Raw genomic sequence first — 102,881 nt, 5'->3', positions numbered from 1 at the left:
CAGAGGGACTCTGGCGCCATCTTCCTTTACACTTGCATTGAAACAGTGTCGAGTTTCACTGTAACTCCCTCCAAGCACGGCAAACACAAGTGGTTTCTTGACTGATTTAATGAAGGCAATCTTCATTACTCCTCCATTACACCGTGAAACTAAAAACAAACATATAGCAAATATACATGAAGTTAACAATACAATTACAGAAAAAATAAAGACATGTACAAATACCTCGTTGGCTGCATGCACAAGAGGGAATTAAGAGTCCTTTGCACGTGGTGAGGTTGTGGACCTTATCCTTGCAACTTGGGTGATCAGCTGCCTTTGTTATCAGCATTAAACTATCATGACCGCAAGGTACCATGAAGTCCATCCATGCTCCCATTTGTTTGGAGCCGAAACCGGAAGTTAACAGCCGGAAGAGGTCCCAAACAACGCGAGGCTTGAAAACCCGCGAGACTTGAAAACCCGCGAGACTTGGAAACCCGCGAGACTTGGAAACCCGCGAGACTTGAAAACACATCACAGAAAATAGTCCCAAATAAACTAATCACGTTTTCTTCAAATTACAAATAAATACAGAAAACAATGAAAAAAAAAAATAATAATAATAATGTTAATAAATTATATGCACCGTTACATACATTTCATGAATGCATTTACAACCATTGTGCTTTGCAACAAAACTGTTACAAATTTAGTTATTATTTCCATTATTTAGGTTAACATTCGGCCCGGTAATTAGCCAAGGGAACGTCCACATTTTCAAAGACAAACATTTTCCATTTGACAAAGCATTATTTAATGGGCGATAACCAAGGAATTAATTGTTCCTCCCTGAAAGACAGATTAATATAGTGTCCAATGACAGGCATTCAGCATATAAGGACATGTTTATTTAAATTAGCTATTTGTGGATGTTTTGTATCTAGTTATTTTACAGTCTTTTCAGGTTAATTGCAATTTCATGGTCACTTCTATAATATTTTGGAGCATCCTCCACTGGTCAGGGTGAGCAAACCATCTCCCGCACTAGACAGGACTCGGCTGGGATAGTCTCAGTGCTTGTGATGCTCTTCCACGGAGCTCTCTGTGAGCTACAAATGCTACATGCTCGTCTACACGGAGACGAGGATAGCAGGGATAAGAGCCGCTCTTCCCCAGGACTCCCGTCCAGCTGTTCTGTTCCTGCTGAATTTGGATCAATTGCAATTGCAGCCTTTCTCCACCAGATGGAGCCAGAGGGCGGTATACCTCCTTTCCACCGGGGGGAGTTCGTTACTCCTGATGTAATCTGTTCTTTGTCCACCAGGTGGTGTTCTAAAAATAAAAGGGACGTTCTGCACGCACACATTCAGACATTTAAGGGGCGTCCCAATACTCCCCCTCGCCCTCCTTTTCTTCCCTAACCCTAACTTTTGCGCGTTCCCGTGAAGGTAGTGGTGTCCCAATTCCTCTTTTCACCAAGGGGGAGGGGGCATAACGAGGGCTAGGGGCTGAGAATAGCCCCTTCAAATCGAGGGATTTCAGATGCTGACTTGGCGAGCGAGGGGGTATGAAGATTTCCCAGAATGCTTTTCGTCGTCATTTGCGGACTGAATCAAAAAAAAAAACATGGAGGGCATTTCTGGTTTTTTTGGGAGTAAAATCAATATTTTGAGTTAGTTTCTGCCTAAAAATGCATTTTGATTACATTTCTCGGCGCAAACCGATATTTTACTTTCATAATATTCACTCAGTGAATGTACATCATCCCTTTTTTGTCCGTTGTTCGCTAAGATCGCGCCGGAATATGGTTACGTAAGCTACGTAAGCTACGCCGTAGGTTCCGTAAGCTACGCTGTAGGCTGCGTCTATTTAAAGCTTGCCGACCGAGGAAAACATGCTTTACAGACTCATCTCGATTTTTAGCAAGCAAGCATTTTTTTCAGTTTTTTTGAGTCAAATGGCGAACCGCAAAGAGCAGGAGGATATTGAACCCACAAATGTAAGTATAATGTCCCATGGAATTAAAAAAATCACAGTGCTTTTGTATGTTTTAACAGTTTGAACAGTACATAGAAATACCACATTGTTTATTGTTTATTTTTAATACCAAAGAGTGAAATTACCGGAGTCAAATTACTTGTTGGACAATGTTCGAACCTGGCCAATAAAGCTGATTCTGATTCTGAGTTAATGTAAGATAATATGTGGCTGTTGATGACGAGTCGGGTAGATAACATTGCCGTGTCCTGTTAACTACTCGTTAACTCTCATATTTTCTACAAATTTGTTGTATATTTCACATTACTATAAGGCAGCAACGTTATTTGGGGGGGGGGGTTACGAAGTAATAACGTCGCTTGCTGCCTTGTTATCATAGTTCAAACGTTTTTTTTTTGTTGTTTGTTTTTTTTACGAGGACGTTTGTGCATTGCAGTAATCACATTTCATTCCAGGGACTCCGGATCAGGTCCGACACCTAATAAGCTTTAGGGCTACCAACGAGGAGAATTTTACAAAGAAGAAATATGCTGCTAAACCGCTGTGGGAGTGAGTGATCTAGCTATCTGCTTGCAGAATATCTGTGATGTGGTCCTTAACCATGGTATAACTACTATTCATCACTGTTTTCTGTTACAGGAAACTCATCAAAGAGCTGGAACTGGAGGGGAAGGTGACCACAGCACAAATTGGCAAAAAATGGAAAAATCTTAAAAAAAATATAAGGTAAGCAATGGTTATGGTAAGTAATATTATCTGCTGAAGAGATGATGCTTAACAAAAAAAAATCCATGTAAAGTATTTATTAATAATCTTCTGTAAATTGTGTGTGTGTGTGTGTGTGTGTGTGTGTGTGTGTGTGTGTGTGTGTGTGTGTGTGTGTGTGTGTGTGTGTGTGTGTGTGTGTGTGTGTGTGTGTGTGTGTGTGTGTGTGTGTGTGTGTGTGTGGGCTCCGGGACAGACAGTGGGGAGGCCACAGCAGCCTCATGGCCTTTCTACGAAGATATGCATGAGGTTTTGGGGTCCAGACCTTCAATCCAGCCTCCATGTTTGTTGGCGTCTTATGAAGATCCCACGCAAATACTCATGGTAAGTTTAGCAGTAAAAAAGCACAATCTTATTCCCCAGTCCTTCTTCCTATAGCTAGCTTGTGCTACGACCGGTGGTTCTCCTGATTGTGAGTGATACGACACTACAGTACCTGAAGATCTAACTGTTATTTTCTTTTCAGAACATAATCGACCCTCCATCCTCACCGGTGTCCTCTCTGACAAATTCAGAGGAAAGCACAGAGGTAATTTTTATTTATACAGTGATAATGAACCTGGTATGGTGTTGTGGGTGTGTATGATAGTCCAGTCATGTGTGTAATCAACATGTGTATCCATCTTTTTTTTTTATCTCAGAACACTTTGGAAGACACCAGCACATCGGCCTCAAGCTCTGCCTCACCAGCTGGAAGAGGAAGCTGGAAGCTTCAGGCATCAGGTCCACTTTCCCCCCGATCCCCCCAAAAAAAGAAACTCTCTATGCAGGACTTCCTTCAAGCTGAGGCCGCCAAAGAAGACAGAAGATGTCAAAAGAATGAAGAACACATGGACAGGTTTCTGAACCTTTTAGAGAAAATGGTGGACCAGACACCTCATCAGCAGTAGCAGCACATACACTGCAATTTTTTTTTTGTACATATTTCTGTGCAAATTTTTTTATATGGAACAGCACCTTTCTTTGTTCTGCGTGCAATGTTTACTTTTTTTCTTTTTAAAAATGTTATTTGAATATAGCAAATAAAGCCTTTTTTACTGCGGATTCTCTCACTATCCTTATTTTACTATTGATCTCGTTGTACAGTTTATAATTTGAGACATTACCTTACTTTGAGAAACCCCAGAAGAGAAAACTGTTGTGAAACAAGTTTTATTAGACAATTTAAAAGTATTTCCAAGTGAGTAAAACCACACAAGTACAAAACTATATGAAGAACACATGGACAGGTTCCTAAACCTTTTAGAGAAAATGGTGGACAGGACACCTCATCAGCAGTAGCAGCACATACACGGCAAACTTTTTTTTTTGTAAATATTTCTGTGCACATTTTTTTATATGGAATATAAGTGCCATATTAACAGCGCTACAGCTGAAATTAAAACAGCTTTTGGCTCTCAGCTTCCTGATCAGGGTAGGGATGGAAACGAGGGGTAGGGGGAGAATTGGGACAGGCACCTGGGCCAAGTGCCCTAGATCTCAAGTGCCCTAAAATCTCCCCCTTCTTTTTTAGGGCTAAGGGAAGAAAAGAAGTGCGAGTGGAGAAAAGAAGGGCGAGTGAAGGAGAATTGGGATTGGCCCTTAGGCCCTGTCCCATAGGTGTGCAGGAGTTTTCTTGTTAAGTTTGGCTGCTGCTTTCCTCCTCCGACAAACCTTTCTGAAAATCTGGTGTGCAAAATGTTTTCCACTTCGGATGTACAGAGACTTGAAAAAGAAAAACGAGGCATGGAAAAAATTGTCAGAGACAATTGGCATATCTGGTAAGTGACACGTGACGTAAAAAAAAAAAAGAAATAAGTATAGATTAATGTAGCTAGTTAAACAATGTAGGCCTACAAATCAAATACATATCATTGTAATTATGCTTGACACAGAATCTTATATATATGCAGATGGACAGGTATTGATTTTTCTGTGTGTTGTGTATAGTTGATGACCGTAGGAAGAGATGGAAAAGCTTGATGGACACATATAGAAGGGAGAGGAAGTAAGACAAGGAGAGGTGTAGGAGCAGATCTGAGACAGCAGTCCATCGGCCATGGCAATACAGCCAAATAATGAGCTTCCTCAACCCCTTCCTGAAGGAGAAACCTACCAGCGGCAACATGAGTGCCAGCCAGATTCAGGGAGAGCATGATGCTGCCACCACCAGCCAGGGGACAGAGCCGGAGCCGGAGCCACAGCATCTGCCTCCAGGGGCAGGTCTAGGGCCCAGAAAAGGCCACATGACGGCCTTTCTGCTTTTGAGAGCCAGCTATGGTGCTGTGGAGAAGGTGGTGAGCCAGGCAGAACCCCCCGACCACGATAAGCTCTTTTTTGATGCCATTCTGCATGACTTCAAGACCTTATCAGCTGAGAGGAAAAACAAAATCAAATTCGAACTGCACCGCATGATATATAGAATAGAATAGACTTTATTAATCCCACAGAGGAGAAATTTACTTGTGCAGGAGCAAACAAACACACTCTCAACAATTTTACAAAATACACACGAAGTATGAAAAAGGTATAAAAAAAAAAGTATATCCTAAAAAGAAAAATAACCAATAAATAGCTAAATATTAAAAAAAAAAATAGCAATATAAAAAATGAGGCAACCTGCAAACAGGCAGATCAGCAGGGCAAATTTTTTGGTGTGTAAAAAAATTGTTCTCCCATGTTTTTAAAAAAAAACAAATTCATACATTTTATAAAATGTTTAAATAAATAGTTCCTTGTTCAACAATGAATGCTTCCTTTTTTCATGGATGTGGTAACAGCAAATATAACTTAGTTTAGTCAATACAGCACCTGAGTAATGGAAGAGTGAGCAAATAAATTAATGACACAATATAAGCAGGTAGAAGACAAAATGTTCCCTACATAGCTGTGGTAATAATCTTGTATTCATGTTAAACACTATATTAATTAGTTCAGCAGAGAGCATCGAAAATGTGACTGCACTGCATATAAAAACTTTAGTTACTAGAAGGCCAAAATTTGGGATTATAAATTTTGACACTTGTAATTAGATTCTGTCTTTGGTAATAACAACAACGCTAAACTATATATGGTGTGAACAATATTTCTGAACTAGACAATGAGGAACAAAAAAAATTGCCAACACAAAAAGGAAAATGTGCTGCTTAGTTTAATGTGGTTGGTTCTTAAAAGAACCTTTGGTGGATGGTTCTTAAAAGAACCTTTGGTGGAAGATCATTCCGTGGGCTGCCACGCTACTGCACCCTCAGCTGAAAGGTATGAAGCGTAGACCTCCCTCACACGGATGGCCTCCCGCGGGGCATTGTGGCTCGCTGATCTTCTCAAGCCCTGCATCACTGAGCCTTCCCCCTCTGACGCTGGCACTGGTTCCCTCCTGGTCCTGCTGTTTCTCCTGATGAAATTATGAAGGATACAGGTAGCCTTCACACATGCCTCCACATTTTCTGGGCTCATACCAATGACCCGCCGGTACATGCCCCACTGAGAGGACAGAATACCAAAGGTATTCTCCACAATCCTCCTTGCTCGTGACAGCCTGAAGTTGAAAACCCTTTTCCTGGGACAGAGGTTGGCTGCTGGAAAAGGCCTCATCAGGTCCCTGCGGAGGGGAAAAGCTTCGTCTGCCACAAACACATGGGGTTGTGGTCCCAAGTGTTCAGCTCCTGGAAGCAGGGCGTCTTCAGGGATTTGAAGAGTACCATTGATCAGTGCCTGACCAAAGGTGGAGTTTGCCAGGGTCCCTCCCTCGCTGGTCCTCCCATAACCACCGACATCGATAATACGGAAGCAGTATTTAGCATCCACAACTGCCAAGAGGACAATAGAGAATGTCCCCTGGTCGTTGTGGTAGAGGGATCCAGAGTTCTTTGGAGACTGGATCACTACATGCTTTCCGTCTACCGACCCCAGACAGTTTGGAAAGTTCCAGCGGTGGGAGAAGTCAGCTGAAATGGCCCTCCAATCTTCAGTAGATGGAACAGGCATGTAGTCTTCCACCAGGCAATCCCATATTGCCCTGGATACTTCTGCCACAATACTGCACACTGTGGAATGCCCCACACGGTAGCTGCGTGCTATGGTGCGAAACGAATCCCCAGTTGCAAGGTATCTGTTGAATGAGAATATATTGATTATGTAACATTTCACACTCAGGCAGTCTGTAATGATCCAGACTGGGGACACATGTAGCTCTGTGCTTACTTTTATTTTCAAAATATATGTGTAAATAGATATATACATAGATATAGAGCAGATGCAGTTAATAGAGACAGTATAGTGTAAATAAGTATATTTATATGGGCATGTGTGTACAAATATATGGAAATATTCAACTATGTGTATGTATGTACAAAATAAATCAAATTAAATCAACAATCCCATACATACTTCTGGTCCGTTTCCGTATATGTTCCCCCTCTAACCCGGTACGCACATACGTTCCTACCACACAATCTGTTCCCGCTACAGATTACATTCATCATCAATGCATTTATTTTACCAATGTGAACAAACTTACACTCATTCACATGCATACACGAGCATAGCTGTGCACACACAAACCTATTTGATTAGGAATTAATATATTTTCTCTAGTAAACTGACATTTTTGCTGATTTGACTGCCGTTTTTAGCCGGAACTCTGCTCATGTGAAAAACGTAACTGATCATTAAAAACCGTGCTTATTAATCACAAAATACAGTTTAAATAATAGGATTATTTATGTATTATTTTGTATTTATTATTTAAACTGTATTTAAACAATAGTAGTACCGGTGTGTGTGTCTTACCGCAGGCAGACTGCCAGCCTCTCAGCGGGACCGATGGCTCGTCGGTAGGTGGTGTCCATGCGGCTGATCCGCGGACCGACCCTGTTAACCAGAGCAGCAAACTCAGTCTTGTCTACTCGGAAATAACGCTGAAACCGAGCATCGCCGAAACGTAGCTCGGATATCAGACGATGAAATTCCCCCTCGACTTGACGGGTTTGCAGCCCTTTCTGGACCCAGAAGGACCGACGGCGCCGAGCCCTGCGTTTATTCAGAGAATGCACCGCTGCAATATAAAGAAGGCTTCCCAAAGTGTGATCCATAGTGGAAGAGGAAACCGAAGAAGTGCACGCTGTATATATAAAGATATACACTATGCACTTGTTTCCCTCCAGTTTGCATCTTGAAAGCCCCGCCCACTGCAGGCGCTTTCAGGATTCATGCCGCGTTCCATTTGTCCTCGGAAGTGGGGATTTCCCAGTTCCCAGTTGAATTTTTCAACTGGAACTACCCTCGAAGTGGGATTTCCCACTGGGAAAGTGGGAGAGTCTTCACCACCCCCGAGTTCACATTCCAAGATGGCTGCCCCGGTTGTAAACAGTAGAAGAGAGCTCTGTAAAATTTCGTAGCACTTCATTCTAGTTTTGGTCACACTAAATCAGTCGTATACAAGTATTGTTCGGCATATATATGCTGCTATAGTGTAATTTACATTTTTCATGCGAACTACAAACTTGTTTACCTACTTTGTAACTGGAACGCTGATAACTCGGCTGTGACGTCATTCCCAGTTCCGACTTCCGAGGTAAATGGAACGCAGCATACACACAAACTTTTTGGCGTGAAATTAGAAATTGGCTATCTTTAAAAATGAATGACATTCCAAAATTAAAAATCGCTAATATTATTTTTTACATAGATACAGTTGACAAATCAGTGTCCCTCTTGGTTAATGTCATTCTCTTACTGGCTAAATATTATATACACTGTTGTAAGTGGAGAAAAAAATGAAGCCCTCTTTCCAATGTTTTTTAAATGATTTCAAAAGTTTTTTGTCTCTATAAAAAATATTAAGTCAAATAACTAAAAAAATATTAACCGATATATCAAAGTATCTTTTTTGTTTTGATATAGATGTCAATTGTTATTTTTGCCAAAGGCATCCTGAAACATATTCTCACATATTCTGGTCATGTGAATTATTCACTTATAAATTCTGGAGGGACTTCCACATGTATATTGCTGATTCGGTCTTTTCTGATTTTCATCTTTATTTTAAGAATGTTATTTTTGGTTTTCATAATTTTAATCACAAAGATAGGGACGCTTTCTTTTTTATAAATCTGTCTCTATTTTTAGCAAAGTTGCACATACATAAGTGTAAATTCATCCACAGAAAGCCTGAACTCCTTGTACTTAAAAAAAGAACTTGAACAATATATGAGGACGATCTACTTATCAAAAAACACAAAGGCACAAAAGACCATCGGCATCTGTAAATCGCTGAATTTGTTAATATAAAACTTACTCTCGCACATTATGCTGTTTTTATTTTTATTAATTGATCTTTTTAATTTACTTTCAACTGTCTTGTCCTTTATTGATATTATTTTGTTTATTTCTTTTCAATTTGGTGCTGGAATCTCTGTATTTGTATGTTGCCTTTGATCTATATTAATTTTTCATTGTATTTCAAGATTTAAATAAAAAAAAAAGAACCGTGTTACTGTGATACACCTAAAACGGTTCAAAACAAGCCGCTAATAATATCCATGAAGGATGTCAGAGACGTTCAATAAACTGTAGAGAGTATCTTTGAGGATGTAACTGGTTGCTATGCAGTCAGCGCCCTTGGTTACCACTATCTCCCATAATGCACCGTGGTAAAAAAAAACATTTTTGAGGTAAGTGCTGGAAATGTGTCAACATTAAACTGAAAGTTAACGTGACTTTGTGAGTGAGATCTATCATCGACAAGTTATGAAAACGATTCAGATGTAAGCGGAGAGAAAAAGCCTTAAAGTCAAGCAGCGAAGCGTCAACGTACATGAAGACACCGTTGTAGCTTCAGGGCTAACGCTAGCTCATGATCAGAACCAGAGGTTTTGCTGCGGACGGATCTGGATTACTCATCTTTATTTGGACACCAACACCTATAACCTGTACACAATAATATCGTCTACGTACTCAAACATAAGTTTATAGTGGCAGATGAATGTGTTAATGTAAACCCTTGGTACTAACGGAGACACATCATGGAAACGGAGTCTTAACTTGGAGTTTTATTTAAAGGTGTATGGATGCCCATCAAGCCATCTTTGAGGTGTGTACCTTGTAAATAATGGAGAAGGACCAACACAATACTGTCGTCTTCAGTGCTTCCAAAAGAGAGCTGTTTACCGCGAACAATGGATATAAATCCCTGCAGAAGAGGCTCCGAGCTCAGTGGAGAATCCAGAGGTAACAAGTACACCAGGATAAAACACACTATGATTGCTGGTCAAAGATGCATTAAGATTTATTTCTGTCTTTAAGTAGGTTATAACAGTTTGGATGAATTTGAATGAATGAATGAATTTATTTCGAACATGTATATAAAAAATAAAAACAAACAGTAAAATCTTCATATGCACATAGGTTCGAAAAAGGAGTAGGAAGAAGTGTACACTTTTTCCTAGTTCCTACCCCTTTATAACTCTATGAATTTACATTATTGCTATTATTATATCTACACAATATCCATATAAATATAGTCTATATAAATACTACGTAAACATGCCTATTACCACATAATTATCCATATACGTATAGAGAAAATATAAATATTACATAAATATTATATCAATATATACAAAATACAAATATTATATAAATCTATATAAATATACACTATATAAACTACATAAATATCCCTATAAATATATATATGCTACATACATAAAAAATATATAACATATATTACATAATTATAACTATCCCTCTCAACATATAATATATACTACATAAATATCCACATAAATATCTAAACATATCTTAAGCAAGTATAATATACAATTTTTCCCTATTTTATTTGTTTATCACACTCCTCGTTTGTGCCAAGCTATTTACAATAACAAGGTGCAGGAGTCAGTAATGTTATAAATCTGCTCTACGCATGTAATATTGTGCAGTTAAAAGTAGGGAACGGTAGGTCATCGGTTATTCATTTGGAGGGGATGTTTTTGACAGTTATCCATAATAATCACATTACTCGATAATAAACACTTTTTCTGCGTAAATATTAATCATTTTGTACTGTAGTAAATGGCAAGTAAATCCCTCTGAGAAGTATGAGTGCTGTTCAAGTAGTTCTAGTTCTTCAAGATGGAGCCAAACTGCATTCTGTGAGTACATGTATCTGGTTACTTTATACTATTGTATATGGCAATTTGATTTATAGATCAATATTAGCAAAACATGTCTTCTCACCCCCAGTTTTAAGGAAGAACTCTCTGTGGAGAAGTTGAAAGGTGTCAAGTTGTGGATCACTGCTGGCCCGAGGGAGAAGTTCACAGCATTAGAGGTAAATTAATGAGAAAACAAAACTTGTGGGTAGTCATATTTTTAGCAACGTAAAGTTACACAAGACTTTGGTGGTAGGAATTGGAAAGTTACAACCAACCTGAAATTACTTTGTGCTGCTTTTAAATTTCTGCGGATGAACTTTGTGTCAATAGACAACTTTACATCTTAGCAGACAAGAATGACATGTCTGCTCAGGTTCCATCATGGGACTGCTCCTGTTTGACATCTACATGCTCCGACTTACACAGATTATAAACAACAACAAAATAAGTCACCATAGCTACACAGATGACAGGCACATATATATTACAATGTAACCAGGAGACTGAGGCCCTGCAAAGGCGCTTGGTAAATGAATTAAAGAAATTAATCAGAATCCAAAATACTTTATTGATCCCCGAAGGGAAATTGCGTTTAGTTACAGATGCTCCCATTCAAAAGTCTTAAAGAAGTAGAAAATTATACAATATATTAATACATTTAAACATAAGCACTAATATGAAATAAAATATGTCTAAACACTAAAATATACATTTACATTTAGCTTATTTATCTACAGTGTGATAACACAACAGTTTACAACAGTTGAATATAGAATATTGCACATCAAAGAAGTTATTGCACACTATTAAGAGTCCACGGTAAACCCATTGACTCGTAGTGCCTGGCACTTAGAGTGGAGTTGCACAGTTTGATGGCCACGGGAAGGAATGATTTCCTGTGATGCTCTCTGGTGCATTTAGGTGTGATCAGCCTCATAGGCAAGGCAAGTTTATTTATATAGCACAATTCAACACATGGTAATTCAAAGTGCTTTACATCAACATTAAAAGCGGCAAGACACAATTAGACAGTAAATAACAAATAAGATTGAATAAAATTATGAATAACATGATAAGAAAGGAAGTAAAATAACAAAAAGCACAAGCTGTTAAAAATAAAGGCAGTAGAGTCCAGCAGGTAAGTATTTAATTTAGGAGTATGCTTGAATAAACAGTAATGTTTTTAGGCCTGATTTAAAGGATCTACAGTTGGAGCAGACCTCAGGTCTACAGGAAGTTTGTTCCACCGGTGAGGAGCAGAATAACTGAACGCTGCCTCACCTCGCTTGGTTCTGGTTCTTGGAAACCACAACAAACCAGATCCAGATGAAGCTCAGGGGTCTGGGAGCTTCATAGGAACTAACAGATCAACCATGGATTTTGGTCCAAGACCATTCAGGTCTTTGTAGACCAGCAGTAAGATTTTAAACTCTATCCTTTGACTCACTGGAAGCCAGTGTAGTGATTTCATGACCGGTGTAATGTGGTCCAGTTTCCTGGTGTTTGTAAGGACTCTGGCGGCAGCGTTCTGGATCAGCTGCAGCTGCCTGATAGATTTCTTGTTAAGGCCTGTAGAGATACCATTGCAAAATCCAACCTACTGAAAATAAATGCATTAATACATTTTTCCATGTCTTGTTTAGACAGAATCCCTTTAATTCTAGCAATGTTTTTTAGGTGGTAATAGGGCAGATTTTGTGATAAACTTTAGATACTTTCATACTCATGTGCTCCTGTAGCTGTCCAGCATGTCGTGGAGTGGGCGGGACACTTTGTCCAAGATCACATGCAGCTTGGACAGTATTGTCCTCTTAGACACCTGTCAGAGGGTCCAACTTCACTCCCACAACATCACTGGCTTTACTGTTCAGTCTCTTGGTGTCATTGATTTATTTATTTTGTGTACCGGTACGTTAATTGAAAACAGATTCATTTATTTATGTAGATTTATTTACAAGGGGCTCTATATGTTCAAATGTGTGTTTGCACATTTGTATATGTATGCCTATATATAGATGCATACATTCATAGTAGTTTTAACGTTGTTAGAGTCTATACAATGACCCTCAGGTCATCTGGATCCGTTTTTTTTATCAGTTCCCAGAGTCGGAACCAGACAGAGAAACTGCGTTCAGCTTCTATGCTCCACATGTCTGGAACAAACTCCAAGAAAGCCTCAGATCAGCTGAAACACTCAATTTATTAAAGTTGAGGTCAAAGACTCACCTATTCTCAGCTGCATTTGAATAAAGCTTCAAATCAGAACTCATACTTTTAAGCTTGACTTTCAAAACTTGATCATATTTTAACTACAGATTGTATCTATTGTTCTTTCTTTTTGCTTGAATTTGAAATCATGCTTTTTATTTTTTAGTATTTGATGTTTTAATGTCTCTGTAAGGCACATTGAATCACATTGTTGAACTGTGCTATACAAACATACTTGCCTTGCCTTTGACATTGCTGTGTTTGTGCTGCAGCTGGAGGCTCTGAAGCTCTACCTGGATGGAGGGGGAAATGTGCTGGTCATGCTCGGCGAAGGAGGGGAAATGAAATATGACACGAATATCAACTTTCTTCTGGAGGAGTTTGGAATTATCGTCAACAATGGTGTATATTAAAGTTTTCTTTAAAAAGAACATTCTTTTTCATTAGAATTACTATTACAAACGCTCTATTTTGTCACGTGTTGTGTATTTTATGCCTCTTTGTTGCTATTACAGATGCTGTTGTGAGGAATGCATACTACAAATACTTCCATCCTAAGGAGGCGCTGGTGTCTGATGGTGTACTAAACAGGTCTGATGTTCTCCAGGAAAGATGCATTTTATACACAGTTTTCACTCAATTGACCGGTGTTCTCACATATAGGCAATAAAGTAACTAAATCTGACCTAATTTGAATATCCTGATTCTCATTGAAGTGATAATTATCTCCCCTGTTGTTCAGAGCGATCAGTCGGGCCGCTGGGAAAGTGGTCACTGGAATCTCTGAAGATGAAAATATTGGAAACAATACACAGTAAATGATTTGCTTTTACAGAACTGTTTTCTACCCCAAGTATATACTTACCACAAGGAAATAATTAAGCTTTCATGTCCTTCATTTATTCAGGCCTCTAACATTTGTGTACCCATATGGTGCCACGCTGAGTGTGATAAAGCCTGCCGTGGCTGTTCTTTCCACTGGTTCTGTCTGCTTCCCGCTCAACAGGCCCATCCTGGCCTTCTACCAAGGAAAGGTCTGTAGATTTTTCATTCTGATTTTTCTGACCATACTATTTGTTAATCTACATCTATAAGACACTGATGATTTTGCTTTTCTTATATAGCAGTCTGGCAGACTGGTTGTTTTGGGTTCCTGCCACATGTTCAGTGATCAGTACATAGACAAAGATGAGAACAATAAAATCGTGGTGAGTTAAATTGACATTTAAAAATCTTAACTACATCAGAAGGGTGAAACTCTGTCCTGGACAGTTTGCTGAGTGTCTGGTTGATTTCATCCCAGGATGTTGTACTTCAGTGGCTCATGACTGATAATGTTCAGCTGAACCAGATTGATGCAGAAAATCCAGAGGTTGGTATATTATGTAAATTACTTTTATAAGACGGTCTCCCCCAAAAAAGATTAAATGAGCTCATCTACGTTTTGATCTTTTTTGTGCCATAGATCGCAGATTACTCCATGTTGCCAGACACAGGATGTTTGTCAGAACAGCTCAGAGGGTGTTTGCAAGAGGGAGATGAAAACCCCAGAGACTTCACCTCCCTCTTTGACATGTCTTTGTTCAATCAATCAGTCGACACTTTACCTCAAGTCATAAGGTAGCGAGGCTAAATACACTTATATTTACATTCATGACGTTTATTTCATTGTAATTGTATGGAATTTATTTCTGCAGTACCTATAAGCAACTTGATGTAAAAAATGAGACACTTACGCTGATCACACCCCAGTTCGAGACCCCTCTGCCTGCACTTCAGCCTGCTGTAAGTGTCAATGTTTAACATCTACATTTCTAGAATTGTGCAACCAAAACAAACCAGAGTTTGTCTCAAATTAAAATCTATAAAAAGGGGTGTTTTTTCCTTTTAGGTCTTTCCACCTGCCATAGATGATTTTCCTCCTCTTATGCTGGATCTGTTCAATCTAGATGAAACGTTCTCGTCAGAGAAGGTGCGCCTGGCACAGCTTACCAATAAATGTAAGACCAGCACATTTTTCTGGTAGAAGGCTAGTAATAGTTGAGCACGAGTGCTCAGTAACCATTTCATTCCCAGGCACTGATGAAGATCTGGAGTTCTATGTCCGCAAATGTGGGGAAATTCTTGATGTGACGCCCAACTTGGATAAAGAGCAGAGGGATGCCAAGCACATCTTGGAACGCATCTTTTTCCAGGTTGTAGAATTCAAGAAACTAAACCAAGTGAGTGCTGTTTATTAAAAAAAAAAAAAAAACCCACACATGACATCAAGTTTATCGTTTTAAATTTACTTTTCTCCTTGCAGGAGCACGATATTGATGTCGAGCCCCAATTCACACCATCGTGATCCACATACACCACAAGCTGACCAAGAAGGCTTTGGATTCATGTATGACAACCAGAAAGTGCATTGAGTTTATATAATTTATTTAAAAAAAAAAAAAAAAAAAAAAAAAAACACTGAAAAGAAACCACAAAATTCACTCGTTTATTAGGCAGTCATTTAAAAATTGATAGTCCACCCCGATGATTGTAGCCACAGGGAACTGCAAACAGAACTTCAAGGATGTTGATGTTAGGGTTCTTGTCATCACCCCTCAGGTAAAAATCACAGCGGAACTTCAGCTTTTGCACATTGGAGCAGATTTGGACTCAACGCCTGCTCCTGCGTGCTTGATTCCATCCAGATCCTGGGACTGCTACTCTCCACGTTAATCAGAGAAACATCCCATGAAACTTGTGAGGCAGTGAGATCACTATATGACCGATCAAAACTAGTTGCGTTTTCTGGCTTTTTAATGAGTATCTGGGGATACTGAGGAGTGGAGGCTTTCTCCTGTGATGGCGGGGCCATGGTACAGTTACCAGTCGGAGTGTTGATCCTATGCAACGAAAACCTCTGACAAGGAGAAATGGTGTCCGTTGATAGGCAAAGAGAAGCCACTACAGAAATCTTGCAGTCAGAGCCATCAGCTGCTGCATCATTTGATGTCTTTGATGTAGACATGGGGTCGAAAGACAATGTCGACGTCAAACTCTGTTCGCCAAAAAACTTCTTGTCAAACTCTGATGGAGATGAGCAGTCAAAGCTTTCCATATCTAGATGGAAAGATTTTAATCACCATTAGGAATTAAGTCCCAGCTATAAATTAAGACATTTTCAGAAAACTAAAAACAAATACCTTTAGTGAAAGAAGTTTTCTCCATTGTGTCCATGGCTTTCAAACACCACGTTACTTTCAGGTGGGTTTTAAACCTTCTGAAGCTGATTGTTAATTGGACCAGCTGGAGACTGAGTGGCTCATCAGTCTGGATAGGAAAATGTTTTTTTTTTTAAAGTGTCGTAAGGGTTATTTTAACTCTTTATATTCAAGTTTAAACTAAAGTATACATATTTAAGATTTGGTACTCTTAAATTGTTTTAATCTGTTTTTTCTTTGATTCAAAGCCATTTGTTTTGTAAGTTTATAGTTTCCTATACATCATCTAAACATGAAGACGTTTGCATTACTGTTATACTTTGCAATAAAATAAAGTCATGTTTTGCATTCCTTGTCCCTTTTTTTATTTAATTACTTAAACTTTTTGTATTTATTAAAAGGCCGGGTGTTTTCAAGGTGTGGGAAAAGCAGATTTCATTTAATAACAACGGTGACAAATGCCTTGACTGAGGTCAAACCTCATGACCAAAATACTGAAGAAATTTTACACTCAAATCAATAATAAAAAATTGCAGATTGATGGAAATACCTATATGAAATTTAAAAATGACAAAACACATACAGAATATAGCTATAGGAAACTTAGTGTATGTACTTTATTTGTGCGTACAACAAAAATAAGTTTTTGTGTATCAGTTTGTGGAATTAAACTGTGGAATGGTTTGAATTTGGAGTTAAAAGAATATACAAACATAAAACAATTTAAGAAAACATATAAAGAAATAGTTTATTTGAGTCTATTTATTTGTGTTTAAAGATCACCAACTGTGTGTGTTCTGCTATTTTGTCATGTTGTCTTTGTATGCTTATATACTTAGATATACGTATTATATTTATATCATAGTTATATTATATTTATGATAGAGCTTACATCTTGTATTAAACAGGTTATTTTTGTAAAAATTATATATATTTATACAAATTAGTGTATAGTATAAAAAATAAAGGCGGTGGGATTAAATACGTTTATACTTTCCCCCCACTCCTTTTCGAACATGTAACTGAACTATGTGTTTTGATGTTGGTTTTTTTCTGTATTTGTTTTCTTATCTTTTTTCTTGTTTTTTATACATGTTCGAAATAAACAAAAAAAAACCCCAAAAAAAACACTTTTATAAATCAATAAATTAGGAGATAAGTTTATTTTTTAAAGTTTAAAATGTTCGATATTTATTAATTTATTTCTGAGTATTTATTTTATTTACTCTGGCATTAGCTGTGGTTAACCCTTGTACTGTCTTTGGGTCAAAATGACCCAATTCTTCTGTCCTTCTTTCCTCCTGCCATGCTCTCTCATTCCTTCTTCCCTTCCTCTTTTCCTCCTTTTTTACCCTCCTCTACTCTTTTTTCTTCCTACCTCCCTTCCGTCATTCTTTCCTTTATTACCTTCTTTGCTTTTCCTTCCTTCTTTCCTTATTTTATCCAGTCCTTCCTTCTTCCCTCCCTTCTTTGCCTTTCTCCATTCTTTCCTTTCTTTCTCCCTTCTTTCCTCTCTTCCATCTTTTCTCCCTTCCTTACTCCCTTTCCTACTTCCTTCCTTCTTTTCTCCTTTCTTCCTTACTTCCTTCTTTCCTTCCTTCCTCCCTTCCATCTTTTCTCCCTTCCTTACTCCCTTTCCTACTTCCTTCCTTCTTTTCTCCTTTCTTCCTTACTTCCTTCTTTCCTTCCTTCCATCTTTTCTCCCTTCCTCCGTTCCATCTTTTCTCCCTTCCTTACTCCCTTTCCTACTTCCTTCCTTCTTTTCTCCTTTCTTCCTTACTTCCTTCTTTTCTTCTTTCCATCTTTTCTCCCTTCCTTACTCCCTTTCATACTTCCTTCCTTCTTTCCTCATTTCTTCCTTCTTTCCTTCATTCCTTCTTTTCTCCCTTCACCCTCCCTTGATCCAAAGACAGTCCTGTAAGCACCTGACATAAAACGTCTTATTTTGAAGGTCCCACCGGAAGACAGTTTCGTATCCGGCTCTGCGCACGCATCCCCTGCGCCTCACGTCATCGCTGCGGCGGCTGGAGACGGATGAGCGCGAGATATAAATCGAGGAGCGCGACCAGCCCGGGTCGCGGTTCTGCTCAGACGTGGCGCTCATTTGTTTACCACCTCCAACATCTCCGTTCCAGCTCACAGCCCGCCCCAGCAGCACCGACCCGGCCGGGATATTGTTATTGTACCAGTGTGTGTGGTTGTTGGAGTAGTTTCATGAGGCGGAGCGGCGGGACAGCTGTGGTCTAACAGGAAGAGAGGGAAATGTCTTGGTGGCAGCGCGGGTAAGACCCATCTGTCTGCTTCAAACAGCCGGACAGCCTCTCTGCTTTGTTTGCTTAACGAAACACTTTTTTGAAGTTATTCACTCAGTTGTAACTAAAATGTTTCATGATAAGTCTCGCATTGATTCTTTTAATACTGACTCGCGGCTGCCGCCCTTTTTCCCGAATCAATAACCAGACTCTAGGATTTCATTTAAACGCGAATGTGCTTTCTGTTCATCCACAATACGGAGATAATTGATACGCTAAGGTTTGCTGTGATGCCACACTGTGTGTCCCCTGCGGTGAAGTTGTTATTTGCCCCATAAACCTCAGTGGACCGGTGTTCTGATCCTCGCTCCCCGTACACAACTGATACTTTGTGGTTCTGCGCATGCGCAGTCTATTTTCAAAGTTTGTTTTTCATGTCTATCATTTCTTGCACGATGTAAAATTGATAATATGGGATGTTGAGTATTTGATCCTTTAAAATACACTACCCATGACATGAATTGCATTACACTCTGTGAACATTATATGACAAAGAGAAAAAAACAACAACAATTCTGTTGCTTTATTTGATATTCATTCAGTTATTGGCCTTTATTTAACCAGGCAGGTCATTAAGAACATTCTTATTTACAATGACGGCCTGGCAAGAGACAAGGACCACTTGGGGGGAAAGGAAGTGGGTTAGGGAGTAAAACACAGTAAAATTGTAGCTCTACAAAGGTAGAAAACCATTAGGTAGCATTTTTTGGCAAAGCAGCAGAAATTGGCAGAACACCGGCCGCTCGGACCGCTGTGAGGTCAGCAGTCATGGATGCTCTGTGACGTCAGTCGTCATGGATGTTCTGTGACGTCAGCAGTCATGGATGCTCTGCTCTGTGTTTCCAGAGAGGATGGAGAAGAGGTCGTGCTGCAAGACATGGATAGTGATGTGGCTGACCCCAGGGAGGGTGGGAAAGTCAAGGTGAAATGGACGCAAGAGGAGGTGATTGTTGTGACCTGTCTCAGTATGGCAAGCCATTTTAATGTTTAACAGCTAGACTAGATATGCATTGCAGATATCTGCAATTCAATTCTTCCTAGTCAAAAAGAGTATTTCAGATATCTACAATTACATGCTTCCTATCCACAATTGTTATTTCAGATATCCACAACGTCATTCTGCCCAGGACAAATACGTCACTTTTGCCAGTCATGTTTGTGGCGTTTATAATTACAGATATCTACAATTCAGTTGCAGATATCTGCAATGTGAATTACGGATATCTGCAACTGAATTACGACTAGCTGTAATTCCAGTTTCAGATATCTACAATTTAATTCTGACTAGTCATAATTCCAGTTCAAGATATCTTTACTTCCCCTCAGTTCAAGATATTCTACACCGTCCTTTTTAGATATGTTAAATTAAGTTTTGACTAGTCAGAATGAAGTTGTAGATTTCTTGAACTGGAATTATGGATAGTCATAATTTAATTGTAGATATCTGTAATCAAGTTAATGATATCTGTAATGAATTAGAAATATCTCAAACTGGAGATATCTTTAACTTCCATTGTGCCTAGTCAAAATTACGTTATAGATATCTTGAATGACAATTCTGACTAGTCACAATGTAATTACGACTAGTCAAAATGCAGTTGTAGATATTTGCAGTGTTAATTCCGGGTAGTCAAACTTAGCCATTAAATGTTAAAACGGCTTGCCATAGTCTCAGTACAATAAGCCCCGGCTTTGTGGGACAGCAAGCATAACATGATTTATGTTTACAGGACGACAAGCTGAAAACACTGGTTCAGAAACTCGGACCAAATGACTGGAAACATATTGCGAGTTACTTACCGGTCAGTCTGATTGTTTCAAATCTAAGGCATCCTTGGTTACTTTGCGAAAAAGACACCTTTTTTTGAAAACTCTGTAATCTTATTTTGTATAGGATCACACTGAACACCAGTGTCAGCACCGCTGGTTTAAGGTCTTGGATCCAGAGCTGGTTAAAGGGCCTTGGACCAAAGAAGAGGATGAGAAAGTAGGTGGTGTCTCAGCTAGGACCTCGAAGCACACAATATTTAGTGGGATTAGTGAACATAATGTTGAATTAAACTAAATTCTCTCCAGGTTATAGAGCTCGTGAGTCTCTATGGTAACAGACAGTGGGCACTGGTCGCCAAGCATCTCAAGGGACGACTGGGTAAGCAGTGCAGAGAGCGCTGGCACAACCACCTCAATCCCAGCGTGAAGAAGTCGTCCTGGACAGCTGAAGAGGACCTCATCATCTACAAAGCTCACAGCTTGCTTGGAAATCGCTGGGCTGAAATTGCCAAGCTGCTCCCTGGAAGGTGAACAGATACCCGCTAGTTACTAGGGGTGTAACGATACACTAATCTCACGATACGGTACAATACACTATATTGAGGTCACGATAACGATACGATACGATATTATAGCAGTATTTATTTTTTTTTTAACAACCTTGAATGAGGAACATATGACTGGAAAAAAATTGGCTTTTATTTGAAAGACACAAAATACAAAACAATGCTGTGTGTTTGCCCTATTGTTACAGTTTGTAATGCTTTATAACTGTTTAAGTTTAAAAGAGAAAGCCAGGCCAACCATTTTCTACAAACTGAACTAAAAGTAAATGTCAGTTTTGCATTATGCATCTTCAGTTTCATACAAATACAAATATTTTGCCACAAACTGAATAGTTTCTCTCATGTATGATTTGACTTTTTTCTTTCTAATGTAACAACTAAAATTAAATAAATAAATAAAAGTAAATAAATACATACAATTTTACATCATAAAACAGATTGATTCATGTTCACCTTATAAGTGTAAGAGGAGATTTATTTTTGTTAAGAAGTTTATTTTGGTAATTCAGGGTTCATTATTTTATAAATATATTCTTTATATTCTGATGTAAATCAGGGACTATAGTCAGTTTATCTGTAGTTCTTAGTATGTTTTAGATTGTGCGGAGCGATACAGCACTAGGTGCTGTGTTGATGCTCTAAAATCCTACGCTGTTGAGCGGAAATTAAAGTACACTGGAACTCAGCAGAAGTTGCCCGCGTGTTTATCCTACTCACGACCCGAAAAAGGTTTAATGTAATAAGGTAAGGCTTAACTCTACACCAGACTTACATCAGTAAAAGTTCAGAGTTCAAAACGGGACCACAAAACGGGACTAGTTTCTTCTGAGCGGAGGAAGATTTTGGTCCCCGGGTCGAGGTGCAGTCGCGGTCGGATGCAAGTTTCTAGTCAACACAATAGATTAATATTAATAACCCAATATCGCGATACACGTTGTCACCTCCACAACATGAGCTTGAAAGCACTAGAGTTGTTTTGGAATCTGTTTAATTTTCTTTCTTGATATCAGAGCTTTGAGTATTGGCCAATACTGAGTACTGATTTGATACCATTGTTTATTTTTTTTATTTCATTAACAAATTAAACATTAACGTTTTAAATTAACATCAAATACAGAATATATGTTAGATACATGTTAAATGCAGAACTCCAGTATTTCTGATACTTTCATTGGTATTGAAACAGCTCTTGATAGCACGGCTGGTTTTGTGAATGAAGTGTTACCTGTTTTTAAAGAAAGAATGTCATTTAACAGGACGGACAATGCTGTGAAGAATCACTGGAATTCGACTATCAAACGCAAGTTAGAGATGGGATTCTATGCCGGGGAAGTTTTGAGGCCAAATGAACTCGAAGAGATTTTGGCTCGCGTTAATAAAGATGTGCTGGCGGCTAGTTGCTCCCAGGACAAGGAGCAGAAAACTCACCTCTCAGAGCTTTCCGTAAGTAGCCAATTGCATCTATTTTTGAAAAAAATACACCAGTCCCAGTTTAAACCATTGATGTTATCTGTGTTGCAAAAACAGTAATCATCCATGAATATTATCCAACTTGATGCAGGAAGCATCAGATTCAGCTGAACACTGCGTGAGTGAAGCGGCGCCATCAAACGTCCCTTCACCAAAGGACAGTTTAAGCCCCAATACTGAAGTGGACAACACGGGAGAGATGAGCAGCACCAACTGGGTGGTGGATGAATCTGGATTTCTCTCCCCTACGGGCCCAGCACTGAAGGAAGTGTTGGACATGGTGGATGGGGTATGTGAATCAGCACAGACTGAAACGATGCCACACATAAGAACTCTAATTACGTAATGATTCATGCTTTCCATTTTTGTTAATTTACCTAATTTTTATGTCACAAATGTATGCATCAGTGCAGCATTCTATTTAATTTAAAGATGTAAACATTTACTTTTAGTTCAGTTTGTGGAAAATGGTTGGCCTGGCTTTCTCTTTAAAACTTAAACAGTTATAAAGCCTTACAAACTGTAACAATAGGGCTAATACACAGCATTGTTTTGTATTTTGTGTCTTTCAAATAAAAGACCATTTCTTTCCAGTCATATGTTCCTCATTCAAGGTTGTTAAAAAAAAAAATACTGCTATAATATCGTATCGTTATCGTGACCTCAATATCGTGTATCGTACCGTATCGTGAGATTAGTGTATCGTTACACCCCTAACATAAAGTGTCTCCTTTTGCATGAAGGACCTTGACGGCTGGTGCAACCTTGCAGCGTTTGACCTGCCCGAGGACAGTCCCAGCCCGGAGCGCCACCAGTTCCGTCTGGAGGGCAGCGCCTTGCAGGAGCTGAGCAAAGGCAACAAGGGAGAGCTCATCCCCATCTCTCCCGGAGGGATCACGCCGCCCTCCATCCTGACCCGCCGCAGCCGCAGGCGCGTCAACCTGTCCCCAGACGCCAGTCTCCTCAAGACTCCCAAGAGCACTCCTGTCAAAATCCTGCCCTTCTCGCCATCACAAGTGAGCACTAACTCAATGCTCCTGATGTCTTATGAAGTGGTTACTGATTAGGTGACAAGTTTGTGTCTTAAAAAAAGTTAATAATGGGAACAGAACAAGCTGCTTGGCTACAGATGCTTGTCTGCTTGACCTGAGTGAAGGTGACATGTGAGCCAAGTTGGATGAGATATTAACTAACAGAGGTTTGGTAAATATAGTCATATTACATCGTAGCGACCTAGAAAAAAATGCTGTGTCCCAGAAGTAAAGTAATGATTGAGTCTGCAGTTATAATATACAAATCTCCTGCTTTGTTTTGTTCTTTTCCTTCTTGTTTTTGTCAGTAAGGATATTCAAATGTCTCTTCAAATTTGACTTTTGTTTTTTGGTCAGTTCCTCAATATGTGGACTAAGCTGGACAGTCACGACCTGGAGAACCCTTCACTCACCTCCACGCCGGTCTGCAGCCAGAAAGCCACCGTTACCACGCCGCTACAGCGAGACAAGACCCCCCACACAATGAGAGAAACCTCTGCGTAAGTCGTCCTCGGCTCGTGATGTGTCGTGAGAGATCCCCTTTTCAGTTTGTCAAATATACAATTGTGTTAAAGTATCTCATTCAACAACGTTGTTATGGTTCTCTGACTCATAACTGTTGAGCCTTTAATGAGTTGCACACACTTAAATTTAAATGTACTATTAAAAACTAATTATACGAAGTTCTAGAAAATGTCTTTTGTATGTTTTCCCCCGCCACATTCGTCCTGTACATTTGGGTCTTAGTTAGACCTTTAACGCAATAACACATGCACTGTTAGTTCTGAGTTGGTGCCAAACTTGGAACTAGAAATAAATTAAAAGATCAAATAATGGACTCCAAAATCCTCCATCATTGGTGTTTGGAGGAAGAAACCGCCTCTCTGTACTGTGTAATGGGAACATCAGAATACCAACTTTTAATCTTTATAAAATCAGCAGTTGATGTTTGTGAACACTGCAGAAAAGGAGACTCACAACTGTTTTCAACTCCACTTGCGTGTTTCAGCTTCACATTTGTGTTTCTAGATTTCACTCAAACATCAAGGATGAATTGTGTTTGTGCCAGCATTCATAAATATCAGCCAATGTTTGTGAAACCTCACCAAAGCCCTGCAGGAAACATCTCTCACAGTGGGAATTTTAAGCTGAATTAAATTAAAAACAGTTTGCATCCTCATTATTAAACAGGTTTGTTAGAATTGATAGTTGAGTTTCCCTTCAAACAGCAGCTATAGATCTTGTTTTTATTAGCGTTGGTAAATAACAGTTGACATTTGGAAGTGCTATTGAGCACAGGAGCGAGCGTTCACAAACAAAAACAACCCTCTGTTAAGGCAAACTAAAGTTGTTTGTTCTTTTGTTCGGACATGTCTGAACAAACGACTCAGAATCGGCTCTAAACTGACTCCAGCAAAAGTGGCTGTTTGACGTTGCTTCCAAAAGGGGCAATTTTACTTTTTTTTAAATGTATTTATTTTTCTGTTTCCAAATTAGATTTGTGACACCGAACCACAAGTCTGAGCTCTGCACGACCCCGCGGACTCCAACGCCCTTCAAAAATGCCATGGAGAAGTACGGTGCTCTTCAGCCTCTGGTGAGCTTCGTCGGCGGTTACGCTGAAGCTTTTATTTAATTGGTGTTCGTTAACCTTTTTTCCCACTTCGATATACCTTTTTAAATTCTTCAAAACGTTTTCTTTCTTTTTTTCTCAGCCCCAGACACCAAACCTTGAAGATGATATAAATGAGGTCATTCTGAGAGATGCAGGAATCAACTTGGTTGTGTGTTCAACGCCACCAGAGCAGAGGCGTAAAACCATGGTGAGTGGGGGAGGGGGGCATTTTTGTACTTCACATTATTTTGGTGTCTTTTTATAAGAGCTGGTAGATGTTTCTTATAGTGGTAGACATAACGAACCAGTCAGAAGCGCAGAGAGTGAAACTAGCAGGAAGAGAACTCCCTCGGTCACATCTTTCTAGGACGGCACTCATGTCGATACATCTGGGCCGTGTAATCCATGTGGGTATTTAACTCTATGTCCACCTGCTTCAAAAAGGATTATAAAAAAAAATTTAAATACAAGTGTTGTAAAAAAGGCCAGAACCTTTTTTTATGGGGATAAAATAGTTCCTTCCTCCGCAGAAATAGAACTCAAACAATCTGGGACTGAAACATGTTGGTGTAAGTAAATTTGATGGAGATTACAGGACAACAAACGATAGACGGATGAAGAGGTTCAGGTTCATGTTGTGAAGATATGGTTCTTGTGGGCGCTACAGTGTAAATGAGGAGGCGTCGGCCCGGTTAGTGGTTCCTGTCTGGTGGGTTTACCCTGAACCTCGGCTAGTGCAAACACACTTATAGACTCCATTTGTGTTTCTGCCTCCTTTTTTTTGTTATTGAGTCCTTTACTCGTGTAATATTAAGGTCATGCTAGTGTTTTTAGCTAAATTGTTGATGTGGAACATGCTTAAAATGGTCGGTGCACTTTCACTTCAAGACTAAATTACAAAACAAGTTAAAAAAAATAAGCAATTAAGGAGTTTAGGTCTGTGATTACAAAATTCTTTGCAGAAGACGTATTTACAGGGACTTTTAAGAAGTTGGTGCAAAATGTTTTCTCAATTTTTATTTTTTTTCTGTCTTTTTTCCTTGGTTGTGATGAGCTCAGTCGTAGCCCTTCATTTAATTACAGTAATCCCTCGCTGCTTCACGGATTTGCATTGTTGATTGTGTTCTGCATTCTGATTGGCTAAACAGTCTCCCCGCTTCTTCACTTCCTGTGTGTCAATAACGTTACAGTTTAATATGTACTGTACATGTACGTAAAACAGCTTGCCAAATTTAAGTTTGCAAATTTTCTCCAAAACCCATAATGTCGACAAAAACGTTCTGCAATGACAAAGGTGCTTGGGGTCGGGCCCAAAACGCAGAGGAAGGTGAAGTCAAGAGAAGTGAAATACGCGCCATTTTTGTCCTACTGGACTTATTGTATAATAATTGTAAAAAAAATAACGGTTGCTACTTTGCAGATTTCACTTATCACGGGTTCTTTTTGGAATGTAACCCCGCGAAAAACGAGGGATTACTGTACATTTAGTAGTTTTACTTTAGCCGTTGACGTCAACATAAAATGCACCGTTGGTATTCCTGTTCATTGTATTTATTTATAAAACTCCAGAATCGCCCTCCGATGAAGAAAGTGCGGAAATCTTTGGCTCTAGATGTCGTGGACTGCCAGGTGACATCCAAACGCAAGTCCATGAAAACGGAGGCCAAAAACAGCATCAAGGTGAAGTGTGTGTGTGTGTTTGTTTGTTTGTTTTTTTCAGTTTAGATATAAAGCATCCTAACTGTTTGCTTCTCGTATTCTTGCTTTGGCCTCAGGAAGAACCTGTGACGCTGACCCTCAACTCCTCGTCGTTCGGCAGCAAGCAGCATGAAAATATTTTGGATCAGGGATTCCTTTTGGGCCCCAGCGACAGCGCCATATTTCCTGGTGCCGTGCCGCTCGTTCCCGTGAGTCCACCTGCACGATCCCTGGAAAGTATTTCACGTGGCAATTTAACGTAAAACTGAAGCCGTTTCATTTTCCTTTCCTAGATGACCAAAGAGTGGGAGACGGTTGTTTGCGGGCAAACTAAAGACCAGCTCATCATGACAGAGAAAGCAAGACACTACCTTCGCTCGCTGAAATCCCATCCTCCCAACCGGGCTCTGATTCTGTCCTGAGATCAGACGTTTGCATGTGAAACGTGTTGGTGTGAAAATATTAATGTTGTTCCTGTTATTCTCACTGGTTTCCTTTAGAAGAGAGGTCGTGCCATGGGCCGGTTAATGACGTGTTAAAACAAATCTCTAGCAATGGACGGCATGTTTCTTGAGTTTCTTAAGTTAGACGCACCGGTCACTGTTGAATGTTAGGAAACAACAATGAATAGTAAATAGAATAAAAATCACGACTGCACATTTTCTCTTCCGTCGTTGACCAGACTGTTTTTACGATGCACTATATCTGGACTCGTTTTACCGCTGAGGACTTAAACTTTCAGCTTCAGAAACGTTGATCAGTAATGAAGAAGTGTTTTACAGAATACAGTATTTACCGTGTGCCGATTTTATAATATAGTTCTCAGTACACATTGATAAAACCCCTAAATAGGAAATGCTAGCAATGTTTGGAAATTTTAGTGAATAATCAAAATTGACTTCCTTCTTACCTTTCATTTGTAATAAAAATGGTCCCAATGGAAATTAGTTTTATCTTACCATAGCCAGGTGGCAGAGATCTGCTAAGGTCTTTGTTTGTAAATATTATGTGTTGTATGTTTACTGCACAGCTGTTTTTCATGGCTTGGGCAAAATGTCCCAAAATCTGTTTCTCTAACTCTTTCGTGTTTTTGTAATATGAAGTTTTTTTTTTTTTAAAGAACTTTCAAATGGACGTACCAATATTCTAAATTTTGTAATCAGGGCACTATGGTTATAATGAGAAACAAAGATGGTATCATTGTTATAAAAAATAAATATAAATATTGTAAACTTTGTAGATGTGTTGCGTGTTCTTGCACTATTTTGAAGCTTAATGTTCTGTAGAGAAAAGTCACATTTATTTATATACAGTATCCCATTTATAAATAGTGTCTTACAGTCATAACAAAACATCTTTTAAAATCAGGAAAATATAATCAAAAGCATTAAGTAACAAATTCAAAATAGTAGTACAGTCTTGGCAGCACGGTGGCTTAGTGGTTAGCACTGTTGCCTCACAGCAAGAAGGTCCCCGGTTCGACTCCCAGGCCCGGCAGGGGCTTTTCTGTGTGGAGTTTGCATGTTCTCCCCGTGCTTGCGTGGGTTTTCTCCGGGTACTCCGGCTTCCTCCCACAGTCCAAAAACATGCATATTAGGTTAATTGATGATTCTAAAATTGCCCGTAGGTGTGAGTGTGATTGTGAGCATGGTTTGTGTGTTTCTATGTGGCCCTGTGATGGACTGGTGACCTGTCCAGGGTGTAACCCCTGCCTCTCACCTAAAATGAGCTGGGATAGGCTCCAGCAGACCCCCGTGACCCCGCAAGGGATAAAGCGGGTAAGATAATGAATGAATAGTACAGTCTTATACCTGTCGTGTGTCCTCTACTCAGAACTGAAAGCCAATGAGAAGAAACATGTTTTTAACGTTGACTTGACATCTAACCTAGTAATAAAAACATGATAGGCTTTGCCGTTACTGGCTAGAAGGCTCATACTGCTTAAATGGAAAGACAGATTTCCAACTTTCAGCCAATGGATCAGAGATCTTCTGCACCATTTGACTTTAGAAAATATCCACTATGTTACAAAAGGCTGTGCCCTCAACTTCTATTCTATATGGCAACCACTTCTAGATCAGGTTGAAAACATAGATACCTCAAACATTTCCAATGTATAGATATAACCCCTCCCTTTTTTTTTCCCCTTTCTTTCTTTTTCTTTCCCAATTCAATACACTTGTAATAGAAAAATAAATAATGACAAAGGATGAAACAGAAAAACAAAGTTTAATTAACATTGTACACACCAGATGTGTGTTCAGCCTAGGCTTTCCCAAACCGCAGTGAACCTGTGATGGCTGTCACCATCAGCTCTTTAAAGTCTTACTCCTGACACAACTCTTGGCAGGAAAAGGGAGAGTGAGCAGGTTGAGGAGCAGGGCATCCTACGGCTCCCTGGATCCTGGTACTAAAACTCAACGGAGCATGACTCCTGAAATCCCAGTGGTGGATGCAGTCAACCCCTTACAAACACCAGAAGGTCTTCAAATGTGACGTCTAACTCTTTTTCTGTTAACACATGCAAAGATGAGTAAATTAGTTACACACACACACACACACACACACACACACACACACACACGTACACGTACAATCTTACCATGCATATTTAATTGATAATGTAAAATTCCCAAATACGAAGATTGGAATCTTTTGTATTTGAATTTGAAGAACATCGTCAAATAACGATTCAGGAGAATTTAGGCTCTTGCTACTCACCTTGGATAGCCATCAGCCGCCATTCCCACTGAAATATAGTTTCCTCCTCCAGGTCCCTTCTGTTGCTTCCGGCAGAACTCCAAATAATGGTGAAGAGATTCTGGATGCAGTTCCTTGTCAGTTTTTCTCCAGTGTTTGTGAACACTGGAAAGAACCGACTCCAGAATCTCTTCACCATTTGCCAGAACTGTCCACAGGAATCCAGTCCATTTGTAAACTGCTGGATCATGCTGGCAACTATGCAGACAGATTGTTCTGCAATTATTTAAGCTCTATATCCACATTGCATATATTACCAAGTTTATTTATAAGATAAAAACATAAACATGTCACTACAGTATTACTAGGTACAGTATTTAAGTTTTCAGTATCAAATGTACAACTTATCCCCCCCAAAAAAACCATAAAAAACTTTCAGGTTTTATGATTTGTAGGAAATCTGCCTTATTGCTTACCGATGGTGCAGAAAGTGAGCCACTATCTGCTGCCTTATGTGTGGCAGGTCCAGCAGTGTTGCTGTGTATATGGCTGGGACACGACAGCCAGCTATCCGTCCCCCCACTGAACCTTCAGGTTAGACAGCATTTCTTGTGTCCTGCAGATCTCCAGCTTTAAAATTCGGTAAAACAATGTAATGTTAATAACTAAAAAGAGAAAATGAAAATTAAATATATGTAGGACAGTTAAAGTTACTAAAGGATTTTTAAACATATTAATTAAGAATCAAATGTCTTTCACCCCACCCATTTAAAGGGGACCTATTATGAAAAACATGTTTTAACATATATAAAGTGGTCTCCCCTCAGCCTGCCAACTCAGAGAAGGAGGAAAGCAACCAGATTCTGCAGTGTCTGTACAGCCGCCCGGATGAGCCATCCAGTGTGATGTGGATCTACGAGCTGTTCAGATTCTGCTGATTTTCGTTACGTTACCAAAATGCAAACCACGCCCACAACTAAACACCGTGTCCTAACTGCATGCGAGCGTCCGACTATCGCGTCGCACTGCGTGACATCGGACGGTCTCTGTCCATCTCCCTCCAGCAGCTGCCACTTTATTGAGGTTTTTGTAGTGAAATGAGGAAGAATCATACAGTACGTACACATGCAGCGATTCAACATGGTTGCAGATCTGATCAGATAATGACATGCAGAAGATTGGATCAACTTGTCTGATCACACATGCTGTTCTGAGATCAGACTGAATCAGATTGAATAAGCCACTGTAACCAGAGCATGGCTGACTCCGTGACGCTAGGTGGCGCTGTACCCGAGGTAACCATGGTAACCATTTCAACAAAGAGCCACTTCCGGTTGACCTCCGCTTAACAACAAGGAAAGGAAAAAGTGCATTCTAACTGCTTTCCTATTAATAATCTGTCTAAAACAGCCTTTCTCAACCTTTTTTCAGTCATGACACCTTTCAAAAGTGAATAAAATCTCACGACACCCCAGACTTTGCCTAAAGAGACTTTTCCAGCCGGCTTTTCCAGCTTTTCACACCGGCCGTTCAAAGTGAAGTCTGATTTATGGCTCCCCGTTAAATCGACGCAGAGCCTACGCCGTAACGTACGCGGCGAAGCGCACCGTACGTGTGCGTCGCCGCATAACCTACGGCGTAATCTCTGCGTTGGTTAACGCAGAACCATAAATCAGACTTAAGGCTGCAGCGGCGTGAGAGCGACGGATGACTGAGAGGGAGAAGAGTTTCTCCAGGAGTGAAGCAGCGCTGGCCAAGTTATGCCACAGTTTGCAGATGGATTGTTGATGCGTGGGCTAACGTGTCTGCTGGGATTATTTTGCGAGCTTTTGCAAAAGCATTTCGAGGCGCCGCGCGGCACGGAACGTGACTCTGACAGCGAGGAATTCGGACTGGCACAGCTGATTTAGCGGAGCTCTTTAATGCAGAAACAGAGGATGAGACTTAATGGGTTTGATTAATGTAAAAACTGAAATAAAGTAGCCTACAATCAAACAAAGTTTTGTTCCCGCTGTATTTTTAAATACGCACACTCCTGTGCTTGTGTGTGTGTGTGTTCTTGTGTGTGTTTTAAATACAGAAATGACACAAGACTGAGGCTATGCCTTTCCACACGGCGCCCGTATGGTCGCGAAAATACAGTATTTATATATGAAATGTCAGAATAGGAAATATTTTGACGACACCCCTGAAGCAGTCAAACGACACCCCAGGGTGCTAATACTGAGCAGCGTTGCGTCGTCCCCTTTCACTTCCGGGTGAATCCCCTCGGGGGAGCATGCGCAGACTGTAATATCCATGTCCCCGTACACATGGCATTAACAAGGCGGTTGCGACTGGCTTATCTAGGTGCTCCAAGCGGGTTGATGAATCCGGTTTGATCAGATTGACTTGACTGACTTAAGGTGTTCACATGCAGTTTAAAAGTCAGTACGATGTGTGCAAATGATCTCCAACCAGTTTGAATCGCTGCATGTGCACGTACTGATAGAGATAACTTCTCATTTCAACTAACTGGATCAGCCGTTCCTCATCATGACTGTTTCCTACAGCGCTTTCAACCGGCTTTCAACGCAAGCGACAGGAAGAAAATAGAAGCAGGGCGTCCGACAAATGTTCAGCTCAAAACGGCGCGCCGCGTTACGCTGCGGCCAGTTAAGACAGTCCAATAGAAAATAAAGCAATGGAATTGATTTTGTCGCTGACGCTCGCTCGCATCGCATGCAGTTAGGACAGTGCAACTAACTCCACCGGCCGGAGATTCCGCCATTTTTTCGTAGCGGTGTATCGCGTCATTCAGGCAGCCAATCAGCACAGAGCCTCATTGTCATAGCCCCATCCACTCAAAAATCCCGCATAGATAATGAGGTTAGAGACTGGGAAGATAAAGACATGGTTTAGAGGCTGAATTTCTATGAACTATGATGGAAAATATTGTCATGGCGCCATAATATGGAGTTACCTTTTCCGTATTGGAGGTCTGGATCCATGAAAGCTTCAACATCAAATCCTGTCAGGTCAGGCCTCTCACCCACATCAGCCGCAAAAGGTCTCTGTTGTTGCACCTGGGCCCGGGCCATTACTGACCAACTATCAACTTTCCAGCTGTGTGATATTTGTTCTGCTCCAGGGCCTGCTGATCAGATGTAAACAGCAGGTCCCCCTGCTTTCTCTTTAAAACTCCCATGGAACTTTGGACCTCCAACATGAGCAAACTGCAAGACAGTAAAAGAGACATCCCTGAAGGTACTTTCCTCACTCATTTCAGGTCAGTAGTGAGTTGATAATGATGCACTAATTACCATTCTGTATAGTTAAACTTACCGAAAAAATTCCCTTCTTCTCGGACCCCGTAATCATCCAATCAACAATTTCTCCTACAAATTCCACCAAGGGAATTTTGTTCCAGGCAAAATATCATTTTGAAATACCAAAACAGGCGCTTTTCAAAATATGCCGCCGTCTGGCAATTATCGACGTTGTCGTGGCCAGATCAATATTGTCGACCTGGAAGTCATGTATAATTTGACAGAGCTCCTTGTCATCCTGCAATTAAAAACAACAAAATATGAGTACATTAAATAAGCAACAGTAGGATTAGGATTCGGGAGCTGCGTCACCATCTCACCAGCGCTGCTGGGTTCTTTCAGGTCGGCCTGTTCCACACATGCGCCGTTGATTGGACAGTACTCTAGTTTTGACGGAGCCTCGTGGGAAAACAGAGCAAACAAACCCCGAAGAGGGCTTTGAAACCTCTCTTCACTCGTACGCTGAGACATGTTAATAATGCTTCTAAAACACAAATTAGTTGCCTTATTTTAGTTCAACTTTGGAATTAAAAAAAAAAAAAAAACAAGCCGTTATGGAAGTATTTGATACTGATACTGACCACTAGGGGTCAGTATCACTGTCAATCTGTCACAACGTTATGGGAATCTCTGCATAACCTCCTGTTCATTAAATCCATCAATATGGATCCCTTTTTATCAAATTGTTTTATATGGATATGTGGCTGAAAATAAAAGATTTGAGATCTATTAGATAGATAGATAGATAGATAGATAGATAGATAGATAGATAGATAGATAGATAGATAGATAGATAGATAGATAGATAGATAGATAGATAGATAGATAGATAGATAGATAGATAGATAGATAGATAGATAGATAGATAGATAGATAGATAGATAGATTCACCTCTAGGCTAAGGTGGCATTGGTGCAATAGCTTGTATGTTTTATAAATTGAATATTTTGTATATACAAGCAATAGCTTGTATGTATTAAAGATGTATATTTTGTATTTCTTTTTTATACATTTTATATTGTATTATGTTTTATATCGACCTGTGTCTGCAATAAAGTTGATTAAATATATTGGCCATTGCAACACCATTTAATCCCTTCCTAAAATGCTTTGGACCAAAAATAATAACCTCTGTTTCATCAGAATTTAGGAGTAAAAAGATGATGTCCCTAGGACATGCCTGAAGTTTAGCTAAATGTTCTGTTTCTTCTTCATAGACAAATAGAGCTGCGTATCATCAGCATAACAATGAAAGTCTATGCTGTGATTCTGGATTATACTTCCCAATGGCTGCATGTATAAACTGAACAAGATTGGCCCTAGCACTGAACCCTGCAGAACACCATAACAGACCCTTGACTGTTCTGAAGAAACCTCAGTACATGAACAAACTGGAACCTGTCAGATAGATATGATTTAAACCAACGTAGAGCTGTCCCTTTAATCCCAACAACATGCTCTAACCTGTGCAGTAAAATGCCATGATCAACAGTGTCAAAAGCAGCACTGAGGTCCAGTAGAACCAATATGGACACTAGTCCCTTATCTGAGGCCATAAGGAGGTCATTCGTGACTCGAACCAGTGCTGTCTCTGTGCTATGATGCATTCTGAACCCTGACTGAAAGACTTCAAACAAATCATTTCTATACAAATGGTCACATAACTGATTTGCAACTATCTTTTCCAGAATTTTAGATACAAATAGAAGGTTGGAAATTGGTCTATAATTAGCTAAAATGTCTTGGTCAAGAGAAGGTTATTTAAATAAAGGTTTAATTATGGCAACTTTGAAAACCTGTGGTACATATCCTAAATTACAGATAACGTGATCTGTTCCAGTATTGTCATAACAATAAGAGGAAAAACATTTTCAGTAGTCGAGTTGGAATGAGGTCTAACAGACACGTGGGAAGATGAGAAGGGGTATAGTTCTTTATTAAATATATGTCAAATAGCAATGTTGGTTTCTTTATAGTCCAATAAATATTGACTATTCACCAAAAGCAAGGGAAGCTTTGCATTCACACTACTTGTACATAGATGGCATTGAAAAAACAGCCTGAGGTATTACATTGAACACTTTTTTATATTGCTTTTTATCAGTTATGCTAAAGTTTGGAATGATCAAATGATACAGAGGTGGTGTTTGTCCCACTATCCTGCCCGGGTGAGGGTTGTGGCCCCCCTACCACGCAGTCTGGCCCCCAGGTGTAGCAGCTGCCTCCGGATGCCCGGATCCCTGAGATAGTTGTCCCTCATTGGTTCTTCTGTGCCCATTCAGGTTGTCTTTTGGAGATCCTTTCTTCATTATTTCTTTCAGCAGGGCTTTGGAGGGATTTTCAAGAGAGCTATGAAGCACCTTGTATGCAGATGAACCCGTCACCCTCCCCACTCTTTCCTCACGCCATCTTGCACATGCTGCCTGCTCTCTGGTTTTGTCCTCGATCGCCAAGACTTGCTCATCAGAGAATTATGACGGATTTTGAAACCATAACTTTGGCATAAAAGGCTCTGCAAAATTTTTTAAACTGCTTAGACCATTTGGCATTTTTTCAGTGGCAGACAACATTTCCAGGAACTGCTGTTGCTGGGCATGGTTTGCCATTGGAATGGCCCTCTCCTTTCTCCTCACTGCTTGCTTGCTTTTAGTCTTCTCCGTGTAGAACTGAATCTCCTTCACTGGGACAGCCTCAACCTTTTTAGTGCATACCTTATTCCAGGTACAGGCAATGCTTGTTGGTGCCACACTGGTGTAGCCAAGGCGAACAAATGTCTCAACCTTAAAAAGTAGAGCTGCAACATGTGAGCAAGTTTCTCCCAGTCTAGAGCAAAATAGAATGGAATACAATAACTTTTCATCAAATAGGAAGATAATTTCTTGTCTTGTGATAGAATTACAGTGTGATGATTCTATTAATGTTATGCAATCGGCTTACCCTGCCATGCAATTGCAGTGTGCACATGCAATTTCCCCAGTCATCTTTACTGCAACCCAAGGGTGGTACGGATTGTCAGTCATCCTCCACGATGGCTTGACCTTTGTTTTCAAAATTATTGTCTCAGCACAGGGTCTGTGGTGCAGCACATCAGACACCCAGCCATCGTCATTACATTTCTGAGCAGCCAGGGACCTCCAATTCTTCATCAGGGTTGCTGTGTAAATCCCTAAATTACAGTGTTAGATTTGTTTTCTTCATAAATGTGTTCAGTGGACATAAATTATGCATTTATTAATTAATTTAATTGCGTGCGTATATATATATATATACATACATACATACAGTACACACACACATACACACACACACACACACATGGTTGCCCATAAAGTTGGAATAATTTCGCTTTCAGACATATTCCTCTTTTTATTTTTTATTTATACACATAAATTAATCACTTTTGACCAGGTGCAATGAAATTGATCAATACAATTTTTAGAATAAATCTTTATCTATCAAGAATAAATCACATTGCCAATCATTTCATGGAAAGAGGTAAAAAATATTGTATTCCAACTTTATACACACACATTATATATAAATATATATATATATATATATATATATATATATATATATATATATATATATATATATATATATATATATATATATATATATATATATGATAAAGAAAGTGATAGATGTCAAACATTACCTGGAGATTCAATGAGGTATTAATAAATATCTGTGTATGAACCTCTGGCCACTGGGTGGGGTCGTTTCCCCACCTCTCCTCCGGTAGGCTGTATGGACATACATCTCCTATTTCTTTTATTTTTTCCATGCAACGACACAATGTATGTGTCTGCCTTACGAACGTCACCCATTGGTTTCCAGGCCGGTTAACGCTGTTTAGGTGAAATAAAGAGACTACGGCGGGATTTGTATTGACCGCCAGTCGTTTGTTTTCACCGGGATGTGGGCGTGGCCTAATTTGCTACTTTCATTGTTATTATTTCTTATTATGTGAATGTGTTTTAACATTGATAGGTTGAGGGGTGGTGGGGAAGGGGAATGGTGGAAGGTGGGGGCTTATTTTGTTTTTACTGTTAATCATTTTGTACTGCATTTTATTGTACGAAAGGTGCTATATAAATAAAGTTAGATTTGATTGTTTTTGACAGTAAATTTCTGCCGGAAGTCACATGACCGACTGTTCTTTGTGACACCGGAAACAATCTTTATAGAATGATTACTAAATACATATTAATATTACAAAAATACGTATAAAAATAATTGAAAACATTTATATAAATATAGCGGTATTTTCTTGTGTTTCTGTGGTTTCATTTTGAAAGTAAATTCTTCCGGAAGTCGTAGGAGGAATTGAACTGTGAGACACCGGAAGAGCTGGTCGGTTTTGGTGACGCTGCATTGGAGAGTCGTCATGGAATCATATCGTAAGTGCACTTATTTGCTAAATAATAGTTATCTTGGATGTTTTTCATGTTCAGTTTCTTAATGGTCTGCGTCTTCTATTCGATCCTCAGATCTGAAACTAGGTGCATGCTTGTAACGTTAGCGTTTCCGCCTCGTAGATAAACCTGCAGATGACTCGAGCAGCTGCAGCTGAAATATGAATGGATGAGATTTAAACCCGAAAACGGGCGAGTATCTGTTGTGTGGCGCTGGGAGCATGAGTGTGAAGCTGGTGTGTGTCCGCAGGGCTGCTCGGGTTGCTGCTGCTGCTGGTGGTCGGAGGACAGAGCCTGACCCCGGCCCACCACCTCTCCCTGGCCGACGTGGCCCGCCTGCAGACCGCCCTGAGCCGGCCCTTCTCAGACCTGCAGGCCGCCTACCACTCCGTGCTGGGGCTCACCCGGCTGGGAGCCGCGGTGCCCGACCACAAGGTGGGAAACCCTGTCTGTCTGTCATTCACGTCCAGTTAATTATCTCCTTGTACAATACACACAGAGGTGTGTAATCCAGGTGCCATAAAGTAAAAATCCAGTCCAGCAGTTGTTCCAACCAATCACTAAACCAGCTCCTCTGCAGGTAGATGGTAGGTGGTTAGTAAAAACTGCTGTTTTAAATGTACAGGCTGATCCAGAAACATGGCAGCGTTTTTACCTTATGGCACCTGGATTATACACCTCTGGAATGTGCTTTGTTTTTTTTTTTTTTTTTTTTTTTACAAAATCAAAAATAGTTTTGAATCAATCTTAAATTAAGGCAAATTTTGAAATGGGGTCAGTCTCAAAGCACCATTAGTCAAATAATATTCTTTACATTAAGCCAGTGTTTCCCAACCCTGGTCCTCGAGGCCCACTGTCCTGCATGTTTTAGATGTTACCCTGCTTCAGCACACCTGATTCTAATTAATGGTCCTAATTAGCTTGTCATCAAGGTCTGCACAATTCTGTTGATGACACAGGTACTTGTATCATGGTGTGTTGAAGCAGGGTAACATCTAAAACATACAGGACAGTGGGCCCCGAGGACCAGGGTTGGGAAACACTGCATTAAGCTGATATTTGCTCATTAAAACATATACCCGTGAATCAACCAGTACATTTACAGGGTTCCTACACATTTTTCAAGGCACTTTTAAAGCACTTTCAAGGGTCATTTTCAAAATCTTCAAGCACCTTATCGCTGGGGTAAAATATCTACAGGAATATATATACTCATAATTATTTTTTCTGCTTTTTATCACAATTATGTACATTGTATTGTGCTGTAAACATCTAGTTATGTTTCATCTTACTAATTTTTATTTCTCCTTGTAATAACTAAACTATACAGTCTGATCCCAATTTTGTGAAAGACAGACTTATAATTTCAAACACTTAAACTAAAATTCAAGCACTTTTCAGGCCTTGAAAACACAACATTGAAATTCAAGCACTTTTAAGGATTTCAAGCACCCGTAGGAACCCTTATTTAAAACAGGTGTTTTCACTAACAACCTACCATCTACCTGCAGAGGAGCTGGTTTAGTGATTGGTTGGAACAACTGCTGGACAGGATTTTTACTTTATTGCACCTGGATTATACACCTCTGATAATACTTGGAGTAATGTGTGCCATTGTTTTTTTTTTCTTTTGTAGGAAATTTGCCGGTACCTGAAGTCTCAGCTTGACCCCACCAGTATTGACTCTCTCTTCTTTGCTGCTGAAACCAGCAAAGCCATTTCAGGATGTGAGGTAAAAAAAAAAATGTTTTCCTCTTTGATCTCTTTCTTCCTGAGATGTATAACATTTCCACTGGAAAATTGGAAAATTGTTGTGCAGAAACCCTCCTTCTGAGGTAATCCATTTAACCTGTGGAAATTTACACGTAGTTAGAAAAAAATGCTGCAGTGACAACTGTAACACCAAAATGTTCATTGTATTGTTGTTCCCTTCTTAGATCCCTGTGTCCAATGAAACGCGTGACCTCCTCTTGGCAGCGGTTAGTGAAGATTCGACCATGTCCCAGATCCATCGGGCCGTGAGCGCGCTCAGCTCTCTGGGTCTTCCTCACGCTTTCCAGGAAGTCGTTGGTGCTCTGACCGCTCGGATCAACAAGGAGGACAATGTTATGGCGTGAGTGTTTTAAATGCGTTAGTTTGGTAGAGGACAAACGTCCTGCGTGAAAGTTTTTAAAACTTTTCATTTGCAAGTGATTTGAACCTTATAATTGACACAAAACGTACTTTCTTTGGTATTTGGAAAGAATCATTCTAGCTCTGCAAACAGCGTCCCGCCTTCCCCAGCAGGCAGAACTCGGAGGAATACTGGAGGAAATTGAGGTGAGTTGCAGAAGTTCCACCAGGTGGTGCTGTGTCCCTGATCTTTGTTTCCACGCAGCAGCGGCGGATTTTATTCGGTGAACTGTACTTGTACTAATGCAGTCCTTCTACTTCTTTCAGGATCTGACGGCGCGTCTCGATGATCTGGGTGGGATCTACCTCCAATTTGAAGAAGGACTCGAGGCAACTGCTATGTTTGTAACTGCTGCTTATGACCTGTCGGATCATGTGGATGTGGAGCCCCCTCTGAAGGAGGTATGGTTTTCCTGTGAGCCATTTATTCATTTTAAATGTACATTTATCTCAGAAAATGAAGGATATAAATATATATTTTCTCCCCACAGGACCAGGTCATCCAGCTTGTGAACGCTATCTTCGGCAAGAAATCCTGGGACTCTCTGGCTGAAGCCTTCAGCGTTGCAAGTGCTGCACACGCTTTGTCAAACAACCGGTTCCATGTACCAATCATGGTCAGTGCTCAGGGCCCGGCCACCGTGTCCCACAGTCAGCCAACTCTGCAGGTAAAATACAGGTCCTTTATGTCATTCTTACTGCAGCCCTCCGTGTGGTTTTTGATTACCCCAATGTCTCTGTCTGATTCACAGCTCCTCGTTACTGATGTCATGTCTCAGTCTCTGGCCTCGGTCAATGTGCTGGTGGAATCTGCACAATCTGTGGCCTCTAAGAGCGTCATCCTCAGCAAAGCCCCTTTCATTCTCAACGAGTATGTATGATCAGAAATGCATGTTGGCTTCACAGTAGTCTTTCAGGGTTTCTGCAGGTTGAGTGATTTCAGTCACTGAAACAAATAAAGGCCCATGACCACACATCGTATCGTAGGATTATCTTGCTCGGCCGACAAAAGTCTCCCTGTTTGTAGAAATAAAACTTTTTTTTCAATCAGATTGGTTGCGAATCTCTAATGACTTTCTTTCTAAGATGTATGTACTTGTGGATTTATTTGTGTGTGCCGTGTTTGTTCAATGACACACTTGTTTGCTCTTCTTTTCTGCTGTTCAGTGGTGTCTTTGAGCTGAACTTCATGTCCAGCCAGCCGGCCAGTGGATATTACCAGTTCACAGTTGCAGTGACCGGGGACAGTCGGCTGGTCGCCAACCATGTTGAGGCAAGTTTTCTGCCACTAGAGCAAGTAGCACTCTTTAGGTTTTGATAATTGGTGAAGAATTCTGGCAGGAAGGTGGAGTAACGTTAATCAGTCTGAGGAACTTTGTACAATCTAAAGCAGCTGAAACACTTTTGAATGTGTTATTACGATTTTTCCAGCTAATAATAAAATATAAAATCTGTTAGTAACTCATTTTGTCACCGACTTTTGTCATCAATGTCAGGTGTTTGTTGCAGTCAGCAGTTTGTGGACTGGGGATTTAGTTCTTGAGAAAGGGCTGTATTTTCTTTACTGCATCGTTTGAGCTGCAGTCAAGTCTGTTGCTAAGCTTTAACACGGTTAACGTCTCCGTGGGTCTTCAGGGTTGCTCTTCTGTGAAAGCCAAAATTAAATTTCTGAAGTTGCCGCTGAAGTTTGTCATTAATGCGTGTGACATTAAAAGTGAATGCCGGACGTTACTTACTTGAGATTTTCCCTTTTGTCGTGTCTCTGCAGCTGAAGGTAAAGGTGTCCACGGAGGTTGCGATCAGCAACATGGACCTCTCTGTGGTGGATAAGGACCAGAGCATCGGCACAAAGACCACCAGGTCAGAAACCAAGTCTAATAAGTGGAGCCTCATTTTTTTCTTCTCCTCAGAAGCAGGAAACATCTCAAGTACATCTTTTTCTTGTGGCTTTAATCCTCCAGGGTGGACTACCCCTCCAAATCCAAGAGCAGCTTCACAGCCGACAGCCACCAGAACTTTGCCATGGCCTTCCAGCTGGTTGACGTCAACAACGGGCTGCAGCTCACGCCACACCAGGTACGTACTGAGGGCACGAGCAAGCATCTATAACTAGGGTTGTCCCGATCAGGATTTTTTTAGCTCCCGATCACTTGAGTTTGAGTATCTACCGATCCCGATTTTTCCCGATCCGATCACTTTTTTTGTCACCCGATACATTTCCGATACTTTTTCCCGATCAGATACATTTTGGCAATGAATTAAAAAAAAAAAGAGTAAAAGGACTAAAACTCAAATTATCCCAAGTTTCTTTTCTTGTCCATTTGGAGAACAACATGGACATATATTTCAACAAAGCTCATCAGCTCTGGTGCCACAAAATGTAAAAACATGAAATTGTAAACTAAAACAAAAAGTGCAGAATTGTGTAATAACAAAAATAAATACATTTCACACTTCAAAAGAGGTAGTTGAATGACATCCAGTCAAACTCACAAACACCAGAAAATTAAAATACTTTTTGGCTCAACCTTAGTGCAACATTCTGAATGGATGAAATGAATAGCAGCAGCTTAATTAATGCAACATGAACATGTATAAAATTTCACAATTCAAACATGTAAACCATGTTAGTTTCGCTGACTTCGTCACTGCAACGATATATAAAACGATTTAATATATATTAAAAACATTAATAACTAGCTATGTCCTGATGCTTATTTGGCCGATACCGATGTTTTGAAAATGCCGTGATCGGGCCCGATCGATCGATCGGGACCGATCGATCGATCGGGACAACACTATCTATAACTGCCGTCACCACACTGCTGTTATATGTGAGGTTGACCGAGACGGTTTCGAGCAGTCTGTTGCCAATAGTGACCCCTTCACATCGTTTCATAATAAGACTTGTCATTGTCTCCGTCACAGACTTTTGTCCGACTGCACAATCAAAAAACTGGCCAGGAAGTTGTGTTTGTGGCCGAACCCGACAGCAAAAATCTGTACAAGTTCGAGCTGGACACCGCCGAGCGCAAGTCTGAGTTCGACTCCACCTCTGGCACCTATTCCCTCTACCTCATCGTAGGAGACGCCACCCTGGAGAATCCCATCCTGTGGAACGTGGTGAGTTTCAAGAAAAAACAGGAAAAAAGGGTCTGAATTATGAATTATAACTGATCAGTCCTGATCTTTGGGCAGGCGGATGTTGTTCTGAAGTTCGTGGATGAGGAAGCCCCGGCTGTTCTTCAGTCCAAGACTCTTTATGTACCCAAACCAGAGATCCAGGTAAAACTCACGCTTTCTTTACAACAGACTTTCTGCCTGAACACGAGGTTCCCTGCCAGCAGGTGTTGATATATTATCGTGTCTTTGCAGCATTTGTTCAGAGAACCAGAGAAAAAGCCTCCAAATGTGGTTTCCAACACCTTCACAGGTCTCGTCCTGTCTCCACTGCTGCTGCTTCTCATCCTGGTAATGACAAAAACATGTATTTGTAAATGTATTTTTCTGCTGCCGTCACTGGGGGTCGATCATACAGATAAAAAAAATTCAGAAGCCTTGTTTTTAAAAGACCTGAACAATGTTCTTCTCTCGTTGGTCAAAGCTTTTTTAGTTTTTTAACGGAGCGTCTATTTGTGCTATTGTTGTTAACACAATGATGATTTCACTAGGAACATGTTGAATAGTCCAGCATGAATATAATACTTATTATAAAATCACAAAAGCTGTGGTGTTTGGTTTTCATTGTTGAGTAATTGTACTTATAGCAGTGGATCATTGTGTGTTATGTAGTGAACATATTCCCCAGGTCTTTTGTTTACAGCCTTGTCTCCTCTCTCCTCTGCAGTGGTTCAAGCTCGGAGCCAACGTCTCCAACCTGAGCTTCTCCCCGAGCACCATCCTGTTCCACGTGGGACACGCAGGTTAGTTCCCGTTGCAGAAACGCCTCCATCATCTCACACACAGGTTCTTCAAGTTCCAATCGTCTGCTGTCGTCCAACATTGTTGAGCCTTGTTAATGCAAAACACAGGTAACGATATGAATAAATTTGACATTTGAAATTCAGAAGGAAGAAATCTCCCTTGATGTCTCAGCCCTTTCTGGATCTCTGGAACAATAACTCATTGTAAAGTCACTATTGAGGGGAGGGGTCAGTGTGGGGGTCAGTATCTTGTTTTAACGTAGAAAGACTTGCACGGGATAACTGGGGAAGTTCGGGATCGTACCGGTAACTTTCTGGTTTTCTGAGCTACAGCTGATCCAAAACACCGTCCACACGGAGACAGGTTCTGGTGGCGTCCATGAACCCGACCCGTGAAGACGTTACGTGGTCATGATGTCAGGACACAATACAAAACAATCCGGTTCCTACGAACTTTCAGAAGTGTGTGCATACAAGTGCTATTCTATCATCGTTTAAGAAAAGCTCTGCGAATGAGGAAGTAACACTTGTGTAAAAGTTGAGAGGTTGAGTAGAACCCAACCTTTGATGACCAGATTTACTTGAGTAATTATCATCAAACACAAACACCCCCATAAGAAAATGAAGCTTTGGCGGCTTGTTTTGTCGGAGCGTTCAGGGCTGCGTTAACACACTGTCACAAAGTAAAGACATCAGCAGTGTTCTTTGCACATGTTGCTGCCTGGCAGTCTGGCAGAATCTGTTTTAAGGGCATTTTTTCACAATTCAGTCAGTAATACAGCGAGAGAGATTATTTACAAGTGGAAAACATTCAAGACAGCTGCTAATCCTGCTGGAAGTGGGTGTATTATCCAGCTCACGCCACAGGAAACGACTGCACATGTACGAGTTGGTTGGAAGGGTTGCCAGGCGAGAGCCTCTTCTGTCTCCAAGATATGGCCGCATGGCTTACTGGAGTACTTTGGCAGCATTTAGAGTACGCTGAATGGTGCTTGAAGCAGTATCTTGGATGAGATGTTTAGTGGCGCAGTGGTAAAGCTCTCCGGTTGCAGAAATTCAAATCAGTTTTTATGAGTTGCCAGGGTTGAAGTACCAGACCAGCAACTGCACCTGGACAGAAAGCAGTACAGCTGCGTTTCATCCCACCAAGATGACTTTTTATAATTTTTTTTTTTTTTTTTGTCAACTTAATCAAGGATTTCTATTCCAGGAAGCTGCAGGTTGAAATGAAGTAGGGCTGGGCGATATGGACCAAAAGTCATATCTCGATATTTTCTAGCTGAATGGCGATACTCGATATATATCGATATTTTTTCTGTGCCATAATTGGGGTTTCCCCCAAAGCATTTTAGCATAGCATCTCTGTTAGCTTCATTTTTTTCTGAGGCAAACCCTTAAAAAAACAGTCAGTTTTAATACAAAGCCTCGTGCCAAATGTCACACAGGTTCCTTTATTAACAGAGGTCTGCACAATATCAAAATGTATAAAACAAATGAAATAAAAATAAACTGCCTGCATATATAGAATAAAAATGCTTCTTGAATAAAATAAAACAAATATCCCTTTCCTGCATAACAATTAAATTAAAATACACTGTGCAATTAATACAATGTAGACAGTAACAGGCAGACTTTTCCACTGAGGTTGACAGTTGTGCAAATAACAAAATATTTGTGCAAATCTCAAATAAAACATTCAAGTCAATTTGTCACAAAATAAGCTATATCAAAATCATTAAAAAAAAGAAGCTATATCGATATAAACGATATTGTCTCGTACCATATCGCGTTTGAAAATATATCGATATATATATATATTAAAATCTCGATATATCGCCCAGCCCTAAAATGAAGTAGCATTTACTTTTAATCTCTCCTTGGAAACTGCACCCAAACTCAGAAAGAAAAAGCAACATATTCATAGTGAAAAGGAAATATATTTTCCTGATCTCGGCTGGAGTTGTGAGGATGTCATTGCTCAGGCCGTCCTGATTGTGTCATTTCAGCCATGCTGGGTCTGATGTACGTCTACTGGACCCATCTGAACATGTTCCAGACCCTGAAGTACCTGGCAATCATCGGCGGGGTGACGTTCCTCGCCGGGAACCGCATGCTGGCCCAGAAAGCTGTGAAGAGGTACGTTTGCTGATGGCGCCTGACAAAAAAGATGGTTCCTAGAGAGTCCTTATTCCCAGGTAGGAAGCCTTGCGCCCGTCAAGACGTCAAGGACCCTGCTACTCTAAGACGGCAGTGTAATTGTTAAACATGAGGAGAAAGAGCCTGTTCTATATCTGGAGCTCCTCGGCGGGCCTTCAGAGGGTAATTTCAGGACCGTACTCGCTGCTTGGAGAAGAGAAGGATGGCAACAAGATCTGCAAGATCTCAGCCTGAGTGGGCAATTTCTTCACTATCAATATGTAGAGCTCTTCAAGGGCCAGAGTGAGCAATTTGTAAACCTGTGTCACTGACTCGAGAGGTCACTTTTTGTAATTGGTCACCACTTTCTCCCGCGACGGCCTGTTTAACCCGTCTAAGCAGATGAAAGGTTGCAATTAATGATTTCAGGATGTCATTTTCTCAGTGAGGACATGTCTCCTAGCTGGTGCCTGTCTCTCTTTAACCCCTCTATACACACCTCGCTGTCTCTTTACTCCTTTTTTCAGGATTGCTGCAGAGCAAAGTAGTAGGTTGGCAAAGTATAGGAGCCTCCGTTAAAGCCCCCCCTTTTGTAACAAATGAATCGGCTCTGCTTCCTGGCTGAAGTAAGGGCTTCCCCTCAGATTGCATCCACACTGCATTTCCATCATGTGTGGCAGCGTGCATGGCTGTGTGGTGTGCACTCACCCCCCCCCGCCTGTTCACCCATCCCACCATGATCACAGCCACGCCAGCACTCGGGCAGTATCTCTGTTGCAGCCCCGCCAGCGCCAGAGCAACTGCCTGGTTGGATCATAACATTTGAAGTGACATGCTTTATGTTTGAGAGCCGCATTGTGTGTAGAACGTGTAGGATAATTTCTAGACAGCATCTAAACGCATGATCTGCCTCACATTACTTGGAAGTGGTAGAGTTACTCACATCTAAGGATCTTTGTATTCACCTCACAGATAAAATGAACTAATGTTTTGTCTTTGTTTCCCTCCACAGAATGGAGAAAAAATGTTAGTGAGAAAGTTCAACGAAGACACTGACATATTGTTTCAAATGAAATCAGATTGGTTGAAAATGAAAACTAAAAAAAATGGCACAGAAGTTCGGGAATCCAATTGGTGGTTTAAAGCGTTTCCACACGGGAGGGATGGAGACAGCGGCGTCTTGGAGAGACTGGGCAAACACCGGCAGATTCTCCTGCAGGGGATTGTAAAGCTACTGATCATTGCACTTCACCTTCCTGTGAGATTTGTTTTTCTTTTTGTCCAACACGGCAACAGTTTCTAAGTCGGCTCAGATTTTTTATTTGTGGTTTCTTGATGAAATTTGGGTTTTGTCAGGTTTTTTTTGTACATTCCTCTTGTTGCTCATCAACCATTTCACCTCTTGAAGAAGCTCATTTCTCAGCTGATCTTCAGCCATCAGCAGCGGCACTGACACTTGACCATTACTGATGATGATGCCAACTCGTCTCTTATTAGACACAGATTATGTCCCTGAAGAAAAACTGTTAATAATTAAACTTGGTTGTTTGAGAATGTCATGTTTTGGTAATGAAGAGGTTAAAATAAAGCAGTTGAGGTGAGTCTTGTCTTTGTCTTTCTTCAGTAATGCAGCGTTGTTTTTATCACATATTAGACCGGTAATTTAAGTTTAAGTTCACTTATTTATAATAAGTTATTATGAATGAATGAATGAATGAAGTTTATTCTATCATGACAACACAACACCAAAAAACATTGTGCACAGCATTGGCATTTCACACAAAACCAATGATCATGTGTTGAACAATGAGTGAAAAGGCATAGGCAGAAGCAAACTGCTTATAAAAGCCTATCCTATGTTATCAACTTTCTTTTTTTGGCTACCGACCTCCAGAAAAGCAAAGACACATTAACAGATAGTCAATCGCACTTATAAGCTTCAAAAATAGCTTTACAAACCATTTTCTTAAAAGCCAAAAGAGACTGACATGTTTTTAAATTTCTGTTGGCAGACTTGGCGTGCTCACTCAAAAAGACCAAAAGTGTGTCACCGGGTGCCAGTCCGAAAGACATGTCAAAAAATCAAAATCCGACAGCACTCACTGTAAGTACAAAACTTTTAATGCATAGTTAAATCACTGCACAGCAGCAGAGGACGGCTGTAAGCTGAAACGCGTCCGATTCTCTGCTGCTGTGCAGTGATTTAACTATGCATTAAAAGTTTTGTACTTACAGTGAGTGCTGTCGGATTTTGATTTTTTTTTATACATTTTTTTAATTTATGTCGGCATCATTCCAGAATTTAACTCCAATAATGGAGACAATCTGTGAATGAATGTTTTTTTTCTCTTGTGCAGAGGAAGAAGTAACTATAAATGAGAACAGAATGCAGCTATTTTCAGATATAATAAAAACATAGTTTATTCACAGTAGATGCATACAAAGTTTGGAAAATGTAATTTGTAATTGATGGTATCAGCAGGTGAGGGGCAGGCCGAGGTTTACCACTTTCTAACATGACCTCTTATCAAAAGTTCACACGTGTTCAGAGCGCAGGCCTTGGATTCTTGCTTGAACGCTGTTGTCGTTCCCGGGTCGCTGAAGTCTCTCGGGTCTTCTCACGTATCGGGAGCCCAGGCCTGTGAAGCATCAGGCTCAGGTCTAACGCTGCATCACCTGTTTCTGGGTGGACGCTGGTGTATGTTGCTCTCAATTCACTCCTCACCATTGTTGAGCCGCATTTTGTAATAACGGTGCATTTTGTAATGAACGTCCAAAATGTAATAACTTTTTCATTTTGTAATAAAGCCTTTTTTGAGAAGATTATTATAAAATGCACTTGCAACTTTTTTTGTTTTCTAGGAAATGTAATAACATGGTGCATTATGTAATGATACCTATTATTGTTGTTTAACAATTCATTTATACAAGAATGACTTTTGTTGTTTTTTGTGCAATTTCCCTTTAGAGCTATATAGCCCAATAAATCTATGTATAATACTCCAAATATAACCAGTTGCCCATTTGAAGTTTAGAATTATATAGGCCAATAGCAAACTATGCTTTAGAATTGTAATTACATAATGCACCATGTTATTACATTTTCTAGAGAATAAAAAAGTTGCAAGTGCATTTTGTAATAATCTTCTCAAAATGTAATAACTTATTACATAATGCGGCAAAATTTATTACAAAATGCGTTTGGGTAGTTTATTACAAAATGCTGCTTTATTACAAAATAAAATGACAAAGTTATTACATTTTGGACGTTTATTACAAAATGCACCGTTATTACAAAATGCGGCTGAACACCATTTCTTTTTTGTTTTTACCGGTTTATTGTTTCCACTCTGCACGGGTGCACCCCATCACCCCCATCACCCTCATCACCCTCATCACCTCCATGCCACCACTGACAGCAACCCAGACGGAGCCTCTTCAGCCCAGACGTTGCAGCATCCGCTGTTTTCAAGCAGAATTTCAAACTTAGACATGTCTGGTAGCCGGCCAGTTTTAAATGAGCTGCATCAGAGACGCCGGCTGCATTCCAGGATCATGTTCTCATAGTGACTTATTCGTATTAAACAGCTTTCCCAAAGTGAGAACTCTTAGACTGTGATTTTCAGATGTGTCCCTCTGTGCTCGTAGTCATTTCCAGCCCAGAATCACGCGTGAACCCTGAAGATCACAAGCATCCAGTACTGATTTGTGGAGACACGTACACGTAGATACACATGCGATATATAACAGTTATTTTTGTTTTTCCACAAGAACAAGCCACGTTGGAGGTTGTCTTCGCCACTTTAATAAGATATAATAATTATACTTTCATTATAATGAATAAGACAAGATTATGGAAGCAATTTGGAGAGAACATATTTGAGGAAATAAAAGAAAACAAACTGTGATGGTCAGCTTGTCCTCAACTCGGGCGTCTGTGGAGATAAAAAAACTCATCTTAGTAAATGACTGCAGCAGTCATGGAGAAAATGAGCTTTTAATTTGTTAACTTTCTTACCAGGTGGTCATGAGATGCCCATGCGACCCTCGGTATCGCTGGTCGTTATGGATGGATGTAAGGTCTTCCTTATAGGTCCCCTCGTAGATGTCTGCCTGACGTTTCATGTAGCTCTCACTTTCATCTCTGAATTAAAAAACCAAAGGCCAACAATCAAATTTGAATTCTGTATTTTTGTAACAACTTCTTGATTTCCACACTGGAGCATCACCCCCCACCTACCCGAACCGCTTGCCCATGATTGTCTGGAGAAATTTCCTGGCAGAGATTTGTCCCAAGACCTTCCTGTAACTGTTTGTGAAGATGGCATCAGCGTGGCGCTCTGAACTGAAATCAGAGAAGTGGGACAGTCTACTTTGGCTGGATGAATGCAAAGCAGCGTTTTGGGATAGTTATCATGTGATGAAAGCAAGGGGCAGTGAAACGAAGCCACAGAGAGACTCACATACTTTTAAATTTCATGACCTGGTGGATTTTAAAACCGCTCAGTTTATGTTTAAAATAAATAGTAACATGCTCCCTGACTGTGTTCAGAAGCTCTTCCAACGCAGAGTCAGTCATTATGAACTGAGAGGAATATGCATGTTTATGAAAACCAAGACAAGAACGACCGTGAAACAGAGATGCATCTCAGTAAAAGGAGTCAATCTGTGGAACAACCTTGATAGCGAAATGAAACTGTGTAATACACTAAAATATTTCAAAAATATGTATAAAGACACGATCATAAATAATTATAAATCATTGGCATAGCCACATTATGTAGATTTATTGCAAAATGATGGACAGAATTATGTGTGTATTATGTCTATGGAAGGATGCATGTATATGGATGTATGTATATGAATGTTTATGTATGTATATATGTATGTATGTATGTATGTATGTATGTATGTATGTATGTATGTATGTATGTATGTATGTATGTATGTATGTATGTATGTATGTATGTATGTATGTATGTATATATGTATGTATGTATGTATGTATGTATGTATGTATGTATGTATGTATGTATGTATGTATGTATATATGTATGTATGTATGTATGTATGTATGTATGTATGTATGTATGTATGTATGTATGTATGTATGTATGTATGTATGTATGTATGTATGTATGTATATATGTATGTATGTATGTATGTATGTATGTATGTATGTATATATGTATGTATGTATGTATGTATGTATGCACAGCAACGTATATATAGGCGGGTTTGGTGCGTGTGGATGAATGTATGCACGTGTGTAAATATATATATATATATATATATATATGTAAATAACATCTTGATGCTGTTAAGCCAACATAGGCCAGTTTGAGCAACATCTATTTCTTTTTCTTATTTATTTACTTTTTTCTTTCTTTCTCTCATATATATATATATATATATATCTCATGTAGTTATTTTGTTTAGTTTTTTTCAAATCTTGCACTATGGTGGTTACATTATGTTAAAAGGGTAGACAAAATAAGCTTTGGCTTTAGTCTACACCTTTTGGTCCTTGCTTGATCTACATGCAAAAACTTTGTATCGACTACTAACTTCTACAACGTGACCAAATAAACATATCAAATCAAAAATCAATCAAAATCAGACTGGTGTTACGAATGATCTGCAGTCTGTCCAGACCTGCTGCAGCGTGTTAACAACTGTCCCACTATAAATGACTAATAACACTGGCAACTTGCAGATAACTGTGTTATTTGTGCATTTTCAAGGGGCATGTCTGTGAAATGTAGTGTGCTATTTCATTTTTTTCCTTTAAATTCAAACATGTCTCGCTCCTTATTTCAGTCTCATCAGAAATGGTCTCATGCATGCTTTTAGTCCTGCTTAAAAGACATTATAGCTTTCTTTCCACAACCTTTGTTTTGGTTTATGTGAAATTAATTTTGACACAGTGTATGGTGTCATTTGTTGTTTTTCTGATATTTTATTTATCTCATATAAAGGCATGTAAAAGATGATAAAAAATTATGTTCTGACGCATAAAATCTTGGAAACATTTTTCTCTATCTTTTGACCTTAAACCCCTATTTACACCTTTCAGGTTGCTGCTGAGGCGTCTTTCACATTAAAAACACTGACGGTGTTACAAAAAATAAAGTGCCAGATCTCAGCTGCAAGAATCAGCCATGCATTTGTCCTGATAATAAACTCATGAACAGGTTATATTAAAATGATGATACTTTTTTCCCGTTAACTCAGTGATTAAACATTTTGGTAATCTAAACGCATTAGTTGTCTATTTTTCTTCAGTTATGCACAATGAGAACAAGAAAAATCGCCACTGGAGACTCAATATGGAGCTATTTATTTTCCTGGAAGTTGATTAGTGGATATTGTGAGCTTCAATTTGTTGAGTGATGCTGCTAAACATCCCCAGTGATCAGAACAAAGACTCCAGTGGCCACAAATCTTTGCAAAGCCATTCATCACGTGGCAGACTGTGTGGTGCTGGACACATGTGGCCTTGATCATTTTATAAACCCCACTATTTTAAAATTCCCCAAAATGAATGTCAAATACCAAACGGGATGTTATTTTTCTTACAACACTGAGGTTGAATTTCAGTCACATTTAATGGGAACACGATGAAACGCCCTCAACCTCTTCTCAGGACTGGAGCTGAGAAAAGATGTGAGATAATTTGCATGAACTGACCCATGAGGCGACATGTTCAATGGTCTGAGTTCACATCCAGAAACCCACCGCGGTTCTGCTCCCTCCGTGGGTGCGTCCTCTTCCAGCGGCTCAGCTGGGCTGTTCATGGACGCTCTCATCAGGATGGACGTGTCCCTTTGGCCAAACCTGAAGAAACAGTCTCATTACCTCTTTGAATGTTGAATAAAGCATTTACATTTCTTCACGCACATTTCAGTGTCACGTCTAGTTAATGAAATCCATTTTTCTACCTGGAGTTCAACCTACAAAATGCTCTCACCCTTGTAAAATGACACCTTCTATGGCAGGACAGCATAATTAGGATGCTGCGCAACGGGATGACTAATCCAGACATCTTCACCCTTCTTTGCATAACAGCTCCAAGTGACGCATGCATGACATGCAAACTAAGAAATTACAGCTTTAAAATCGTTTCTGTAATGGCAAAGGTGGAAGCTGTTCTTTCACTCTGCCATCCTTAAACTCAACAAGTATTGTTTGTTTCACGTCAAGTGCAAAACCAGGCGTCTTTGACTGTTTTTTTAATGACATTTCATAGTTACAGACCAAACATTTATAGCAGCTATATCGTGTAATTTCTCTTTGGGGGATTCATAATGTGTCATTGAATGGAATGAGACTGGACTGGATGGAGCTGTGATTCACCCAAAGAGAGCAGGGATGTGCTCCAGCAGACCCCGTGACCCCCAGTACGAATAAGTGGATTCGGAGAATTGATGGATGAATTGAACTGAATTGAGATTCTAAGATAACACATTTTTATTCACTAACAATTCCACTTCCCCAAATATTACCAGTTTACAATCATTTATTGGGTGTCAGGTATCTAAATAGTAGCAATGATACTAATAATCATTAAAAACAAAACAGAAAAAACACTAATAATGAGGCAGATTTTTCACTTTCTCCTTTGATTAACCGAAAATCTACAAAAACAGCTTTAGTAAACCAATTACAAATAACTTCCAAAACACCCCTAAAAAACCTGTAAAAATGGCAATGAAATAAGAAAGAGGTGAAGGTGTCCATACTTACTGACCTGATTGATGGGTAGAGTGGGGAGCCGGATAAGGACATGACCAGGCAACAGAACAGCAGCAGTGCAGCCTTCTCCATCATCACAGCCAGTCCTGCAGGAGAGTGGACCACCTCAGTCAACGACAGTAGTAGCTATTGCAGTAGGAAAAAGAAAATTAAAGAAAACGCTGAAGCCACAGTTTCCCACCACCGGCGTCATCGCACAGCAGAAGAAACAGAAGTTGAGGCAGGCAGAGGTGTGAGCTGTAATATGAAATGGCAAGACTTGAGAGCATGGAAGTGAAATGCACACACATTTGCACGTTACATGAGAGTACACGTGCATGTGTGTGTTGTCAGAGTTACCTAGTTTTGATGTGAATTGTGAGTGTCCCCGCTGTGCCTCTACTCTGTGCCTTCCACTCTCATCTTCTCTCGCTGCCAGGAAAGACTGGACAAAACAGACACAGGAACCGTACTGTTAGTTATCCCTGCATCTGTGGTCAGTTTATACTGAACCTGGAGCTCCCCGTCCCTCCCACATCACCCCCCCTCTCTCCTTCAACTGAGCTGTCTCAAAGTGCTCTCTGCCTTTGCCTAATGCTGGTTTATATTCAAAATGTTGTTGTCGCCATTAACAGAACTCAATACACCACAGTGTGATAATCATTCACTTTCTTTCTGGACTCATCTCCTTGGGTGAATTCAAGGTTCTTCTTAAACAGAAACTAACAGAAATGTGCACCTGCAAAAGAGATTCAATCTCAAGGGATTTTCCTGGTAAAATAAAGGTTAATAATAATAAATCATAATTCACAATGTAAGAAAATATGACAGCAAATGATTAATCTGTATAATATATAGTATAATGACAAGGAAAATTATTTGTTTGGATTACAATACAAAGAAAATAACTGGCAGATTTGGTCATAATTGACAAAAGATATATCAATATTTAAATCCATTAAATTCACTTTTATTTATATAGCGTTTATTACAACAGAAGTTGTCTCTAGGATCTTTCCAGAGACCCAGAAGATAATCCCTGAGCAATTATTACATAAACATCAATCAGCATATTACTGATCAAATTATTAGTCAGGCAACATAGATCCATATGCATTTGGAGACTTTGAGAACCCAGCTTGTGCTGTGAATTTAAATAAACTTTATACATGACCACATTAAGCACTGGAATGCATCTGAATAGATAGCTTTGTACTCAGTCACTGGCCTAATTTAATAAACTCCAACAACTTTAGAATGACAGTATAATGCAACGTGAACCACTTTACTACACCTGATTTGAGACAAATACTTTTTCTACGAATGCTCCTTGGCCCATTTAAAAACCTGGGTCTGAGTTTTGAGGCAATTACATAATAATAAAGTTAAAAAAATACTTTCCCCCTCTCTTTTATTCCAGGATTTGGATTTTCACTGGTCACAAAGCCACGTGACAGGAATAATCTTCGTGCGGAACCAAAGTTTACGTCAAGTTTCTCACACGGACCGGGAACATGGACGTGCGAGGGCAGTGCAGGATGTCAAGATGTTTCTTTAGTTTTATTCGATATAATTCATAGATATAGACGTTTATATATATACCACTTTACTATAAACACGGTTATATATATCCAAGGGTATAATTAAGGCCATCGTCCTTAAGAAAGAAATTCTGTTTTATTACAGTTTTTATAGCCATCTCTACAACGATATTCTATAATATTTTTATTTTCTTGTGTATTAAATCAATTAATTTTTTCCAAAAAACCATATGAAAAAAATCTGATTCTTTTTAATGTTCGTTTTAATTTTTTTATTAATATCATTCACATTTATCCTCATGATAGATCGATCTTTTGCTCTCATTTTTTTTAAGGAGTAACTCCTCTTGATGTCAAAACATCTTTGGTCACCAGTCCTTGAATGGCATTTCTCCACAGCTAGCTCATGTAATGTCGTTTATCCTCTATGAGTGAAGCTACTAACCAGCGCTGAAAGTAACTCATTAAAGTAGTAAATAGTGGTAATTGAAAGCTACATCAGACAGGGTCAGCCATGAGGACGCTCGCAGCTCTGTTTACAGCTTCACCTCTCAGGTGTGCCAGACACAGGTATTATTGTAAACAGGCTAACAACGCAGTCCCTTCCAGACAGAAGATATCTGCTCCTGACAGCTTCAGGGAGCAGGTAGCTGCTGGTCCGGGCTTTAAGGACTTCATTAAAGGGGCTTCAGTGAGCAGGTCTTGGGCTGAAGACTCAGACAGTCCTGGTTATCTGGATGAAGACCTGGACATGGGAAACTCCAGGAAAGGTCTGTGTGACTGACAACTATCTACTTAAGCCTGATTTATGTTTTTTTTTTTTCTTTTTTTTTCTTAAACTTTATTTAAAAGAATTATCACAGAATATTATACAGGAACAACAGTATACAAATAGAATACAGAACATGTGCCATGGGTGATGTTCGTTATTCAAGAAGATTATACATATTACACAAGTCTACGGTTTTAATAGCCTTTTTCATTTGTTGATTTAGTGATTAGTTTTAAGTAAAGTTCAATTTCTTTCTGGAAAACACAAAAGCAAGGGGTTTTCTTTAAAAATGTACTCTTATGAATATGAAATTTGGCAAGAAATAAAAACAGATTTATCAAAAAGTAACATTTTCCTTCTTTCTTAGGGCAACAATGGAAACCAAAAACAACATTTTCCCAATGTAAATTAAAATCTATAGTGAAAGAGTCAATAATAAATTTGCTAATATCTGCCCATAGTTTTTTAGAATGAGAGCAAAGCCAGAATAAATGAACAACTGTTTCTGGATGTAAATTACAGAAGGAACAATTCGTATTAATGTCCTTTTTAAATTTCTGCATGTAATGGCTAGCAGGATAATATTTATGTAGGATTTTGTAAGAGACCTCCTTAACCTTATTTGTGATTAAAAACTTGTTAGGAAGCATCCATGTTTTTTTCCAATCAATATGATCTGTGAAACGATTCCAATAAGCAGTAATATTAGGGGTAGCAACAATGTCTTTTTGAAATAAAGCACGTAAGCCTGATTTATGGTTCCGCGTTAAATCGACGCAGAGCCTACGGCGTAGGGTACGGGGCGACGCACAGCGTACATGCGCGTCGCCCCGTACACTACAGCGTAGGTTCTGCGTCGGTGTAACGCGGAACCATAAATCAGCTTTAAGTGAGTGTGGGTTTGAACGTAGTTTGGGTTTTGCTCATCTGTCGTTTCTGCTTGTTGCAGTCTATTTTGAAACATATGGATGTCAAATGAATGTCAATGACACCGACATCGCCTGGTCCATACTTCAGAAAAGGGGATATCTACGCGCGGGGAGCCTGGATGAGGTACAGAGGATCTGTGTCTGTATTGATAGTTGAAATGCCTTCACAAGTGAGCTGATGTTCTCCTGCTTGCAGGCAGATGTTGTTCTCCTGGTGACCTGCTCCATAAGGTAAGATATTGTTATTATTTATCTTATTTAATTTATTCTTTATTTCATTCATTGATAATATAAAACAACAAATAATTGAATATAAACACAAACGTTCCTAAATTGTGAATGAAAGGGAGCAGAAAGAAGAAAAATCTTATTTAATCTGCCAATTTTCCCAATAAATCAATTTACAAAAAACGTAAATTAAAAAACAACAAAGTAAATAAAAAACTAAAATAAAATAGCTGCCGGCCAACACAGACAGTCACATTCCTTTTTAGTTCCCAAGTTACAATTCAATTGTATTACAATTATTTGTTTTCTTTGTTCGGATTGTTCCATAAACTGATTCCTTTCACAGAAACACAACGTTCCATCAATTTAGTGCTGAATCTTGGTTTTTCGATAATCGAATATTGTTCGATAAACAATAACGGATTACTTACAAAAAATCTTAAAGGCAATATTGGCACATTTCAACTCAATTTTATTTATATCAATCAATCAATCAATCAATCAATCAATCAATCAATCAATCAATCAATCAATCAATCAATCAATCAATCAATCAATCAATCAAATTTTATTTATATAGCACCTTTCATCCAGGTTCATGAAATACAAAGTGCTTAACATTTTGACTGAGAAATAAGCATAATAAAAACAAAAATAAAATAAAAACTGGGAGACCAATGCACACTGATATATAATATTGTTAATTAAAATGAAATAATGATAAAAGTTCAAGGATTATAGCTAAAAAATAAACAGTCCACAACAATAAAATATAACAATAATAAAAACTTTACAAGAAATTGATAAATAAATAAAACAATCACCTCTAAAAAATGTTTAAAAAACAGAAAAAAAAAACAGAATAAAACTATAAAATTTGATGCTACATAAAAGCCAGACCAAAGAGATGAGTTTTTAGTCTACGTATAAAAATGTCTACATTTCCAGCTCCTCTTAGATCCTCCGGCAGGCTGTTCCACCGTTTTGGAGCATCGTGTCTAAATGCAGCATCACCAAATGTTTTCGTTCTACTCTGTGGAACAGCTAAAGAGAAAGAGTCAGAGGATGGCTCTGTTACAACAGATGTTGTCTCTAGGATCTTTCCAGAGACCCAGAACATGGCCCTCGAGCAATTATTACATAAACATAACATAAACAATGGCAGGTAAAAAGTGAGAGAAAAACCTTAAGCCAAACAGTGGCAAGAAAAACTCCCCCCAGGGGGCACGGTGGCGCAGCTGGTAGCGCAGCGGTCTCACAGCAAGAAGGTCCTGGGTTTGATTCCCGCCGGGGGACGCTGTGGGCGCTGAAGTGCGTGTTAGTTCCCCCATGACTTCAGCGCCCACACCATGGGTGGGGTTAGCAAAAGGGCCTTTCTGTGTGGAGTTTGCATGTTCTCCCCGTGTTCCCTTGGGTAGCTACTGTGAGCTACCCTCACAAAAACATGCACACAGTCCTGGGCTATACATGCCCCCTCTGGCCAACCGGGGCGCCAGATGGGGTGGGGAGGATCCGGCCAGAATAACGTGATCCTTCCACGCGCTACGTCCGGCCGGAGAAACCCCACCCTGTCTGGTGAAAAGATGCGGCCTGATCACTCCAGGTTAAGAAGGAGACCTGAGCTCAGTGCCGGGGTTGGTAGAGGATGGCAATGCCCAGGACTGTCACTTAGGTAGGAGCACGGGGTGGTAAAAATGGGAAAAAACCGGGATAGAAAAATATATTTAAAAAAAAGAAAAACTCCCCCTTTTAGGAGGGAAGAAACCTGGAGCAGGACCTGGATCATAAGAGGGGGATCATCCAGCCGGAGGCCAGCTGGGCAGAGCAGGAAAAGAGAGGCCGGGATGTCAGCGGGCATATAGCAGACATCCACACAGACAGGGGGGGGCTGCAGGTCAGCATGCAGCTCCTGAAGCTCTGGCCTGCAAACATGCATAGAAGAGAAAAGGAGGGGGCAGACCAGCACAACAAGCTACAAGAACAATGGAGAACAATGATGGTTATGAGATACTTATAATTCATAACTGAGAAAGGAAAGAGAAGGAGGGGTGACAGGCACCGCTCAGTGGATCATGTTGGTGTCCCCCTGCAGCGTAGGTCTATAGCAACATATCTACAATGAAACTATGTTTGACACAAGCTGCTCTAGTCTGGGCCTGTAGCTGCAGCTATTACTACTGGCCCTAACACACTAGAGTTTACACTAACTAGAGGTTTCCTACGACTAACTAGAGGCTTTACTAAACAGAAAGGTTTTAAGTTTGGTTTTAAAGGTGGAGGTGTTGTCAGCCTCCTTAACCCAGATTGGAAGTTGGTGCCATAGTAATGGTGCCTGATAGCAGAACGCCCGTCCTCCAAATTTTGTACGCATGTACCACTGAATCATCGGACAAACGGATGGAAACAGCTTTTTATGTTTTCCCAACAGAGAGAAGGCTGAACAAACAATTTGGAACAGACTGCAACAACTAACAGCCATGAAGAAGAAGCGATTAAAGACCCGCTCGCCAATGAAAATAGGAATATTAGGTTGGTAAAATAATGCAGAGATGATTGCGTGTCACAGTGGTTTTAGGAACACGGTATCAGGTATATGATGGGTTTGTCTGTCCAGGTTGCATGGCGGAGAGGCTGAAAACAGAGCTTCTGGAGCGGGAGAAGCTGGTGGATGTTCTGGCCGGTCCAGATGCTTACCGGGATCTTCCCCGCCTTTTAACCACAGCTGAGGGAGGACAGCAAGCCAGCAATGTGCTGCTGTCTCTAGAGGAGACCTACGCCGACATCATACCCGTTCACCATGATACTCAGGGACGCAGTGCTTTTGTGTGGGTTTTTTTTTTTGGTATGCCAATGGTTTTTTTGTAGGAACACAGTCACCCTCCCCTTTTGTGGTTACACCTTGTCCTTGTGTGTTGACAGGTCCATCATGCGAGGTTGTGACAACATGTGTAGTTACTGTATCGTTCCCTTCACCAGAGGGAGAGAGAGGAGTAGACCCGTCAGCTCCATCCTCCAGGAAGTTTCCGCGCTCTCCGACCAGGTACAGTGAAATATCCTGCTGTAAATGTACTGAGAAAATATAAACTCAAATAATGTTTACCTGCCTCGGCGGTCGGCTTTACTACGGAAGAGTATTAGGGCCAGGCAGGAGAAAAAATAAAAATACTATTTTAGAGGAGGAAGAATCTTTTTTCATCATGCACTTCGAGAAAAAAGTCAAAAAGTCGAGATTAATGTTGAAGTAGAATTTCGAGAAAAAAGTCAAAATTTTGAGAAAAAAGTCGAAATGTCGAGAAAAAAGTCGAAATGTCGAGAAAAAAGTCAAAATTTGGAGAAAAAAGTCGAAATGTCGAAATTTCGTCTTTTTTCTCGAAGTGCACAATAAAAAAAAAAAAAAAAATTTCTCTTGCCTGGCCCTAATACTCTTCCATAGCTTTACATCACCGAAGGACAGGTGTTGAGTTGCTGCACAAAAGATATATAAATATCAATATTATTGCAATATTTTTCCAACGTACAGATGAAGTTACAGCGCAGGTTATTACATTTTAACCAGAAAAGAGATTGCACAAAATAACAAAATAATAATAATAAAAAAAAAAAAGAATACTCCTTTTAATTTTGGCACTCATTTGACATGAGCAGGGGGTTTTCTTGTGTGGGTCAGGGTGTGAAGGAGGTGACGTTGCTGGGTCAGAATGTAAACAGCTACCGGGACACATCAGAACAACAGTTCGGTGGTTCGGATCTAACCAAGCTCAGCCGGGGCTTTAAGACGCTCTACAGATCCAAACAGGGAGGGCTACGCTTCTCCGACCTGCTGGACCAAGTATCGCGCGTTGATCCCGACATGAGGATCAGATTCACTTCCCCTCATCCGAAGGATTTCCCAGATGAGGTTTGGGACCAAACTTTATAATTAAGCTCATGGCTCCGGCTGGCCGACGCGTTGTTGACCTCCCGACCTGTTCGCTGTGTCGCCGCCTGCAGGTTTTGCAGCTCATTGCTGAGCGAGGAAACATTTGTAAGCAGATCCACCTGCCGGCCCAGAGCGGAAGCAGCCGGGTCCTGAAAGCAATGCGGCGTGGGTAAGAGATGACTCATTTTCATTCAGATTGAAAGTAGTGATGCACCGATTGTTCGGTAACCGAAATTGTTCGGCCAAAAATGGCAAAAAAACCCTTTCGGTGTTCGGTGGAATAAGTGGGGAAAAAAACCGAACAATTAATAATGGCGTTGTAATATAAGGAAATAGACTGGCCGCTCCCGTACCGGTTGCGCACCACAAACATAAATCGTTGGCCAACCAAAAAGTAACCACATAAGAATTTTACCTAACATTCACCAGGAGGTGGAACCAACTGGGAAATTAAAATATGTTCAGTTTTTTATGTTCAATAAATATTTTCTACCTTGTAATTTTGTAAAATATTTTTTTCTTTGAAAAGCATGCCTAAATCAAATGTATTTGATTTATGCAATGGTGAAAAAATTGACAAAATAAATGAAAAACTGCGAAGAACCATGTTCGGTATTGTTCGGTATTCGGCCAAGTGTTTATTATTATTTTCGGTTTCGGCCACAAATTTTCATTTCGGTGCATCACTAATTGAAAGGTCACCACAGTTTATGAGGGGAACCTTCTTGAAATGGAAGTTGGTGTTGTGATGCTGTGTCTTTTTCATTCATGCTCAGTTACACCAGAGAGGCCTACCTTGATCTTGTGAAGAACGTTCAGAGAATCATCCCAGGTAGGCTGCTACAACCACGCAGTTTCTCTGATACCAGCCTGCAGTTAATCACTTCAAGGATATAATACTCCAAATCAAAAGAAGTTGGGACAATATTGAAATTTTGCCCTCCAAAAAAAAAAGGTTTGGGGTTAGGCTCTGATGCAGCCTAACTCCAAACCCTAAACACAACTCCGACCCTAACGCCAAACCTGACCCCAACTCTAACCCCAACAGATGACTGCGGACAACACTGAACTCTTTACAACACATTTAATCCACAACATGCAACATGGTGCTGCAAACTCTGAAGGACCTAAACTTTCTCGAGAAGGCACGGAGGCGTTTATACTCCTCCTCCACCTCCTCCACTTCTTCTCTCATGGTGGACATGGGGTTAAACGTCTTCCTGTTAAAAAACAAAGTCAATTAATTTCTTTTGTCGACATTCAAGACTTTTAGATAAGTCAACGTAAATGTAGGGACAGCTGCTTTTTGCTCTCGCAGTTTCCGTATTGTTCCAAAGCTTCCGATTTGGAGTGTTTATGGAAGTTTGGGGAATGATGCAATCCCAGACAGCTTAATTTGTCGTAATGAATTTGAAATAGTTTATTTCACGTTGCTCTTAAAGGTATTGTGACATCATTTTTAACATGCTTTTAACACTATTAAAAGTCTTGGCCAACATCCCTCAAATGTGTCTAAAAGAGTGTAACAAGAAAAACTTCACTCTTAGTACTCTTTTCCTGGCTTTTTATTACAGTGTTTTTTTGCGCCGTGAAAAATGCTTCCTTTCCCCCCTTTCCTGTCAATCATTGCTCCGCTCCTCCTCCAAACCTCCTCCTCCTCCAGCCATACGCTCACAGCGGCGTCGGAGCGACAGGCGAAGCATGCACGGAAAAGCAGCAGGGAGAACCACAGCAAACAATCATAAAAATAAAGGCATGCAAGCAGCACTGTCCCCTTATCTTAAGTCCAGTCAGTGGCCGCGGGTCTTCTTAGCAGTTTTCCTCCGGTGATTAGAACAAAAGACGCTCTAAACAGCTCCGTGTTAAGCCTGATTTATGGTTCCGCGTTAAATCGACGCAGAGCCTACGCCGTAGGGTTCAGCGTATGGTGCGCGTCGCAGCGTAACCCTACGCCGTAGGCTCTGCGTCGGTGTAACGCGGAACCATAAATCAGCCTTTATGGTGCGCTGGAGAGGAGCGGAGACAGGGAGCTGGGTGGAGGGGGCGGTGATTTAGCGGGCCGTTACGTAACGATTCCGCCACCAAACCAGGTGCGCCGTTTTTGCACAGTTATGCGGAAAATCCCAGAAAGCACACAATACACTGAATGTTAAAAGTTCGTTGTTTTTTGGGTGTAATTGATGTCAAGACACCCAACAAAACACAAAAAATCAAGAAAAATTTGTTTTTCATGTCACAATACCTTTAAGCTCAAACTGAACAATATATAAGTCTCCAAAGACAGACTAAAAAAGCAGGTGTTAGTATGAAATCTCTTCTTATTTACTGTAACTTGAATAACTTTCATCTTTTTGGTCAGACGTTAGTCTCAGCAGTGACTTCATCTCAGGCTTCTGTGGTGAAACGGAGGACGACCATCAGCAAACGCTGTCGCTGATCAGAGAGGTGGGCTACAACGTGGGCTTCCTATTTGCTTACAGTATGCGAGAGGTGAGCTTTTATCACACTTTGGTTGTGTCTTGTATCTTTTGAGTAAAATGAAGCCACTTTGAATGAAAGGACTAAATGGCAGCTTTTTTTTCTTCATCGGGTTCAGAAAACACACGCTTTCCATCGACTGCAAGACGATGTTCCAGCGGAGGTGAAGCGGCGGAGGCTGGAAGAGTGCATCGCCGTGTTCAGAGAGGAGGCTTCCAAGGTCAACGCCGCTCTGGTCGGCAGCATGCAGCTTGTTCTGGTGGAGGGGGTGAGTACGGCACACGTCCCACCACGCCGGCCTCAACGCCGTCCATCAGCTTCCATCTTGAGATGTTTTCACGTATTTTGGAGCTCCATGGGTCGTCCTCAGTGCGCTGCAGTCTACATGGAATCAGTGTTTCATTAGGGCCCGAGCACTTACAGTGCGAAGGCCCTATTGTATCTGTAGGAATTCTTTTTTTTTGTCTCGTTTTTTTTCTTCTCGTTTTTATTTTTCCGATGAAATGAGGGCCTTTTTGCCCCCCTAAACGTGCCCCAAAAGTCACCAAATTTTGCATGCAAGCCAGGCCTGGCGAAAAATGTGATATTTAATGGTTTGCATTAATGGGCGTGGCCTAATGGCTCAACAGCGCCCCCTAGAAAACTTTGTGACTCAAGCCCCACAATACGGTTTGACGTACATGCACGAAAATCGGTACACACCTGTATCATGTTGCAACTTAAAGAAAAGTCTCTTGGCGCCATGGCCGAAACCGAACAGGAAGTCGGCCATTTTGAATTAATCGTGTCATTTTGGCGCAATTTATGCCATTTCTTCGGCCGCTGCTTCGCCCGAACCGTAACGTGCACCCAGGTGTGTTATACATCAAAATGTGCGTCTCGATCCTACAACGATGCGCATTACTTTTTTCAGTCAAAAGCGTGTTCATTTCCTTTTCACTTCCAAACACAATGTCTACAGATAGAGGTGAGCGCTTGGGTGCTCGGTGCTCCTTCAGTGTGGTGAAGGAGCACATAGGAGGACTTCATCTTGAATCATTTCTTTAGAAATTAATAAACTGAGCAGGTGACAGAACCACTTATTGTGTGGAAAAGCAGGAGTCCTGTATCACTGTACTCGATTACTTTAACCTTTAACCACTGAACTCTGGTCTCCACCTGCATTCAGGAAAGTAAACGATCTGCTGCAGATCTGTGTGGCAGAACCGACGGCAATACGAAAGTGATTTTCCCCAAAGAGGATGCAGCCGTCCAACCCGCTGACTCCGGTGCTGCAGCGATCAACGCTGGAGACTACGTGCTGGTGGAGGTACGACGTGCCTGTGAGCACAATTTTGAGAATATTATTGGTGATTACAGGGATTTACCAAAGATGTCTGTATTCATTTCAGTTCAAAGTACTATATTAATCCCTGAAGGGGAATTAACTCTGGTCGCTGACGGCTGATGTTCCAGCTTTGTCCCGACCACATCAATGCACAGTCATGTCACAGTTTTCAACTTTGAAGTGATAATAATCATCTTAGTCTGTTGATCTCACAGGAAAACACAGAGTTTGTACAGTTATGCATATTTACCGATTTTTGTCCACTTTAAAAAAAAATATATTTCTTCTTACTGGTTTGAATTCTTTAGGATGGTAGAAAGAAAAAAATAAAATATTTAGTAATTTACTTGCATGCAGGACTGTGAAACGTCTAAATCTGATGAGGGTTGTTGCGTCACTCATCTACGATTCTTTTAGGGAAGATAATGAATTTTCTCATTGTTTCATTGTTATTTACTCCTAAAGTCATAGAAAAATTGTTAGAATCTGATTCGATTTTTTTTGGGGGGGTTATGTCATGATTTTACAAAGTTTATTAAAGACAAACACTGACTCAAACGGTGATATCAGCATTAATGTTGCTGATTTTCTTAAAAACAGTAAGAGTCTGTTTAAAATATGAAATACATTTATTTTACCAAATGGTGATATAAATAAGAAATAAATAAATACATTCCACATTTTAAGACATCAAAGCTTTATTTAAATCAGGTCAAACATGTCCAGCAGTGATGAATCCTCAGAGCATCAGAGTCAGCGACAGCGAGGAAAGGTTTTCTTTCAGCGGTTTTAGCATAAACTGAGGTGCGACGCTGCTCAGCAACATTTAGTAAGTCGTTTGTTGATGTGTTGTGTTACTGGTCTAGATCCTGTCAGCGAACTCGCAGAGTTTGAGAGGTCGAGCCCTAGGTCACAGCAGGCTGAGAGGATCGGTGATGTCCCATGGAACCTCCAGGAGCCGGCGTGATGGACGCAGGCCCTCAGACGGCCTCCAGTGACACCACATGGCAGATTTCTGTGTGTATGTTGCTACAGAAGTTACTCAAATCCTGTGTTGATGAGCTAAAAGTGTAGAATGTATTAAAGAAATATAAGCTTGGCTGCTCTTTTTTTTTCTTCAAAGATTGCGATGTTTGATTGATGTAATTTCATATTTTTGGATTCTTTTGGAGTCTGTAAATTGTCGCGTCACTCCATAAAGTCAGACATTTTGAGAGGATTTAACCAGTCATCAGACTAAAGGTCTGCTGATCTGGTCTGCGATCTGCTTTAGACAAACCCTTCTTCTAACCTCATCCCACAAAACGTCAACTGTTACTACAGAACGAGAGTAACTGGCATCATATCCACAAGTCGTGTATAAACATAAAAGACTGGCAAAGCAAGACGATACAAAGAAAGCAAAATGAAAAATTTCTGACATGATGTCCAGAAGGAAACTGATAATCGATCGCTCTGAAGTCTCTTTTGGTCGTACGAGTCCAGTTCAGATTTTGAACTGAACATCAGTCCCGATCATCAGGAAGTCCTGCAGAAAACATCACAAGCTTTATTAATATAGTGATACCTGCAAAATGTGATCTTTTGAAAATCCATCACAGCTTCATCAGACGTGTCTCTAACCTTCAGGACTTGAAGCTCAGTGTTCTGGAGACTCATCTTTCCAAGTGCAGGAAGTGGGTAACCCTTAGCAAGTTGAACTGTGATGAGAAATGGATCATTTTAGATAATTTTAGATCAATCAGTCACAGAAATCTCATGCAGGAAGCGGCACAGTGACATCAGGGCTTGACAGATAAGTCTATGGAAAGAATGCAGTTTAAAAATATACATAAACATGGAAAATAAACAAGTGTAAATTAAAACTCAAAGAAGCCAGTCACTGACTTTATTTCAGTTACAACAAAATGTGGATCATAAAGAATCAGAACAGAGCATCTCTGAACCTGGTCATGTAAAATATTGATGCTAGAGAGTTCAAGGTCTGACATCGTTGGGTTTGGTTGGATGTTCTGCTCCACTGAGGTCTGGCTGCAGATCTTTACTGAAGTTTAAGTTAGGAGACCGTGAGGACCGTGGCGAAGTCTTCAACATGAACTTCTTTATGCCTGAATCCACCTTTCTGTCCAGCGGTCAAAGGCTGTGACACAAACCCAAGTCATGGTCATTCCACCCACTTAGCAGTTAGACACATGAGGGAGATGTATTTCTTGGCTGCAAAAGAGGTTCATTTAGCTAAATCTACCCACGTGATTTGCAGATTGCACCAGAAATTGTCATCCGGAGAGATCTGGGCTTTGAGGATTAGTCAATAGGCCTTGAAATTTACATCAGATGTTACCAAGGTAATCAGTCTGACTTCTAAAGTTGCTAATTGTGAGTTTTTCTTTTCATATTTGCAAAACATAACTTATTTACTACGGTAATGTTTGACAATTCAATTCAATTTTTCAATTCAATTTTATTTATATAGCGTCTAATACAACAGAGTTGTCTCTAGACGCTTTACAGAGACCCATACCCAGAACATGACCCCCGAGCAGTTATTACATAAACAATGGCAGGTAAAAACTCCCCTAGTGGGAGAAAAAACCTTAAGCCAAACAGTGGCAAGGAAAAACTCCCCTTTAGGAGGGAAGAAACCTTGAGCAGGACCAGGCTCATCAGGGGGGACCCTCCTGCCGAGGGCCAGACTGGTGGGTCAGGGACGGCAACAGCACAGCAGGCAGGTGGAAGCAGCAACGGGATGACCGGGGGTGGGGACCGCAGGCCAGCACACAGCTCCCGAAGCTCCGGCCCAATCAGCAAGTCCCAGGTTGGGGTGCAGGGTCAGGAAAAGACTTGTGCTCCGTAATGCAAGCTACAAGCCACCCATGGCCACCTGCAGGACAAAAGAGAGAAAAGGGAGGAGAAGGGGGGGGCAGCAACGGGATGACCAGGGGTGGGGACCGCAGGCCAGCACGCAGCTCCCGAAGCTCCGGCCCAATCAGCAAGTCCCAGGTTGGGGTGCAGGGTCGGGGAAAGACTTGTGCTCCGTAATGCAAGCTACAAGCCACCCACGACCACCTGCAGGTTCCGGTGTCCGGCAAAGGATGCTGCAACATGGACAAAAGAGAGAAAAGGGAGGAGAAGGGGGGGGCCAGCACAAGAAACCACAGGAGCGACTCTGACACACTAAAGTTTACACTACCTAGAGATTTACCAACACCAGCTAGAGGTTTACTAAACACTAACTATAGGCTTTACTAAACAGAAATGTTTTAAGTTTAGTTTTAAAGGTGGAGGTGGTGTCAGCCCCCTTAACCCAGATTGGAAGTTGGTTCCATAGTAGTGGCGCCTGATAGCAGAACGCCCGCCCTCCAAATCTACATTTAGATACTCTAGGAACTACAAGTAAACCTGCACTCTGAGAACGGAGAGCTCTGACAGGAACATAAGGCACTATCAGGTCTTGCAAATAATGCGGAGCTAAGCCGTTTTGGGCTTTATACGCAAGTAATAAAATTTTAAATTGGATTCTGAATTTTACGGGTAACCAATGGAGCGACGCTAATACTGGAGAGACGTGGTCTCTCCTGCTAATTCCTGTCAGTACTCGTGCTGCTGCATTTTGGATCAGCTGGAGCCTATTCAGCAAATTACTTGGACATCCTGCTAACAACACATTACAGTAATCTAGTCTAGAAGATACAAACGCATGAACTAGTTTTTCTGCATCACTCTGTGAGAGGATTTTCCTAATCTTTGCAATATTACGGAGATGGAAAAAGGCTATTTTACAAACCTGATTGACATATGGTTTAAACGACAAATCCTGATCGAAAATAACACCAAGATTTCTCACAGTTGCACTGGAAGCCATCGCAACACCATCTAATCCCTTCCTAAGATGCTCTGGACCAAGAATGATAACCTCTGTTTTATCTGAATTTAGAAGCAGGAAATTTCTGGACATCCAGTCCTTGATGTCCCTAAGACATGCCTGTTTAACTAACGGTTCTGTTTCATCCGGCTTCATAGACAAATAGAGCTGCGTATCATCAGCATAACAATGAAAGTGTATGCCGTGATTCTGGATTATACTTCCCAACGGCTGCATGTATAAACTGAACAAGATTGGCCCTAGCACTGAACCCTGCGGAACACCATAACAGACCTTTGACTGTTCTGAAGAAACCTCATGTACATGAACAAACTGGAACCTGTCAGATAGGTATGATTTAAACCAACATAGAGCTGTCCCTTTAATCCCAACAACATGCTCTAACCTGTGCAGTAAAATGCCATGATCTATAGTGTCAAAAGCAGCACTGAGGTCCAGTAGAACCAGTATGGACACTAATCCCTTATCTGAGGCAGTGTTGTTCTTGTCGGCTATTTTTAAATTTTGTTTCAGTCTTAGTCCTGTTTCAATCGGCGTTGTTATTTTTTGTCATATTTAGTCGAACTCATCCTTTTTTTATTTAGTCACATTTTTGTCGACTAAAAGTCGAGCATTTTAGTCTTTGTTTTAGTCCATGAAACCGTGAATTTATTTGTTTAGTTTTAGTCAACAAAAACTATTTGCATTTTAGTCTAGTTTTAGTCTGACAATTTAGTCTAATTTTAGTTTGACAATTATTTAAAACATATTATACATTAATATTATATTCTACTTTAATTGAGCTCATTTCTTTCACCAATATCTGACCTAAGTATTGATATCAAATATTCATGATTTTTTAAAGATTTAACCCTCTAAATGCCAGGTTTTATAAACTTTGGCTGCAGTCGCAGCTGTGTAAACGACTCAACAAAAAGCTGGAGTTTGTTATGATTCTCTCTATGGCTGCACCTTTCATGTGATTCAAAATGCCCCATGTTTGGATTTATTTGTGTTTATGGACCTCTTGTGCAGGTGTGTGTAGTGTGCATTTATACAAAATAATCTTAGAGGGGCTTTGAACTTCTGCACAAAAACCATGTGAATGAATGAAAACAGTGGCACTTGAAAGCCTTTGCTCATAATGTCATAAGGTCACGCACACCACACACACACACACACACACACACACACACACACACACACACACACACACACACACACACACACACACACACACACACACACACACACACACACACACACACACTACTTTCGGGTAGGTTTTATTGTAGTAACATTAAGCTGACAGTAGGCCTACACTCAACAACACAACGTTGATTTAATGTTGTAAACAACCAGCAACATACTTTATGTTAACTTAGCTTACCTTGATTTCTTTGTGGTAAATGGAGACGTGTCGTTTCAGATTTGTAGTGTTCTTTCCCTTCAACTTATGACCGCACTGCTCCCCGTCCGTTAAAATCAAGCATTCCGTTTTATCTTCGACGTCAATGTATCTAAAATGTTTACAGACATCTTCCCTTCTCTTTCTCCCGATCCCCGTGCAAAGCATGTTACCGTTTTATTTTATTTAATGAAATGAAATGTCCGCGTTGAGATCGTGTGCAGCTGCGGCTAACTTCAAAAGGGGGTGTGTTTGTTTATGTGTGAGTGTGAGTGCGAGTGTGTGGGGGAAGGGTATGTTCGATATGCACCCTGAGCACAATGGGCCAATACAAAGTGATAGACAACTGTGCTCCCGGACAGTCCCGGTGAGCATTTGCGAACGCACAGCGGCGCTCTATGGCAAAAGAGACAGGAGGAAGTGATACGTTCATTATAATTATATATTTCGTTTCGTCTTTGTTTGTGAACGAAAATGACCATAGATTTTAGCGGAGTATTTATTTTGTGAACTATATTTTCGTTTAGTTTTTATTAGTCAACGAACTTGCATAATGATTTAGTCCTATTTATTGTTTATACATGTGTTTTTTTTCTAGTCCGGTCTCGTTTTCGTCCGGGGAAAAATGGGCGTTGACGAACATATTTCGTTTCCGTTTTCGTGAACGAGAACAACACTGATCTGAGGCCATAAGGAGGTCATTCGTGACTCGAACAAGTGCTGTCTCTGTGCTATGATGCATTCTGAACCCTGACTGAAAGACTTCAAACAGATCATTTCTATACAAATAGTCACATAACTGGCTTGAAACTGCCTTTTCCAGAATTTTAGACACAAATGGAAGGTTGGAAATTGGTCTATAATTAGCTAAGGTGTCTGGGTCAAGAGAAGGTTTTTTAAGTAAAGGTTTAATTACTGCGACTTTGAAAACCTGTGGTACATATCCTAAACTTAGGGATAAGTTAATTTGGTCCAGTATTGTCGTACCAATAAGAGAAAAAATATGTTTGAATAGACGAGTCGGGATGGGGTCTAACATACATGTGGTTGACTTAGCTCTATTAACGAGTGAAGTCAGCTCAGGGAGGTCTATAGGATCAAAACAGTCTAGAGACAAGTCAGAGCCTAGGGAAGTTGCTAAAGCTGAAGAAACACCTACAACCGGCTGGTTGATTTCTTCTCTAATTCTCGCGATTTTACTGTTGAAGAAGCCCATAAAGTCCTCACTACTGAGAGCTGCAGGAATGCACGGCTCAACAGAGTTGTGACTCTTTGTCAGCCTGGCTACAGTGCTGAACAGAAAACGTGGGTTACTTTTGTTATCCTCTATCAACGTTGAATAATAAGCTGTTCTGGCTTTGCGAATGGCTTTTTTATATACTATTAAAATATCTTTCCATTCACGATAAGAGTCTACAGACCTACAAGAGTACCACTTCCTTTCCATTTTACGCACGTTTTGTTTCAACATGCGGATATCTGAATTATACCAGGGAGTTAAGCTCCTGTGGCTAGAAACCCTCCTTTTCAAAGGAGCAACTTCATCTAAAGCTGAATGCAACAAATCAGCAGTGTTACTAGCAAGGAAATCAACATCTGCAGAGGTAGAACCCAGGTCACTGGCCTCGACTACATCACTATTTCGCACTGTCGTAAGATAAGCAATGGCCTCCCTAAATTTAACAATAACTTCATCAGACAAACATCTGCTAAAATAATACCTCCTATTTTGCACTTCAACATCAACAAAATTAAATTCAAACGTTATTAAGTAATGGTCGGATAAAAGGGAGTTTACAGGTGACACCAACAGACCATCAGTTTCAACACCGTAGGTGAGAACGAGATCGAGAGTATGATTAAAACAGTGCGTCGGTTTATCCACTTTTTGTGAGATACCCATTGATTCTAGAAGAGAATCGAAGGCTAATTTAAGATTATCGCTTTCAACATCCATATGAATGTTAAAATCACCCACTATGATGAATTTATCTGTGCTGATCAATAATCCAGAAAGGAAATCTGAAAATTCAGACAAAAACTCCAGATACGCACCAGCAGGGGGCCGGTACACTACCACTAACACAACTGGCTTCTCTGATTTCCGGCTCGGAAATTTCAGACCAAGCATGAGGCTTTCAAATGTATTATAGTTGCACTTGGGTTCAATTTTTGTTTGGAGACCGGAGTTATAAATTGCTGCGACTCCTCCGCCTCGGCCCGTGCTTCTAGGAATGTGATGATTAAAGTAGCCGGGCGGAGTTGATTCATTCAAACTAACATACTCTTCCTCCTGTAACCATGTTTCTGTTAAGCAGAAAATATCACTCCTGCTCTCTGTAATTATATCATTTACTAACAGAGACTTAGAGCTTAATGATCGTATATTTAGTAGTCCGCATCTAATTTTTCGGTCTGTAATTGGTACCAAATGTGCATTGGTTTTAATTTTTACAAGGTTATCTTGGTTAACGCCTCTATAACGCTGCACCTGGTGAACTTTTGGAGGGCGGGGAACTGCAACCACTTCTATTTTCAGCAGATTTAATTTTTTGCTTTTGATGTGTTTTGGAGATTTTTACCACATGTAACCATCAACAGTAACAACTATTTTACTCTATCAATACATCCGTTATCCATAACCACTTCCTCCTGGAAACACTAATCCATCTGGCTGCCTGATATTTTATTCAGTTCACAAAATGTATTAAAATACCGTGCTTGCAACAATGAAGTCCTTTTAGATTTTAAATGAAAGGAGTAAGAACGTCCACCGACGCTGATGGGCTCTTCCCACATCAATGCATCTGTAATTTCAGTCATTCAGTCTCCAGAAGTGGGTAACAGTTGAATATGCAGTATGTTAAACTTTGATACAGATGTAAACATTGAATGTCACTGTGAAGATGATCTGTGTAATGATGCTCTGACAGCTCAGCTTAACTCACTCGTCCTGAACTGTTCTGTCAGGAAGGTGGAGCCCTTGGAAAGTTGCAGGGTAGTTACATTTTTTGAATTATGGTTGAAAACCAAAAACAACAATCTCACCATTTACTATTGGTATCACTACCATCTTCATGAGCAGCTGGAGGATGTTGTCGAGTAATCTGACCTGCAATTAAGCGTAATGTTGGTTTAAGTAACTGAAGATATTCACAGTCTTGTGTATTAAATGCAGCTCTCACCTGAAACTGGCCCACATAGCTTGTGTCCAGGGTGACACTCATTCTGCAAAAATGGACAATATTATAATGTGATGATCACATCCTTTCAAGGACCTCCAGGTTAAAGTCATCTGTTTTTCTTACTTGTTCAGGCCGACCTTCCCAACAAGTTTCATTTCCCTGACGACCATGTTGGTGGTCACGCTGGTGTCCTGCAAAAACAGCGGTGGTGTAGTAAATGTTACGGACATAATTCACCTTGGTTATTAAGTGTGGTTCTACACACCGTTCATTATTATTATGCCAAATTGATATGTTGCATGTAATTTACTATCCGTAGTTATTTCATGCAACTATGACTGTTCAGGGATCGTGTGCCCTTTAAATGTGATGATGACGTTGAGCTCCATGCCGGTCGGGTTGCTGGACAGCTCCATTTTGTTGATTCAGTGTTCTGAGGTTTTTCAATAAACGGCACATGCTTTCGTATGGGAAATTGTCTCCTCGATTTTCTGCAATTCCCACAATGGTGACCCCGACGTTGGTCTGCTGGACGTATCCAGAGACACGACACGATCATGTCTACGAACGCTGTTACCCTCAAACTCCCCAAATTCTGGGAATCGTCGGCATCTGCATGGTTCGCCCAGACTGAAGCGCAGTTCGCCTTGCGTGAGATCACCGCAGATACGACGAAATACTACTACATTGTGTCGGCTCTCAGAAATTCAACAATATTCAGAGTCTTGAGCCTTCTTAAAAACCCTCCGGCAACTGATAAATATGCAACGCTCAAATCCCACACGGAAATGATATAATTCCGTGTGAGCACCACGGATATTGTACCTATGCGAAGTCAATGAGATCCGTTGTCATGATATATACACGGATTATTACGTTATTATTATGTATATATTATTCTTTATTATAGTGGCTAAGTTATGAGTTTTTGAAGCGCAAGTTACTGTTTGTTACTGTCAGTTTGTAAAAGCATGTTTTTAACGCCGTTTTAACAGTGTTTTAATGGTGTTTTGATGATTTTTAACAGTATTTTGACAGTAAATAGTATTTAAGAAGTATTTAACCGTGTTTTCTAGTATTTAACGTAAATTTGAGTATTTAACCATGTTGTTTGCTGTCGCCATGACGACGGAGGTGGCGTAAGTGATGTGAAATGATTATTTTTAGCAAAAACCACAAGCGTTTCCTACTTCTAACCAATCATAAGTGGTGCATTAACCTAACCAGACCTTAACCAGAGCGTCGTCCAGCCACAAAATATCATTTTTAATTGCTTTTGAACCAGTAAGTGGAGACAGGCGATATTTAAATTCATTGTTTTAACCATTCTCCCATTCTGTCAAACACAGGGAATCCCCTCTACGTCATAGAGTGACGAGCGGAGATCCTGATCACGTGACGAGGCCCCGACGTGGACGTGTTTTTTTTTTTTTTATTTATAAACTTTATTTAACATTTCAATTTATGGATCGTGGATGTGTGGTGATTGATTACTGTTACGTGGAAGTAAACCGTTAAATACAGTATATTGTGCTTTTGAACGGTAAATATTAAAATAAACCGTGCACAGGTACATTTACAACTTATATCGAATCACTGTGAATACATCAATGTCATTTACATGACGTTAAATTAAGTATCCTAAGTAAACAAACATATTTACAATTCCTTAACATACATCATCTTTATAAAATGTAGTTGCTATTTCAGATGCACTACATAATAGATATATTCAATTGATATATGTTTTTAGGGTTAGGGTTAAGGTTACTCTAGGTTTAACCCAAACCAATGTGACTACAAATATGGCGCTGATTAGCATAACGCTGTATAGCATGACTCTAGGGAAATGTAGTTTTTTTTTCTTCACAGAAATGGAGGTTGTTAATACTAAAATAAGAGTGTACATAGTAGTTTAAGGGCATGATACACACATTTGTGTAAATATATTTTAAATATATAATTGTTAAATGTGTGAAAATTAATTTTAACCAGGTTTTACCCCTTAACCATGTAATACCCTATAATATAATATAATATAATATAATAATCCTGATCATGTATGATCATTCTGAGGGTTTTGTGGGGTGGGGGGTAAATCACTTCAAATACAGCAATGTTACTGTATGTCATTCTGACCCAGGATGTATTTGTTAGGTAAAATAGGGTATATTCTAGCCCAAAACACAATGTATGACTGTAATTAGGAAAAACATCAATACACTGAAAGATTAGTCCCACCAAAGAATTAAAAAAAAAACGTTTTTTTTTATTTGTATCCAGGCTGGAGCTATGAGGGTCAGAATCTATACCTGACAGATCATGCGACTCAACAGGGGTAAAAATGAAACTTAATCCTATGACAAAACCAAATACATTTTTGGAAAAGCCTTGACCTGTAGATTAACATGAGTCAGAATGAAGCTCATACATGCCTCCTGCTTTGAAATAATGACCATTGAACCTTGACCTTGATGCATTTTTAAAGGGTTATAATTCTGCGATAAAAGGGACTATAGACATGAAACCAACTTTTATGGAAAGCTCTTGATCTAATGTATCATGCCAGAGTAGTCATCACTAGGTGGCGCTATAATATAAGGGTAAAACCTGGTTAAAATTAATTTTCACACAAAAAAAAACAATATTAGCTAAGAACTACATTTCCCTAGAGTCATGCTATACAGCTTTATGCTAATCAGCGCCATATTTGTAGTCACATTGGTTTGGGTTAAACCTAGAGTAACCCTAACACTAACGTGTAAAAACGTTTTAAAAAACATATATCACTTGAATATATCTATTATGGCTACCACACTCCTGTGTGACGTCTCCACAGGCAGTCCTCGGCCAATCGTTCCCTCAGGATGGAGACAAGTTTTTGATGCCATCCATGGGTTAACACCTGTGTCGAGTGCCAACGGGCCAAGGTCCACCATCACACTAAAGCCCCGCTGGAGTTGTTATCGGTTCCTGAGAGACGTTTTGACCATGTGAACGTAAATCTGGTCGGCCCTCTGCCCTCCTCTCACGGTTTCTCATACCTGTTGACCATGGTTGACAAGACGACCTGCTGGCCTGAGGCGGTGCCATTGACATCGGTGGCATCTGTTGAGGTTGCACGGGCTTTTCTCGGCACCTGGATTGCTCGTTTTGACACCCCTTCAGATATATCCTCTGACCAAGGCGCACAGTTCACGTCTGAACTGTGGACCGCTGTAGCACAGAGCCTCGGAATGAAGCTCCACCGCATGACTGCCTATCACCCGCAGGCTAATGATCTCTGTGAACAATTTCATAGGTCAATGAAAGCTGCCCTGCGTGCCAGCCTTAAAGACAACAACTGGGTCGACAAACTCCCTTGGGATCAGGACTGCGCCAAAGGAGGACCAACAGTCCTCATCTGCCGAGCTTGTTTATGGGCAGCCGCTGCGGGTTCCAGGGGATTTTGTCCATAACACCACGGTTCCTTGGTCTGCTGCTCTCCAGCGGTCTGCTCTACGGGACAATGCAAGACTTTTTGCGCTTGTTCCTACTTCCCGTCACGGCCTACCTCAGTCGCACGTCCCTGCTGCACCTAAGACGGCTATGTTTTCATTCGCCGTGATGCCAACCAGGGACCGCTACGCCCGCCCTGCGAGGGCCCTTTCCGGGTTTTTGTAGGTGGGAGACAAACATTTTGTGGTGGACATGGGCGGTAAACCGGAGCGCCTCTCCATTGACCGCCTCAAACCAGCTCACTCGGACGTGGGTAGGCCCGTTGAACTCGCCCAACCCCCACAACGCGGACGGCCTCCCACTCTGCCCCCGCCCCCTGTTTCCCCCCCTCCCCAACTTCCCACGCTGCCGGCCCCGCACCTGTGTCACGATGTAACCCCTGCCGCAGTCAGCTCCCATCAACCTCCAGTACAGCGCAGCTGCTGTGGACGGTTGATACGCCCCCTCCCCGGTGACTGATGTGTTTTTCTTCTGATATGGTGAATTCTGGGGGGACCTGTGTAGTGAATGTTACGGACATAATTCACCTGGGTTATTAAGTGTGGTTCTACACACCGTTGCATGTAATTTACTGTCCGTAGTTATTTTATGCCCATTTAATTGTGATGATGACGTTGAGCTCCATGCCGGTCGGGTTGCTGGACAGCTCCATTTTGTTGATAAAGTGTTCTGAGGTTTTTCAATAAACAACAAACGCTTTCGTATGGGAAATTGTTTCCTCGATTTTCTGCAATTCCCACAGTGGGACATTTTAGGTGTTTTTCAAACCATCACTTTTCAGAATATTGCCCTCAAACTTACCAAATGTAGCACAAAAAGAGGGGAAAGTGTGCCGTTGGGTTGGATGGCGTAGGCCGTCACAGCGGCGGTGGCCTGAATCGTCATGTTGTTGGGTTCAAAAGTGGTGATGGGATTCTTCTCTGCCTTAACGAGCAGCTTCATCATCAGACCCGGGAATCGCTTGGCAATCTTATAAAACAAAAAGAGCTGTGATGCATTACTGCCAACAGAGGCATTTTTGCATCTCTAAATAAATATATAACAAATACATCTATAAATCACAAATTTAAGGTCACCTCTGGGATGAAGACTCCAAATGTTCTCGTGCTGAGTCGTACAGGAGAGATCTTTGGGATCTGTTGTGACAGAGCAAGAAAAGTCTTAGATCAGAGTGATCTCATGGACATGGATGTGCTAGAGAAGCAGAAGGATGGTGCGGACCATGTCGTCTGTGATGTAGAGGGTGAGGAGGCCAGCTCTGTTGTACACGAATGCTGCCGAGTTGGCGGTGAAGGCAGAAATGCCAATGTACAACATCTTGTTGTTCTGTTGTGGCAGGGAAAAGGCTGCTGCTGTGAACGGAGGCTCCTGGTGATTCCCAATGTTGTAGAATTCACCCTAACGACAAGAAGATGCGAAGGAAGATGAAGTCAGATCTACAGACTCTGAGAATGTGCAGTGATTTCCAACTCCTCACCTTTAAGTTGAGCTCTATCGCAGGTTTTGAAATGGTTGGTGATGACACCAGGGAATATTCAATTTCTGCATGCTTGTCAACCTTGGCAACAACTGGAAAAAGGTAGAAGATTATTATTTCATCCTCTCATTAGAGAAAAAGGGTTAGGTTATTAAAAAATGTAAAGTTATACCGTTGAGAGTTTTCAGCTCAGGATTTAAATCAGAGACTGCTTTGGAGACCAGAGGGCATATCTGTAAAGAACCGAGGAGAAACATCATAACAGAGAACTAAAACAAGCGCTTAGATGTTGATTTATAAATTTAAAAGGCTCATCAAAACTAACACGAATTAAAGCTGCAAGCAGCAATGAATGGGCCCTTGCGTGTGCAATTTCCACCAATAAAGGACTAAGTCCGACGACACCACCCATGACTCTTTATGTCAAACCATTCAAAAGTTATGGCAGATAATAGGAACTATCAAATATCAACCAATCAAAAGAAGGGGCGGGGCTCATTTGCACCAATTAAGGTGAAGGAGTCAAAACCGAGTCAGATGACACCACACACGACTCTCTATGTCAAACCATTCAAATGTTATGGCAGAAAATAGGGACTACCAAATATGGACCAATCAGATGAAGGGGGACGCGCTTTTTGGCGTCTATCGTCGCCACGGTAACGCTTTTGACTGAGAAAAGTAATGCCAATCGTCGCAGGATCGAGACGCACATTTTGATGTATAACACACCTGGGTGCACGTTACGGTTCGGGCAAAGAAACGGCCGAAGAAATGGCATAAATTGCGCCAAAATTACACGATTAATTCAAAATGGCCGACTTCCTGTTCGGTTTCGGCCATGGCGCAATGAGACTTTTCTTTAAGTTGCGACGTGATACAGGTGTGTACCGATTTTTGAGCATGTACGTCAAACCGTATTGTGGGGCTTGAGGCACGATGTTTTCTAGGGGGCGCTGTTGAGCAATTAGGCCACGCCCATTAATGCAAACCATTAAATATCAACTTTTTCATCAGGCCTGGCTTGCGTGCAAAATCTGGTGACTTTTGGGGCACGTTTAGGAGGGCAAAAAGGCCCTCATTTCATCGGAAAAATAAAAACGAGAAAAACAAGCAAAATTCCTACTGATACAATAGGGCCTTCGCACTGTCAGTGCTCGGGCCCTAATTACAAGGAACTATTTTCTTTAAAGAATTTCATTCATCCATAACTTTCTTTTCTTTAATAAGATCGAACTTTTACAAAAGAACAATTTGAGAGTTATTCCTCGGATGTGTAATAACCAAAGTAACGCGTTACTGTAACGAGATTACATTCGCCAGTAACGCAGTAATGTAACGCGTTACAGTTGTAATTTGGGTAATCCCTTTATAGTTACTCTAAGACAAAAAACATTACGTTACTTTAGTTACTTTAAGCTTTTCAGTTACATGTAGAACAGGAGAACAGAAAAGAAAATCAAACTTGCCTTTCATGCGTCTTCACGCGTTTGTCTGACTTAAGGCTGATTTATGGTTCCGCGTTAAATGGACGCAGAGCCTACGGCGTAGGGTACGCGGCGACGCACACCGTACGGTGCGCGTCGCCGTGTACCCTACGCCAAAAGTTCTGCGTTGGTGTAACGCAGAACCATAAATCAGCCTTTAACGTGATCTTACGGGATTTTACGGGACTTCTGGTGCTGTTCTGGGCACTGCAGTAATAAGGTTCCAACTACAGGACTGTCTCAGAAAATTAGAATATTGTGATAAAGTTCTTTATTTTCTGTTATGCAATTAAAAAAAACAAAAATGTCATACATTCTGGATTCATTACAAATCAACTGAAATATTGCAAGCCTTTTATTATTTTAATATTGCTGATTATGGTTTACAGTTTAAGATTAAGATTCCCAGAATATTCAAATTTTTTGAGATAGGATATTTTAGTTTTCTTAAACTGTAAACCATGATCAGCAATATCAAATAATAAAAGGATTGCAATATTTCAGTTGATTTGTAATTAATCCAGAATGTATGACATTTTAGTTTTTTGTAATTGCATTACAGAAAATCACAATATTCTAATTTTCTGAGACAGTATATGTTGTTCATTGGCAATTGAGTTATGGTGCAGCTCAGGTGATATTGCGGAGTAATCCAAAAGTAATGTAACTAGTTACTTTCAGCAACCAGTAACTAAGTAGTGTAAGGGATTACTTTTTTTAAAGTAACTAGTAATATGTAATGGATTACTTTTTTTGAGTAACTACCCCAACACTGGTAATAACACTTGTGCCAATTGGGCAGTTTTAGGACATTTTTAAGCTGCTTCGTGTTTTTGTTTTGTAATTGCTGCCAGAAAGGTGACATCCGCTCTATGCAGATGACTCCATGTCTGTCTCCAGATTCACACAGCTTTTTCACCTTTGAGAAAGAGTCACATCAGCTTTGTTTTGGTCCGTAGGAACATTTACTTCTGACATGACGTCAGTGAACCACACAACAAACAATAAGTTTAAAAGCCAGCGGATGTAGGGAAGGTGTGTTTAGATAAACATATATATTAAGGTGTTATGGTATAATATTGTGGGATGGTTCGTGTTTCTGTAAATCTTTAATGCATCTTTCTATCACCAAATATAAACCCCTAACCTTACACAATATTTTTATGCAGCTCAACTTAGACATCTGGCCTGTTGGTGCAGACCTGACTATGAGTCTAAATGGAAAAAAATGGAAAGGGAATTACAGGGCTTTCAAACCCAGACATTTTGTGGGGGACAAACATCTGATAGATACTTTGAGACATGCTATGAACCCAATAGTAGCTTTACGGACTAAAACCTAAACAAAGTCTAGTACTGGTTGCTAATATGGAGAATTTAGTTTAGTGCGCTACGAACATGTCAAACGAAAGGTTGTATTTGATTCACAGTTGCTTTGCAGGTTTATTTTTCTTAACTCTAACTCATAATACATATCGAAAAACAATAAACCGAATTGCTCACATCCCAAAAACATATGCACAAACTAGCCACATACTATGGCATAACCCAGTTGACCCAGCTGAGCCACAAAGCAAATATAGCCCCCTAGTGGCATGGAGCAAAATTACAGGAAATAATACAAAATGAAAATGGCTCATACAGTAGCATTTACATTTGAAATATAGAGCACTGTAGTGAAAAGGTACAGACTCAAGAGGGATATATGCACTCTGAGGTAGTTCACGTATGATTTAAAGTTTAAGCCAGGGATGTATGATCCAATATTCAAAGAATGAGAACAAAAAGGTACGTCAGCAATATGTACAGTATTAGAAGTTTCTAGATCTAAAGACAAAGTATAGCATTGAAAACAAAGACTTCTTGAGATACTTGCAGTTGAGAGATTATTTCACAAAAGAGGTTAGGTCAAATTAAACTATAAATAAAGTGATTGGTGTTATATTAGCGATTTCTACAAACAGAAAGGACCTCGGGCCATTTCTGCTTCGTATCAAGCTTTGGGTGAGAGCAGGAAGGAATCAAGACTTTATATAACAGAGACATGGGAATCAGAACTAAAAATCCAAATGTAAGAGGAGTAGTGGTACCACATGTGTGAGACAAAATGTACATCAACAAATGTATTAATATGGAGGGAGTTCTGCTGGAAGAACCTAACTCGCTATTTTATGACCATCCATCCATCCATTATCTATACCCGCTTTATCCCTTGCGGGGTCACGGGGGTCTGCTGGAGCCTATCCCAGCTCATTTCAGGTGAGAGGCAGGGGTTACACCCTGGACAGATCACCAGTCCATCACAGGGCCACAAATAAACACACAAACCATACCAACATGCATGTTTTTGGACTGTGGGAGGAAGCCGGAGTACCCGGAGAAAAGGAGAACATGCAAACTCCACACAGAAAGGCCCCTGCCGGGCCTGGGAGCCGAACCGGGGACCTTCTTGCTGTGAGGCAACAGTGCTAACCACTAAGCCACCGTGCTGCCCTATCTATTTTATGCCTTAGCTTGCTGCCCTAGCTATTTTATGACGCCAAAGATAAAATCTAGGCATCTACAAGACTGCTGGAGACTATGTGGGAGTGTGAAGTCAGAACTCAGTTATAAAAAATGACTTGGGATATGAAATCCCAAATACTTGTCCATTGATGTATGTAGGTAATATTGAGAAGGTTGTAATGAAAGAAGATTTGTACCAAAATATTACTCGCAGCAAGTAAGAAAGTCGTCACAAGAAGTTGGCTCAATGTGAAACCTCAAAAACAGGAGCAGTGGTTGGAAATTGTCCAGGAAATACTTGTTATGGAAAAATTGACATACCGGTTGAGACAAAAAAAAAATGTATTTGAAAAAAACTGGGAACATATGAGACATGAGACATGAGACACCAACTGAACAAATGCAAGGTGGAACAGTGTACTGAAGAATAGTATCTCCAGACAGTTAACTTGTAAACTTGTAACTTGTTTGTTGTATTGATTTTGCCTACATACATATATGTGAAAACTCAATAAAAATTGAAGAGGACATATCAGTAGAGGATATTTAAACAATAGGCTGCTTTGGTACTGATATAACTTAATGCAGGACCTTCTGATGGTCTCAGACTCTCCTAAAGATCTGCTTGTTCTGTTAGGAACATTAAACTATGAATTGCCATGTGTGTGCATGACCCCAGAGAGGGCTTTTAGTCACTTTATTGGCTGGTTATTCCTCACCTTTTTCTCCATTGCTTTACGCAAAACCTTGTCAATGGATTGGCTAAAGAGATTGTACAGCCAGCTGAAAAAAAATCGACCACAGACATCGTAAGTAAAAAGTGTAAAAACATTCACGCTCCCTCCTGCAGGTTCAACCCTGCTGCAGCAGGCTTCTCTTACCTGCCTCCACCATGGAACTTGACTCTGGCCTTGCCAACACTGGCAGCACAGTTGACGCTACTGACCTCCGGTCGGCCCATCGCATCACTCTTGATTCCAATGCTTGTGCTGATTGTAAGCCCATTGACGTTCAAAGATAAAGAGCCACTCTTCCTTCTGTTGAGAGACACAAGTCAGTGCTGCAGAAGAAGGTGCAGTTGCATTGTGTTTTTAAAATAATGTATCTTTTTCACTCACATCCATCGAAGGAACTTGACCCTCCAGTTTCCACGCAGATTGATGAAGGCATTAGTGATCCTCATTCCAACTCCGGTTCCTGGCACAAGAGTCACTGAAGACTGCGGTAATCCCACATTCAGTATTTGAATACTACAAGAATCCCAGTTACGGTACGTTAGGATAGTCAGGTCCCCAGTTTTTAACAGAAGTTATAAAAGCATCAAATAAACTGCTGCCTTACTTTGAGAAGCTGTACCTGACCTTGCCAATGGGAGACACCCTCGTTTTCCCAGAGAAATCAGGGATATCGATGGATTTGAGTTTCTGCTGTAAGGCAGCCATGCCCAGTACCCTGCCTATCAGAAGGGAGGAACATTTGATAACGATGATTAAACTCTGTAGAGATCATATGGATGAAAGAGGAAGTTTCAGCTGCAAGGCTTACCATACTCAAGGCCTTTTTCTGTCAGCCTGACCTTTACTCCGGGGTTGATGCTTGAGGACGTGGGTATAAGAGCCACCAGGGTCAGAAAGCAGATCAACATCTCGACTTCTGGGAGAATAAACAACAAAATCATTGGCAAACCTTCCTTATTTTAATAAGATAGCAGGGTAAATCAGGTGAAGCTGTTGCTTTGTGAAGAATTCTCAGAAAAATGTCAGTAAAACCCAAATCAAGACAAGGTCAAATACAGTGGTGGACAGTAACGGAGTAAATTTACTTGAGTACTGTACTTAAGTACATATCCAGAGGATTTGTACTTTACTTGAGTATTAGATTTCTTTGGTACTTATTAATCTTACTTGAATACATTTCCAAGACAAATATTTTTACTTTTACTCGAGTAAATTTCTAGGAAGGCTGAAAAATACTCGTTACTTTCAGGTCTGCTCTTTTTTCTTCTTCCCTAAAATCCTATTGGACACAAGCTGTTTTTGTCAAAGGAGGAGACCTATCACAGTGCACGCTCTCCACTGGGATGTACGTAAAGCAGAAATACGCCAAGCCTCCTCAAAACGATACCGCCAAAGTAGCCTGCGTTTGTCAAGACAGAGCCGCAACAATGGCTACGCCTGCGTATGATCCCATTCATTTGATTTGTTTTTGGTGTTTCTGCAGGTTTTATATAACATTGTGGTTCTAAAAGCAACACATCAGTGCAGCTGGTTTCAAAGAGTTAATTCTCAGAAACAATAGTTAAAAGATCCTTAAATTAATTTATAAAAAATATAGTAATTTACTGATGTGGAAAATAGGAAATTTACTCTTACTCTTACTTTTACTTAAAGTAAATTTAAAAGCATTTACTTTTGGATACTTAAGTACCTTTAAAAGCAAGTACTGTTCTACTCTTACTCGAGTAATATTTTGACTGAGCTACTTTTACTTGTAACTGAGTAAATTTTGACCAGTAGTATTTGTACTCTTACTCAAGTACTGGGGTCGAGTACTCTGTCCACCTCTGGTCAAATATACATGTAAATGAAAGCTCCATCACATACAACAGTATCACACTCAGTGCCTTACTGAAGTAAAAATAAAGAATGATTGTGACTTTTGAACATTAAATACCAAAATATAATTTTTTGTGTTTTATGTTTTTAACTACATGGAAATGTGGTAAACTCCAGGTTTGAAGTTGCCGGTGTCCCAAAAGGAGACTTTGGTTGAGCATGTTTGGTATTTTTGGACGGGGTAAGCCTACGAAAGAACTAACCGTAAAACCTCAGATGAAACCACATGATTTATTAAATTAGGCTGATGTTCAAGGTCTAACCCACAAATTTTGTCTGCTCCATGCATGCTCATTGGAGTAAGGGCAGAAACCTTCCAAGTTGTGCAAACAGAACACAAACATTAGGATTAAAACGATGTACAAAGTAATGCTAAGATAAAGATACCTTAAACCAATGGCATCATCATTTGTTTATTTGTCCCCTGAGAATATATTTTTCTATGTGAATGCAAGTTCCCAAACACATCCACCACTGACAGGGACATTGTGTAATGAAATTTGTATTAAAGTCACGTAATACTGATCCACATTTTTCCTTTGGACAACTGTGATAGCCGCACCTGCAGCCCCACAGCTATAAGTGGCGGTAACATCAACCACTGATACTTTGGTTTAATTTGTACACACCTTTTATTCATATTATGTTGAAATGCGTAAGTTCCATTTGTACCGCGCACATTTGGTTTACTTTGTATATTCAACTTTTGTTTATGGTTTATTGGTGCAGCGAGCCATGGCTGAGGGGGATGTTGGGAGACTCCAGGATGCAGCTAGAAGAAATTAAGGCGATTGGGACTGTACCAAAGGCAGCTATATCATTAGGGGAAATCATGGGTTGTTTGTGTAAATATTCACTATGATTTAAGTTCATTAGTCTAATTTTGTATTTAGGAATTAATTTAGGAATTTGTATTTAGGAATTATTTAGGAATTAGAGAAACTGCCATTCTCACTGATTATTTGTCTAGGTTACGAGGAGGAGATGGGCAGTGATTTGGCCACCACTGCCCGGCCCGCCAATGGGAGGGTGTTGTGGTCCAGGGTCAAAACATCCGATGAACTTGGTTACCACCTGATGATATCAAGTCCTCCTGGCCAAGGCTACATTCACCAAAAGTGAGTGAAGGAGAAGCATCTTCGGATGTAATTATTATCATGTTAACAATGTTTTGTGTTTTTACCCCTGTGTGTGTCTGGTCTGATCAGGCAGTATTTAAGTTCTTTGTGTGTGTTTGTTAAGTCTGGTTTTGTTTCAGTGTGGTGGTTGTTGTTTAGTTTCTTTATTTAAACCTGACACTGAACCCTGCTAAATATAAATAGAGTGACTATCTTTAGAGAGATACAGCATTTGGATTTCTTGAAACTTGTCTAAAAACATATTCTCAGTCTTACCTGAAGCAGCAGATTGTCAGGAACAGATGATCCGTTTCTTTCTGCAAATCTGATCTCCGACAAGGTGCAGTGAAGGTGGAAGTGAGAGGCATGGCTTTTAATTTATTCTCTCAATCTGGAAGTGATGTCAATGAGGGGAACAACCTACAATTGAAGCAAACTTTCACTGTCACGTTTGTTCATTTACGTAACAGTGGAAACTTCAGGCTCAACTGACTGTTTGAAAAAACGAAATGACACAACATTGTGTGTGGAACCTTATTTATTAATTTTATTTTGGTGTTTGTTTGCTTTTGTGTTGTTGCTGCTGTTTTTGTAGCTCCTCACATTCACATTTCCACCGAGCACAAACAATGAGAGCAGGTTCCTCAAACCGTTTCTAAAATATAAAACATTTAAACACATTCAGCCATGTCCGTCTCTCTACGGCTGTTTTAATTAAATGTGGTTACAGCAGCTTTTGTTGCCAACTGTGGGACGTTTTTTCATTAACTATTATTGTGTCATCACAACAGCAGATCTCCAATTAAACCACGTAGGTCACTTCTTTTACCTTGCAGTTTTAACCCCTTATGTCATTAGATCTGAGCCAGTTATAATAGCAGATGATGGCCACGCCCCCACGGTGTTAATTTGTGACAATTAAATTAATTTGCTTGTCAGGAAAAAGGCATTGAGCTTTTCTCTCATGTTTGGTCTTGGACAAAGAAACCAGCAGCTCCTCTTGTAAACACGAGCAGGAAAAGCTTTGCTCTTGTTCAGCGACGGTTAGTGTCATCATGGTTGGAGTTCACGTTCTTGTGCCAGCGTGCTTGTGTCAGTGGTTCCCAGAAACATTGTGTTTGTTTTATTTTTCTATTTTCTTCTGATCATTTGCCCGTTTGTTTTTCTCTTCAAAGTGCTATCTCTTGAAGTTTTTTCTTCTTTTTTAAAATTCCTGTAATACAGATGAACTCATTAGATTTTATGGCTCTTCAATGTAAAAATCAATTTCTGCATTTCAGGTCATTTTAGACAGATGATTGATACAAAGCAATATCTATGAAAGCTTCTGAGCAATAAATATAAGTAGAGGAGACCCACTTTGTCATCAATTGAAACATAATTGAAATGCAATTGAAATTTCCGTCAAGTTGTGCAGACATTTCACAAAGGGCTGAGGTAGACGAAGGTGCAGGTATCGGCCTGCCTCCTGACCTCCCTTAACAGAACATGTGGATCATATTGAGAGATGACTGTTGCACCAGCTCGAGACCTGTTCACAAGAAGAAAGAGACAAAATATCAGCTGAAATGTTTCACCCCACTCTCTTAAAAATTTGACGTAAACAAAATGAAGTTGAAGGAAAAAGATATTTACAATTACTACAACAATACAATCCCACAAGACAGACTTACAGCTAGCTGTAAAAAGCTAGAAAAAGTGAATTTGTTAAAATGCAAAACTTACTAGTGATATAAGAAATCTGGAGTAATATAACCTGCAGAAGCTTTGAACCAACTGTCAAAACCTTTGTCAAGATGTCTGAAAAGTTTTCATGCAAAGTTCACACGTCATTATTAATGGGCACCAACGTTACTGAGCTGTGTCAATATTTGTAGGGTAAATGTTGTGGCTCAATCAAACTTTGTAATTCAGAAATTTCTTCAAATTCTTATTTCAAAAGCATCCTCTTGCAAAATTGTGGTACATTTGATTAAGCAAGAAAAAACGAAAATGTGCCCTGTTGCATCAGACTAACTGCCCAATTGAGTTTGAAAAGTGACATTTCACCAGTGACCTTTTGACCTATGGAACTAGGGTTGTTGGGGGATTTCCACCCTTTGATCGATTCATTTGTTAAGTTGTAAATTAGAATGATGGATAGGTACCAGATGCTGTAGGACCCCTTTAATTGATGTATTGATTTATTGTTTTAATCTCTTTTTCATTATCATTTACAGAAAGGAGTTGTGTGATGTGTGGAATGTAAATTTTCTTTTATTTTTTTCGCTCAGCAGAACAAGAAACTTTTATTTTTCTTGCACAACAGTCTGGCATAATGTTGGATGCTAATACGTAATACGTCCCGATAACTGCAGGTGGCGCTAATATGTGATGTTGCCTAGAAAGAAAAGAAGAACAACCGGGAAATGGCCGACTGCTCTAGTCTAGAGTTCTGAACAGAGCACGCTGTCATCAGCCAGTGTTTTCACTTCTGATAGAAGTCAAGAAGGATCGAAAATACGATACTAATAATAAAACTAGAAAATTTCAGGAAATTTTGATATGGGCATGCCCTACTGCTCATTCGTCCCCTCTCGCTGCTTTGGTTTGGGGCTGTAGTGGTTCTGTTCGGGGTGGTTCTATGTCAGTTTGAGGTGTTTACGGTTGTATTGCATTCATTCCTGTGCTCCCAATAGTTATTAATGGGGTGCGGTTTTTGGCGTCTAGCGTCCCCACGGTAATGCTTTTGACTGAGAAAAGTAATGCCCATCGAGGCACGATGGAGACGCATCTAGCGATGTATGCCATGCATGGGTGCACATTCCGGTTCAGGCTATGTTAACGGATAGGTTTTTTTTTTTTCACCCTGGTAAAAAACCCCATCCGAATGAATGGGGCCATTTGGCATGTATTTTGACATAAAATTTCCTTAAATCACAGCTTCATGAAATTTGAATATGTTGAAGTCCACTACGTGCCGAGTCGGGGAACATTTGTACGATGTCTCTACGATAATCTGTTGCCTAGCAACAAGCGTCCAAAGTCAAACGGAAATAAAAAAAAAAAATGAAAGGTCAATATCGCAAAAACTGTAATAATTGGCATAATGAGGTTGTACGGTCCGTTAGTGCCAATCGGGCCGAGTGTTTGAAAGTTTGAACGATGTCTCTACGATAAAGTTCAGCCGAGCAATAAGCGTCCGAATTTTCGCCTTTTTTTTTGCTTTTTGGCATCTAGCGTTGCCACGGTAATACTTTTGACTGAGAAAAGTAAAGACTATCAAGGCACGATGGAGACGCATCCAACGATGTATGGCATGTATGGGTGCACGTTGCGGTTCGGGCCGTTTTAACGGACGAAGAAAGAGTGTGGAATCAGAATAATAAGGAAGAAAATAACCTTTTCTGTATACTAATATATCGCCTTCATTTTTCAGGTTTTTCCGGCCGTGTTTTATTTTTTGGGGATTTTTTTTTGCCACATCAGAGCGGGGTTTGGGCCATTCTGGACAATTGCAATATGGTCATGCCACTACTTGGCATGCCCATAATTAAAGCTGCAAGCAGAGATGAACGGACCCTCGCACCCTGGCTGACTTCCTGTTCAGTTTTGGCCATGGCGCCAAGAGACTTTTCTTTAAGTTGCGACATGATACAGGTGTGTACCGATTTTCGTGCATGTACGTCAAACCGTATGGTGGGGCTTGAGGCACGAAGTTTTCTAGGGGGCGCTGGCCACGCCCATTAATGCAAACCATTAAATGTCGAATTTTTCGTCAGGCCTGGCTTGCGTGCAAAATTTGGTGACCTTTGGGGCACATTTAGGGGGGCAAAAAGACCCTCATTTTGTTGGAAAAATAAAAATGAGAAAAAACAAAAGAATTCCTACAGATACAATAGGGCCTTCGCACTGTCAGTGCTCGGGCCCTAATAACAACTATAAAAATAATTGCCCATGTGTTCCTGTAGCTACATAAATAAAATGAATCATTAGTATCACTCAATACGTTTTCAATTCAATTCAATTCAATTTTATTTATATAGCGTCTAATACAACAGATGTTGTCTCTAGACGCTTTCCAGAGACCCAGAACATGACCCCCGAGCAATTATTACATAAACAATGGCAGGTAAAAACTCCCCTAGTGGGAGAAAAGCCTTAAAGGTATTGTGACATCATTTTTAACATGCTTTTAACACTATTAAAAGTCTTGGCCAACATCCCTCAAATGTGTCTAAAAGAGTGTAACAAGAAAAACTTCACTCTAGTACTCCATTCCTGGCTTTTTATTACAGTGTTTTTTTGCGCCGTGAAAAACGCTTCCTTTCCCCCCTTTCCTGTCAATCATTGCGCCGCTCCTCCTCCAAACCTCCTCCAACCCAACCATACGCTCACAGCGGCGTCGGAGAGTTAAGCCAGGAGCGACAGGCGAAGCATGCACGGAAAAGCAGCAGGGCGAACCACAGCAAACAATCATAAAAATAAAGGCATGCAAGCAGCAGTGTCCCCTTATCTTATGTCCAGTCAGTGGCCGCGGGTCTTCTTAGCAGTTTTCCTCCGGTGATTAGAACAAAAGAGGCTCTAAACAGCTCTGTGTTAAGCCTGATTTATGGTTCCGCGTTAAATCGACGTAGAGCCTACGCCGTAGGGTTCAGCGTACGGTGCGCGTTGCCGCGTAACCCTACGCCGTAGGCTCTGCGTCGGTGAAACGCGGAACCATAAATCAGCCTTTATGGTGCGCTGGAGAGGAGAGGAGGCAGGGAGCTGGGTGGAGGGGGCGGTGATTTAGCGGGTCGTTACGTAACGACCCGCCAGCAAACCAGATGCGCCGTTTTTGCATAGTTATGCGGAAAATCCCAGAAAGCACACAATACACTGAATGTTAAAAGTTCGTTGTTTTTTGGGTGTAATTGATGTCAAGACACCCAACAAAACACAAAAAATCAAGAAAAATTTGTTTTTCATGTCACAATACCTTTAAAGAGCATATTGCAGGTTGGAGACCCCTGTGAATCAATGTGTAGGAAAATAATGTAGGAACTGAATTTTCATTGAAATACGCATAAATATATACTACAGTGACCTCCAGAGTTGTTTTTGTGAGAGTATTTTACTTCTGCATCTGAAAAGGCTGAACCGGAAGTGACGTGGCACCAGGGAGCGCGGTGAATTTCAACAATAGGAAAAATAATGGATCTTAATGTTAGTTGTGACACTGAAGAGGTTGTGAATGTGTATTCACGCCAATATGACGGGCCACAGCCTTATAATTACGAACCCGTTAGGCCCCCCACGTTCTTTTGATTGACAGCTGAAACTCGCTTTTTAAAAGGCTGATTTATGGGTCCGCGTTACACCAACGCAGGCGTAGGTTACGCGGCGACGCACCGAACGCTGCGTGCGCCGCGTACCCTACACCATAGGCTACGCCGTCGTTTTTTTACGCGGAACCATAAATCCGCCTTTATTCACTGCAGCCCCCGCCCGTGCGCTCCTGAAAGAAAAACTAAAAATGGGTGAGTACTTGTAATCTGTCTACGTTTCTAAACAGAAAACAGGCTTATTATCTTCTCTTTTTTCTGATTAAATGCATCCGAAATAGCCGGGTATTTTTAAAACCGAATATTTCCCCCCCTTCGTCTGCGTTTTCGACCACATTCATAAGCATTCCAAACCTGTAGATCATCTGGTCTTCCGGCCTCCGGGCCGCCTCTGCGGCGCAGCTTTCCCGGGAGCGGCTTCTCCTTCTCGGGTAACTAGCTCGAGTCCCCCCGTGTCCCACCACGGAGCTGCCGCGTTAAATCAACACAGCCCTACGCCGTAGGGTACGGGCAGAGCTGTGGAGACGTCTCCCTCCCGCTGCGTCATATAACGCGGTGTTCAAAAAAAAAAGCGTTTGTAGGAGCTTGGCTAAAATCAGCCACTTTTTCCTCTGAATACGTGCCTTTATGTCTTGTAAAACATATTAAATCCTACATTAACTTCTCACATAGTCATTTTCACATAAGGTCAGGTATAATTTTTGAGAAAATTCTAACCTGCAATATGCTCTTTAAGCCAAAGAGAACAGTGGCAAGGAAAAACTCCCCTTTAGGAGGGAAGAAACCTTGAGCAGGATCAGGCTCATAAGGCCGAAGGCCAGACTGGGGGAGTCGGGGACGTCAGCAGCACACAGCAGGCATGTGGAAGCAGCGGCGGGATGGCCAGAGGGGGGGAGGGGGTGGCGCAGGCGGGCGGAAGCAGCAGCGGGATGACCAGAGGGGGGGGGGGGGGCCGGAAGACCAGAACGCAGCTCCCGAAGCTCCGGCCTGCAAACATGCAAAAAAGAGAAAAAAGGGGGGCCAGCACAAGAGACTGCAGGAGCGATGGACAAAAACGATAGCTATGAGATACTTATAATAAATAAAAATGGAAATGGAGAAGAGAGGAAGGGAAGAGGAGAGGAGAAGAAGGGTGAGAGGCACCGCCCAGTGGATAATGTCGGTGCCCCCCTGCAGCATAGGCCTATAGCAGCATATCTACCGCGAAGCGATATTTGAGACTAACTATTATAGTCTTGTTCTAAAGCTGCAACTATGACTACTGACTCTAACACACTAGAGTTTACACTACCTAGAGATTTACCAACACCAGCTAGAGGTTTACTAAACACTTACTATAGGCTTTACTAAACAGAACAGGTTTTAAGTTTAGTTTTAAAGGTGGAGGTGGTGTCAGCCTCCTTAACCCAGATTGGAAGTTGATTCCATAGTAATGGTGCCTGATAGCAGAACGCCCGCCCTCCAAATCTACATTTGGATACTATAGGAACTACGAGTAAACCTGCACTCCGAGAACGGAGAGCTCTGCCAGGAACATAAGGCACTATCAGGTCTTGCAAATAACGCGGAGCTAAGCCGTTTTGGCCTTTATTTTGGGCTTTAAGTAATAACATTTTAAATTGGATTCTGAATTTTACAGGTAGCCAATGGAGCGACGCTAACACTGGAGAGACGTGGTCTCTCCTGCTGATTCCTGTCAGTACTCGTGCTGCTGCATTTTGGATCAGCTGGAGCCTATTCAGCAAATTACTGGGACATCCTCCTAATAACACATTACAGTAATCCAGTCTAGAAGATACAAACGCATGAACTAGTTTTTGTGCATCACTTTGCGAGAGGATTTTCCTAATTTTTGCAATATTGCGGAGAGGGAAAAACGCTATTTTACAAACCTGATTAACATATGGTTTAAACGACAAATCCTGATCGAAAACAACACCAAGGTTTCTCACAGTTGCACTGGAAGCCATCGCAACACCATCGAATCCCTTCCTAAAATGCTCTGGACCAAGAATGATAACCTCTGTTTTATCTGAATTTAGAAGCAAGAAATTTCTGGACATCCAGTCCTTGATGTCCCTAAGACATGCCTGAAGTTTAACTAACGGTTCTGTTTCATCCGGCTTCATAGACAAATAGAGCTACGTATCATCAGCATAACAATGAAAGTGTATGCCGTGATTCTGGATTATACTTCCCAATGGCTGCATGTATAAACTGAACAAGATTGGCCCTAGCACTGAACCCTGCGGAACACCATAACAGACCCTTGACTGTTCTGAAGAAACCTCATGTACATGAACAAACTGGAACCTGTCAGATAGATATGATTTAAACCAACGTAGAGCTGTCCCTTTAATCCCAACAACATGCTCTAACCTGTGCAGTAAAATGCCATGATCTACAGTGTCAAAAGCAGCACTGAGGTCCAGTAGAACCAGTATGAACACTAATCTCTTATCTGAGGCCATAAGAAGGTCATTCGTGACTCGAACCAGTGCCGTCTCTTTGCTATGATGCATTCTGAAACCTGACTGAAAGACTTCAAACAGATAATTTCTATACAAATAGTCACAAAACTGGCTTGAAACTGCCTTTTCCAGAATTTTAGATACAAATGGAAGGTTGGAAATTGGTCTATAATTAGCTAAGGTGTCTGGGTCAAGAGAAGGTTTTTTAAGTAAAGGTTTAATTACTGCAATCTTGAAAACCTGTGGTACATATCCTAAATTTAGAGATAGGTTGATTTGGTCTAGTATTGTCGCACCAATAAGAGAAAAAACATTTTTGAATAGTCGAGTCGGGATGGGGTCTAACATACATGTGGCTCTATTGACGAGTGAGGTCAGCTCAGGGAGGTCTATAGGATCAAAACAGTCTAGAGTCAAGTCAGAGCCTAGGGAAGTCGCTAAAGCTGAAGAAACGCCCACAACCGGCTGGTTGATTTCTTCTCTAATTCTCGTGATTTTACTGTTAAAGAAGCTCATAATGTCTTCACTACTGAGAGCTGCAGGGATGCACGGCTCAACAGAGTTGTGACTCTTTGTCAGCCTGGCTACAGTGCTGAACAGAAAACGTGGGTTACTTTTGTTATCCTCTATCAACGTTGAATAATAAGCTCTTCTGGCTTTACGAATGGCTTTTTTATATACTATTAGAATATCTTTCCATTCACGATAGGAATCTACAGACTTACAAGAGTACCACTTCCTTTCCATTTTACGCACGTTTTGTTTCAACATGCGGATATCTGAATTATACCAGGGAGTTAAGCTCCTGTGGCTAGAAACCCTCCTTTTCAAAGGAGCAACTTCATCTAAAGCTGAATGCAAGAAATCAGCAGTGTTACTAACAAGAAAATCAACATCAGAGGTAGAACCCAGGTCACTGGCCTCTACTACTTCACTATTTTCCACTGTCGTAAGATGAGCAATGGCCTCCTTAAATTTAGCAATAGCTTCATCAGACAAACATCTGCTAAAATAATACCTCCTATTTTGCACTTCAACATTGACAATATTAAATTCAAACGTTATTAAATAATGGTCGGATAAAAGGGAGTTTACAGGTGACACCAACAGATCATCAGTTTCAACACCGTAGGTGAGAACGAGATCGAGAGTATGATTAAAACAGTGCGTCGGTTTGTCCATTTTTTGTGAGATACCCATTGATTCTAGAAGAGAATTGAAAGCTAATTTAAGATTATCGCTTTCAACATCCATATGAATATTAAAGTCACCCACTATGATGAATTTATCTGTACTGATCAATAATCCAGATAGGAAATCTGAAAATTCAGACAGAAACTCTAGATAAGCAACAGCAGGGGGCCGCTACACTACCACTAACACAACTGGCTTCTCTGATTTCCAGCTCGGAAATTTCAGACTAAGCGTGAGGCTTTCAAATATATTATAATTGCACTTAGGTTCCATTTTTGTTTGGAGAGTGGAGTTATAAATTGCTGCGACTCCTCCGCCTCGGCCCGTGCTTCTAGGAATATGATGATTAAAGTAGCCGGGCGGAGTCGATTCATTCAAACTAACATACTCTTCCTCCTGTAACCATGTTTCTGTTAAGCAGAAAATATCACTCCTACTCTCTGTAATTATATAATTTACTAACAGAGACTTGGAGCTTAATGATCGTATATTTTGTAGTCCGCATCTAATTTTTCGGTCTGTTATTGGTACCAAATGTGCATTGGTTTTAATTTTTACAAGATTATTTTGGTTAACGCCTCTATAACGCCGCACCTGGTGAACTTTTGGAGGGCGGGGAACTGCAACCATTTCTATTTTGCTAGGCACCTGGTTAGAGTTGCCAATTACATTATGTAATCCTATAGTTTTAGAGTCGCCAATTACATAATGCAATCCTACAGTTTTGTTGGCAGGCGTTGGTCCTCGAGAAGCAGCAGAGAAGTGTGTTAAACTACAGCTCTGCATCCTGGCCTGGACCCTGCGTTGTCAGGGAGAGGGTCTAATAAAACAGGCCAAATTACTAGAGACAAGAGCAGCACCAACCCGGGTGGGATGAATGCCGTCTCTTCTAATCAGACCGGGCTTTCCCCAGAAATTTTCCCAATTGTCAATAAAGGCCACGTCGTTTTCTGAACACCACCGATACAACCAGCGACGGAGCGAGAGCATGCGACTAAACATGTCATCGCTGGTCAGATTGGGGAGGAGACCAGAGAAACCTACGGAGTCCGACATGGTTTTGGCGTAGTTACACACCGAGACAATATTCATTTTGGTCACTTCCGACTGCGAAGACGGGAGTCATTAGCTCCGACATGGATGATGACTTTACCATATTTACGATTACCCTTTGCCAGTAGCTTCAAATTCGCTAACTATGGTCGCTGGAGTCGGCTTCACATGTTGGACTATGGAGTCACCAATCACCAGAGTCGGCTTTTCAACGGGTGTGTCGCTGAGTTGGGGAAAATCGGTTAGACACATGAAGCGGGTGGTGGTGTTCCGTGCGCCCTTTAGGACTACGCTTCCTCCGAACCGTCACCCACCGGCCCTGCCTGGCTGGCTGCTCGGGAGCTGCAGGGGAGCGGCTACCCTCAGCTGCTACAGGCCGGTCCGCCGCTAGTTTAGCCTGGTTAGCTGAGGAGGCTATCGGACTATGGTCAAATTGGCAGAACCCGACCTCTAACTGACTGGGCCTCGCCTCCAGCCCTGCAAATAAACTACATTTTAAGCACTTACCGTCTTCACTAAAGGAGGCAGAGGAATAGCTAAACATTTCACACACTGAGCAGCAAAGACGTGAAACGATGGAAGACGGAGAGGCCATGCTAAGATGCTAACAGAGGCTAACGGACAGAAAATGTATCGGTGATTGGTGAAATTGAAAGATACGGAAGAGAAAATGAGCAAGTGTTGAAATAAAGACAGTAATGTACCAGATATAGTGCTATTTTACCAGAAAACAATCTAAGTTTTAAACAAAAAAGTCGGGAGAGATCTGAGCCTGCACACCGTGCAGCAGCAACAGACCGCAACACCAGGAAGTGACGCGGTGTGTGACGCAGTACGTTACCCAATCAGCAAGCAAGCAACAGCAGAGCCGCAACAGCAGAGCCGCCTCACAAGGAGGCTGTATTGCTACTGTAGCCTGGCGTGAGCCTGTGAGTGATGATACAGACAAATCGTTTTTACACACGGATCGCATTTGCCACGCCAGAAGTGTGTCAAAATCCACGTGTACAAAGACAGCCAATCGAGAGCTCCTGCCTGAGTTCTAACTGTAGACAGACATTTACAGATCTCAGTACACATTTTTTTACGCACACATAAATGTGAATAAAGACACACAAATCTTTTAACGTACACACAAATGTGAATATAGACACACAAATCTTTTTATGCACACACAAATGTGAATACAGACAAATGTGAATGAACACAAATCTTATGACACACACACAGATTGAGATACGCACACACAAATAATATTGGAACAATGATACCCCGATACCTATCGACTGCATCAGGAGTCCCACAGATCAATACGGCCTGATAGGACTCATTCTAATATGTAAACACACGTGTTAATTTCCTTTTCACTTCCAAACACAATGTCTACAGATAGAGGTGAGAGCTTGGGTGCTCAGTGCTCCTTCAGTGTGGTGAAGGAGCACATAGGAGGACTTCATCTTGAATAATTTCTTTAGAAATTAAGAAACTGAGCAGGCAATTCACTTATTGTGGGGAAAAGCAGGAGTCCTGTATCACTGTATTCGATTACTGTAGCAGGGTGAGTGCTATGGCGCCCGACCGACAGGACAGAGAGGACACGGGGTTTTAGTGCACAAACTGTTTTATTCTCAATTCACCCCCACACGTGCACAAGCACCTTCAGCCAGCCAACCCTCTTGGTGCTGTGCAGCCACTTCTTATCAAGGCAGGCAGGGTGGAGAGGTTGATTGGGAACACCTGTTCCCAATCACCTGAGTGGCTGCACCTCCACCCTGCCACACACCCCCATCGCCAACCTCAGGCCGGGGTCCATCCGGCCTCGCCAACTCCCCCCCCCCCCACCCCCCTCGGAGTGGGAGAGGAAGCCAGGAACCGCCGGCAGTATTGTCTGTATTCAGTTCAGTTCAAAGTACTATATTAATCCCTGAAGGGGAATTAACTCTGGTCGCTGACGGCTGATGTTCCAGCTTTGTCCCCCGACCACATCAATGTAGTCATGTCAAAGTTTTCATCTTTCAAGTGATAATAATCATCTTAGTCTGTTGATCTCACAGGATAACACAGTTTGTACAGTCATGCATATTTACCAAAAAAGCAGTAATGCGAGGCAAAATAATTTCCTTTTCTTCAAATAAGAAAAAAAAAGACAACTTAAAAACAAAAGAATTAGAGTGTGAAATAAAGACGCTAGAGGAGGCCTTCCAGACCTCTGCAGACGAACGTATCCTTAACAGAATAAGGAAAACTAAAATAGAATTAAATAAAATAATTGACGCAAAAACGCAGTTTCTAGTACAAAGGCTTCGCCTGGAAAACTTTGCACATGCTAACAGATCGGGAAAATACTTAGCCAATCAATTAAAAATAAACAAAGAAAAAACAACCATAACATCAATTAAGGACCAGTCAGGGGGAGTTACACATGACCCCTGTTTAATAAATTCAGTCTTTAGAGACTTTTACTATAAATTATACTCGTCACAAATTGAACCATCTGATCAATCCATTAATGAGTTTCTTGGAGACATTAATCTGCCGAAGTTACATCAGGAACAGGTTATGAATTTAGACTCACCGCTCTCAATAGGAGAACTCCATGAAGCTCTTCAACATATGCCCAATAATAAAGCTCCGGGCCCAGATGGTTTCCCAGCTGAATTTTACAAGGAATTCTGGAGTATATTAGCACCAACATTTTATAAAATGATTCTAAATGCTAGGGAAAATAAAAGCTTACCCTTAAATATGAACTCTGCTAATATTAGTCTTTTATTAAAACCGGACAAGGATCCCTTGCTCCCATCGAGCTACCGCCCAATTTCATTGATAAATGTAGACCTTAAAATAATTAGCAAGGCCATTACTGAACGTCTGAAAAGAGTCACCCCTTCTATTATACATCCGGATCAAACAGGCTTCATTAAAGGTAGACATTCGTCTACTAATATTCGCAGATTATTAAATATTATAGACTATTCGAGTATCAATAAACAGGAGACTACTATTATATCCTTAGACGCGGAAAAAGCATTTGATAAGGTAAATTGGAAGTTTCTATTGGCAACTTTGCATAAATTTGGATTTGGCGAATCTTTCATTGACTGGATAAAAATATTATACAGCTCTCCCAAGGCACGTGTAAGGACAAATGATCAAATCTCTACAAGTTTTACCTTGCAAAGAGGCACTAGACAGGGTTGCCCTCTCTCTCCTTCATTATTTGCAATATTTATTGAACCTTTAGCAGCAGCTATTAGACAAAATCAAAATATTAAAGGTATACAATGTAAAATATTAGAGCACAAAATTAGTCTTTATGCGGATGACGTACTCCTCTTCCTCCAGAACTCACGATCTTCACTATCACAGACAATTGCACTTATAGAGGGATTTTCATCTCTGTCTGATTATTCTATTAATTGGTCTAAATCCACTGTTCTGTGTGTTAACTGCAATTTTAGGAATATAACCAATACTCAATTACAATCAGGGAACATTAGATATTTAGGCATAAACATCTCCCCTAGGCTGTCAGAGTTAATAAAATTAAATCATGTTCAGCTTATAAAGAAAATAGAAGATGATCTTTCCAGATGGAGCTCTCTCCCCATTTCGCTCATGGGTAGAATAGCCACCATTAAAATGATGGTTTTACCAAAAGTAAATTATTTTTTCTCAATGATACCATGCAAACCCCCTCTTTCCTGGTTTAAATCATTGGACTCATATGTATCAAAATTTCTGTGGAAAAATAAAACTCCACGTATTAGTTTAAAGACATTGCAAAAATCCAAAGAATATGGAGGTTTAGAATTACCTAATTTTCAGTATTACTTCATAGCCAGTAAGTTACAGTATATTGTAAAATGGTCAAAAGATCATCCTTTAGATAGTCAATGGCTGGACTCAGAGCAAGTGTTTTGTAATGAACTAGAAATCTCAGAGTTACCATTTATTAGTCAAAGTATCAAACGTCATCAATGTTTCAAAAGCATTAATATTAGCACAACTTTATCAGCTTGGTGGGAATTTCTTAAAATAGCTAAAATTTCACTTTTTCCATGTGACCGTACACCCATATGGAACAACCCAGACATCGTGAAAAATGATAAAAAGATGGTTAACTTCGTTCAATGGAGAGATCAAGGAATACGGTACTTACAGCACGTAATTGTAGGAGGACAGTTTGTACCTTTCAATACACTTATTGTTCAATACGGAGTTAGCAGGAATAAATTTTTAGAGTATCAACAACTTAAGGCAATAATAAATAAAACATACAAAATTAGCCAATTAGATTTACAACTTCCCGCTAAGATAATAGATTTATTGAATCTAAGCACTTTAAAGTTGTTATCAAAACTCTACAGGTTAGTGTCTAAACTGGACGATTCAGTCTCTCTCCCGATCTCTAAGTGGGAGGCGGATCTCTCTCTTAATACCGACCAGTTTTCTTGGTCACAAATATGCTTAAATACGTTTACTATGACTAAAAACCCAAACCTACAACTTATACAGTACAAAGTTCTTCATAGAATACATTATACTGGACAAAGGATGTTCCAGATGGGCTTTGTCACCTCTAATATCTGTTCACAGTGCACAGAGAACACCCCAGATAATTATATGCATGCTTTATGGTTCTGTACACCGGTACAGAGGTTCTGGAAGGAGATTTGTGAGGATTTATCCACATGGATCAACCACAGAATCCCAGTATGCCCCACAGTATGTATATTAGGTCACCTGGGAGACACTCAAATAGATCCTAATTGGACACACCGGGTTCTCACTGCCTTATGTATCGCAAAGAAAACCATTTTAGTAAATTGGAAACAAAAATCCAGTTTATGTATCAACCATTTTAGGAATCTTTTATCAGATCATATTAGTAGTGAGATAATGTCTGCCTCCACTGAACAACATTCGGCTGAATTGCACTCTCTGTGGTCCCCGTTTATTGGCTTCGTTACCTAGTGGGGGCGGGGGGGTGGTGATCTCGTAGCCCTTGGGGTTGGGGGTCGGCTTGGGGGGTCTGGGGCGCGGGCCTCTGGTGGCCCCTGGGGGGCGGTGGGGGGGGCCGCGGGGCCCTGTCCCTAGCCGGTGGGGGCCTTGGGGGCCTGTGGGGGGGGTTACCTCATGGCGGTGGGGGGGGGTGGCTGGGGAGGGCTCGGGCGGGGGGCTGTGGCTGGGGCGTCTCCGGGCCTCCCGGGGGGGGCGGGGCCGTGGACGTGGGGGTCCCACCCGGAGGGCCCGGCCCTGCCTGGGTGGGGGGTGGCTGTCCGCGCTGGGGGGGCATTGCTGCCTTGGTCCTCCGTCGCTGGGCGGGGGCCAAGTGCCCCTGCGGATGTGGGGACTCCGGGACCCTTGGGGTGTCCGCCGGGGTGGCCTCGGGGGGGGGTGGGGCCGGGTCCGGGGAGCGGGCTTCCCCTGACCGGGGGGTGCACGGGCGGGCGCGACGGCGGGGTGGCACCATTCCCAGGTATCTATGTCTTATGTTGTCAGTATGAATGGGAGGATGTTGGACCGTTTCCTCCTCCGTCTGGGGGCTCCGGCGGCGCCGGGGGCGCCCTTGGAGGTACGGTGGGGCCCTTGCCCGGCTCGGGGGGCCGGCCCCCGTCTGCTGGACGGCCGGTGGGGGGACGCGGGTGTCTTATCAGGGCCGGCTTTGCTGGTCCTGCTTCCTGGCTTCGGCCTCCGCTCCCCCTCTTGCCCCCCCTACACGATTCATACGCACATAGGCGAAAGGCGGGGGGTCCGGGTCGTGGGGGGCACTGTCCCGCGTGGCCCGGCACTCCCCGCCTCACGGTTTTAACAGCAAAATAGACACTGCACATTCAACACTTAATAAATACATTTGACAAGGACACGTAGTTCGGGAGGGGGGGGGGTCTGTGTCATACTTGGCCCTCCCTCCTCCCTGTTTTTATGGCATTAATCACATGCACTCAACACAAGGGGCGGGAGGGGGTCCCACATCACCCGCGTTCCCTCACCGGCCTGGGCCTGGGACGGGTGGGTCGGGTTACCCGGGCCTGGCGGGGCCCGCCGTGCAGCCTGGGGTGCCTTCTGGCGGTGCTGGATCCCCCCGGGGAGGGGGAAACGGTGCGTGATTGTATGTCTGTGTCGGTGAGAATGCGGTATGGAAGGGTCCTGCCATGGAGGATTTGAGCCTCCATTGGCAGGACATCAAAAACTTAATAATTTATCAATATTATATTATACAAAGATGGTTATTATTATTAGTATTATTATTAGTATTATTATTAGTATTATTATTAGTATTATTATTATTATGTATAGTATATTATATTATTATTAGTATAGGTATCGGATAGGTGAATGGATGAATGAATGGGATGCCTGGGTCTGGGGCCCTCCGTTGTCGGGCCTGCGCGTGTGTCGCCTTGTTGGGGGGTTCCCTCTCTCCGGGCCCGTCTCCGGTCCCCCCCGCTGCCTCTACGGCGGGGCGCCCCTCTGGTCTTGGGGACGGGTGCGCCTGCCCGCGTCGGCGGCCGGGGCGGCTCTGTCTCTCCGGGCGGGCTGGCCCCCTGCCGGGTGGGGGTCGCTGGCCTGAAGGGTGAGGGCCTCCTGGCCGCGTGTCCGGCCCGGACCGGGTGGCCGGGGATTGCCTGGGTCGCGGTCCGCCGCCGCGGGATCCCTGGCTGCTTCTTTCCGCGCCGTGGGGGCCCCGCCCGCGGGCCCCCTCGGCCGCCGCCGGGTGGGGGGGGGGGCCTCGCAGGCGGTGGGTTGCCTCCCTCCTACTTCTCCCCTCTGTGGGGTTGCCGGTGGCCTGGGTTCCGGGCTCTTCCTTGTCGGCCTCTGGTCTCACGGGTGGCGGGGTTGCTCCCCCCCCTCCCCCACTATAGATACACTTCAGGTGGAGCTTTGTTTGGTTTATTACACACATACACACACACACACACACATACACACACACACACACACACACACACACACACACACACACACACACACACACACACACACACACACATATAGTAATTTAGTCACACGCATACACACACACACACACACACACACACACACACACACACACACACATGCATGATCATATACATACACACACACACGCATAGACATACACACTGGCTTATTCACCTGCATGCTGGCTCTCTAGTTTTTGGGTTTAGGTAGCGGTAGCGATAGCTTAGCTCAGACTGCGATCAGATCTCAAGATTTAGGTCGATTGCTGTTCGTGTTTTGGATGGCTCCGTGCCGGTTTCGTGCTTTGTTTGTGGTTTTTTTGTTGCAGATTTCCAGTGCTTGACGTGTGTCTCCGTGTGTTCCTGCTTCCTGGATTGGCAGTGGATGTCGTCACCACCCCCCCCCACCCCCTCCCCCCCCCA

The 102,881-nt window shown here is 41.1% G+C and overlaps 7 protein-coding genes across 12 annotated transcripts; 4 read left to right on the top strand and 3 right to left on the bottom strand.

Moving 5' to 3' along the window:
• Positions 1–5,857: 5,857 nt before the first annotated feature.
• Positions 5,858–8,052, bottom strand: zgc:194221 (uncharacterized protein LOC100191015 homolog). Its single transcript, XM_061728693.1, has 2 exons — positions 7,516–8,052; positions 5,858–6,835 (listed from the first exon to the last, which is right to left on the bottom strand). The coding sequence occupies exons 1-2, from the start codon at positions 7,815–7,817 to the stop codon at positions 5,941–5,943; spliced, it is 1,197 nt and encodes a 398-aa protein (XP_061584677.1). The 5' UTR covers positions 7,818–8,052; the 3' UTR covers positions 5,858–5,940.
• A 1,327-nt stretch (positions 8,053–9,379) lies between these two features.
• Positions 9,380–16,587, top strand: ift52 (intraflagellar transport 52 homolog (Chlamydomonas)). Of its 4 annotated transcripts, none has more exons than XM_061728691.1 (14): positions 9,380–9,398; positions 9,787–9,954; positions 10,969–11,056; positions 13,361–13,490; positions 13,604–13,679; positions 13,831–13,902; positions 13,996–14,122; positions 14,213–14,296; positions 14,392–14,460; positions 14,554–14,708; positions 14,786–14,873; positions 14,980–15,088; positions 15,165–15,310; positions 15,394–16,587. In XM_061728691.1, exons 2-14 carry the CDS (start codon positions 9,836–9,838, stop codon positions 15,433–15,435), a joined length of 1,305 nt encoding a protein of 434 aa, XP_061584675.1. In that variant the 5' UTR covers positions 9,380–9,398; positions 9,787–9,835; the 3' UTR covers positions 15,436–16,587. The 4 variants fall into 4 exon arrangements, with proteins under 4 accessions (XP_061584675.1, XP_061584676.1, XP_061584674.1 ...); XM_061728692.1 differs by lacking the exon at positions 9,380–9,398 and adding an exon at positions 9,430–9,447; XM_061728690.1 differs by lacking the exon at positions 9,380–9,398 and adding an exon at positions 9,463–9,491.
• Positions 16,588–18,317: 1,730 nt separating this feature from the next.
• On the top strand, positions 18,318–27,320 carry mybl2b (v-myb avian myeloblastosis viral oncogene homolog-like 2b). Its single transcript, XM_061728688.1, has 14 exons — positions 18,318–18,570; positions 19,447–19,543; positions 20,331–20,402; positions 20,495–20,587; positions 20,677–20,897; positions 22,193–22,379; positions 22,498–22,695; positions 23,150–23,422; positions 23,795–23,937; positions 24,935–25,034; positions 25,153–25,260; positions 26,622–26,732; positions 26,828–26,959; positions 27,044–27,320. Exons 1-14 carry the CDS (start codon positions 18,551–18,553, stop codon positions 27,170–27,172), a joined length of 1,884 nt encoding a protein of 627 aa, XP_061584672.1. The 5' UTR covers positions 18,318–18,550; the 3' UTR covers positions 27,173–27,320.
• A 9,749-nt stretch (positions 27,321–37,069) lies between these two features.
• On the top strand, positions 37,070–47,008 carry rpn2 (ribophorin II). Of its 2 annotated transcripts, XM_061727966.1 has the most exons (18): positions 37,070–37,161; positions 37,427–37,611; positions 38,813–38,908; positions 39,114–39,289; positions 39,420–39,495; positions 39,616–39,750; positions 39,840–40,016; positions 40,101–40,219; positions 40,516–40,621; positions 41,117–41,208; positions 41,310–41,424; positions 42,277–42,471; positions 42,547–42,633; positions 42,724–42,819; positions 43,196–43,271; positions 45,278–45,407; positions 45,935–46,033; positions 46,420–47,008. In XM_061727966.1, exons 1-17 carry the CDS (start codon positions 37,149–37,151, stop codon positions 45,984–45,986), a joined length of 1,926 nt encoding a protein of 641 aa, XP_061583950.1. In that variant the 5' UTR covers positions 37,070–37,148; the 3' UTR covers positions 45,987–46,033; positions 46,420–47,008. The 2 variants fall into 2 exon arrangements, with proteins under 2 accessions (XP_061583950.1, XP_061583951.1); XM_061727967.1 differs by lacking the exon at positions 45,935–46,033.
• A 2,194-nt stretch (positions 47,009–49,202) lies between these two features.
• ghrh (growth hormone releasing hormone) lies at positions 49,203–54,499 on the bottom strand. Of its 2 annotated transcripts, XM_061727968.1 has the most exons (7): positions 54,436–54,499; positions 53,502–53,586; positions 53,158–53,248; positions 52,146–52,244; positions 49,648–49,752; positions 49,426–49,551; positions 49,203–49,342 (listed from the first exon to the last, which is right to left on the bottom strand). In XM_061727968.1, coding segments are annotated over exons 1-7 (552 nt in total). In that variant the 5' UTR covers positions 54,481–54,499; the 3' UTR covers positions 49,203–49,341. The 2 variants fall into 2 exon arrangements, with proteins under 2 accessions (XP_061583952.1, XP_061583953.1); XM_061727969.1 differs by lacking the exon at positions 54,436–54,499 and having other exon boundaries at positions 52,098–52,244; positions 53,158–53,288; positions 53,502–53,569.
• Positions 54,500–54,955: 456 nt separating this feature from the next.
• Positions 54,956–65,562, top strand: cdk5rap1 (CDK5 regulatory subunit associated protein 1). The gene is made up of 13 exons (XM_061727959.1): positions 54,956–55,452; positions 56,404–56,507; positions 56,580–56,614; positions 59,040–59,140; positions 59,226–59,436; positions 59,531–59,651; positions 60,279–60,509; positions 60,602–60,699; positions 61,307–61,362; positions 62,890–63,020; positions 63,127–63,276; positions 64,177–64,317; positions 65,202–65,562. The coding sequence occupies exons 1-13, from the start codon at positions 55,197–55,199 to the stop codon at positions 65,331–65,333; spliced, it is 1,767 nt and encodes a 588-aa protein (XP_061583943.1). The 5' UTR covers positions 54,956–55,196; the 3' UTR covers positions 65,334–65,562.
• On the bottom strand, positions 65,135–85,819 carry LOC133448940 (bactericidal permeability-increasing protein-like). The gene is made up of 16 exons (XM_061727964.1): positions 85,767–85,819; positions 83,303–83,410; positions 83,099–83,213; positions 82,876–83,007; positions 82,639–82,794; positions 82,477–82,540; positions 77,938–77,998; positions 77,766–77,857; positions 77,510–77,686; positions 77,365–77,424; positions 77,090–77,257; positions 72,914–72,981; positions 72,791–72,833; positions 72,654–72,717; positions 65,959–66,035; positions 65,135–65,863 (listed from the first exon to the last, which is right to left on the bottom strand). The coding sequence occupies exons 2-16, from the start codon at positions 83,400–83,402 to the stop codon at positions 65,822–65,824; spliced, it is 1,419 nt and encodes a 472-aa protein (XP_061583948.1). The 5' UTR covers positions 83,403–83,410; positions 85,767–85,819; the 3' UTR covers positions 65,135–65,821.
• Between the last annotated feature and the right edge of the window lie 17,062 nt (positions 85,820–102,881).

This window comes from Cololabis saira, chromosome 8 (genome assembly GCF_033807715.1).
Source record: "Cololabis saira isolate AMF1-May2022 chromosome 8, fColSai1.1, whole genome shotgun sequence".
Classification (NCBI taxonomy): domain Eukaryota; kingdom Metazoa; phylum Chordata; class Actinopteri; order Beloniformes; family Belonidae; genus Cololabis; species Cololabis saira.
The sequence above is the reverse complement of the archived record's forward strand: the minus strand, read 5'-3'. Positions and strand labels throughout refer to the sequence as shown.

Excerpts from the sequence above, each read along its gene's own strand:
- zgc:194221 (XM_061728693.1), bottom strand. The coding sequence starts at position 7,817 with ATGGATCACACTTTGGGAAGCCTTCTTTATATTGCAGCGGTGCATTCT. Across the intron at positions 6,836-7,515 it reads AGGCTGGCAGTCTGCCTGCG|ATACCTTGCAACTGGGGATT; the intron begins GTAAGACACACA and ends CTCATTCAACAG.
- ift52 (XM_061728691.1), top strand. The coding sequence starts at position 9,836 with ATGGAGAAGGACCAACACAATACTGTCGTCTTCAGTGCTTCCAAAAGA. Across the intron at positions 13,903-13,995 it reads AATATTGGAAACAATACACA|GCCTCTAACATTTGTGTACC; the intron begins GTAAATGATTTG and ends TCATTTATTCAG. Across the intron at positions 14,874-14,979 it reads TGCCTGCACTTCAGCCTGCT|GTCTTTCCACCTGCCATAGA; the intron begins GTAAGTGTCAAT and ends TTTTCCTTTTAG.
- mybl2b (XM_061728688.1), top strand. The coding sequence starts at position 18,551 with ATGTCTTGGTGGCAGCGCGG. Across the intron at positions 19,544-20,330 it reads TGAAATGGACGCAAGAGGAG|GACGACAAGCTGAAAACACT; the intron begins GTGATTGTTGTG and ends TTATGTTTACAG. Across the intron at positions 20,898-22,192 it reads GCCAAGCTGCTCCCTGGAAG|GACGGACAATGCTGTGAAGA; the intron begins GTGAACAGATAC and ends GTCATTTAACAG.
- rpn2 (XM_061727966.1), top strand. Across the intron at positions 40,017-40,100 it reads ACAGTCAGCCAACTCTGCAG|CTCCTCGTTACTGATGTCAT; the intron begins GTAAAATACAGG and ends TCTGATTCACAG. Across the intron at positions 40,622-41,116 it reads TGGTCGCCAACCATGTTGAG|CTGAAGGTAAAGGTGTCCAC; the intron begins GCAAGTTTTCTG and ends GTGTCTCTGCAG.
- ghrh (XM_061727968.1), bottom strand. The coding sequence starts at position 54,480 with ATGGGCCAAGGAGCATTCGTAGAAAAAGTATTTGTCTCAAATCAG. Across the intron at positions 49,753-52,145 it reads ACGGAGGGAGCAGAACCGCG|TTCAGAGCGCCACGCTGATG; the intron begins GTGGGTTTCTGG and ends CTCTGATTTCAG. Across the intron at positions 49,552-49,647 it reads ATCATGGGCAAGCGGTTCGG|AGATGAAAGTGAGAGCTACA; the intron begins GTAGGTGGGGGG and ends TTTTTAATTCAG.
- cdk5rap1 (XM_061727959.1), top strand. The coding sequence starts at position 55,197 with ATGAGGACGCTCGCAGCTCTGTTTACAGCTTCACCTCTCAGGTGTGCC. Across the intron at positions 60,510-60,601 it reads CGAAGGATTTCCCAGATGAG|GTTTTGCAGCTCATTGCTGA; the intron begins GTTTGGGACCAA and ends CGCCGCCTGCAG. Across the intron at positions 63,277-64,176 it reads AGCTTGTTCTGGTGGAGGGG|GAAAGTAAACGATCTGCTGC; the intron begins GTGAGTACGGCA and ends ACCTGCATTCAG.
- LOC133448940 (XM_061727964.1), bottom strand. The coding sequence starts at position 83,402 with ATGTTGATCTGCTTTCTGACCCTGGTGGCTCTTATACCCACGTCCTCA. Across the intron at positions 77,999-82,476 it reads GTAAAGCAATGGAGAAAAAG|ATATGCCCTCTGGTCTCCAA; the intron begins GTGAGGAATAAC and ends GGTTCTTTACAG. Across the intron at positions 72,834-72,913 it reads GGGAAGGTCGGCCTGAACAA|AATGAGTGTCACCCTGGACA; the intron begins GTAAGAAAAACA and ends CCATTTTTGCAG.